The sequence below is a fragment of the Saimiri boliviensis genome, chromosome 3 (assembly GCF_048565385.1).
Source record: "Saimiri boliviensis isolate mSaiBol1 chromosome 3, mSaiBol1.pri, whole genome shotgun sequence".
Classification (NCBI taxonomy): domain Eukaryota; kingdom Metazoa; phylum Chordata; class Mammalia; order Primates; family Cebidae; genus Saimiri; species Saimiri boliviensis.
This window is the reverse complement of record NC_133451.1, coordinates 99,222,345-99,366,523: the sequence shown is the minus strand read 5'-3', so window position 1 is coordinate 99,366,523 and position 144,179 is coordinate 99,222,345. Positions and strand designations below refer to the sequence as shown.

The following is a 144,179-nucleotide window of genomic DNA, read 5'->3' as shown; positions in this document are numbered from 1 at the left end:
TTTTATATGGTTTTAACACCAAGTGTGAATACACTTATCTGTATTGTAAAAAAAAAAAAAACAAAACAAAAAAAAACACTTTTATGCATGATTATGTCAATTTTTGATGTTTCCATTGATTCTTGCCTTTATCTTATGTTCCATCTGAACCACTTAGGTGTTCCAAGTACATTGTCCCCTCTGTTTGCAATACCCTTCTCCTTTAATTTTCCTGGAAAATCTTCACTTTTTATTCAACACCTATCAAGATATTCTTTTTTATGACTGTGGTCTTTGGCTTTGCTCTCCACTCATCACTCTCTCCTTTGTAACATATCAGATTCATATACTTTTATCTATTTATCTATTTAATAGATATCATTGCATTGCAATGATTTTCATATACCTATCTTTTCTACTGACCTAAACATTTTGAGGGAAAATACCATATCTTAATCAGCATTAGCATAGTGCCTGACATATAGTATGTGCTCAATGAATAGCTATTAAACTCAAGAAAAGGTAAATTATGCAGCCCTTCTGCCTTCTTTCTTCATTCACAAAGTAAAACAAATGATCTCTACAATTCTTTTACTCTAATATAATTATTATTCTCTACAGTCACTAGTCTGTTTCTCTAGGGCATTATCAGAAAACATTTTAAGAAAATATAAGAAGGGGGAGAAAGAGAGACAGGGAGAGAGACAGAGAAGAAATAAAGATCAGTATGCTTACGGAGCTTAAACTTTGCAGATAAAGTCAACAGAGTTCATAAAGAGCGGATAGGAGCAAGTTGGACAGAAAGATGGGAAGCGTTAACATTTAGGAAGTGTGAAAAATAAGGTCAATTCATAAAAGATTTAGATAAGAATCTATGTAGGGTGGGGAGCCAGGACACTGTGGCAGAGAAGCCAAAGGAAAGACTGAATGGGTGTCACTGAGAGGGGTGTGGATGTTGTAAGTGAAACAAAGTGGTTAAGAAGATGAGAAGTGTCAATTTTAGATCTCTCCTTTCTTCTCATGTGGGCACTCATTGCTATATATTTTCCTCTAGAGACTGCTTTAAATGCGTCCCAGAGATTCTGGTATGTTGTGTCTTCATTCTCATTGGTTTCGGAGAACATCTTTATTTCTGCCTTCATTTCATTGTTTATCCAGTCAACATTCAAGAGCAAGTTGTTCAGTTTCCATGAAGCTGTGCGTAAACCTTGAGCAAAGTAGGTTTGAACTACATGGCTCCACTTACCTGTGGATTGTTTTCAACGAAACTAGGATAAACATAGAGTATTTGTGCCATACAAAATCTGCCTACACGGAGGGTCAACTTTTCCTATATGCGGGTCCAGAGGACCCACTGAATATGTTCGATTTTAGTATATGCAGAGACACTGGAACCAATCTTCCCATATACCAAGGGACAACTGTAAGTATTTGGCTGTTGGCTGGTAAAGGATTGTATTTTAGTGCTGGGCCATAGTAGATGCCATTAGAACTAAATGAGGGTTAAATATTTGGGGGTTCAGGGGAACAGGGAACTGTTATAATTTAGAATGATTAAAAAGAAAAAAAAAACTCTGAAAAACCTTTCTTTCTTTTTTTTTTTTTTTTTTTTTTTTTTAGAAAAGGGCATTTATTTTTAAAGCAGCCAGTTTCAAAATCTTTATCTGAAGTGAAAAAATTTATACTTTATCATAATTTCTCTGATTATCTACATGACTTTATATATTTTCTTTCTGTTTATTCAGGATAAGTCTTCATTTTCTTTGGAGAAAAGTGTGAACTCAACATACATTGCATTATATTAAAAGTATCAACTGTACTTTCAGAATACACTTAATTGTTTTATATGTCTCACTCCAAACACTAAGTTTTGATAGTTTCACTGTAACACAATGAAAGTCAGGGTGGGCTTCAGAAAAAAAGTGAAACTTTCAGAATGCACATTTGCTATTGATTATGAGAATTTGTCAGATTTGTGTGTGGGGAAGAGGGAAGGGTGAATGGTACATGATCTATTAATAAGAAACAGTTTAATGCAGTAGATCACTAAAGCATGGCTAATTCTGAAGCCAAAAGCCACACATTCTTAACTTTCCCCCCAGCTTTAGAACCAGTCTCCACACACTCACTACAGGAACTGGAACATTATTCTTTGAAAGCAAAGCCAGTGTTTAGAAAATCTGAAATTGAGCTAACAGCACAGCATATAGAAGTCACACAGGATGTTATTTTAAACTGTAATGCAGAAATGTCAGTTCATTTGATATCTTTATTTGTTACATGTGGGCTCGAAGAAAGTATGTTATGTACATTTTTGCTTTACATAAACTGTGTTACAGGGTATTTTCAACTGCCAGGGAAGTTTGAGACCCATCAAAAAACAAGATCTTTGCTGAATAGTTTAAAAAACTTGGAGAGAAGAACATACAATGATTTTTCTCCTCTATTCCCCTTGAAATGATTATATTTAAAAATATCACTCAAGAGTGATTCATAATGGATGTCTAACTGGAAAAATCACATGGCTTTTTTAATTGATTTAAATCAATTTAAATGGCTATGTTATTTAAACATCCAACTTATATTCTATCAACCTTCCCCCTCTCAATTGCAAATAAGTCAAAGATTTAAACATACGATTGAATCCAAAGGAAGAATCATGCAGTATCCAGAGGTGGTGAACATCACGTTTAATTGGTTGAACTTGATAAATGCTTCTGCTACTCTTCAAGCACTAAGGTAGAAATGTCTTATGTGGTCCACACGCTACACTTACATTTTCTCCTTTTACTTCATTACCAGTTTTCTTTGACTGCTCCCAAAATGTTAAATCGGATAGTTGATTGATGACCTACTAATTGATTAGTTACTATAAGAGGAAAAAATGGAAAGTGAAGTTTTAAATCAGTAACACATGCTTTCATGTTCACAGTTATCTGGAGATTATATTCCTCTGTTCTACGTAAAATAAATAAAAAGGATTAAAAATTAGTCTGAATTTTTATGTCTCCATATTATTGATAAGTAGAAAACTCTTTTAGATATATTAGTAAAATGAAGCAAGTCTTGGTAACTTTCTTGAAAATGTTTCCAAAATACAGAAAAGAGCAAAGTTATTTTTCTTTAACAAGGATATAAATAAAGAAAAATACGAAGTAAAAAAGGGCTTGAATTTTATCACCTTAAAAATTTAGAAATGAAGGTCTGTAAGCTATACGTATATATTATAGCTGTGTCTGTAGTGTCTTAGTCTGTTTATGCTGCTATAACAAAACACCTTAGACTGGGTAATGTTCAAAGAACAGAAATTTATTTCCCACAATTCTGGAGGGTGGGAAATCCAAGAACAAGACACCAGCAGGTTCAGTATCTGGAGAGGTCTTCCATCTCTCCTTCCAACATGCTGCTGTCTTGTTCTATTTTCCAGAGGTGAAAAATGCTGTGTCCTCACATGGTGGAAGGGATATAAGAGCAAAAAAGGGCCTAAGCTACTTCCCTCCAGCCCTTTTATAAGGCACTCATACACTCCTGATGGCAGAGGCCTCATGACTTGACCACTTCCTAAAAGCCCTCTTAATACTACTACAGAGGATTAGGTTTCAACACATGAATTTTGAGAGACACTCAGATGATAACATGTAGAAAAATTATACAATTTAGGAAAGAGTCTTCCAGGCTGTGGTGGTGGTTTTGCATCTCGATTGAGGCCATAGTGCCTAAGCCACCAGAGCATGTTGGAGACGATGTGCTGTAACTTCTCTCTACTTCAAGTTTATTTATTTTATGCTGCTTAATTAGGAGAGTACTCCACAGTTGCCTGTCTTCCCCCATCTCCCGCCAAAAAAAAGTAACTACACAGCAATCAAGAACAGTTCTGTTGACAGCCATTGGGTTGCTTGAATATTTTCATCCTTGTTGTTTTATATTTCTATGTTTTTACTTATATCCAATTAAATTGAAAGTTTTTATTTTAGTGCAGTGGATGATATTTTATTATGATTTAAACAATCACCAGTACAAATCCACTCTCACGAATAACTTTTGCACAGCGAATACTTATAAAATAATTTTGTTTATTCATTCATTATTCATCCAGCAAATATATTTTGAATGACATTTCTCTACTAGGCACTATTCAGGCATAGAGGACATAGCATATAATAGTTCACTTATTCATGTATTTTTGATAAGTTTGTTGTCTGTGTGTGCCATGGGATTCTTGTCTTGATGGGAGAATCTCAAACTATTTTGAAGAAAATAAAAAGAAGAGATTGATGAGAGAGATCAGTGATTAACTACATGTTTCTAGTTTTCAATTTTTTGAAAGTTTGTGAGTTCCTCATGTTGTCAATGTTAAAATTACTTCTTTTTTTTTCTTCATGTGAGAAATATGCAGCAGTGAATGTGTTTGATTTGTAACTGAATGTTACAAATGTCCATTGAAGGTGGAAAATTCATTTTATTTAAACATCAAAAACTCAGTTTTCCACCTTCAATGGACATGGAGGCACAGTAATTAAATTCACAGAGAGGATTGAAAAGCTCAATTTTTGCATAGGTGAGCTTGTAGTGATAAACTGTATGGCTGTTATATACACACTGCAAAGGATTTTGTGGAAAGTATAAATACATTATTTATAAATCTTTACTGATAGTATCTTTCTCATTTTTAGAAGAGAACATTTTAAAATTCTGGCCTTGCTCAGCCCAAGAAATCATGATGTTATTAACCACATATACAGCTCTTTGTGGACTTTTCCAGTGCATGGATACACAGAGAGAGACAGAGAAAGAAAGAGAAAGAGAAAAATTTTAAATCTCACATTTAGTGACATGGTAAATAAAATATAATACATTGTGTTACTTTTAAGAATTTTGTACCAAAAAAATAAGATAAAGAAATTCTGGTAGAAAAATAGAGGTGGACAAATATATGATGAAGGGATAATACTTTATCACTTCAGGAAACATCAACTTGTTTGAATACATCAAATTCAGTGTGAAAAGAGAATTTACAGGAGAGAACTTGGAGAGTCACTCCAGACTGTATTGGTGCTGGCTGAGCAGACAGACCCACTACATATCTAAAATCTCCATCTTCATCTGGACTCAACACTGTGGCTTGGCTCATCAATTATGTGGCTCACAATAAAATGACAAGCATGCAGAGTCTGAAACTAGACTGTATGGATTTTGATCTTTGTTATGAGCAGCGAGACTTTAGGAAAACTAACTTTACACTCTCTAAATTCCTCAAAGTACTGCTGATAATATCCTCTAATTCATACAGCTACTCTAAGTTAATAAAACTAGACACTTTAAACAATCTTTGGTGCCCAATAGTTACCTGCTATTATGATTTTTGCTTGCATTAGTGTCCACTCCAAGTATTACCATTCTCCAGAGATCCATTAATAACTCCACCCATCTTATTCTCAACTGACAATCTCAACAGCCAATTTAACCAAGATTATTGAATTCCTCTGGTGTTATCTCTCTCTACTTCCCACTTCTATTAATTAGATTATCTATAAAATCAAGTGTCTTAATTTCCAGTTTTCTAAGCTTAGGGATATGGTATCTGTTCTATTGTGGGGAAGCTCATCTATATTCTTAAAGTCATTCTGTCATTTTCATCTTTGTTACATTTGTCCTACTTGGAGTGAACTTTTCAGGTTATTTTTGGTCAACATGTTCCCCTCTGTAAATCATTTTAATGGGATCCCCGGGGCCTTAGAACAAGTTGCTAATCAGACAACATGGCCTGCATAACCTGGCTTCTGTCTACATCACACTTCACCTCTTGGCTTTGTGGCTTTAGCAACCTCATTTTTCTCTAGGCACACTAACAGAATAAGCTCCTTTCCACTGTAGGACTCTGCTCATGTGGTCTCACTTGCATGGAGAGTCCTTCACCATGCAAGCATTTTATTAAGCCTAACTTGACGCTAGCCTTCTTATTCACACTTCAGTATTACTTTATCAAGTAGCACTTCTCACTCATTCCAAAGTTGCTGATTTTAACCTCCTCTTAAACTATCCTAAAATTTATCTATCATCTCTGAAGTATTCTGACATTTCCCATGATACAATCTGAACTGTAGATTTAATGTTTACTTGTTCAATTGTTTGATATCTTAAGCAAAACTTTAACAAGGTCTACAACTATGCCTTCTTGCTCATTGTATTTCTGGCACTAAGTGACTATTTTTAAATAAATAAACAAATGCTGCTGTTATCACTAGAAATTTTCATGTTAGAAAACTTTCTTTACCCTCCGTTTTCGACTTTGAAATTTCGCTACATGAGTTGTGAGATTCACCTAAGCTTTAAACTCTAGGTAAATAGCAGACACTGATCAGGAATTTTAGTTATTTCAAATCAAATTATGATGAATTGATTTCCTTACCCCTCTAAAATTATTTATGGATTATTTATGGAATATTTCATTAATTTTATTATATTAGTTATAGCCATCTTATAATTTTGTGCTGAATAGGTGAAACTTGGGCCAGTTAGTTAATCTCTCTTTGACTAAATTTTCTCATTTTAAGTGCAAGAATATATTTCATTATCTCTAATGTTTTTAAAGGCATTGTTCCTGGAATATGTTATCTACTCAATAAATAATAGAAGCAACTCATCATTCTTATTGTTAACATTAAAGCCAGATATAAAAGCTATATATATATATATATATATATATATATATATATATATATGTATGTATATGTATGTACGTATGCCTGGGATCTATTATGTGTGTGTGTGTGTGTGTGTGTGTGTGTGTGTGTATATAAGTATATACACACTACATATATATATCTATATTTGAAACAACTGCAAAGGCAAAGTATAGCTTGCCTGGTTGCAACCCACCAAAAAACAAAGAAGAATATATTTGGAATTGGTTAGGTACAGTAGGTATAAAGTACATGTTTGTTGAAAGAATGAATTAATAACAGAATTATAACATTATAGCATAACTTACATTTTTTTAGAAATACAGGAAAAGTAGAAATTCTTTCAAACTAGATGGTTAATTTAGGAAAATTAGGATATTTAAAAATTCAGTTATCCATGTTGGTAGATAAATTTACCTTTTCATGTGTCACTCTGGGTTTTTAAGTGTATTTTAATGTAAACATTTAAATTAGACATTTAAATTAGAAGTGAAAAGGGAGTCTTGATAAAATGCAACATGAATTCTTACTAATTTTTAAAAATTATCTAATACTTTCTAGTTATGGTAGAATCCTTATTAAAAGGTTTGAAGTCATGTATTATCATTTCTAACAATGGAGTTGGCGTAGGATATTTTTAAATTATCTCTCTATAATTTTCTTATCTTGGAGGTTGAATATGAATGTCTGTTTATGGCAGATGTTGTAGGAGTAATTATAAACAGTAAAATGATTATGTAAGATTTACATAGAGTAGTTGGCATTCTAGGTCTATCGTGCACCTTCGGGGCGACTATACTCTCTACTATTATTAGGAAAGACTCAACTAAGTATTGATAAATATTGCCTTCCTTGGCGAAGTCATATAGCCTATAATAATACAAGCCCTACTTCTCTGGATTTATCTCAGAAGTAATAAGCAGGTGAAGGGTAAGCCCCTACTTCTGATGTCAGCACGGAGTTGCAGCAGGAGTTGCAACCATTGAGAACCTATTTTCTTTTCTTTTCTTTTTTTGAAGCAGAGTCTTGCTCTGTTGCCCAGGCTGGAGTACAGTGGTGTGATCTCAGCTCACTGCAACCTCTGCCTCCCAGGTTCAAGTGCTTCTCTTACCGTAGCCTCCCGAGTCTGGGATTATAGGCATCCAATATCATGCCAGGCTAATTTTTGTAATTTTAGTAGAGATGGGGTTTCACCATGCTGTCCAGACCAGTCTCAAACTCCTGGCCTCAAGTGATCCACCCACCTCAGCCTCCCAAAGTGCTGGATTGCAGGTGTGAGCCACCTTGCCCAGCCTTGAAAACCAATTTTCTTTTAAATAAACCATAGATGAGGTCAGAGTAGGAGGCAGCTCTGTGGAATCTCTGAGCCGTTTATAAACCAGGGCAGCTACAAAGACTTTCTAGCTCATTCCTATAAGGGTGGCACTCCATGAGGAAACCCCACTCTCTTTTCTATCTTTGTGCAGGAGCAAAGAGGACAAATACACTCAAACATAGCTAAGACAAGACATTCACATCATGTAAGTCAGAAGTCACATTTATTATCAGGAAGAATACCTAGAGTTGTCCCTGGGATAAGGCCTTGAGACAGAAAGGGAAGATGGGGGTAGGTATTACTGGTGTCACTTGCATTGCATTCACTATATGCCCTTCCATTCAGAAAATAAAAATGTACAAGACCTGTTTTCTAAAGTTCTAGGATTGAGAGCTCAATTCATTCAAACTATCAAGATCATTTTGGGGTTAATTATCTTTAAAATTATTTGGTTTATTGGGAGCCATCCTGAAACTTCTGCTGAATAAATAAGAATGTTAGACTGGAAACATATAAACCTAAAGAATGTTGCAGAAGCCTAGGTGTTCACTGGTGTGGAGAGTTGGAGGTAGTGCAAATGATATTTGTCAGATTTCTTACTCCTAAATAAGTTCTACTGATGGAGCACGGAGTGTCTCAGCTGCACAGCATAGTCATCAATGGAACTTACAAGACAGGCAGTGCCATGCATGGGACTTGGAAATGGTTATGCCAGACCTTCCAAATCTGGCTCTACTAGTTAGAAATTTATATTGATTTAGGATTATATAAATGAAAGTTTAAATAGCAAAACATTGCAATTGGTGGGAAGAGATGAGAGGCATCTTTTATAAAATACTTTATAACTTCATAAAATATTTGAGTAAATAATTCTTCCTAATAGAGTTCAATAACATGAAATTAGAAATACTGAGCTTTTCATTATTGAATCTACTGTCTATTGTGCAATTCTTTTTATTGTGCAAAAGTACACATCTCACTGTAAAATTAAAAATATAATAATTCCAGACAAACACATTTCAAGTTGTGTTCTAGGAAATCCTGGAGTTGAAGCAATCATTTAAAGAGGTTCACTGAAATACAGTGTGGTCACGAAAAGCATACTTTAACACCACCACCTTGGGGACCTTGATGCTGACAAGCAAAGTATGTTGGGAACAGAAAATAAAACTGTCTTCTCTGATTTGGGGAATTTAGAGTTGCTTTAGGGAAACAGTCTAATTTATGACAAGTATTTGGAGACTAGATAGTCTGTCAATCTTTCTTACTTTCTTGAGAGGAAGCAAGCTGCTTTATGGAGTTCCTTGAAATTCTTATAAATAGCAGTAAGATAACTGTTTCCGTTACTGATGGAATGTTTTATTGCAGGCTAAACAGGTCAAATATTTGCGCTTGTATAGGTGAAATGGAAAAAACTCCGCAAAATGTTGATTACTGAGCTCTTTACTCATGGTCCATGCCCCCAGCTTGTAGTACCCATATTCTGTTCTTCGGGCTTCCTCAGTCTAGGAACCAGTATCTGACTTTAGCCACACACAGATTCTGAAGATTATGTAGGTTAAATAGTGGGCAGGAGAGTAGGGTATAGGGTAACAAGACTGTAGTTGGAATTGAGTGCTTGTTTTTCTGTCATGTGTAAACAATGCAGAACTTAAACTATAAATTCCTTGATCAACCTGCTTCTATGCATCACCCAGACTATTTATTCTGACTGAGAAGCCCCCCCATATCTTCTTTCCCCCATTCTCCTTAAATTTAATGCTGTACTTTTGGGAAGCTTCTAAAGACGAGTATAACTGGGTTCAAAGCTTATCCTCATCTGTGAATTGGATATAATATCAGTTACTTGCAGGGATATGGCAAAGACAAGATGAGAAAATATACATGCCACACTTAATAAAATGATTGAGGCACAAGGGACACTTCAAAAATGATAGCGTAGAGTCAAAGATACTGAGATCTGTATCTATTTGCTTTAAATATGTCCATAACAATACTATCCCTTCTTTGTATGATGATTGATAATCTGTCAAATGATAGTACCTTATGTTTTTTCTACAGTCATACAACATTTTTATCTATTGTGGTTACAAGCTTACTCAGGTTGAGAAATGATGAACCAACTTCCTTAAATTTTATCCTTAGAGGCTACTTTAGGCACAGAATAGGAGGGAACATGAAAGGTTTTTGATAAATGATTCTGAAAATGAATTTTAAATATATAAAGGCCCCTGACCATGTATCAAAAGTGGGACAGCTTAAGTAAACAGTTTTTACTCTGTTAGAAACAAATGTGCAAGATAAGTTTGTGGATGGTATTTGGCAGATTTGGTTCATTTTGGAAGATACAGAGGAAAATAATACTTCATATTGATTCTAAATTTAATTTAAAATTGATTTAGAAGTCTTTCTCTTTGGTTATTACAATTGTTTAGGTTCTGGATCTCCTCCTCTAATTACCGTGATTTTTGGCCCCTTGTATTCCTCCTTTATTTCTTGCCAAAGAATAAAATCAAACTCTGCTAAGATGAGGTTTGTTGTTGTTGTTGTTGTTGTTGTTGTTGTTGTTTTCAACCAAGCCATTGTCTTTTCAGGAATACAGAGAGTGAAGTAGGAGAAAGTAAAGTTCTGGTTGAACTGTTCATCTCCAAATTCTCCTCCTCTGGGAAATTGTTTTCTACATCTTCCCTCCCTTAAATCTCTGTAGATGCCGTTAGTCACAATTACTCACTTTTCTCACTAGCTTTGCACTCTGTACACAATGGTGCTCTTTCACTTTACCACACTGTACTCTAACTTCTTTCTTTGTATACCTGTCTCCCTTCTGAGACTGAGGGTTACTTGAAGGTAAAGATTGTACCATAGTAACTATCCTGAACTCCTGTTTGAATATGTGTTAGGCAATTATCTAGTGAACTTAGTTGTTGTATTCTTAGGTCATTGCTATTACTTTTAGTTAACACATTTTAAAAACATGTGTACAGTTCTCTTTCTCAAGTGATCAGTGATAGCTATTTGGCTAAGCTGTAATTTTGAAAAACTGTCTACATTTAAAAGTCATTGTTGTGATGTTTTGTAATCTCTAGACTCTTGGCAATGAATTACTTCTGCTTCACATGCAGCTTTGAGCTCATGGTGAAAAGTTTCCTGCCTGTTCTGATTCATGTTTTCCTGTTGGGTGTGTGTAAGTTACTTACTTTTCCTATAATGACACATTCTGCCTTCTACCTATGTTGTTATATAACTATCTTAGATTTAATTTTCCCTAAGGAAATAGTCTGATATTTAAGATTTATATTCTCCCTGTTGCTCCTCTGATAGATAAGTTCAGCAAATACACAAAGGATGTTCAATGGAATATTATGTAATATGTCTATTTTAATTTTCTTGGTGTGGGGGAGACAAACATGAGAATACATAAATTAATAAGTGAATTCTGTTTATCTTCTGAATTTTCAACTTTTATACATTAATTTTTTACTGTATAAACTAAATACAGCAGCATTGTAATGTTAATACTAAAATTTTTCTCTCCTCATAAGAGAGAGAACAAAGCAAGATATATGTACATCGATAGGAATGGACAATGATATGATTTTGCTGTGTCTCCACACAAATCTCAACTTGAATTCTATCTCCCAGAGTCCTCATATGTTGTGGGAGGGACCCACGGGGAAGTAATTGAATGATGGGGCCCGTCTTTCCCATAATAATGAATTCTCGTAATAATGAATAAGTCTCACCAGATCTGATGGGTTTATTAGGAGTTTCCACTTTTGCTTTTTCCTCATTTTCTCTTGCTACTGCATGTAGGAAGTGCCTTATGCCTCCTGCCATGATTCTGGGGCCTCCCCAGCCATGTGAAACTGTAAGTTCAATTCAATCTCTTTTTCTTCCAGTCTCGGGTATGTCTTTATCAGCAGCATGAAAGCAGACCAATACAAGTATACATATATTTTATATCAAAACGATTACTGATATTACCACATACTAATAACAGTAAAATTATTATTTATACTGCAGTCAGGACCAAAAGGGCAAAAATTAATTTTGTTATATAGAATTATTTTATGAATAACAGCAAATTTAAATTTTTTTATTGTACTTTAGGTTCTAGGGTACATGTGCAAATGAAATGTTTTTAATATATTTTAATTACATATGAAGTAAAATGATCTCACATTAGCTTTTTACTGCTTAAGTGCTATGATATTTTACATTATTTTGTAAAATCATAACATTAATGAGTTTAAAGAGACCCTAACGTGAGTTGTCATTTTGAAGGTGAAGTTAAGTTACTTGCCCAAGGTCACACATCTAGCTAGTAGCAGAGTTCTCTTTACTTGAAGGCTAACGTCCTCTTACTTTTAGGCAAATAAATCAAGAATACACATTAAACCATCAATTATTAATGCATTTCAGTTCTCTATCAACTATAAAACATTTTTTAATGGGTTATCTGTTGGATGCCAAACTATCAGTGGAAGTTTTCACTATCAGTGGAAGGCCTGCCATAAACATGCAGAAAGGTATTGCTTAATGTTTCTCTCTTTATTTATTCAATAAACATGTATTTAGTACCCACGATGCTGCATGGTGCCAGGCACCAAGAGTGCCAAAGTGGATGAGGCATTCCTCCTACCTGGGAAGTCATGGCTTTAGTAGGAGAATTGGCCATGTAAACTTACATTCTCAGCAGCAAAGTCTTTTTGAATGTTCCATGAAGAGTGCATCTGAGTAAGGACAGATTATATTCTTGGAGTTGTCCAGGTTTAAGAAGCTCAAACTTCTAGAACAGGCGTCCCCAAACTAGCCCTCGGGCCGCATGCGACCCCCTGAGGCCATTTATCCGTCCCCCCGCCGCACTTCAGGAAGGGGCAACTCTTCCATTGGTGGTCAGTGAGAGGAGCACAGTATGTGGTGGCCCTCCAACAGTCTGAGGGACAGTGAACTGGCCCCCTGTGTAAAACGTTTGGGGACGCCTGTTCTAGAAGAATATAATCACACATACTGTAACCGTGAAATAAGTCAGTGGGGCTCTCCTGTACCTAACAGAAAAACTGTTTTCCTGGAATTTCTACTTTTACACCCTCCTCTCATTTGTCCTCAGGAGATAATCTGCTCCACTTTTTCAGGACTGCTTATGATTTCTTAAATTCCTGCCATGCACCTTTGCAGCTCAACGTCTTTGCACTTTTTTTGGCCTCTTGGTACCTTCCTCCAGGTCATTATTATCCTTTCATTCCTTAAATCTCTGTTCAAATATCGTTTTTTATTAGAAACATTGCTTGGCCTCTGAATGCTGAATTTATTACGGAGTCATTCAAAATGCAGTATCTTTTTGAAGTGAACGCTATTATAAAATTCTGCTATCATTACTTTATTTTATTATGATTTCACATGATTGATTAATTTAAAAAAGAGTGATCTCCTAATATTTTCCTAGTAAAATAGGCATATGTGGCTCTCATTAGGAGGAATATTTCTCCTCCTTCAAAAGCTGTATCGTTATAATTTAAAGACAACTCTATCATTTACAATGATTATTTTAATATTCACCTCATAGTTTTATACTATGGTTGACAGGAGTTTTCTTTTGAGGTTCCTTAACTTTCTGACTTATAAGAGCAAGTCAGATGTCTCCAGATGAGCTTCGAAAACCTTAATTTTGAACCACTTAAGACAGTAAACAAACCAAAAGCTACAGGTAGAGAACAGAGTGTGTGCCTCAAAGAATTAAAAAATTGAAGCTGCTTTAATCTGTTACTCAACATCCAACGTTGTTTTCTGTCTTTAAACTTAAGAAAAGTGCTTTCATGTTCAAAAACTGCCCAATCAGGTTTTCTAATAAAATATTGTCATAATCACCTTTATAAGTTAGAAATGCCAAGCATTTCAAATATAGGAACATAAACAGTTATAACAAGTATCTTACACTATTTTATATTGTCCATATTAGTGACTTCAGAGTCGTTGGCCTCTTTCGTCTTCTAAACTAATATTGTTTACTCAACTGCTTCATCACTACTATTTTGTTTTATTGCTCCTATGTTTTTGAGATGGAGTCTCTCTCAGTCTCCCAGGCTGGAGTGCAGTGGAGCAATCTTGATTCACTGCAACCTCTGCCTTCCTGGTTCAAGCAATTCTCCTGCCTCAGCCTTCCAGTAGCTTGGCTTACAGGTGCCCACCACCATGCCTGGCTTTTTTTTTTTTTTTTTTTTAATTTTAGTAAAGACAGGGTTTCATCATGTTGGTCAGGCTGGTCTCGGCCCCTGATTTCAAATGATTTGCCTACCTCAGCCTCTCAAAGTGCTGGGATTACAGGCGTGAGCCACTGTGCCCAGCCCAATACTCTTTAGTAGAGATTATTTCAGTGTGCCACGCTTTAGTAGAAAATACCAGATCTTGGAAAGCTTGAATTTTTTGCTTTAGTATCCTCCTAAATTGCTTTGTATATTAGGTCATAAAGATTTCCTTCAGCAAAATCAGACACATTCAATTTTGTATGGTTATAGTCTCTTTGTTTTAGATAAATATTATCTATTATAATATAAATATGTTTTAAATTATTTTATATGTCTTGAAAAATTATGCTCACTGTAACATCAGAAGCAATTTTGAATTTTTCAGTTGATCTTATGGGTTAGTCTTTGATGTTTTTCTATTTCCCGTTTTTCTTCTGAACTGTACAGTAAAATCAACATTCCTAAACAATTATCAAGTGAATGTAATGTTGATTTGTTTCTAAAATCTTGAGTCCTGAAGTACGTACATATAAATACATATATGTATAAACAAAATCTATAGAGATAATGCCATTAATTTGAAACTTCATAAGACATAATGGATAGAATAAATTTAAACACGTCTAATGAGTTTTTTGAGATACTTATTAATATAAACAAGCCAAACTCCTTTGTATGGAACAAAAATTATTCAATAGTACTTTTAAAGTATAAGTTAATTATTCAAAACATCATGATTTGTTTTTAATACTATCTGTTATGATTTTATCTTGCATCCTCAGTGAGAAGGAATGCATAAGTACCCCTGTGGTAATCAAAATACTTTTTACATTACTTTCTGTGGTAGAAAATGTAGTCACTGCATTCCTGCCTACATGGTTTTTGAAAAGGTCCTTTCTCTACTTGAAGCCATGGGGGGATGGTGAACCAATGTAGGCTCTTTGTATCAGGTGGTCCTACCCCTAAAATGACCTAAACTCATTGTCTTAGCCAGGTATTTGGAATTTAAAATCATCAACCTGAGTGAATCATCTAGCAGAGATAACTGAGTCCCAACATCATAAAGAGTTGTGACTAGAGTGGCTCTAAAAAAAAGCCAAATTTGGTTGAAACCCAAAGTTCCAGAGAGAAGAGAGCAACGAGTCAGCAAACCAAGGTGGTTTTCAGAGAATAGCAGTAGAATGAAGCAGAAGCACATGGCTAGGCAGTATCGGGAGACCAGCCATCTTGTGAAATGCAGAGGGGCTGGTTTTATTCTGGGCTCCCAGGTCTGGACCCCATGCTACTAAGCTAAATTTTGTTTTCTTCTCAGATGCTTAGGTGTTCTTAATTGGGAGGCTGTTGCGTTCTTACTATCAGATTTCCTCTATTGCTTACTTCAAATTTTCTGTGCACATTTGAGCAAATTCTTGTTAGTTTCAAACTATAATACCAAGAGAGGTATTTATAAATCAAGAGAAGAGATTCTTCTTACAGTTCCATTTCATAAAATTAGCAGATTCAAAGTCTATGAATAATGAAATATATTTCAATCTTAAAAATAATTTTTCAATCTTAATGTGTATACTCAGATTGGAAAATCATAAACACTTATTTTCACATAATATCTACCACCAAAAACAATTGTGTCAGATGTTCTTTAGTAAATTCTGAAACATCTTTTTGCTTCCAATCAAACCAAACTCTAACGTGTTAAGTTTGAACTTAAAGAAAAATAACATGTATTTGCCCAAGAGCTTCAGTAATAAATTTTCTCTGTTTCTAGGCTGGAATTTTCCTAAGTAGTGCTTTGATTCATTTCAAATACAGTGTATGTTTTTTATCTATTAGAACTCTTAATTATGAATGACAAAAACCCAGACTTGAAGTAGCTTAAGCAAAAAGGGAAATCTATTGGTTTTAATAGGAATGTGTAACACCGGACTTCAGGTATGGCTCAAATCATCATTAGTAATTTCTCTCTCTTCTCTTTGCTTTCTCTTGTAGAACATGCTCTCTCAGGTAAATTCTCTCCTATCTTATATCCTGCTGGTTAAGAAACCTTGACAGAAGGAGAACTTATTTTCAATGCTTCCAGCAAATGTCTGACCTTGCTGCTATGAATCAACTTTTGTGGCCAGGGATAAAATGCTCCAGTTGCTAGGTCTGGATTCTCTGTCCACTGCGACAGTCACATCAAGTAAGAGTGGGGCAAGGGGAGCAGGGTAGTTCTACACAGGTAACCAGGATGCTTTTACTATAAGAGATAGGTGCTGCTTGGAGGCATAAGCAAAAATATCCCTTATATCCACCCAACACTTCACCTATTTCTGTATTCATTCTGACTTCACTTGCCCACCTTAGCTCTTATGGTTTTGTTTCTGTTGTTGTTAGCGATGGGTTGTTGACCTACTCATTCTCATGTACTGCTAGTGCATTGTCTTTCAAATGGCATCCATTAATTGAAAAATTATTTATCCAGTAAGAGTCTTAGGATCTGAGACCTCTTATGTGATACAATTCAAAGACAGCCTGGAGATTTCTTTGGTTTCCAAATATTTCCTCCCACTATCTGACACTAACACACTTTTTCCGGTCTTATGAGTCTTAGAGCTTTACAGTTTTATTTAAACAGAAATATCCTCTTGAAGCAATAGTGCCCTAAGCCACTCAGAGTTGATGCACAGGCAGAGATTTTGTAATGGCCACTAATACAATAGTTTTCTTAGGAGCAGTGTTTAATGGAGACCAAATATTAGATGATTTTTGTTGGCACAGCATCTAACATGTATTTGCTCTAACTTCACAATTTTTGCTTATAGTTATCCCTGCCTTAAGATATATTGTATGTCTTAAATTCCAATGGAAAAATATAGATTACTTGAAACAGATATAGGATCGAGAAACAAACTAAGAAAAATGACAGAAAGATTTATTATTCATAGATGTTGAGAAAAATGAAGAAATTTCAAGTACCTAACCACAAGAAAGACAAGTTATGGGCCAGGCACAATAGCTCACACTTTTAATCCCAACACTTTGGGAGGCCAAGGTAGGGGGACCCACCTGAAGTCAGGAGTTCAAGTCCAGCCTGGCTAACACAGTGAAACCCTGTCACTACTAAAAATACCATTATCTGGTCATGGTGGCATGTGCCTGTAGTCCCAGCTACTTGGGAGGCTGAGGTGGGAGAATTGCTTGAACCCAGGAGACAGAGGTTGCAATGAGCTGAGATCACAGCACTGCACTCCAGCCTGGGTAACAGCATAATGAGACTACATCTCAGAACAAACAGCAATAACAACAAAAAACCAAGACATGATAGCAATGTTTGTAGGGTGTGTTCAGATTAAGTAACACAAAAATAATGTCTTTCAATTTTTTTTTTCTGGTGAGAAAAACTTATTTCAAAATAACAAATATTGAGAGCATGAAAATATTAAATACAAGTATAGAGCAGTAATGTTTTATTGACGTGAACAACTTATACATGCCATGAGGAAAAATAGAGTAACGTAACAGATAAGCACTGTGGGGTGGTAACGGTGCAGTTTTAAGTAGGGTAGAGTTAATTGAGAAGCTGACATTGGGCCAAGGTTTAAAACTGGTGAGGGAATGAGCCACACAGATGTTGGCAGAAGTGCCAGCTAGTGCAAAGGTCCCAAGTGAGAATGTATATTGAAGGTTCAGAAGCAGCAAGAAGGCTGGTGTACTGGGATTTAATGAACAAGGAGAAAACAGATGAGAACAGAGAGAATATCACTGTATATTCTACCACAAAATACCTTGTTACAAAGGTTATAACCTCTGATGTTTTAAAAGTATAGCTATTACATTTTTAAAAATGTGTTCTGCTTTGTAAATATGACTAGATTAACAAGATCTGTGCTGTGGTCTACTTTGGTTAGATGTGGTTTTACCTATTTTAAACTACCTCCGTTTGGAATCTCATTTTATAAATAGATATGAATTACGGTCATGTGTCCACCACAATATTTTGGTCAACAATGAAACACATTCTGCAGTGGTCCTGTAAGATTATAATACCATATTTTTACTATACCTTTTCTATGAATATGTTTAGATACACAGATATGAATCCTTGTACTACAGTTGCCTACGGCATTCAGTAAGTAACATGCTATGTGAATTTGTAGCCCAGGAGCAATAGGCCTTAGCATATAGTGTAGGTGTGTAGTAGGCAATAATAACCAAGTTTGTGTAAATATGCTCTGTGATGGTCACACACATATTCCTCACAATGTATCCCCATCCTTAAGTGATACATGACTGGATTTCCTAGATAGATGTTTCTCCCATGTATGTTATTAATAGAAGAGTGCTCATAAAAATGTGTTTTCTTGATGTAACCCAGGAATGCAAAGCAGCCTTATGGGACTATATGCATCCACAGACTTGTCTATGATAAAAAAAAAAAAAAAAAAAAAAAAAAGACATCACCTTGCTGCAAAATAGGCCTAAGAATGGATAACTGCAAACAATCTCCCTCTAGTATCCAAAACGGAAAATGTGTAAATCACACTAAGGTGGAATGTGTGCTGAAATGAAAAGTCACGGATGGAGTTCAGTTTGGGTCTTGCCGCTGATACTCTGAGTGACTGTGGGCCAGATATTCATCAAAATCTTCAGTAAACAAAGGGATCTGATTGCTCCATTGTAAAGTAACGGAACTAGACGTTAAATTGATCTGAGATCAGTTTTTACTATATGTATTTGTCAATTTGCAATTAAATCATATGTATAACCCTTTATTTAATAAACATTTTTCAGTATTAAACTGTATGAGTAGAGCTAAAGTAGTTTGAAAAAATATATACAAAAACAAAAAAAAAAATCAGAGTCCCTATTTTTAACTACAATATATTTTGGATTTTCTGCCCTGAATATTTGTCCTTATCCCAGTCTCTGCCGCTAACTGACACAATTTATGACTTCTTTCTTTTAAAACATGTGATTGGAGAATTGCAATTTATTTAATTTTAGACTAGGTAAAATACAAGACAGCAGATCTGTAAAAGAAAATAAAATCCAACATTCAAAAAATGGGTCTTTTAATGGTAAACTGAGAATCGATAGAATTTTAGATCTTTTACTACTTAAAGTCAGTTTTGTCTTTCACTCTAGGTCTGTTATTGCTGTATTTCCTGGATATTCATATTTTTAATTTTTTTTTACATATTCAAGTAGTATAATACTTGAATGTAGTTATATCTTAACATTTACATAATTTAAACAAAAATAGAAATGATCTATAAAATAATTAAATAATACTGAAATGTATAAAATTAAAAGTTACTTTACACCAATCCCCCCCCTCCTTTTTTTTTTTTTTTTTTTCAAATTTTGCCTCCTCCTTTGTTCTTTGGAAGAGATTCCTAAGAGTGAGATTCTTTCCTGAGTCAAAGGGCAAATGGAATTTGACTATCTACAATTTCACTGGATAGTCAAATTCCTCTCCATTTGAAGTGATGATGGATGCCATTTTGTATTCTCATCAGAATGTACAAGGTTATGTGTTTTCCCACAACCTTGCTACAGTGACATAGTCCAACATTTGGATTTTTGCAATTCGATAGGTAAGAAATGGTATATTGGTGTAATTTTAATTTGCATTTCTCTTATGTACCGGATTTTTTTTTTTTCCTATTTTAAAGAGACACTTAGGTTTTTTTTTTTTTTTTTTTTTTTTTTTTTTCTCGAAACTTGCTGTTCACATCTTCAGACCATTTTCTCTGTAAAGTTGTTGAACTTTTCCTTTTTCATTTTTAGGAGCTCTTCTTATATTAAAGATATTCACTGTTTTTTTTTCTTGGTATAAAATGCACATATTTTTTCTCTTTGTCATTAATTTATAAATTAGCTCAGGAATAATGGACATCTTTATGATCTTGACTCTTCCACTTCAAGAATATTGCATAACTGCATGTTTGCCCCAGGCTACTTAAAAAAACTTTTTAAAAGTACAGTATTACAGTTACAAGCATATAGATTTTATATCCTTTGGGTTATGCTGAATTATCAGCTTTTGGCAAATTACATAGGATCTTCTCTACCATTATAATTTCTAAATTTTTAAAAAATACCTTAAGGCTAATAATTATTGGATATTAAGTTTTAAAACATCTTTAGTAAGTGCTGTTTTTTGAATTTTTCAGATATATAATTATGTCATATGTATTTTCCACATTTATACTTATATCAGATATATATATATATATGCAAATAGAAATAGTTTGACTTTATACTTTCTAATGCTTATGATTATAACTTTTCTCTTGCTTAATTACATGACTATTACCTCTAACACAGTGCTTATAGAAGTGGAGATTCTGGGCATTCTTGTCTGACTTTCTCATTTAAGCATCAAATGACCTTTTCTTGATAGAAATTCAGAGATTTCTATCAAGAGATTTCCATCAAGTGAAGATGCTAACTTTTGTAATGAAGTGTATGTATATATGCATTCATAGATTCCCATTTTAATTTTTTTAACATGAATAGCATTTATTGAGTGTTGCCAAATGTTTTTTTGCATCTATAAAATGATCACATAATTTTTCTCTTAGCTCTGTTATACTGATGGAGCATATTAGTGTATTGTCTAAACTTATTTTCAAAATAAACCCCATTCAATCATGGTTTATTGTTTAAACAGGATTTTGGATCTTCTTTACTACTATTTTATGTAAAATTTCTTCACATCAATATTCATAAGCAGATTACTCTGTTAGTCTCCTTCATAAAATTTGTTGTTGCATGTAGCCATGAGACAAAACTGTTTTTCTCTGAAGAACATCATATAGTCTTAGTTCTACATGTGATTTCATATTTATCAGAGTCCCTGTTCTTAGCAATAATATATTTTGGATTTTCTGTACTGAATATTTAACCCTACCCCTATCTCTGCCAATAAGTTACATGATTCATGTCTTCTTTCTTTCAAAATATGTGACTACTTAGGGAATTTCAATTCATTTAATGTTGGACAGAAAAATACAAGACAGCAGGTCTATAAAAGGAAATAAAATATGACATTCCAAAAATGGGTCTTTTAGTGGTAAATTGAGCAGTGACAGAATTTTTTTTCAATTGATAGAATTTTAGATCTTCTTTTACTAATGGTCTTAAAGTTAATTATTCCCCCTCTAGATCTTTAATTACTCAGTGTCTTTCATATCAGTCCTTATTTTAATCTTGCCAATCATTGTAGTTGTTTTAATTTTGTTTTCTGATAAATTTCCAAGGAGGGGTTTATGTGATAATGTTTTCTGATGTCTTGCATTAATAAACCATTTTGTCTGAAAACTTTTATGTGAAGATCAGTTTAGCTGGATTTAAAATTATTAATTCACATTTTCTTTTCTTTTCTTAAATGTTACTTAATTATCTTCTGATATAAAATGTATCTGTTGAAATGTTCTTTGTAAGTGACATGATTTTTTTTGGCCAAAGATTTTTTTTTTGTTTCAAGGTCAGTAGTTTACTAGAATATGTTATGTCGTCATCCATCCCGGATTTATTTTCCCCTAAGAAAGTATATAGGTAGTTTGAGGTCTTTTTGGTTTTGTTCTCGTTATTTAGAAAAACATCAATTATTGTTTTTAGTATTTGACTTGTTTCATTCCTTGTGTCTATTTGGTGAAAACTATTATAAGTATGTTAGATTTTCTTTGCCTATACCGTCTATATTTTTTGTCATTGAATTTTTTATCTCTTTACTTATTTCTCTCTAGTTTTCCTCTTTCCCATCTTGTATTTATTCTAAAGCATTATATGTTGCTTTTTTGTTCTTTCCAGTTTAATCTTCATTTCGGAAATTATTTTTCTTGTTATATCACTTCTCCAAATCCTTTTTTCTTGAAACACATGATTGGAAATTTTCTAGTTCTGATTTATAATGTTCATTCATTGTTTAAATATATTTCTTAAAAATTTTACCATGTTTTGAAATATTAAGTTACTGTTTATATGTATTCTCTGACATTGCTTTATAGCTTGCTTGTAGTGATGCTATTTTACTCCTTATTTTCTTTTTTGCCATATTAAATATATTTGTGAATATGCCACAGTCTCATTTGGTTGCCCAGGCTTAAGGCAAATTAGTTTTTCTTTGCTATCAGAGAGATGGTTGGGCCAGAATAACTTTTCTAGTTTCATTGTTCTTGACACTCCCTCTTCTATAGTTTTTATGAAGTGATTTTAAAAACAGCATTATATTTTTTAGATGTGCTTCCTCTACATCCTGACTTTTATTTCAATTTTTTTATTTTGTCCCTACTTCCCTAGCCTGCTTAATTTGGATTCTACTGCAGTTTTTGCTTCACCGAGGGGTTTTGATCCTTAAATTCGGGCCTGCAGAATCCATTTTCTTCTGATTTTGCCTGCTGTTCTCAGAGTGGCTGTGCTCTTTCCAATAAGGATCTGTTGGAGATTTGAGGATTCTCTTGTTCTCAGAGGTCCATTGATTTCCCTTAAACTTCCTTTTTTTTTTTTTCCCCTTTTCTTTGAGATGGAGTCTCACTCTGTTGCCCAGGTTGGAGTGCAGTGGCGTGATCTTGGCTCACTGTAACCTCCACCTGCTGGGTTTGTGCGATTCTTCTGCCTCAGCCTCCTGAGTAGCTGGGATTATAGGCATGCACCGCCACATGCAGCTAGTTTTTTTGTATGTTTAGTAGAGATGGGATTTCACTATGTTGGCCAGGTTGGTTTTAAACTCATCACCTCAAGTGATCCGCCTGTCTTGGCCTCCCAAAGTGCTAGGATTACAGGTGTAAACCACTGTACCAAACCCAAATTTCTTTTTTATAGAAACTGATATTATGTGGGCCTTGTAATTATCGGGGGTTAGGCTTTCTCACCTTGTCATCTAATTTTATTATATATGTTGCATGCATCTGTGTGTGTGTGCATGTTGTGTGCTTGCATGTGGATTTTGGGGGATTGTTTTCATCATCTCTTTGTCTGGTTTTACATAGCACTGCAGTAGTTAGAAAAACTACACCATCATGCATTCCCAGATTCTACCTTCAGATTTTTACCTATGAAATTTTTGAATAACATCCTGACCTCCTAGCATTGTTTTGTGTCTGCTTTATTTGATGGTTTATTTCAACCACTGGAACAAGGTGTAAATTCAGGATGAAGTGACTGAAGAAGAAAACAGCCTGCTGAAGTAGTTTTTGAAAGAACAAGAACAAAAAGATACAAACATCATTAGGATAGTAGGCAGCTACCACAACTAAAGGAAGGTAAGGATGGAAGTCCTTGAATTTTGTTGCATTTTTTTTTTTTTTTCAGGTAGTGAGAGAAAGCCAGACAATAAAGTGGTAGTAAGTGAAATGAAGAAGGTGTTGTTAATTTCCAATGCATTCTCCACACTCTTGAGACCATTAACAATGTTGTGTACATGCCTTTGTTTCTGAGTAGTTTGGGAGAGTTTTTACAATGCTACATAGGCAACATCTGCATATGCCTTGACATAGGAAAGTGGTCCCTTATCTATGAAGTTAGATAAGGGAAAACTTTCTGAATGTTTTTTAATTCGGTCAATCTAATATTTGAGGAGTATTGCAACCTTTTCATGAGAGGAATAGGTGAATTTATTTATCAGTTCTCCTCTATTCAATAACACTGTTTTAGGAAAGGCTTTTAAACACTTTTCTCCAGAAAAAAATATGTTGTAGTAATCTCTGGCTCATCTTTCTTACATGACAGGTGTCCATTACTGCCCTCTGCTGCATGATCTTGGACCCCTCAGTATTTCCAACTAATAATGACTATAAGATTACTACTTAACAACAACAAAAAATAACCATTACTATCATTACCAGGAATTCTTTTGTTGTCACAGAATAATATCATGATGAGTTGTATTTCTATCTCCCACATATGTAGATTCACTTAGAGGTGTTTCTTAGGAAAAGGTTTACTTAAAGGCATTCCTTTAAAAAGATGATTTTCAAGCTTTCGCTACTTCTTAGAGACATTTTAACATTAAATAGTCCCTGAAACAGAAAATCAGATATGATTGTTAGCTATGTTCAGGAAGTGTGAGTGAGTGACAGATACCATACAAACTCACTTAAAATTAGCCGTCATAGACAGTGTCTACACATGGCAAAAAAAAAAATGAAGAGTTTGGACTATACATGTATAACTTTTGTTAGAACTTGCAACTGTGGGCTTTTTTTAATGAATGATCTTTAAAATTATGCTAACATATAGGAGAAACATCAAGTAATTTTAGTGAATTTGGAAGTGGTACTTAGAAGGCTGGAAATGTAGTTTGCCTTTTCATGCTAAAATGAGTCCCGCTTTATAGCTATAGTTTATGTATTCCTGGCCTCAATGCTAGCTACCTCCAGTGTTAAGTAGAGGAGTGAAATATATTGAAGATTATAAAACAAAAATATGGTTTTCAAACTTTCAATACTTCTATTAATACTGAGCATATTTATATATTTTGATATACAAAAGGCAAATTGATCAAAGCTTTGAGAGTTTCATTTTATTATTAGTTTAAAAATACAACATTGATTGGTATTGGAGAACAAGGCTAACACAAGAATGTCAGCTGTAACATATAACAGCTGTTATGTTCTAGGAGATTTTAATTATTCTTTGGTATATACAAATGTTCATATACATTCTTGACAATAACAACCAAAATACATTTATAAGTGTTGGGGGAAAAAAAAAACTAAATTGAGCTTATTCCAACTCAGATTTCTTAATAACTTTAAGTGGTCAAGTGCACATATATTAAAAGTGATTTCATTACCAGTTTCAGTGAAATTAGATATCCCTCCTGTTTTCACATATTAGCACTGCCTTGAATTAATTAAAGATACTGTGGTTCCAAGGAACTATTAACTTTCTGAGTAAATTTAACAAATCAAATTAAATAAGTGGACAAATTAAGTTAGTAACAGAACAACTTGCTGATTGCTAGATCACAGTATTTTTGATTACTGCTTCCTTTTCCTTTGATCTATGATGATTTCACTTTTGTATTATGTACTGATACGTTTTTATTTCCATCTCTCATAAACTAGGCACTTTTAAAAAATGTAGCAATGATTTTATCTTCTTGGCAAATTGCTTGTATTCTATCTTTTCTTTTTCAGAGTTCTAGTGGAATCTTGACACTCACATTTAGACTCAGTTAGCTGATTTCTAATTTACTCGTAAGTCACACAAAGAGAGAAGGTGAAAAAATGAATATCATTAACACACACCCAGAAATAAAATGGTAATACAAATATTTAAATAATGTTTTAAAGATAAACATATAACACAGTTCCCCATTGAGTTTAGGAACTCTGAGAAACTGCTGTATTTCTTTTGTACAGAAATGTTGCTCTTTCCCCAAGTGTTTTGATATGCAACTGCAACTATAAATCTATCTGTTATGAGCTGAATTTTGTCGAATGCTCTGTGGCCAAGTTCATATGCTGAAGCCCTAAGTCCTACTACCTCAAAATGCAACCACATTTGGAGATAAGTTCTTTAAAGAGGCAATTAAATTAAAATCAAATAAGGGTAGGCCCTAATCCAATATGACTGGTTTCTTTATAAGAAGAAGAAATTTAAGTACAGACCTAGGGATGACCACAGGAGGACACAGTGAGAAAGTGGTGAACTGTAAGACAAGGAGAGAGGCCTCAGAAGAGCCCAAACCTACCAACACCTCGCTCTTAGACTTGTAGCCTCCTAAATGTAAGGAAATACATTTCTGTTGTTTCAGCCACCAAATCTGTAGTATTTTGTTATGGAAACCTTAGAAATCTAATACACCACCTGTAGCAAAGGGCCTTTCGTTTTATGCTCTATGATCATTAAGGCCCAAGAGTTTTACTGTATTAGGCGAAGCTGCAATACATGTACGCACATACTTATATTTTTTTTGTGCTTTTTGCAACCCTTTACCAGGTGACTTATTTTACCTCCTCCAGAGGAATCTGTGTTGGTCCCTACTACAAGGATAAAATGGTACCTCCAATTTCTTCTGATGGATTCCCCTTTTCTTGTGTGCCCTCCACATTATTGCCATAATTGGGCATCTGTAACTACAAATGGAGACACACTGTGCTGAAAGCTACTCTTTGATCAGTATTATATTAATATTGAACTATACATTCATTATCTTAAAGGGATTCATTGTGGGATACAAATAAGAAACACTATATTTAAAAAGTGTTCAACAAACCTGGCACATGTAAGGCATTCAATAAATCTGGTTATTACTATTACTTTCATTATTGCTGTATATTTCAAACCAGTTACCTATAAAATTCCTTAAGCTGACTGCAGCATAGTATCTTGACTTAAATCTCAAACTATTTTTGAGCCTAGGTATTATGACTTATACCTAGAATATTGAAAAGTAGGATCTATTACAAACTAATCTTCCAAAGATAAACTAAACACATTTTTCATTTTCTGTTACCAAGCCCAGTTATGTTTCAAAGACAGATTTTTGAGTTGCCTCTTGAGAATCTATTTCCTTATTATTTGCAAATAGTTTTTCCATTATTTTGAGTCTGAGCCACAGTTTATATTATGTATAGTATAAGTATAGTTAAAGTTTTGCCATATTCATTAATCAGAGGTTCAGATAATTGATCAAGAATAAACACATTGTACAATGAATGGATTAGCTACAGTGTCTTTTCATTTTTTAATATTCCCTACTTCAAATGACCAAATCATTTCTGACTAAATAAACTGCCATATTTTAAATAGTTTCCCCATTTGAGTAATGTTCATTTTGGAAATAGTCTGTAATACTAACAGGGTAGAAATCAATCCATCATGTATTTGGCAGGTTGACGGCTCACAGAGTATTTTGCCCAATTCACTGTGGCTTCTAAACTGGATCAGTTAACAGTTGATTAAAACCAACCAAACAACAAACACAACCCTTCCCCCAATAAAAACAATAACAAAAACAGGCACTTAAAAATTAACTTTGATCCATGAGTTGGATCCCTCTCATGTGAGATCTTATAAAAGAAAAAAAATACAACAGTTCTCAATTTCCTTTGAGATCTCTGCAGAACCCTAGAGACCTGAAAGAAGCAGAGTCTGAAAATCATTGGGTCAGATTATCTAAATGTTGTTTGTTTTGTTGCTCATCAAGATGAGATTCCTTGCAATTGAACCTCACTCAAGAATTCAACATATGATTATTTCCCTGCCAAGTATTACTTGGTACTTTAGTACTGTCTCAAAAGATGAATCTTGAAAAAGCCTGCCAGAACTCAGCAGTGAGAACATACCAAAAAGGATATGCTTGTATAGAACTAACAAAAATCATATATCATAAAGAAAAATGTTTCTTATTAAACATTTGAAGACTTTTTCTAATTTCACCTCCACCTGTGGTCACATATACTCATAAGGCTCAGTAGAAGTTTTTATCTGCTTAAGTTTCAGATTATGTTATTTGCATTTTTTTTATTATTTGGGTTCAGGCTCAAGGGGAAATATCTGTTCAGTAATCCTCTTTCATTTAAGTGGCAGGTAAACTATCGATAAGATAACTAACTTATCAAGTTTCAGAAAAGAAGCCATTGCCTGAACAATTACTATTTCAGATTGATTTACTGTGAAATCTTCTGACCCTTTCCACTTGTGCATGTTTGTGTCCAGCATAACTAGTGATTCAAATGTAGGTGATGAGATCTTTTCTTATTAGCTGTTACTGTTGTCCATGAGACCTTAGCAAGTCAGCATCAGCAACTGAAACTAATGCAGGGATCAAATAGAAGATGCATTTTTTTTCATATCTGGTATGAGAATTACATCAAGAAACACAAAAGATTTTCACAATATCAATGCAAGCTTACATTTTTTTTTTTTTAACAGGTCTTTAGAATTAATTGGCAGCAACAAATGAGACCATTGTTCTTAGGCAGAGGAGAAACATAAAAATCTTATCTGATAAGACTCCAAGTATTAGTATTTCTAGACTACAGAGCCAGGTTACTTGGTTTAGTATGGAGAGGGAAAACCCACATAACCTTATTTTTCAGATCTGTAACATCCATCAAGTTCCCACCCTACGTTAAAGATTTTCATGTCTATTCTGTGTGTGCAAGATGATTTGGGGTCCCATGGCACCTACTGAAATAATCTTCCTTCTCAAGTCTGCTATTCTGTTCTTACTGACCTAACGTGACCATCACTAGGGTCATTTCTTTGGGTTCAACAACAAATGTAGAAGTATTGTTTTCATGTACACTGTTAAGATATGCATATAAATTCTGAAGAATAAAAGAAATTTGAGGAATGTATTTAATTATTTATATTCCCAAAGTCACATGAATTCAACTCAGCTTGGAAGTTGCAGATGTCCTGTGACAGACTCAACTCTGAGACTGGCATAATTCAGCAGTGGATGAGAACTGAGAAAGGCTCACAGCAGAAACTTCTGAGAGGGGCTTGAAGCAGATTTTAGTAAATCAAGGCCTCTGCAGAGCTGCAAGCATCTTTAGAGGCAGGGCCCCCACTCATTCACCACTGTGTCCTCAGGACCCCATACTTACTTCATGTACAATAAACGCATGAACAACTGCTAAAAAGGCTACTGTAGGAAGTATTCACTAACGCAGGGAGAGAGGTAATGGGATGAAAATTAGTAAGCTGCAGTAAACAAGACTAAAGTGACAAGTTATATACTTATCTTTGAGGCTAAGCATTCAGAAGGAAGCTGGGATCCACAAACAACTGTTGAGAAAATGGTGGCTTTTTGATGGAAGCAAAATGGCCCCACAGCTAGATGAGCAAAGAGAAGAAGGAGTGTACAGCCAGAGGAAAAAATGTCCATTAAGGCAGTTTCTTCTGGACAAGAGGGTTATACTCCCTACTTCTGTAGTCTTGTTTTTAAATACCTACTCTCTAACTATGTTATTGCGAATGGTATAAAAATCTACTTTCCCAAGTAAAATATGAAGCGTGTGTCTTTATGCTTAGGAAAACACACAGGAGAAAAACATGTGGGGCTATGACAGTAATCCAAAGGATTATGCTTATTTACAGTTAGCTGATTTTGTGTATGTGCATCTACTTGTCAACATATGGGTCATGTATGTTTGTTTCTGTCTGTCAAAAAAAAATTGCAGAAAGCATTTGGGTCATGAATGAAATTTGTTTCTGTCTCCTTTTTATCCTAAGGCATAACTGTGTGTGTTTTATTATTTGATTCCTTATGTCTGATTTTGCTCTATATGGGAGAATGTTTATGCAAGTAAATTTTATGTTGACTTTTATTTTAACTGTATTTGTAAAAAATGGCTTTTGGAACTTGTAGGGTGTTGAATGAGCCTCTGAGATAATGTCTTTAGGATGGTACTCAATGCTGAGAGTGAATGTGCTGTACTTGATATTTCTTTTCTGTTTAGCAGAACAAGTGAGTTAAGTCAGGCTTGTTTATGTGGCATATTATTTTGTTTAGAGGTAAAGAAAGAAGGAACTGACAAAAATAGGTAAAGCATCTTCAGATTTTCTCTTGGTTATTTGTGTTTATTCTTCAACGTAAGGTCAAAGTCTACACCCTTCCAAGTGAATATAGAAGGATCTGTTGCCTACATGTTTAGCTTTATCTTTTCTGTTTGCTCTACACTACTTTTCAAAAATATTTAAACCAGTAGATTCTTAACTTAATTTTCTCATTTTCTGTCATACTTTCTGACTAGCAAATCAGATTGAAGACAAAAGATATACTCTTCTGTAAAGTCTAAGTTCTGAATCCTATTTATTTATAGAGTAAGGGCCCATCTCCTTGCCTTTTGTTAGTGCCTAGAATGCTTCACTTAACTCTATAAACTTACAAATGTATTACTGGGCATATATAGATGTTAAATGTTCTTACTACAATAATGTTATATGTATATATACCTAAATACATATATACATTATACATATACCTATATAAAGTCACACACACCTAAAGTTTACATCTATATAACATGAGATCTACCTTCTCAATAAGCTTTTAAAAGTACAATGCATTATTGTTGGCTATAGCTACACCACCATATGGCAAATCTCTAGAGTTTGTTCATATTGCTTAACTGACACCTTATGATCATTGATATAGTAACTCCCCATTCTCCTCTCCTTCCAATCCTTGGTAACCACCATTCTAACCTTAGATTCTGTGCATTTAACTGTTTTAGATACCTTCTGTAAGTGGATTTGTCTTTCATCATAGTAAGTGAAATAGACCAATTTCACTTAGTATGATGTCCTTCAAGGGTTACCCATATTGTTATTCCTGGCATATTTTTTAAAAGTGAAAGAAACACACACACACGTAACAAATCTCTATCTTAAATAAAAGAAATTCAAAAGAACATATGCCAAAGGGTGCAGGTTTTAATCCCTGTTTGCTTGCATATTAAAAAAGTTCTGAAAATGAATTCCAGGGCAGACAGACTTATATGTCAGAACAGAGAAATTTGCAAAACTGGATCTGGAGAGAATAGCTCTAAATCCACTTTAGAACTCTGCGTCGTTTTGGGGAGAAGACAGGAGTTACTAACGTTCTCACTTAGCGACAGGTTTAAGTTGTACTAATGGACATGCTCCAGGATCAGGTGTGAAAGCTGTGAAATCTAGGTCCAAAAATTCTAAAGAGCTTGCTGCTAGTATCCTCCCCTGACGGCTAGCTGCAGCCGTCTAACTTCGAGTTGTGGCTCAATGCTTGATTTTCTCTACTCCTGGACGTTAATGTCTGTGAAGGTGAAGTGCAGCAACTTTCGAATAGTCCCTTGCTCTGCTTGGAAGTCTTGGCCTTGGCCACCAGACATCACCAAACTCAGCGCTTGTCTCCTGCAGCGCTTTCCTGGTTTGCTGAACGGCTGCCACTGGCGCCCCCAAGCGCCAGCGTATCCCAGTGATTCCTGGAGCCACCTTAGACTTTCGCTGAAGGGAATTGGACCTGAAGAGCCGGGAGGGCTAACAGGAATAGGTTCTCTTGGAATTTGCAGGGGCCAGAAGGCAGAAAGCCAAGGATGACAGGATCTCAAAGGCTCCCTGCCCCTGTTCATTCCTATCCGGGATTTCCTTTTCACAGTAAGAGCAGTTGCGTGGCACGGTAAGGATGCCCAGTGGAGCTGTGAGGTCCAAACCCTTGGAGCATACCAAGAGCACCCCCTTCTTCCCACTCCTTCAGAGACATAGACAAATGCTACCCGTGCGGCGGAGTCCAGGGTTCAGAAAGAGGAGACTAAAAAGACCCAAATGTATGGCTCAGCTTTCCCCTTCTTTGGTCTGCTTCTTTCCTTTCCACCCTCTATCCGGAACCTTGGCCATCCCCTGGCGCACCTATAGGGCTCCAGCTTCACACACTCCCTCGGAAGCACAGGCTAAAACCGATTGTGAGCGCACAAAGAACACAACATTAATGAGTAGATACGCTGATGCTCACTTCTCTAAAGCTTCAGTTGGCCTTTTCCAGCTCTCCTCACGGAGTCAGGGGCTGAAGACGGTTGGGAAGGTCTAAGAAAGGGTGGCGGCGACCAGGTGGTGACAGCTTGCCGCTCTCCGCTCTCCGTTTCCACCTTTGCCCTCCTCCTGTATCCAAAGACCCCTCCAACCACAGGAGCTGTTGTCAGGAATTAGGAGGCCCTATGTTCCATTCACCCCATGGAAAAGCTGGATTCTCGTTTTCCAGTAGTTATATTGTGGTGACGGAGCGGGAGGATGAGGAGGGAGAAAAGCTGGAGTGGAAGCAGAAGTAGCACATGGAGAGGAGGGGCAGGGGGGAGAGGTGGGGGATGAGAGAAAAGTTTTCACTCTTTGTCACTCTTGAATTGGGGGCGGAGGTAAAAGAAACCCACTGTGGGAAGCTATAAAAAGCAAACAGGGCGCGGGGAGCGAGCAGAGAGAGAGAGAGCAGGAGCCCGTGCACAGCGCAAGTGCAAGTGCGCTCTCCTGGCAACGCTGTGCTGGCAGCCCTTAGCTGTCCCCTGTGAGTCAGGGGACAACGCTTGGGGCAACTGTGAGTGCGCGTGTGTGGGACCTCATTTCTCTTCGGATCTCGAGGATTCCGTCCGGAGACGTCTCCTAATCCCCTATTAAAGCGCCTACTAACTTTGAAAAGGAGCATTGTGTCTTGCAAAGTTTGACACAAAAAGGCTAGGAAAAGAGAGCACAGAAAAGCAACCGAATCTGAAGGAGAAGGAACTGGTGCGGGCCTCCCGATCAATTAAGAGGAGAATTAAACCGCCTCCGAGATCCCGGCGGGACCAAGGAGGTGCGGGGCAAGAAGCAACGGAAGCGGTGCGATCCACAGGGCTGGGTTTTCTTGCACCTTGGGTCACGCCTCCTTGGCGAGAAAGCGTCTAGCCTTTGATTGCTTCCAGTTATTTTCAGAACTTCCTGCCCTGGTGGAGAAGCGGGTCTCTCTTGGGTTGCGCTAATTTCTGTCCTGAGGCGTGAGACTGAGTTTATAGGGTCTTGGGTCCCCCAACCAGGAAGAGTTGAGGGAACAGAATCTGCAAGCCCCCGCGCCCCAAGTGAGGGGTCCCGTGTGTTGGAGTCCTCCCTCCCGTGCATTCCCACGCCTCCTGGCTTTGCATCTTTTTGGGGACCCCCTCGCCGGGAGATGGCCGCATTGATGCGGTGCAAGGATTCTTCCCGCTGCCTGCTCCTCTTGGCCGCGGTGCTGATGGTGGAGAGCTCACAGATCGGCAGTTCGCGGGCCAAACTCAACTCCATCAAGTCCTCTCTGGGCGGGGAGACGCCTGCTCAGGCCGCCAATCGATCTGCGGGCATATACCAAGGACTGGCATTCGGCGGCAGTAAGAAGGGCAAAAACCTGGGGCAGGTAGGAAAACCCCCAAACACACTCTTCAGACAGGAGAGGTAGGGGCCAGCTCTCTTGAGCTGACAGTTTGTCATTGCATCCCGCAATATTCGGAGCTCGGCCCCTGATACAGAGAACAGGCGGCTGGGGAGGGATTCTCTGAAGCAGGGTCTGTTTGGGCGGGGGTGTCTGGGTGGCTGCTGGTCCTGCACTGCACGGAGTAAACGGAGTGAACAGGTTAGGATTCGGTCTCACCTTTGCTTTGGGTCGTGGGCACGTATCGAGATCTAGCTCTTTACTGCGGAGAAAGTGGTCAGGATGGTCCTTCCATTTGACACTGTGATGCAACTGATGAAGATGTTAATAGCATCTAATTTATAGCACCTATTAACGTGCCAGGCATAGTTCTAAGCGTTTTACGTATTCACTCATTTAATCTTCATAACTCTGTGAGCTAGATACTGTTGCTTTCCCACTCTGCCAATGAAGTAATTGAGGCACAGATTGATGAAGGATTTGCCCAAGGCACAGAGCTAGTGTAAGTGGCAGAGCGGGATTTCAGTCTAGACAGTGAGACACTGGGCGTTTGTCCATTACATTTTATAATCCGGAGGGGGACTCACTCCTTTTCAGATTATTCTTCCCTCCTAACCACTTTCTTTCTTCAAAGAAGTAAGGTCACAGACAAAACAACTCCAATAGACGCACATTTCTCACTCACGCAGAATTGTAAATAAGTCATTCAGAAAGAAGCAAAATAAGATGACAATGACAGCGTCCTAGGGTCGCCAGCGATATAACAGGACGCTGAAGGCGTTTTTGAGACAGGGAACTTTCCGCAGTGCACCTCTGTCTCTGCCACACAGACAGATTGAAAGCCACTTGCAAACAGTTATACAAATAGGCATGCACAGAGACAGCAGCGCGTGCACTCGGTACCCGCTGTGGCTGGCGCGCAGTGGCCAGGAGAGGGGGCTCTGCGGGCACTGGGAATCATGACAGCTCCCCCTTCTGCTCCTTTTGTGGGAAGCCAAAACTAAAAGCCTGTTTGCCAGTGGCACACGCACTTCACACAGAAACCTTGCACAGTGTCAACCCCTGGCGGCGGCCCACACCCCAAAGATTTCCTTGCAGCAGCCTGATGCTGCGGTTCTGCGCGCTCTCGGTGTCCTCCGCGGCCCCTGCCCACAGTGGAGCCAGCAGGGTGAAGGTTGACTGAGAGGGCCAGGCCAGGATGGACCGCAAGACATCACTCAGGCCCGGGCTTGGCCCCTCCTGCCCTCTCATGGGGACAATTTTGCAATTTTGCTCGTTTTGCAGGTCTAGAACTCTTCCCAGAGCTTCGAAATGTCAACCATTTCACTTATCCTTTCAAGGGATTACTAAATCAGCAATCAGATTTTTTTTTTTTTTAAGGTCTCAGGAAATGTAAGAAAGTACATATACGTACATACAAACAGAACCGTTGCACGTCCTCACACGTATACATACCTACGCCTGTATGTGACCACTTTCAGTCCTTTCCTCTCCCGGAAGACACCCCAGGATTTTCAGTAGCAATAAACCTGACAGTTTCTTAGAAGTCTGTCATGAGATGGGACAGGGGTTAGAAAGAATGGATCTTCTCAATCCAAATAATGTCTCCTCTAATGCTACTGACTTCAAATTTCATGTTCCCAATTTAAGAAAGCTTAATATGTAGTTCCTCCAAGGACACAGGGAAGGTCAATAGTCTTGAGGTTCCTTTCCATTCTAATCTATGTATTTTCCGGGAATTTTTGGAAAGCGCTTGTTTCTGTCCCACAATTGGGCCCACACACCTGATGTTTCCCTGTCAGAAGATCAGTTACGTGCGTCTTTTCATGAGTCATAGCGTTACACAGAGGAGACTGAGGGATGTACCCCAGAACTTAGCTGCTGCTTTATGTTTTGATACTATATCTGTATGTAAATAGGTATAAAATATGTTTTTACTTTCCTACCTCTCCCATTAGCTATTTAATTATGCTTCTTAAAGAGTTTGGAAGTCTACTTATGTCTCCTTAAACTGAGAATTTGTTTATATATTTATTTCACAAATGAGCTGAATTTCTGATATGCGCTTCATAACTTAGCAGTTCTATGGGATATATTTTATTATATTTACATAATGGAATCCTAGATTGTTAAAATTTGAGATTAGGCTTGTGAAAAATTGTTAACATAGTCAATATAAAGGTAAAACGAAACAAAATGTTGGGTTGAATAGCAGGGGGATAGCTGGCCAATAGGAAGATATTATTTTCTATATTACCGTTTAATGAATGATCTAAAATGTATATTATTATGAAGAAACACATAGAAAAATATTTTCCTTTTGAAAGAAAAAGAATAATTATTTGGATACTTATGAGTCTATCTTCTTTATTCTATAGTTATGTGGTCACCAACATTCTTAGTATTATTTTCAGAAATGAAATGGAAATTAGGAAGCAGAAGGAAGCTGTCATTTTCTTTTGTAGTAGAAAACTCTAGAATTGAAATGTAGCTGAGCTGAATTTTTAGGTACCACAATAGCAAAATATTGAAAATATTAGAATCAAAGTGCCAACTGATCAAATTAGCTAATCATAAGTATCATCCTAAGACTTAATAAGTTTGATTTCCCCCGACTCCATTTATTTTTGACAGATGGTATTGAAATATATTCCTTTCAGGGAAACAGGAGGAAGAAAGTGTAGGATGCAGCTTCAAGTAGGCAGGTTGGAAACGTAGCCCTTGGTGTTCTTTCTTCTAAATGGAAATTGAATAATTGCCTATTTTTATTTTTCAGGATAGAGAATTAAATATTGCCACTGCAGAAGAAATACTGAATATTTTTAGTAATTCATTAATCTACAAAAGTGAAAATGAGTCTACATGAGTTCTAAATTTTTATTGAAAATTGCCTATTTTATATAAAAGAAATATTCTTATTTACGGGAATTCTACTTGTTCCATAGGCAAGGTAGATTATCTGTAATATTATTTCTGAAAAATATGCCTTCAAATTTTAGAAAAGATTTAGAGATAGAAAATGCACCGTTCTCCAGAAGTGCTACATTTCTCAATTTTATGTTTGCTTTCAAAGACAAAATATGAATTATGATGGAAACTGGTATCAGAAATTGAGAATGATAGTATTCAGATGATTGATACAGAATGAAAAACCTAACTGCTGCTTATCTACATAAATGTTTTAATTTTCCTTTTATTAGCATCTATTGCTAAGAAGTACTGCATATATGTACTATACATGTATACAGGATAAATTAAGTTTCAGGACTGTTACGAATATATTTACATAATATGTATTTTAATATATACGTCAATTTCTAAGGAGATTGTTTCAGATGTTCTAAATTAAAAGTAATTTCAAACAAAATCTTCAATGTCATGTGAATAAATATATTTTGATGAAGTATGCTGTTGCTCGATATTACCTCTGAAGTTTGAGGTACTGACTTTTATGGGCCATCTTCAAAATAAAATTTAAAAACTCAAACTATTTTAAAAAATTAACTTTTACAATTTACAATTCACATTTTTTCTGTGTGAATGAAAAAGCTTTGGATTTATGTTGTAATTGCTTCTTCTTTTTGTTTTGTCCTTTTGAAATGGGCAGATGAATTTAATTTGAATGCAATGCAGTAGCATTTTGTAATTCTTTTAAAAGTGACTGGAATAGTGATATTTATAGTTATATTTTAAATGTAGATGATAAGCTTTTTGGCATGTGTTTCTAAATAGAAGCTATGGCTTAACATAAATTCAGATTCTATGATTTTCTAATATGACTTGGCCACTTGAAGGATAGTGGTTTGAATGAAGTTTTGTTGTGAGAAAAGAATTCTTGAAATTCATTGAAACAGAAGCTTGAAAGAGCTGGTTAAACAGCACTAATATTTGTAGATTGCATTTTCTTTAATAAAACTCTGCTGTATCTGTATGTACAAACATTCATGAAAGTGCTCACTGAAATAATCTATATACTCTATTTTTGGTAGGTGATCTCTTCACTTTCTGAAATTATCTATGACTTTTTCTTTTTCTAACCTCAGCCCAACTTTCTCTTGATTAACAGTAAATAACCTGCTAGCTTCTCTGGACATTGACTAACACTAAACATAATCAGGAAAGCAAATCATTTTTACGATTACATTTTCAAAAATAAAAGAATTTGAAATAATCTACATTAAGTTTCCTTTCCTCTCACCATGAATTATACAAAATTGATAGCTGATACAAGTGGAAAGTTAACTCATGAATAGCAAGAAAAATATTTTAATGATAATCTCATATGAACATCCATCATTTTATTTTTCCGCTAGACTAGAGAGAGCAAGAGGACAGAGCTACTCGAACGTTCTCCAGCTGTGACTCTGACCCTCTCATAATCTTCTTGGATATTCTTCTCCATACAAACTTTTGCCCCATTTTCTCCTTTCCAAGATATTTTGAAACTTGTAGTTTTAAGATTAGGGAAGGCAATGTGATAGAATTATAGCTAGTATGTTCTGATCTAGGAAAATATTGGCTCTTCATTTCCTTACAAAATTGCTTTAAAAGTACATTAAAATAATTGGTTACATTTTAGAAGAAATGCATAATAGTCAACATATTTACCATTTTAGACTCAGTCTCTCATGGCTGTTTGTTCTTTAGTGTTGAGTTAACAGCAAAATCAATTACAATCTTATTTCTGCCTGCGACTTTCTGACGGCCTGCTGGAGTTGTTTTACTTCTTTATGCCTCTAGTCACTTGTAGTCATTTATAACAAGGAGATAAATCTGTTTTTAGTTATTTATCTGATTGTTCAAAAGGTTTATGTGACATTTGTGTCTGCCTGAGCCTCTTAGTCATTTTTTTAACAATCCAGAAGGAAGTATGATTAATCATAATTAATAGACATTTTGCATTATGTAGCATCAATTTAAGATTATGCAGAAAGATTAAATACAAAATGCATAAGAAAAATTTAGTATTATTGTTTAAGGTAAGCAAAGGTCAATTTTCTCTTTCTCCTCTGTCCACTCTTTACAGGAACTAGAGCAGAATAACCTATTTTCCCTAATTGTTCTGTTAGGACAAATATAAACTATTCTTTCAAAGAGGTCAATTGATACAACATTTGGTAGATTCTTTTCTTTTCTTTGTAATGGCAAATTGAATCAAAGAAAACTTTAAGGCAGGAAGATTTCAATATTTCCATTTCAACTATTTTTTAACTGAATTAAATGGTTTATGTATCACTAACAACAGAATTGCTACTCCTCTAACACATATTCCACAGCCCCTGAAAATGTACAACAGATTCTATTTTGGGAATCTTAATAATAGTTTAGATATTTCTATGTTCTTTAAAAAACAAATTTAGGAATAAAATCAGCAAAAACACAAAGCAGTAAATTCCTAAAAAACGTTACTTGTCTTTTTCCACAGAGTCCAAAGGGACAAATGGACTTCAAATATCCTTTTAAATACTTTGCAGAATCTAATTTAAAGCAAATAAAACAATCTAAAACAAAAAAGAACAAATCTAAAATAAAAAAAAATCAATGAGTAAATAAGTAAATGAAATGGCAAAACAATAGTATCACAATTAGGAAAAATGACTTCTCAAAGTGGTAGTCTGTCCAAACTGTCCCTGAGAGACATTAGATCTTCATGTTATGCTTTATCATCTGGAATAAGATTGTTCTTTCTTCAGGGGAATAGAAGCGAGTGATCTTCAGGTATACTATTTCCTTAAACTATCTTGCAAAAACTTATGGCACACATTAAATCAGAATAAGGGATACCATTAATTGGGTATTCACTCTGTGCCAGACATAAAACTAAATGCTCAATGGCAATAACTTTTGATCCTCTAGGCAGCCTTTTGAAGCAAATCATCCTTATTTTTACAAATGATGAAACATTTAATAAATAATAGATATTCCTGAGACACAGAGAAGTTATGCAATGTATAGAAGTCTCACCACTGTAAATGGAGAAAGCTAAAGTTCAAACCTAAGCAATCTAATATTAGAACCCACATATTAAACCACCTTGTTATGCTGCTAAAATATGCTGTTTATTCTGAATTTAGAAGATAACATGAACTCTTACTCTTCCCTCTCTGTACTTGAGTGACATGGGTATAACCCCAATTTCATTAAAAGCCACAGCAAAACCCAAACTTTGTTGCTCCCAGCTGCTACTGCGAGAATCCCAAAGTATGTTAGTACTTCATGGATACTAAAGCAGGCACCACAGCAATCCATTATTCTCATCTCTGTTTCTACTTGCCTCTCTGCCCTCCCACACATCCCTACAGTTCTTCTATTCTTTCCCATTAAAATATAAACTTATAGCGTCACCCCAAGTGGAAAGCAGATTCTGTTGCACGAAGTTTATTCTCTCTTCTTTCCTCATACCCAACAACAAATTCCCCTGTCCTCATTTTCCTGACTCTAAATGTCTTTATGTGACAGAGAAGTGCAGACTTTCCCAGTGGCCTCTGTTTAATGGCTTTCTTTGGTTTGGCTGGCATGTCTTACATCCTGATCAGATGGGGGAATTTCTCTCAATTTAGAATCTTGCATTGCTTTTGCTTTTTCCTGACCTTTAACCTCTTCTAGCTGCCATTCAGAGAATCAGATGCATTGCATCAGCACCACAGCACTGCAATTTCCAAACGGTTTTAAACTCCACTCCCCACTGATTAATTTAATGTGTTTGGAAAAGTCACTTAATCTCTCTAGCCTTTCTTTTTTTAATATACCCATAAAATAGGGATAACAATAACAACAACAACCATAAAAGTAATAATGCTTAACTTACTGCGCAATGGTGAGGATAACATACATTAAAAAAATCTTCTTTGAAGAAGAAAAAAGTGCACTTAGTTATTGCGCTGATGTCATTATTACCACTGCCATTACAGAAATAAGTAAAGTCAAATGCTCATGCACCAAATAAGAAGTGGCAGCTTAATCTTCCCCACTAATTTGGGCAGGGGTGGCTAAACTAATGCATATGATATACAAGAAGGAAACAAATGAACTCAATTACTCTGAGGCTAAGAAGTATAAAGCAAAACAAGACAAAACAAACATATACATACACATGATGTCACATTTCTACTATTGAATGTTCACATCAAGACAGATAAGTCAATGTTGTCTTGAAGATAATAAGCAAACTGGCACATAATTAAGTAATTAGTGGAACTGTGGAAAGAGCATGGAAACATCGGTACACCAGACATTAACAATACAATCCTAATAGGTGGAGGTCATACACAAGACAGCATTAGTTGTTTAACCACAAGGACCAAAATAACTGAATAAGATGTTAGCCTAATTCTAACAGTATAAATTTGGTATTTTCCAAAGTAAGATAGCCCCTACAAAGATAAGATTCTTGACACTTTGCACATAGTGTATTGGCCAAGACAGCTTGCTAGGATTTTGGAAGACTGACAGCTTTTTTGAGTGTCAGCTGTCTCTTCCAGGAGGACTCAGAAACTAGGAATTCACTGTTTCCATCTCATTTTTCTTTTTTTTTCTTTTTTCATTTAAGATTTTGTGTGTATGTGATTTAGATACATTGAAAATATTTCAGTAATGTTAAGCATGAAATACACCTCATGGAAGCATGTGATACATTTCATTGAACATATTGAAAATAAACTGCCAGTAAACGTTTCTAACTGGTAATGGAGGAAAAACACTTTATCCAAGTGAGAGGCAGAGGGAAGAATTATCATTTAAAATCACCTGAAATGACAATTACGCTCAAATAATCGTTTTCACTTGCTCATTCTATTTCCTCTTAACCCTTTGAAACTTGGTGCAATAGGTATTGTGTTAGTCTCCTGAAATCCAGAGTCTTTTTTATCCCATTAACCATGCTGTGTACTCTTAGCAGCCTACTGTCTAGTACTTATGCCTAATTTATTCCTTTGTATATTTACTGTTATGCTATTTATGTTTTCCTTTCCGGTTCATTCCTTTTTATTTTCTTCCCTTATTTCTCTACAATTACCTACCTATACATGTGGGTCTTTCCTCCAGCTCTCTCAACAGTCCTCTTTTCTTTCTGTTCCACTTTCTCTTCTTTACTAATGTTATTTTCCTTTTTGGAATCACCTGCCACATAGGCAGCTATCTACCTTTAGCTTTATAAAATTGTAAGGCCCATTTCTTGCTCAACTGTTTTGGAAATCCTGCCAGAAATAACAGCAACAACAACAGAAAACCCTCAACAAGAAAAATTACACCTTTTTTGTTAACCTCATATTGTCTGGATTTGGACAACCAAGTCTTCATGATTTCTTATAGTTAGCAAAAAAGCCTATCATTTAAGTAAAGCTATAACAATCAAGCTGACTGCTGAAAATTTGTCCTGTGCTCTGGTATGTCTTACCGTTCACGGGTGATGAAAAAATGCTATGTAGGTTCTTACCAAGACAAGTGTTTTTTGTTCCTTTAACCCTACTTCACTGAATATTTGAAGTCTAGGTGGACTTCCATTTTTTTTCTATGGGATGCACTTGTTAAAGAAGCTCATGTCTGATTAGAATGTGCAAGTTACTATGACTTAAGCTCATAAAACGTTAATATAATATGAACATATATTTTAAACAATATATATTTATATTTTGAACTATGGACTAAAGAGTTTTTTTGCTATTTATTTTTCATAAATAATTTATTGATTTTCAGAGAGAAAAACCTTCTTAACATTTACTTTTAACCTGATAAGACTCTTTTAAAATGTCCAAATATTTTAATAAGCAAGAGGATTCTTCAAATGTGCTTAAATATTAGATATGCTTAAATATATTTGCTTGAATGCAAATTTCAATCAGATGGAGAGTTTTACAAAAGGAACAAGAGAACCTTTTATTATTTAAAAGTTTCAAGAACTTGCATAATAGACTGAAACAGGACACAGAACTGCATGACACATTGGGAATTACCTAATTTAACTTGCTCATTTTGCACATGAAGAAATCTAACTTGGACATGTTTCATGATCTGCCCAATGTAGTATAATCAATGCCTGTGACAAAGAAATTTTCACTGGAACGTGCATCCTCTGACTTCTAATACAAACATTTCAAATAATCAGAAGCAATGCTTTCTGTTAAATCTTTTTTTTTTTTTTTTTTAAGACGGAGTTTCACTCTTGTTACCCAGGCTGGAGTGCAATGGCGCGATCTCGGCTCACCGCAACCTCCGCCTCCTGGGTTCAAGCAATTCTCCTGCCTCAGCCTCCTGAGTAGCTGGGATTACAGGCACGTGCCACCATGCCCAGCTAATTTTTTGTATTTTTAGTAGAGACGGGGTTTCACCGTGTTGACCAGGATGGTCTCGATCTCTCGACCTCGTGATCCACCCGCCTTGGCCTCCCAAAGTGCTGGGATTACAGGCTTGAGCCACCGCGCCCGGCTTCTGTTAAATCTTAAATAACACAAAGCTCTGTGGAAGAATTAAATTCAGTTGCCTTAAATTGATTGACTACCTGGTGGGAGATAAATTATACATAGACTCTTTTTCAGCTCTAAATTTATGTAGGTCAAAATGTATCAAAGTTTACAATGTGATGATGACCACAGTGTCAATCAGTTTTAAACAAAAGGAATGAAAGCAAGTGGCTTGGACTGCATTGTCGTTGCTCACTTTTTCAGTATTGGCACTTTAAAGACATGGTTAGCAAGAAACCTGCCTGGAATGTCTGCACGGCAATGGCAGGAGCACACAAAAGAAGGGACAAAAGTGTCGGTGGGGCTGCTGAGAATGCAGACTGCTTGACCTTTATCCAAGCGCCAACTAGGATAGAGCCCAATGGCTTTTAAACATTTCTGACAGAGGAAGAAATACATTTTACATTGTGATTCTGTAACCCCCTTCTCCACTCACACTCCTAAAAAAAGTTTGAGAAATAAACTCTCTTACTGTAGGTAATACAGTATGACTTTTCAATTTTAGTCCTTTTCTTATCTTCAGCTGTGTGCTATTCTACTGTTCTGTTCTATCGTTTAAAGAATTTTTTTAAAACGTATATCATTATTCATTGAATGAATTTGAATACCACCGACCCATTAGACTACTGCCCTCCCCTGGCAGAGAACTCGGGGCTTGTGCTTGGCGATTAGCAGTGTTTCAGGAAGACACTGGCTCAGAATCAGCTCCAGTGAGGGATGCTAGAAGCAGCCTGAGCTTCATGTGTAGAAGCATCCATCTTCTCAGACCTCTCCCGGTTTCCCTTCTGCAACTTCATGACTTCTGGTTTACACGGGATGGACCTCTTTGCCTGGGGGATATGCTTAACCTCTCCCTTTCTCTCTAATTCAGGAGTGAGTGAGCCATAACTATTGAACATTTAACACTTTGATGTTTCATGCATTATGAATCTGTGGCTGTCCCTATTGCTTCCTCTGGGTATATGCCTTGTGCACCGTCACACTTTCATTTCTAAGAACATACTCTTGAATGTGGTTACGATTTCTGCATGCAATAGCTGGTGAGCCTGAAAGAGCACTGGATATCAATTTGGGAGAAAACCTCATTAGCTTATTTTTTAGAAATATGCTGGACCTCAAAGAAATTATCTAACACCTTAAAGTATTAGTTTTTTTTTTAATCAGTAAAATGGTCATCATAATATTAAGTCCTTTCTCTATCTCTTTGTAAAACATAAAACACTACTTACTTGCCTCAACATCATTAGAAGTTGTTTTATAAAAAAGAAATTTAAGACCATTCCACCCTGAATTTATAAAGTGCAAATGTGAATTAAGCAGTTAGAATCAAGCAGAGAATAATTTATAAATTTGGAATCATGAATTTAGTTTCTGTTTTGATGGACTACTTTTTAAAAGTATGGGTGGAGAGATTGAAAACAATATTTTTTGTTTGCTTTTTTCTTTTTGCCTATTTAGAATTTCTTGGATTTGTTTAAAAATTAGTATCAGAAGTCATACTTCCATATTTCTGGTAAGAACTTAGTTTTTTTAATTCTTGCAGGCGAGCTGTACAAATAGTTCTCTTGCCTGCTGCTAGAATATCCTCACTATTCAAGAAGAGCCCTTGCCCGCATTTTTTTCTGTCATGCCTGGGATGTGCTACTATTTATATATTTTAAAAACACCTTGGAAGGTATGATAAGGGTCTCAATCATAGATATGAGTATATTTTTAAGGTTCTGAAACTAAGCTTTAGGGTCATATTTTAGATACGTTATTGGTTACAGGCTTCAGAATTGACAAAGTTCAGAGAAACAGCCAACTGTAAAGCCAGGTTGTATTGATGCACAACCACATGAATTAGGACAAAGGAAATATATTTTGTCAAAAACTTTTTAAAGAAGAAAATGAGTGTCTTTCCAAAGCTGTTGAAAACACATTACTGTATTGCTACGGAAGCATCAAACAATGTAATAGATCCATTTAGTCATATTATATGTGCAGGAATCTCAGAGTGGTAACACAATACATATACATATAAGGGTAAAATTTGTGTTAGGGAACTAGTGTGATTCTTTTAAATTATTGTTATTAGGCTTTATTCTTTGTCAGAGCAGTTTTAGTTTTGAAAAAAAGTTTAGTCAAAAGTATAGTGATTTTCATAAACTCCTTTACCTCTTTCTTTCCCTAGCTTCCACTATTACTTGTAACTTTCTTTAGTGTGGTAAATTTGTTACAAGTAATTTTACTGTCCTAAAAATCCTCCATGTTCCACCTATTTACCCTTTCCTCCTCTCTAATACCCGATATTCACTGAACTTTGTACTGTATCTTGTTTTGCCTTATCCAGGAGGTCATGCAGTTGTAATCATACCATATGTAGCCATTTCAGATTGGCTTCTGTCACTTACTAATATATATTTAATTCTTCCATGTCTTTTCACAGTGATTCTTTTATTTTTATAAGCTAAAATTGTTTTCCAAAATAAATGAATACTCTTAGTTTTAGCCAGCTCTGAGTGTAATCTTTGACTTCTAGTTTACTCAACATCTGAGCAAAAGTAATGAATTATATTAACATGATTATTACTCTTTAATAACATGAAGAAACGTTGATTATACTCTATAGAAAAATTGCAAAGATGGAGACTATTGTGGCAAAAGTAAGGCAAAGGATTACAAGCTATCAATTATATGATTAGATTCTCACCAAAAGTTCTACCTATCTACCTTCCCAGGGGTTTCATCTATTTGGACATCTGACAGGCAATTCAAATTGAACATGTTCCAAAACTAAACACAGAATTTATTTCTCTTAAAGTTGCTTCTCCTCTTGTATTCCATATAAAGGTCATTAGCATTGCCACCCAACCATTTGAACAAGCTAGAAACAGTTTAGGCTTCCTGCTTTTTATCCCTCCTCCAAAGCAATTATACTGTAATTTATAGGATTACTTCTTCCCTAATATGAATCCTTTTTTACTGATTTATTGCCATCCCAACTTTTCATTGCCTTGATTCAGACCATTGTTATTCCTCAATGGATTACTATGATATTGTAAAAGTTTTCTGCTCTTTGAAACATCATCTATACTATTTCTAAAGTGAGCTTTCTAACGTAAAATTCTGATCAATCTATTCTCCATCTACGTCCATTTTAAAACATGAAGTCTAAACTTCTCAACATGGCACACAATGTCATGAGTTATCTTATTTCTCTCTACTGTGTCCCTTAGGCTACACAGCTCATAAACAGCAGAGCTGAGATTTAAGGCCAAGCCATCAATTAAGTCTGTATACTTAACCTACTTAATCACTGTGCCATGTTTCTTATATAAGTTGGAGGCCAGAGAAACCAGCTACAGACCTTCTATTGGTACATTTCAAAATTCAGATGTGATTCAAATTCTTCAGATAAGTCAATAAACCTGCTAATTGCTTACTTAAGTATATTAAATGCTATGATCATAGTCAACAAACGTTGTACAAGGTATATGCAGCAATAAAAACAAGTGTAATACATTTAAAGCATCTAGTTGAAATTTTAAGGTTGAAAGATGCTCCCAGAAATAGTCTAGTTCATGATTCTATTTCTAATACAGTTTTAGAACTGTACAACTTGATGAGATTTTCTTTTTCATAAAGATTTCTAAGGGTGAACACTTGTATTTTATCTCTTAGTTATCTAGTTAACTTTAAAAAATGGAAACATTCTGCTTTTTGCTACAAGTGAAGCAAATGAATAAAATAAAATAGGTATCAATGTCCACTCAAAACCATTCTTCATTAACAGAAAATGTAATCAAGGGATTTTAGTAATTCTTCACAGACTATACCCTGGCTGTGTTGGCAAACAGTCAGGCTGACTTGTAGGTACAAGCAAGCTATTTCCATAAACAGACAGGAAAAGGTCTCACTGTGCTGGGCATTATGCTAATATTATGAAGAATTGATGTCTGTTTTTTCCCCAAAATATTGTAGAAGAAATTAATTTTTTTTTTCTTCATAAATGCCTCACTTTCCTGAGAAGGTCTGATTTTAACTTTGTAATTTTCAAAGCACTAAAGAAATATTAGTGAGAAGAGGCAGACTCACAGGGAATTAGAAATCTGGGGAGAAATAAGTTGACGTGTAGGAATCAGCGGTGACCTTAGCATGGATTAGTGGAAAGGTGTCAGTAAAGGGAACAAGAACTTACTAGAGGTAGGACAGAGCAACAGAAAATGTGCTGAAATATATCAAACTAAGATGTTTGAGACATAAAGATGCAAGTTTAAAATGTAATAGATTTTATAATGAAGCATGCTCAAACATTGTTTTCCAAATTAGTCACTGCAGAGAGCTCATTCCTTTGATACTGTTATGTTGACTTTTCTTTTAAAATTAATTTTAGGAATAGTTGACATGTTTATAGGCCATAACTTTGGGACCATAAAAATGTTACATATATTGGTTAACATACCACATTCAAAATACTTGGCTCTGAGTGACTTTTTGTTGTTTCCATGAACAAAGTACCCCACAGAAGGTGAGAATGTCAAATAAATGTGTGGTTTCTCCAAATAATTTTTAAATATTCCTATAAACATTCTGAGTCAAGGATTCAGCATTGTGATTATAACTGTAAACCTTTCAGTGTCAATTGCTCGAAGGTAGAGAGCTCTCAGCTGGGTTTAGAAAGTCTTTAAATTGAAATGTAATATTATTTTATAATCAGGTCTTCTCCATTAGAAGAACATGGTCAGAATTTATGTAATATGCTTATTATTTTCCAGAGAATCATGATGTTCCAGAAACAGTTAATGAACGTAGGTCAGTGGTATGTTCTCCACCCCAAACCCATCCTTTTTCTGAAAGAGGAGGCAGGAACAAATCATACTCAGTACAGTTCCCCAGAGTCCAGTCTGGTGGCACACGTTACTTCATGTGCAACTTAGTTAAAATGTGGGCACAGAGACACACACACGCAAAGCCTGTCAAAAATTATTTTTAAAATGAGTTCAATTGTTTTAGATTCCACATGTAAGTGAAAACATGCATTATTTGTCTTTCTGTGCATGGCTTGATTTAATTATTCTACATTGTATTTAATAATATCACTTGTATTCCTAGATTTATACAATTCTAAATTGTCAATTTACAATAATTTTAAAAAATTTTAAAATGTTATTTTAAAAAATTGCAAACCCATCCCATTAATATTAAGAGGAAAGACTAAACTTCTTAACCCAGTAAAAATGTTCTTGCAGTTGTTCAAATTAATACAATGCATCCAAAGTACTCTTTGGAAATTCTTGTAAATTTTCTTGTTTGCCTATTTGCCTTGCTGCTATCTTCCCAACACTTTTCAGGAGGAAATGGCTTTTTAACAAGAAAAATCCTCTTGAAATTACATTTCCAAGTGGGTCCCGGCCACAGCAGCTGCAATGCATTGTAACAATTTTGGTCTTTTTGGTATTTCTCATTGTTAAAAGCGTGTAAGTGGCCAACACTCAGGTCTTCTGCCACAGCCATCCCAGTGATTGACAAATTGAATTGAAGTGTGTACTGTTAATTTTCTTGTTAGAAAATAAGAGCTTTCAACACAAAAGAGAAACTATATTTGATGGCCTGAACCTTACAAAAATTAAGATCTAAAAATATAACCCTGTTTTTTAGTAGAAATCAATAAAGAATAGCTCAACCTCACCACTAATAGTTTTTTTTTTTTTTTTTTTTTTTTTTTTTTTTTTTTTTATGTCCATTTCTGGGACAGTCAGGCACTAACAAAGAAGATGCTCTAATGGTGGAACCAAGATATTCTGGATATTCAAGGACTATTTAAAATATCTTAGGAAAACAAAGCCAAAGCAATGAACATATAATTGATGATAAATCCATGCTATTGGAATTAAGAACTGTACACTTAGTGAAGTTTCGTGTGTGTGTGTGTGTGTGTGTGTGTGTGTGTGAGAGAGAGAGAGAGAGAGAGAGAGAGAGAGAGAGAGAGAGAGAGAGAGAGAGTTTATTGACAAAGACACAAGGTCAAGCTTCCCCCAACCCCTATCTTTCCCCAAAACAGGACCCAACAAGAACAGAGGAATGAGAAATGTTCTTAGGGCAACATTTTCCCCATCCCCCTCCTTACTTATTTTCAGAATCTCAAGCTTCACAACACATACATACAGAGCAAGCAGGCTTCGGTGAGAACAGACACTCAGGGAATCTGGGACCAGCAGAAGAGTACAGTGAAGTTTCAATAGCAATCATCATAGTGAGATTTAATGCAAGGTTTTGAGGGACTGATACTCTGTAGTTAAGATGCATGGAAAGGAAAGGACAACTGACTGCTGCTTTTAACACAATGATGAACAAAATCAAGTAGGGTAAATAGTCCAACTTCCAAATCATAGTCACTGCGTATCTGTGGATAACGCAGACTGACATAAAATGTGATATCAGTATACTACTCTAGTATACTCCTAGCAAGCTACATGCAGCATTACTGTGACTAAATACTTGAAAAATACATTCTTGTTTCTGGAAGACAGTGACAGTTAACCTTTGTGGAGCACTTACTTTATGCCAGGAATTTTATGTTGCCTCACTTAATCTTCCCTAAACCCTGTAAGCTTCTGTTATGTGCAGAGTACTCAGTAAATATTTGAAGGGTGGTATCAAGAAGGATGATACCAGAAAAGTAACAATATAGGTTTTGAGCAAGCTCAGCCTTTGGTATCTGTGATTCCATGTGACTCAGTTTCAAGCTCAGAATTATTTGATTATGATTTTAATATAGGACAGTGTTGCTTCTCTGAGTTAAGTGAGAAGACTACTTAAATTTTGTTTTTGTAAAAGTAATGAGATTGGTCTTTGCCCAAATTGGAGTTCTGTTTTGTTTTAGGAAGTTAACATCTGTGCCCATAAACTCTCAAAACATTGTTGAAGTTCTTGTCCTCTAGTCTCTGAGGAGAAAATCCAAAATGGCCATAATATTCAAGAGGAGCAGGTTGTAAATCTCTCTTCAAAGAAAAAAAAGTTAAAAAAAAAAAGGCAAAAAACCACCACCAACGAAAACAACAACATTCTAAATACCTGATAACTAGGAGTAGTTACTGGAAGGTAGCAGATTGCAGAACAAGGACTTACAGTGAGTTTGTGGGAAATTCACGTCCCCAGATTGCAAGAGTGTTAGTTTATACTTTTTTACGTGTCAGTTTCAGGTGGAAAAGAGATTGACAGTTAATACTAATTATTCAATAGAGTTCGTATTGTTCACTGTGTTTCCTCTGACTAGATTTTCAATGATCAGAACAAGGTATGGGTCAAGTATCGCATCATGTTTTAGAAGGACTAGGAAAAGAGAGATATTCCCCTGTTGCTCTGATTGTCACAAACCCAGCAACCCATAGAGCATTTCTGGAATGTGCACATGTTTAACACCTGGAATTTTCTGAGAATTATACTCATACTTCATCCGTCATCAGAATTAAAAGCCAAGGGCCAACTAAAGGAGAATTTCCAAGGCAATTCTTCTGGAGCTAGCAATATGCCCTACTTGTCATCTCTCAGACATGAGCCTTTAATCCCCTCTTCCTAAAATTGTTTATTTTAAAATATGAGAAAGGCTAGGGATGTTACAGCCGAGCTCTGATATTTCTCTTTTAAGAATCTAATCCTTCAAACCCATCTTCAGCAAAGAAACTGGCATTTCATGTGCTGAGCAGATGATGTTCTGCAGTGCTGGCCAGCCCACATGTACAGCTGGGCCGGTCTGGCACACAGGTGTTCTGATTTGGAACTTCTTGAAATTCTGACACCACACTCTCCTCCATTGGGAAGTATGACTTGGCTCTGCTATTTTCTAGTGACAACAGATATACTGACCTAACAAAAACAGCTCCAGCTAAGGTGATAACATAACCCTCTGACTCAGATTGAGCTCAGGTCGAGTGTGTATGGTGTGTTCTAAGAGTCTGGGCCAACTTTTTGGTTTTGATTTCCTCTTTTATATTGTGTTTTGTCATTCATGTTTCCTCCCTTCACCTCTCAGAATTTTGGGTACTTCTAAGAAGGGTGGGAACATCCCACAGTGGGAAAAATGCTGGAGTAATCAAACAAAGCTAAAAATCTGTACTGAAATGGGTGGTTTTTCAATCATTGGTAAATATTGAGCAATCACATTCCAAAGTTTAGTCTGCAAGCATTTACAAATGAGAAAAACTAGCAAATTTATTAAACTTTTATAGCATTTGACAAAACTACTGTAAAAGTAAAAGGAGATTTCAAAAATATACGCAATAAAGAAATTTTGTTACTCTTCCTTCTGCATAATCTTTTATATAATCATTTCAGTCTCACCAAAAATATAATATTTCTCAGAGCAGAGCCCAGATGTTTTGAAGTTTTCTTTTTTCTGTTCCTTTTTTTTTTTTTTTTAAAGAAAGCAGTATTTAGGAACTTTTCCATTCCTTTCCATCTTAGTAACAGCTGCTTCTAACAACTGCTTATAATGAGCTTGGCTAAATAGGAAAAATAATAGTGGAAATGAATGAAAGTAGATTGCATCACAGTTTAGAGCTTTATATTGTGTCATTTCTTTGTCTCTGATTCTCTCTAACAAAAACACAATTTTGAAAATTGTCTCATTTCATAAAACCCACACATCTTCACTCAAGTTTGTCCTAAAAAAATCAGTGGGCTCTACCTTAAGATAAACAGCTATAACTGCTAAGCTCAAGAGGAAATGAAAAAATTATTATCCAGAAGGGATTTTATCCCACTGTATTAAAATAACTTCAACCTTTGCCATTAATCTAAAATGAATCATATATTGAAGAGATATTCTGATTTTCAAAGAGGAAATGTTTGTTCTATAGAATGGTGAGCTTGATATTGATTTTGGATTAATTATAGAATGGGTTATAAAATTAAATACTTAGGGAAATAGAGACACCTAAGAAACAAGATAGGTCTACTCAGAATAAGTTATGACAAACTAATTTCATTTCTTTCACTTGGGACTGGTATTGGTATGATGCTTCGTCCTCACAATCTCTAGTCATTCCTTTTGTGACTTAATGATTTCCTGGCTTTAAATACCACTATGTGCCAATGACTCTCATATTTATATCTCTAGGCAAAATGTCTCTCTTGAACTTTATATTAATATATTCAAGTGCCTACTTAACATTTCCACTAGTAGATAGTTCATATTCATCGTGTTCAAATCCTATCTTTTCCCTTTTCAAATCTGCTGCACCCCTGGTGTTCTCCATTTCAGTTGATGGCAAATCTAGTATCCTAACTGCTCAGCCAAAAGCCATGGACTCATCCATAACTTTTCTCTTTCCCTTATACCCATATTCAGACCACTAAGAAAGCCCCTTTGCTCTGTCTTCAAAATATATCCTTAGATCCAAAAAAGCATCTCTATAAAAGTATGATAGTACCTCACAGAAAAATAGCTAAAAACAGTTAAAAAATTAAAAATAGGAAAAAAAGTTGCTCACAGAAAAATAATATATGAATTTAAATTAGGCTGAATAGAATACATATAAGACAGAGCAGATCTTTATAAGAGAATAGCTTTTCTATGAATGTGAGAAATATCTTTATTTTGTAGTCTAGGATCTGTTTTTATCTGTCTACATGTGGAACATTAAAAAGAATTGGTATTCTAGAAGTCAATTAAATAATCAAGTCTGTCACTGCATTGTATCACAGTTTACAACTTTAGATTGTATCATTGCTTTGTCTCTCATTCTCTCTCTCTTTAACAAAAACACAGTTTTGAAAATTGTCTCATTTAGTAAAACTCACTCACCTTCACTCAAGTCTACCCTAAAAAATCAATGGACTCTGCCTTTAGAAAAACAGCTATAATCGCTAAGTCAGGTCAGGAAAAATTACCAAAGTAGCATTTTTAGCCATGCTCTATAAAAATAGAAACCACTTTACAAACGCTATTCTTTGTTACTAAGAATGGGAATTCTCAAACTTTTTCTTTAGTGACTAGACAACATCAAAATCCATACATGAACTGTACTTTCTTCATGTCCTTTATTTCTTAAAGGTTTTTTTCTATGCTTTGGTACACATATAGCAAGCAGTGGATGCTAAGCAAACAAGGAGAATGACTTTCCAGATTTTCTACGATATTCTCTAATGCTCTTATGGCAAGATGGCATCTTAGCACTCCAGACTTTCAAATAACTTTGCTCTAATTTGAGCTCTTTGGAAGAGAAGGCCTTAATTGTTGCTTAAGGTTAAGCAAAATTATATCACACAAAAGGTATTATGACAATGTTACCACATCATTTATCGTATGTTCCCATTTTTATCTTAGGTATCAAAGTTTTCTCTTAACGTTCACTCATATTACCAATATTCTTTATCTATCAGAGTGGTACATGAACATTTGAGGGAAATTGTCTTTTGTTTTAGCAAATAAAGGCATCTGCTTTTGCCTAAATTTCAGGTCGTTCTGTGACCCCATTAACAGAAATTAGTATTCATATATTAAGAGAGATGAAAAGCGCAAAACTATATTAATCGACACTGTGGTATTGACAAATTAACCAATGAAACAGAGAAACTAGGGAGCCTAGAGACAGATCAAGACATAGATCATTGCGAGCAGAAGGATCTATTTAAAAAGTGATGCTGGAAAACATTGGGTAATGATGTGGGAAAAACTGATATTCGAATACTATGTTACTGCATATAAAAATTAATTCCCAATGGACTAGTGTTTTAAAGGTAAGAATACTAGTTTATACAATGTACCATAAAGAAAATAGAAAACAGGCCACTAATTGGGAGATGTATATAGCACTTATAGTCAAACAAACTCTTATATGTCTAAGGATTTATGTTTAGCATGTATACAAAATCCTATAAATCAATAGGGAGTTACCAAAGAGATAAACAATTGAATAAAAATGGGTAAAATACATGAAGAGGCACTTGGCAGAAGAGCAAAATAACGGCCAAAAAGTATTTGTATAGGGCCTTGATCTTATTAGTAGAAAAGAGAATGCAAATTAAGATACTGATCTTCCCTTTTATGACATTAAATTATCAAACCAAGTGTGTAAGTGCCTATGTGAAATTTTAACATATGGTTCATGGGGGTGTAATTACTGCAATCAACTGGCAATATTTTATAATTCTGGATATTTGTATATATTATGATCTAGAAATTCTACTTCTAAGAAAATAACTCACATAAATGTTTGAGCAACATGCACAAGATGATATGTATAAAATGGACCACAGTACCACTGCTTGTCATATCAAAAGACAAGAAACAACACAAATGTTCATCATCAAGATCATGTATATATAAATTATGGTAGATTAACACAAGGGAGTTAACACTGGTGAATAAATAATCTACACTTAGAAATGAACATGAATGAAGATTTGAAATACAATGGCTACTGAAAAAAAGACTGTGTATTTGTATGTGTGTACAACCTATTTTTAATTTTGCATATAACTGACTAATTGAGACATAATTGTACATGTTTATGAGGTACAGTTGTAATACATGTGTACATTATAAAGTGATCAAATCAGGGCATTTAGCATACCTATCACCTGAAACTTCTTTCATTTATTTGTGGTGATAACTTTCAAATCTTTTCTACTTATCCTGAAATATTGGTATTATGTACTAGAATACCAGAACTTATTCTTCCTATCTAATTGTAACTTTGTACCCCATGAACAACTGCTCCCCATCCCTCTCCCTGCTCCCCTCCCTCCCCAGTCTCTGATAAACACTATTCTAGTCTATACTTCTAGGAGATCAACTTTTTTAGACCCTACATATGAGTGAAATAATGCAATATTTGTTTTTCTTTTCATAGCTATTTTACTTAACATAATATCCTCCAGGTTTATCTGTGTTGCTGCAAATGACAGGATTTCATTATTTTACATAGCTCAATAGTATTCTGTTGTGTATATATGCCACATTTTCTTTATTCATTCATCTGTTGATGGATGTTTAGCTTGATTCCATCTCTTAACTATTTGTAAATCATGCTACAATAAAAGTAAGAGTGCAGGTATATCTTTGACATGTGGATCTCAATTCTTTGGAATATGTACTTAGAACTGGAATTCCTATATCATGTCATGGTTTTCTATTTCTAATTTTTTGAGGAAACTCCATAGTGTTGGTTATAATTGCTGCATTAATTTTCATTCCCACCAACAGTATATGAGTTCCCCTTTTCCTACATCATTGCCAGTATTTGTTATTTTGTCTTTTTGATAATAGCCATTCTCCACATTTCTCTGATGATTAGTGATGGTTAGCATTTTGTTATATCTCTTCTTTTGAAAACTGTCTATTCAGGTCTTTTGCCCACCATTTTTAAATGAGATTATTAGTTTTTTTGCTAGTGAGTTGAATTCCTTATATATTCTGAATGTCAACCCTTTGTCAGATGCATAGTTTGCTAATAGTTTATCCTATTTTGTAGTCGTCTTCTCTGCTCTGTTCATTGTTTCCTTTCCTCTGTTGGAGCTTGTTAGTTCGATGCAGTCCTGTATGTCTGTTTTTGCTTTTGTTACCTGTGCTTTTGAAGCCCTATCCAAAAATGTATTGCCCAGGTTAATGTCATAAAGCATTTCTCCTGAATTTTTTCCTGGTGGTTTATAATTTCAAGTATAACTGAATTGAGTAGTTAATCCATTTTAAGTTGATTTTTATATATGTGAGAGTCTAATTTCATATATATATATATATATATATATATATATATATATATATATATCCGGTTTTCCCAGCACCATTTATTAAAAAGTCTGTTCTTTCCCTAATATGTATTCTTGGTACCTTTATTGAAAATTAAGTGACTGTAAATGTGTGGATTTATTTCTGGGTTCTCTATTTTGTTCCATTGGTTTATGTGTCTATTTTTATGCCAGTATCATGCTGTTTTGTTTACCATAACTTTGTAATATATTTTGAAGTCAGGTATTAGTATTATGATGCCTACACCTTTGTTCTTTTTGCTAAAGACTGCTTTGTCTACTCAGAATCCTTTGTGGTTCTATACACATTTTAGGCTTGTTTCCTCTATTTCTCTATGTCTATTTTTTAAACTACCCAAACAAAGAAAATATAAATAATATGAAGTATAGTGGTAATTTTGAAGGAAGTCAAGGAGTTGGGATAGGGGAGGTAGACTAAATAGAGACAAATTATTGGTATTGTTATAATTCTTGGGTTGGATGGTAGGTTCAGTCTTGTGCTGGATAATGTAAATATATGTAAATATATTTTGCATGTATAAAATATACTTAAAATATTAAAAATACATTGAGATAATATAAAAGAAATATCTGAGAATCTTTGTCTGACTTGGAGATCTTCCATTTAGGTAAGATACCTGTAGATGAGAGTCAAGATAGAGGCAAATATCTCTGAGTACATCATCTGAAAAGTGTTATCATTTTAAAAGGACTTTATAGAGGGCATATGTTGACAATATCAAGAAAAATAATATTAGAGAAAATGTATTAAAAGTAGAACTTTGACCTTAGAGAATGCAGTTAAAGCTTTTGCAAATTTCCTCCCAGACCAATGACAAAACTCTTTCCCATTCTCATATTTCCCCACTTTTTAGAATATTAACTTGATGTATGAACTAGTATATTTTTCTGTTACCATCTTTGAAAATATCCAATTCCGAGTACTTTTTACCTTAGACACACTATTCATTTAGAAAAGCATTCATTCCTCCCATCCTATTGCTGTGACTTCCTAGGAAATTGGAGAGAGATGAAATTGCTTTTAATGAAGAAATAAATAATTTTAAAGTCTCAACAAAAGTAATACTAATAAAATTTATTTTAATTGTATTTACAAAAAAAAAAAACTGTTGCTCAACCGTTCTACTGTGAATGTTCTTTAATCTATTTCATCCTTAGCCTTCTTACTTATAAAGTAAGTGATCAGTCTTAAGCTATAGTAAAACAGGTTTAAATTTCTTAAAAATCTGTGTTTAAACTTTTCCCTCAGCAATATAATATACATTGTATATGAATTGTTTCAGCACTTTAGCTTTGCATAAATTTTGCTTGTTACACATGGAGAGTGTGGTTGAAGTAAATTTTGTTATTTAAATGGCAAGTTATATCTAGTTAGTGACTTCCTATTATAAAGATGTTAGAGGAGGTGCTGTTACTTTTAGGAGCAAAATAGGAAATTACTTTTTATTGAGATAAAAAATTTCCTTATGCCATTGATTATTCAAGTTTGGCCAGGATTCTTCTGAGAAGTCTAAAAGGTCAAAACTTTTTCACTAAGATGCTATTAGCTTTTTCTCACTGTTTTGACATTTGTATTGATGATGCAAAACATGATGGGTAAAACTGTTGATGCCTTAGCAGAAATCAAAGTGACAACAAACTGTATGTTGTGTTGTTTATCAACACACCCATAATAAAATCACACACACACACACACACACACACACACACACACACAGAGACACTCAAAGATACATGCCAGTTTCCTTTAAGAATGTCCATGATGAAGCAGCAAATGTTATTTTATTACATGTTGACCCTCGAATACCCATATTTTAGATACTTTGTATGATGAATGGGGAGAATGTATAAAGCACTTTTGCTGTTGCTGCATACCAAAATATGACTGTGCAATGCTTGGAGCTGCAAGTTGAACTGACAGCTTTTTTCCCCCCAACTATTTTTTTTTTTTTTTTTACCTGAAAAGAATGACTGACAAGCTATGGTTAATTATACTAAAGTATTTAGGAAGTATTTTTTTCGGAAATGAACAAAGTGAATATGTTACTTTAGGAAAATCAATTCATAATATTTTTGCCATGATAAGCTTTGAGATTTCAAGGTCTGCATAATTCTATGAACCCGCATTTTCTAAATGAACAATGAATGATGTTACAAAATCACAGTGCAAAGTAGACCCCAAGAGTTGATTGTCAGAGTATATTGTGTTTATTAATATGGTTTCAGATTCTATACTGCAATTAAACTTTAAGAAACTACCATCTGTCAAGTTCTGTTGTAGTTATCAAAGAATAATATTCACAATTATATGAAAAAGCTATTAAAATACTCCTCTCTCTTCAAACTACATATCGGTGGGAAGTCAGATCAAAACATACACACACACACACACACACACAAAAAAAAAAAAAAAAAAAATCACATTGCAAGAGATTGAATGCAGAAGCAGATAAGAATATCCAGCTGTTTTCTATTAAGTCAGACATTAAAGAGATTTGTTTTTTTGTTTTGTTTTGTTTTGTTTTGTTCTTTGAGATGGAGTCTTGCTCTGTTGCCAGGCTAGCGTGCAGTGGTGTAATTTTGGCTCACTGCAACCTCCACCACCAGGGCTCAAGACATTCTCCCGCCTCAGCCTCCTGAGTAGGTGGGACTACACGTGCATGCCACCACACCTGGCTAATTTTTTATTTTCAGTAGAGGCAGGGTTTCATCATGTTGGCCAGGATGGTCTAGATTTCTTGACTTCATAATCTACCTGCCTCAGCTTCCCAAAGTGCCGGGATTGTGAGCCACTGCTCCAGTTCTAAAGAAATTTTTTTTTTAATGTGAAACAATGCCATCATGCTTCACTCTACTTTCATTTTGAAAATTGTTTTTAATTGAAATATTTATATTAATATCTAATGAGTTTTTAATGAATATTTTTTCAGTTTGATTTTCTAATATGGTAATATGGGTAGATACAACAAACATAAAGAAAAGCACTTTGGGGAACCTCAGTAGTTTTTAAGACTGACAGTATCCTTAGATCAATAGCTTGAGAATAATTTCCTTAGGTACATTTTTCTTCTTTCTTTTCCAATGGTTAGCAGCACAGTTAATAGAAATTTTCAGGAGTTTCACAACATTACAGAAGTACAAGGAAGGAAACTTGATCCATTTTTTTTTTTTTTTTTTTTTTTTTTTAGTTTGGTGTTTCAGTTTCTGAGACTTGACACTTCTTATGGTTGGACCACATATTTATTCTCTTAATCGATATTTATTGTAAATATTTTATGTGACAAGTACTGTCCAGGAGTAAGAATACAGGAAACAGATATACATCCCTGTCCTCTCTTAGAAGGGTTATTTAAACATTGGATTTAACTTATACTCGTAACAGTGAAAGACTGCATTCAAACAGCAACGTATACTTAGTATATTATTTCAACTTAGAAAATAGGAATAGAATTATTATCTATTTTATTACCTAATGACTTCATACTTAGCTGTCCTAATAGAGGATAAAACCCATACTTTGAGGGAGAATCACTGGACACTTTATAGTTTTAAGTTGATGAGGCTTCAACCAAGAATCATACTTGTAATTTAAATAAAAGCACACACTGTGAGTATAAATGTCATATTATTACTTGTTTCCTACTTTGTGGAAGGCAACCTACTAGTAGGTAAATCAAATCACTCATTTACTTAAAGGAAAAAGACCCACTTTTCTTTAAGTGTAAAAAACAGCTAATTTAAGGCTATAAAGTGATGGCAAACTTCACAGATGGAAAAATGCTTTGGGATCCCTAGAGGAAAATAAATTCTTTTGAAGTATAAATTTGAGGAATTGAGGGACAGTCACCTGGGGCCAAATTCTTATTCTCTGTAATTCGAGGAGAATTCCCACAGAATTACAGAGACTTAGAAACTGGTTAGCAAGTACTCATTTAAAGAAAAGTTTCTGTTAGCCAAAGAGCCTAAAATTGCTTTTTACGTAATAAAATGCCTGATTTCACTTTGATATTTATTCAAGAATGTCCCTTCCAATGCTGTGTCAAAGTGAGGGCTTGTGCATTTTATTAAAGTGACCTACTTGAAAAATATTGCTGTCCCTTTGCCCTCCCCCAGCTGCAAATTCCCGTGTTGAAGAATGACTTCATACATTTATTCTGAAATGAAATTTCATTTTTCCTTTGCTCTACCCTTTCCAGCTGCAAACTCCTACCTGGCTTTGTGTGATAATTATTACGTATGTTAAAATAAAAACTCATTTTCTCTCCTCGCCCTCCCAGCTGCAGATATCTAGCCCTTTTGTGGTTTTATTCAGATTTTTTTGTAGTAACATTTCATAAATACAGAAAAAGTGCAGATCTCTCATACCTCTTTCCAAGCTCACTTTGTTGTGCCAATTTTCAGTGGTTCTGAATGCTGCCCATTCAGATTAGCTAAAGTTCTGCTTCTGTTGCAATATTACCTTTACATTTCGCTATTTTTATTTTATTTTTGAATTCTTCAGATCTCAGAATGTTACAAAATCAGCATTCGGCAAGAAAGAGCATGTTAAAATGTTTAGGGTTAAAATTAATGGGGATTTTTTTTTCTGTGCTTGAAGACAGTAGACATCTACCTTTGCACTGATCCTTTAGTAGGTAATCTAAAATGCCTGCATGTTAAAGATGTAGGTCTGTAACATCATTTCGGTGGTTAGGAAGATATAACTGGTTCTATCACAGTAACCCTTGATGTTCACGTTTATCTCCATTTATCAGATTTGCAAACAGAAAATCTTAGTTATTTGGCAGCGTGTGAAAAGGCATCAAATATTCCTTAGCATATAGTAAGGAACTGATATTTCCATTAGATAATCTAGTTTTGATTTTGCTTGTCATCTTTCTGTCATAATATGTCTAGGAAACTCTTCTAAATTATTGGTAGTACTAAAGTAATTTTATTTGACTTACAATATTTTAGACTATTGAACACTACATTTTTAGGCTATTAAAAACTTGGAAACAGGTATAAGCCTAATTAGACACGAAGTAAATAATTTGAAGTTCATGTGTGCATCTGTGTAGGTATCTTTGTGTGCATGAAACATGAAAGAGCCTTGGCCCTCTCTCTTTGATGTTTCACATTGTAGCTCCAGTGCAAATCTGATTGTCTCTGCCCTTTAAGACAGAGCCTAACTGCCTTAATATAAGTTACAAGTCCATGATTTACAAATTGTTTATATTTGCCTAACATGGGATACTTTTTCTTCCTCCTATTACAAATTTTACTTGCATATCTCTTACTCATCTTAAAGTCTAAAATCCTATACTACTTTCTCTAAAAAACCTTTCTTAATTTCTCAAAACAAGATTTCCCCCTAGGTGTTCCAATAGCACACAGTATTTATTCTCATTATAATTATTGTTATTCTAAATATTTTGGGTATTACTGCCCACTTCCCATTTACACTCAAACTGAAAGATCTTATCTTTTTCATCATCATATGCTCAATGTCTAGCATGATAACAAAAAAAAGTGTAGTAAATATTACTTGAATGAATATTGAATTATAAATTTTTAAGTTTCCTCTCAACCATGAAATATGATTCTGTGATGCTTTTTACCTACGTGGTCTTCATGACTTTTAATGGTGGTGGTCAGAAATTCTCTATTTTCTTTTGACTCTGTTTGGCCAGAGGCTGAAACAAGCTAGGACATAACTAGTAAAGAGCAGTGGAGTTAAAGCAAACAAGTTTTTCCAGGAAGAAAGGGCCAGGAGGTGATATAGGGGACTAGTTTGGGAAGCTTTCTCACTCTGGGGAATTGATGTTTCCAAAGAAATTAGCAAGCCTGTATGATAACAATCAATTGAAATCACTCCTATTATTTACTAGAAGTTCTAGCAATATCAAGTATGTCTTTACATCTGTATACTTATGACTTTATTCACATCAGCTCCTAGGCTTAGCTACACACTAGAATCACCTGATGCCTAGGCTAGACTTCAGACCAATTAAATGAAACATTGATCGGGTGTGGTGGGTCACACCTCTAATCCCAGCACTTCGGGAGGCTGAGGCAGGTGGATCACCTGAGGTCAGGAGTTCAAGAAATGCCTGGACAACACAGTGAAACCCCATCACTACTAAAAATACAAAAAATTAGCCAGGCATGGTGGTGGGCGCTTGTCATTCCAGCTACTGGGAGGCTGAGGCAAGAGAATCACTTGAACCCAGAGGCAGAGGTTGCAGTGAGCCAAGATCATGCCATTGCACTCCTGTCTGGGCAACAGAGGGAGATTTAAACAAAACAAAACAAATCAGATCTCATGATGTAAAATACAGGTATCATTAGATTATAAGGTCTTCAGGTGATTTCAATGGGAAGCCACACTGAGGTCTACTGCACTTCAGTATAACAACAGAACTGCTGATTTGGAATCACATTCAGATCCAGGAGCATGTTCAATGACAGGCATTTTTGGTTTAAATAATCACCTTCACTTGTGAACTGTAGCACCTCTATATCAAAAAATATTTGCTTTCTTCTCAAGCCATTTCTTATTTTGTAGTGTTTTTATTCAAAATATATTTATTTTAAAATATGAATGGCATTTCAAGTCTATGGATAAATGGAGCCACTCTGATTGTTTTCAGGAGTGCTGAAATAAATGTGCTATCTTGGCAAGGAAATCATCTGTTTCCTTAGTGCCACTTTCCTTAAACCATGATGATAAAGAATTTAAAATTTTTATGACCATATGAAGAGAGAAGAGAGCCTTCATTGTTTCTGAGTCTGTTGACTCAGAGGGGATATTAAAGTTCCATGTAGAAGCCTCAATTTACAAGTCTAAAAATCATCACAAAAAAATCATCTGTTTTATAATTTCAACATCTCCTACTGGAAGAAAAAAATCCCTATTCTAAAAAAGCAAACTTTGTATAATTGTTGCTTTTCCAAGATATATACACCCATTTATTTTATTCATAATCTTTGAAAACTTACAGTCCCATTTGAAAGAATGTCCTCTATTTACAACATCTGAAAAAAACCACTGTTCTTTTGGAAAGTGTTGTGAGTCTATCAATGTTCAACATTTCTGTCGTATTAACAATACTTATTTTCTTTCACCATCCTTTTCCAAAACAGATACATTTGATAATCAAGGTAGGTTAAGATTTCATTTTACTTAGCTCTCAAAATGATGTACTTCCCATTCAAAAATTGAGAACAATATTTTAGCCAAAAGGTTTTTATTTAACAGTTACACATTCCCTTAATTTTCATTTTATTTGCTTTCTATAAATGCAGGATGCAAGCCAGAGATTCTCAGCTGCCTTTTCACTTGTCTTTCACTTGAGTCAGATTGAGAGGTATGCAGTGTGGGTGTGGGGAAGGGGTGAGCAGAGTAAAAAGTGGAAACCACCTGCACACAATTCAGGCATCAAATTAATCATATAGAATTTAACACTTGACAAATATGTGCAGTTAACATTATCTTGGAGTCATTACAGATTTCAACCAGATCCTAGAAATTCAACCCAGGCAAACAAACCTTCTTGGTTACCAAAAGACTGTTTTTTGAGGGTCTTCTTTTTCCCCCACAACCAGGTGCTGCTAAGTGCAGAAAGAGGATCTGAGACTGGGGAGGACTTCCTCCCTGGGGTTTAGTTAGGTTTACAGAAAAATGAACTGCTTTGAAATTATTGTTGAAATGTTGAAATTCTTCCTTCTGAATCATTCTATAATACCCTGCCCACATTACCAAAATTATATATTAAAAGATGATTGTCATTAATAACATAGGAAAATGGTTTTCTTTTTTAAAAGTTATTTTAATGTGAACCCCCAAGCCATTACCTTCTAGTTCTTTAATTTTTATTTCCAACCTTTACCTTCCAGCTCATTTGCTACACTCTAGCTTTTTGATTGCCTTCTGGATCTTTGGTTTTTATTTTCAATATAATCTTAAATGTTGGAATTGGTCTCTGAAGTCATGATTGGTTTTTACCCAGAATGGTGCTATTTATTTTAAAATTTCTTTGCCATTAATGATTTTCATTTTTGTATAGATAAGTTGTTTTAAAACAAACAACTATAGTAGTCCCTGAGAAGCTTTCACAATGATTCTGATGTACTGTCAGATCTAGAAATCCACTGTTCTAGAAATAAAAGTTTATTAGATGAGGCTGAACAACTTCTTGTAAGTAGGGTAGCTTATTCAGTGGAAGAAGACATTTCTACTGATGATTGTATGATCATAATGTAGTTTATCTAATGGTGAGTATATGAACCTACAAGAAACTAAAAATGAAATATTAATAAAATAAAAATCTCCTCATTTTAACTCCCCACTGAAAAAAATTTTTTGAACAAGCAACTCCTTAATAGCAAGTTCAGAACAATAATGTAAATGGCACTCCTGGGGTGTATGAGTGAATTCATAGCATATACCAAATACCACCCAAGGAAGAAAGACTATAATGATGTCAGAACACCATCAGAATATCCCCATTTATTTGGGAGAGGACAGTGTTAAAGGTGTCAAGAAGGAAAAAGCAGACCTTCTAGGACTTACTGCAGTTTCAATTTTTTTTAAAAAAATTGTATTTTTTTCCTATGGCTGCTGTAATTAGTTACCAGAAACTTGATGACTTAAATCAAAACAAATAATTACTTTACATATAATGTCAGAAGTCCAAAACTGGTCTCACTGGGCTAAAATCAAAGTCTCAGTAAGACTGAGTTCCTTGCTCCAGGCTCTCAGAGAGAATTCATTTTCTTATCTTTTCCAGTGTCTAGAAGCTTCCCACATTCCTCAGCTCCTGGGTTCCCCTTCTTTCATCTTCAAAGTCAATGATAGCAGGTTGAGTCCCTTTCATGTTATATCTTTGAAACCTTCCTCCCTTAGCAACATCTCTTTCACTGTTACCTGAAAAGCTTCTCCAGTTTTAAAGACCCATGTGATTAGACTCTATAATTTTATATTAATTCCCAGATATCCCAGAATAACCTTCCCATGCGAAAGTCTTAATCACATCTGAAAGTTCTTTTTGCCACTTAAGGTAATATATTCACAGGTTCCAAGGATAGATATCCTCAGGGGACTATTATTCTGCCGACCATAACATGTGTGACCTTTAGGCAATTACTTTGTTTGCCACATCTTCTATAATTTTTAGAATTATAGAATTGCATAGTGAGGCAAATTTTGAAATTTTATTAGTGGTATTTTGTAGCAACTGCATCCTCAGTTAATTCAGGTAACTTGTGGATAATAGTAGGATTGATGTTACAGATTCTTAATAGGAGCTTTGGTCTAAATCATCCTTGAACATTTCTTAGGAAAACGTTATTGTGAATCCTAACATAGATCTATCAGTAATAACCAACACAATTATTTTTTCTTCTGTACTGGAATAGATCACTAGAATTTTGATCTGGAATGAGCACCAGGTACAGTAGTTAGTACATGAAAAATCCATATCTCTAAACACTTGAATCACAGTAAGTGAGATACCTACAGCATGAGAAGCACTTTGGAACTGAGACTGAGTAATGCTAGCATATTCACATAGCCAGTTCCTCACTGACTCTGATTATGTGGTCTGGAATGGTGGGCTTAATTTAAATCAGTCTCTTTATTGCATTCTATTTTATTGATTCTTGTTTTCTCTCTCTCTCTTTCAATCCACATAGTATTAGGAATATAAGTGATGTTGAACCATATTGTTTTATCAATTCTAACTTTGGTCACCCCTCATTTAAAAAAACAGTAAATGAAACAAACAGGGAATATAAGTTCCATCCTGATGAATTTTTGTCCACCGCTGTGAAATGCAAGATTTACATAATTTCTAGAACTCTGCTTCTCAAAAGTACATGTAAATTACCTGGGGATCTTATTACAGTGCAAATTCTGATTTTGCAGGTCTATGTTAGAGACTGGTATTTTAAATTTTAATAAGGTTCTATGTGATGTGATGATGCTGGAGCCAGTCCTGAGACAGGTTAGTTTTATACTACTGATGATGTATATGTTGCTGCCACGGTAATCTTGCTCAGTAGGAAGAGAATCCACAAGTTCAGGCATTTGGTGTATATACTTGGCTGAGGAGCCAGCGGGGCACAACTACCTTCTGTGGAATTATGACCAAACATCTCTAAGTCAGAATCCCTCCAAAGGAAAATGATAGGGCAGTGCCACTGATCCTTGGTTGGCCCTCGGTACAATGAAGGTATATGCTGGCGAGGTTGCTCACCAAGGTGGGCTCTGCAGACCTCTCCAGTCTTCTGGGGTGCACTTTTGAGATCAGTCGTGTCCACAGCATCCAGGAAGTGGAGCATGAACACGTTAGTGCTAGGGCCTAAGAGATGGTGAACTATGTCTGAGCAGATGGAAGCCACAGGAAACCTCAGTGGAGGTCTACAGTGGTCCTGATGTGCAGATAAGTCATCTGGCCTGTGTATAAGAGTGAAGGACGGAACCTTCTAGTAGCTGGTTTCCTGCAAGTGTTCCTCAATGTAGCTGGCATGCACAGGGAGATGCTATGTGAAATTAAGGCTGAGATCTATGGGCCAAGATCACTGAAAATTGCCGGTAAACCACTAATAACTAACAGAGAGGCAAGGAGCAGATTCTCCCTGAGCTCCTTTAGAAGAAACCAATCCTGCCACCACAGTTTGAGGAAGAAGTTTCTAGTAGACTTTAGCTGAGAAGAGCCTCTCTTTCAATCTATTCATAATCCTATAGTAGGTGCCATAAACTATGCATTATTGCTCATCTATAAGAATGATGACTTATCTAATGCTATATTAAGGATTGTATATATTACCTAATTTAATCACAACAATGCTACATGATGTGCATTCTCCCCATTTTATAGTAAAGGAAGAGAGATGAGAAAAATCAAGTGATTTGCCCAAGGTCACAACAGTTTGTAAGTGTCACAGTTGAATTAAAAAACATCTACATTGTTCTAGGACCTAAAGTTTAAACTACTGTAATGCTAACTATTTCAACAAGGGATAGACCCAGAAACACGGGTCCAGTAGGTAGAATATTGGAATAAGATTTATTTTCAGTTTCTCATTCTTAAGCCATACCAAATTTACTTTTGACTCAACATTTGTTCAGTGGCTAGTGGGTGTCTCTTCCCTTTCCTTTTTTTCTCTCTTTCTGGCAGTAAAAGCCATTGAGACAGTAAAGCAGAAGCATGTGAAACCCTCTAGCAGATAAACATTTTCCATTCACATTTTGAAGAAAATTTAAAAGCCAAATAAAAGAACCCAAATGACAAACACTGTAAAGCCATATCTTTGTAAAAATAAATTTTTGGTGAAGAAGTCTTTCATTTGGAAATTAGATCCAGCTTCTGCTTATGGAAAAAGCAAGTAAAAGGGAGAAAGAACCAACAAGTCTGCTAACTATATACTCACACCTTGATACTTAGAGTTCAATAATACAAAAATGTCAACTTAAAATATTTTAACTTTTTTTTTTTTTTGCCTATCATGTACTATGAAATCAGACATTGTAAAGAAGCAGTCTTGCAGCTAGTTCAGAATGATATAATTTAGGACAGATTTTTTCCCCCTAACAGATGGTTTTGAAATTGAAGATTTCTTTTCTTTGAAGGAAGATGGAAAAGTCATTATATACCAAGTGCAAAAAATTAAGTTTGGACTAAGACTTTCATAAAGTGGAACATTTCACTTCCTGCTTAACTTTGATTGGATGGATATATTTGTTGCCAGGAAAGACCAGTGAGTTTTCCAGGTCTATCTGGGTCGAGGTCTGTAGTGGCGTAATCAAAGTAATGTAATCATAAGACTTACAGGATCCAAAGGACACTAATGTATTTATATTGTGAATTCAACATGTTTATTGTTCCTAATTATTCCAGAAATCATCTTTAATGCATAGTTATACCCTTTCCTTATGGAAAATAAGTAGTCTTTCATTCTTTTAGCTTAAAATATAATTGTTTATTCCTTTATGCATATATTGTCTTCTGAGTGAGACAACACACTAGATGTTATGAGACATGGTAACCCATGGTCTCTGTCCACTAGACTTTACAACCTGTGAATAATCTGAGAGAATAGGCTAGAAAAAGAAAGAGAATTCACTGTTCTTTACTGAGCACTAGGCATGTTCCATGTTTGGGGCTAAGAACTTTAAATGTACTTAAAGAGTACTAGCTTATTTAAAGTCCATTTCTGTTGCCTCAAAAAGCTATTTCCTTAATTAAATCCTGAAAGCAGGAATATCATCATATGAGAGTTGAATTGTTTATTTAAAGAATTCTTAGAAAAGAAAAGCCTTTAGGATTGCCAAAATCTCTATTTTAATTTCCTAGAGTTGCTGTAACAAAGTAACACAAATTAAGTGGCTTAAAATAACAAATTTATTTTCTCACAGCTCTGTATGGGAAAAGTCTAAAATCAAGGTGTTAGTAGAACCATGTTCTCTCTGAAGGCTCTGGGGAAGGCTCTTTCCTTGCCATTTCCTAGCTTCTGATGGTTGTGAGCAATTCTTGAGATTTTTTTTGGCTTTGTGTGTTGTATAGATTTGTGATGCTGGAAAGTGGAAAGTTATAATACCTGATCTCACTGGGAAATGATGTTTCTAAGCTAGGAGTAGGATAGGGTATTTTTTTTTCTCCCTTTTTTTTTTGTTTTTTGGTTTTTTTTTTTTTTGTTTGTTTGTTTTTTTTTTTTGGTCAAAAGAGAGAAGAGACCTATCCACATGACCTAGTGAGAGATAAAAAGTCAATCAATAGAACAGTCATCCTTAGTTTTTCCCTCCCAGGAATCCTCAAGTCTGTGAACTTAGAACCTGTTACAGTTAGTACAGTTTGAGTGATTTTGTAGTTGAGAATATTTATCTCAACTCTATGAGCTTGAGGGTAGGAAGACTTAAACTTCCTAGTTGTATGGCCATGGGCATGATACTTCATTCTGTTATTCCTTCTATAAAATTGAAATGATAAACAATGTATGACTACTTTATGAGATGATGTATAAAGAGTCTGGCATCATGCCTGGCATGTAAAGGATCATGGATATTTGTTCTTTTTTGTATGGCTTACATGGATATGCTTTATTACAAAAGTGCTACAACTTTGGAAATCTGAAACAGGGTCCCTTCAAGTAGCATATAAAATAGGAAAATAGTAAAATGGAAAATGATTAACATATAGCAGACCAGAGAATTGCTTAATAGTTACTAAATGCTTATTAAAAAAGAAATATACAGATTTAAATTGCCTTTTTGCCTTTTGAATAGAAACCTCCACTATGAGTAAAGCTGCAGGTATTAAAAGTAGTTTAGTGTCTAGAGCTACAAATTGATGGTGTAAATTTTGCTTAGATTGAAAAACCCATAATCATTTTCTCCAAATGTTGTAAACAACATTCTTTATTCTAATAGAAATAAGTGCTATATTGATGACTTAAACAGAAACACTGTAATTTAATCTCTAGTCATTAACATTATTTCAAAACCACTGATCTGTGTTTTTAGTGTAAAAGACTAAGAAAGAAAAATTCAGAGCAAAAGCAAAAATTACCGTTGACTAAGAGCTATTATTTAAAATAAGAAATTATGAGCTGGGTGCAATGGCTCACACCTATAATCCCAACACTTTGGGAGGCCAAGGTGGGGCAGATCATGAGGTCAAGAGATGTTGACTATCCTGATCGACATGGTTAAACTCTGTCTCTACTAATAAAAAATACAAAAATTAGCTGGGCGTGGTGGTGTGCGCCTGTAGTCCCAGCTACTCAGGAGGCTGAGGCAAGAGAATTGCTTGAACCCAGGAAGCGGAGATTGCAGTGAGCCAAGATTGCACCACCACTGCACTCCAGCCTGGTGCCTGGCGACAGAGCAAGACTCTGTCTCAAAAAAAAAAAAAAAAAGAAAGAAAAGAAAAGAAAAATAATTTATGGGACAGATAGCCAATCCAATGAATAGTTTCAGTGGGCTTTTATCTTTAACTATTCATAAAATGATACATTGGTTTAAATATTCTGGCCTGATCAAAAACGATGAGTTCACGTCCTTTATAGGGACATGGATGAACCTGGAAACCATCATTCTCAGCAAACTGACACAAGAGCAGAAAATCAAACACCGTATATTCTCGCTCATAGGCGGGTGTTGAACAATGAGAACACATGGACACAGGGAGGGGAGCACTACACACTGGGGTCTGTTGGGGGGAAATGGGGGAGGGGCGGGGGGTGGGGAGGTGGGAAGAGATAGCATGGGGAGAAATGACAGATACAGGTGAGGGGACGGAAGGCAGCAAAGCACACTGCCATGTGTGTACCTATGCAACAATCTTGCATGTTCATCACATGTACCCCAAAACCTAAAATGCAATAAAAAATATATATATAAAATAAAAAAATAAAAAAATAAAAAAAAATAAATATTCTGGCCTGTTAAAGTTTATATTCTATTTTATCATCCCATTACACATTTTCCTCTTCTCTGATTAAATTTGCTCTTATCACATCTTTCTATATTTATTTTCATATTACATATTTCATTATCACATTTATGCATTTTTATAGTGAGATTTCAGTATTATCAAATGCCTTTCACAAGCAGTTATTTCTGTCATATTTGAAGAGTTGAAACCTTGACAAATTTAAAATGCTCTATTTATATTTAAAATTTCCATTATATGTCTGTAGAATATCAAAAGTTAATAAGATAAAAAATACATAATTTGACATATTTTCAAATTAAATATATTTTGTTATGTAGTCATATCCTTTATAAATAAAAAAACTGAATTAGAAAGAGGTTACTTAAAAATGATATATACATATGTGTATGTATACCCATATAATATACAATATGTATATGTTATACAGATTTCATTTATAAAGTAAGGTTACTAGTAATGCATTCTTAAAAGTCTACAGCCTACAATTAGGCTGTCTGCTGGGTCATTTTCATGCTTCAGTTGTGATGCTCATAGCAACCCTAAAAGTCAGGCATAGAATTAACATCAGGAAGGTAAAGCAACTTGCCTAAGAACACGAAAACTAAGCTGTAGGGTCAGGATACTAATTCATGTTTTTTGACTCTCAAAGTTTATATACTTTCTCTGATGCCAACCCCACCCCTCCCCCCAACTAAAGAGTCATATTACATGCATACTGGTGAAGCCAGTGACTTCCATTTTAATGCCTCAGTTGTTTCTCGGAAAATTATCACCTTCTATTTACCGAACTATTTTTATTGGTTATAAAATCACATACTTAAAACATAATCAGTTTATGAGATACAAAGTTACTTGAAATTGTACTGCTTTAGAAGTAATCTTTCGAATATATTCCCCAGTAGGAAGTATTCTTTTTTTTTTCCCTATAATTAACACAAATAAGCTGATTCCTTTTTCTAAAAAGAACATAGGGCAATTTTTCTGTATAACTATACCTCTTCATGTAAGACTTATTTTGAGAAAATTTGACAACAAGTTTATTAAGCATATACTTTTGGAAAGTATTATTCACTTTATAAAATTATTCCTTTTACGTAAGAAAGCAGCAAAGATTTTCATATGAAATTGTTATAATTTTTAAAAATCACTATTCGTTATTAACTAGAGCTATTGAATTAAATGAGATTATAACTGCTTGTTGGCATTCATTTCGGAGACTGTTTTGGAAGGAACACCAATTGGTTGTCCTTGTGTGAGTAAAAGAAGACATGCAAATATGCCTTTATACCTTCGAGTAACCAAAGTAATCACAACAATTTGATAGAGAAACATAAACACATTTTATGGATACTTCTAGAAGAAAATTAAGCAAAATAACTTTTTTGGGGGCCAGATTGTGAGCTACCACATTTTGATATTGAAATGGAATGGACTAGAAAAACCCAACATATTCTAATAAAATACATTAGAAAAATATGATTTATTTTTTGTAAAAACAGGATATCTTGGCAGCTGAAAAGAAAAAGTCCCTTTGCTTGGATGTTTCAAGCTCTTAGTGCTAGTTGTTTAGCATTTCTCCTGCCTCACCTACTTAAATGTTCACAAAAAGGGTGTTTCATATGCGCAGTGAGCTCCAGATCATCCTTGTTCTTGAACAGTTCTGACAGCTTTAAAACTGTAATTCTAGAAACAGGAGCTTGATGTTAAGCATCTGCACATGTTCCCCATTATTTCCTCCAGAAGAGAACAACAGTTAGGTAACGTTACACTCTAATGGAATCCGTTTTCACAAAATAGGTACATTTAATCAGTTGTAATTTGGTGGGCGATCAAAGAAAAAAAAAGAAAAAGCTATTTAAAATGAGTAGGTCAAGTGGAAGCCTATTTAAAAAACTTTCTAAGTAACTTATTACACATGCATGTATAGTTTCAGACCTGAATATGCATTTCAACATTCCTGAAGTCCTGTCAGCATTTAAGTCACCAGGACTTTTATCATGGATGTTTTGGTCTGTAGAATGAATATGTTCCTGTGGCCCCATTAACTCTTTTTGGATGAAATTGCAAGGAAGTTTGTCAGTTGACATGGGAAAAGAAGAGTGGAACTCTAAGGGAATTGAGAAATAAATCTCTTTGGTGACTGGATAGACTTTTGTTGATGCTCTTGGTGATCTCCTATATTTTGAGTGGAGTTGAACCTATCTGCATATTGCATTACATGTATGCACAAGCACACAAAAAACTTAATTGATAAAATGTCTGAAAACCATTTCACAAGATACATAGAAAAAATAATGCAAGCTTTTTACCCAGGAAAGGATGTCTGGCAACATACTGACATGGAGTAATTTTTCATTCATTCACATACTCATTTCATAGAGATTTTTCAAAGCCTTCTATGTGTCAGCTCTGTGTTAGATATTAAGGGTAGAGAAAGAGGTCCTATGTTGCTTCATGAGTATAATGGGAATCGTTATTGTCTGTGTCATAACCTGAAAAAGAACTAGGGCTTGAGGATGGACATTAGAGAGATTAAAACATGAGTTTTGCATGAGGCAAACATTTCTACACATCATAGATTTCTTTTAAAAATTGGCTGTTTTAAATTATAGAATTATCTAGGAGTGTTCTAAAGGCAATTCTGTGACAATTTGGAGGGAAGGAATCCTTAACATTTGAGAGTTGTTGTTTTTTTTTTTTTTTTTTCTTTCTACTTTTATTTTAGGTTCGGAGGTACATGTGCAGGTTTTCTACATGAGTAAATCACATGCCACTGAGACTTGATGAAATTTTCTAAGTTTCCGCTTATCTCAGTGATTTATTTTTAGGACAGTATATAATTTATTTTTAGTCAAATTAAAATTAGGTATAAATAGTTCTACTATAAGGACACGTGCACATGAATGTTCACTGCAGCACTGTTTACAATAGCAAAGACCTGGAACCAACCCAAATGCCCATCGACAATAGACTGGACAGGGAAAATGTGGTACATATACACCATGGAATACTATGCAGCCATCAAAAACGATGAGTTCATGTCCTTTGTAGGGACATGGATGAACCTGGAAACCATCATTCTCAGCAAACTGACACAAGAGCAGAAAATCAAACACCGCATGTTCTCACTCATAGGCGGGTGTTGAACAATGAGAACACATGGACAAAGGGAGGGGAGCACTATACACTGGGGTCTGCTGGGGGAAACAGGGGAGGGACAGCAGGGGGTGGGGAGTTGGGGAGAGATAGCATGGGGAGAAATGCCAGATATAGGTGATGGGGAAGAAGGCAGCAAATCACACTGCCACGTGTGTACCTATGCAACAATCTTGCATGTTCTTCACATGTACCCCAAAACCTAAAATACACTTTAAAAAAATTAGGTTTTCAGAGTTCTCCTTGGTCTATCAAGAAAGGTTAAACTAGGTGTTAGGCAGATATTTTTCAGAGAAGCAGGAAACAAATCTACTGGTTGTATTCCTGTCATAATTGCCTTAGCAAAGAAGAAGAAAGAGGAAGCCAATTTTGTGCAGCTGTTTTTCCTCATCCTGCTAGTTTGTAGACTAGCAAAAGAGGTCACCAAGGGAACTATGGAAACCTGTCTCCATCCCATGACCCTGTAATTTTGTGTGTGAGGTTAATCATCAGACAGCAGCCTTTCTTTGATGTCTTGGGGCAAGAAGGTAGTTGTGGCCTTCAAGACTTGTCAATTTCAAAATCCATGTGATTTCTTACAGTTTATGTCAGAACTCGAGGCTCCAAAGAACTTCATTCAAAAACCTGTCTTTGTAGCATACTAACCTTATAGTCTGCTGTTTAGGAGAGGTGTTCAGTTACCTTTTCTAGAAAGAGAATGGAGTCCTGGTCCAAACATTTGAAACAAGAAATCTCTCAGTTTGTACTTTTTTCCTTTAAGTAACATATTCTATATCTTTCTTATGTTGAATTGTATACTATTTTAAAAATCGAATCTACAAATCATTGGTGGTGTAGACAGCTTTATACCTGAACAATGTATTCTTTAAGCAATTCTGTAACTAAAGATCCAGAATGACAAATATATGTTGTCAATACAGTCTCTTTGACTTTCATTACAAATGAAAGACTTGTAATGTAGACTTTTTGTTGTTGCTTTTAATTCTTCAGAAATACTTTTTCTCCTTTATGATCTCTCAGTATCACAGAATTAAGAGTTTGAGATAGATATTCAAATAGCTTGCTGAGTAAAAATATAGAAGTAAAATTTCTTTTCGAGTGCCCATGGAGAAAGAGTATGTTAAAGATACACAGAGTCCTGGCCTACTCAGGAGGCTGAGGCAGAAGAATTGCTTGAACCCGGGAGGTGGAGTTGCAGTGAGCCGAGATCATGCCACTGCACTCCAGCCTGGGCAACAGAGAGAGACTCTGTCAAGAAAGGGAAAAAAAAAGCAAGAAAAGCAAGAAATTGAGGAGCGGGGGAAGGGAGGGAGGGAGGGAGGGAGGAAGGGAGGGAATCTTGCTCCTCAGTAACCTTATTCTGCACATGAAAATTATTTGCTTTTCCCCCTACATTATCTAAGATTATGTAATTCATATTAGTGAGTTTATTTTTTAAAAATTCCTTTAGCAAAATATGAATAAGCAAGAGCAAAACGAATTTGTTCTGTGTATCTTATTTCACGAAAAACAACAGAACATTGAGACTTTTATCACATGTAAAATGAAAACAAAACTAAGACAACAAATGAGAAATTGGTGACATTTCTGAGATACAGTTTTAATTTTAACTTATACATTTCGATACAAAGAAGTGTAGGAAAAAGAATTTCAGTGCTCTAATCAACATATTTCTAATAATATCTCTAGGTAAGGAGAAATAAAATAAGAGGAATAACAAAAATTCTATAGGTTCAAATTCCATATGAATTCTCAAAAAAGTTGACTTAGAAAATGACATTATAAATATTACTAATCTCAATATAATATTTAATATTAAATTTCAGAAACTTGAACTAGGTAATAGTTCAAGTTTTATATGTAGTTAATACTGTTATTATCTCTAACTCATGAAGTTATATTTTTTTATAAAATAATATGCCAGGCTTAAGAAATTTTTATTGTAGAATAACAGCTTATTTTAATAGAAAAATGAATGAGGAAATGAGTGCCCCCATCTTCCTAAACCTGTTTGAGCAGAATTAACTGTGTATACCCCATGTGTTGGCCAAAAAGGAGCCCTTGCAGGGGGCTTCCGCTAGTGTCAGGTGCTGAGGACACTCCATGGAGGAGCACCAGGACTTCAAAGGAGAGCAGCAGGGGGCCAGATGGGCCAGTGGTAGCCATTAAAGCATTAATTGGGAGTTCCCTAGCAAGCTCTAATTCTTCCCTGGTTTCTCTTCTGTTATTTACAAAAGTTATGGTATTGAATTATGGAAGAGAAAAAGAGAATTTGTCTCTACTCCCTCAATTATTTGTTCCTTCAATAGCAGGTTCACTCAGTATAACCCATCCTTTGGATTATTTAAAAATTATTATAAACTTTAATCGTGAACTTGTCCTGAGAGAGAGAGAGAGAGTGTGTGTGTGTGGTGTATGTGTGAGGTGTGTGTGTGTGTGTATGTGTGTGTGTGTGTGTATGTGTGTAAGAGAGAGAGAGAGAGAAAGAGACAGACTGTTCTGAAAGATTTCTTTTTAGAAGAAAGGGGGATGACTATGTCTAGATCCAAGACCAAAACTGTATAAGTGGACTCTATAAATTATCTCAAGTAAATGTAAGCAAACCTTTAGACATGTTGGTCTTCAGAAATAGCCAGCAATACACAAGCATTGCAGGCAAGCTCTGAAGGCTTAGCTTTTGTCTTCAAGAGGTCTTGGGCAGGTTGGTAGCAACCCAGAGATAAAGCTAAATCGCCTTACTTGGTGAAAGGAAAGGATGGTATGTGAAGTTAATAGTGGAGAGGCTGCTAAATACAGTGTCTGCTGGCAGGTTACAGAAACCACAAAATGCTCTTTAAGTTCTTCAAACCAAATTACTTCAACCACTAGATAAGGTTACAATGCATGATATTATTATGCCACAGGCTTTTTCCCTCTTCCAAGTTAATATCTTTGTTTTGATTTTGGCTGGGGAAGTTCCTTTGTTGGTCAGCCACAACATTTCCATTAAGTCACATAAATTCCCCATCTTATGACTCCTGCCAATTTTCTCCCTGCCCAAACAGGATAGATAACATTAGCAATGTTGCATGAAACATTTAAAATTAAAATTATTTTTCCCACAGTTTCTGACCACTGAATGGTGAATAACTTTGATATTATTCACAGAATTCATAATCAAAGCAATAAATTTGGGAAGAATTATTATTTTAACTAAGGATTAAAACTTTATGCATTACATATTGGACATTATGTAAAGGTTTAAAAAAATAAAGGAGTGCCGAAGTTGCTTCAGAGATTATGTTTTGATCTTGTGAAATCTAGTTTGCCTGTTTTGGTAGCTCAGAGCAGCGGTCACTGAGAGCTCACATATCTTCCCCCTTTAATTCTTAATAACATGGAGGAGTCCAGCAATTCAATCTGTCGGCAATCCAAGTAGCCAACACATTTACTCAGTATCTGTTAGTCGTAATGGAAATTGGTCTTCGTGGATAATGGCATTGACTACACGCATAAAATCAGCTGACATTTTATGGTTTAAATAAGCTAGGGAAATAAGTCCGTTAGTGGTGTAATTGGGAAACATCTATTTATTGAACATTGTAGTATGCACCAGCCATGAGGCTATGTACTTCACACATATTATCTCTTGAATTCCTGACAGTGACACAGAAAGATAAATATTATTCCAATTTTACAGATTTACAGGCATAGCTCCTTTTAGTATTCCTCCAAGGCAATACAGTCACCAATGGAAATTGGGAACTAAGCAAGACTCCAGAGGTTGTACTCTGAACAGTTATTTGATGCTGTTTAATTGATCCCTGGTTAAAGCCAGGTTAGCCACGCTTTGAGAGGAATAGAAATGAATAAAACTTGAACTGGTTTCTGATTCAAAAGAACTCATAGGGAGGTCCATACTGGTTCTTTGCAGTATCCATATGGAATTCTCTTATCACTTGAATAAGATCCCTGTTTATTCCATATGCAACCCTGTTTCTTCCACAGAAGGCACAAAGACACCTATTGAGGTCCCAGTTATACATCTATGTGACAACAATAGCAGCAACCCCAAAGTGCTTTTGTCTTCGCCCAGGCCCTGTTCTTAGTGCTTTCCACGCAATAATAGGTAGCATTTCAAGCACATATTTAAATAAAGAAATCTCTCTGTGTTGTACTCTGCCCCCAGAACATTAGAACTTACCGTAGAAGGTTATTGTAAAGATTGAATGAGATTTATCTATTTAAATATGTGCTTGAAATGCTACCTACTGTATTATCTTTATAACAACTCACATTTCATATTGACTTAGTAAAGGCTCTGAGAAGTTTTGAAGTAAAGAAATTTGTCTTTGTTCTAGCCAGCACAACCCACATTTATTTTCATATACATCCCCTATCTTCATTCACAACTGTCAACATCTCACAGAGCACAAATTGAGAATGGCTGCTCCAGACCTTCAATAACAGCCTGAATCCAAAAGTAAACTTTCGATGGCCAAGAGGTGGGAAGAGAGGCAGCCAGGGATAAAAGAGTCTTCCTATCCCAAAGACCACACTGGAGAAGATAGACTCGAGTGAGAAAAGCTGTATTCCACATGTTAATCAGAAAGTTGTTGGCCAAAGCAGAAACAGATGTAGAAAAAGTTTGGTTTTTTAATCACAGTTCAGCACTTAGTAAACCCAAACTTTAGCATTTTTGCTCCAACCTAATGAACATCTTTTATCTAATAACACGGAGATGCCAGGACTTAGGGCAGTCTATAGTCTTGTATGTTGCTGCTAATGATAGGATAAATCTGTGCACCAGATATAATTTTATTACATTTACTTGTAAAAATTGCTGATCTTTCCTAGCTTGCTGCTTATCTCAGAACTCTGAGGAAAGTTTCAGCAAGTGATTGTCATTCAAAATCTAATCACCTTTCTGGATTCATGAGGTTATTTGTAGAGTTTAGTGTTAAAATGGAAGCAAAAAGGAGTGATGCAAAAGAGGGGATGGGAACAATTGCAGTGAGGACCCAGGTGGCAAAATGAGTCAGGGTATCAGCTGTCACTAGAGTTCAGAGCATGGAGCTGATGGTGTAGGTCAAATATAAAGCCTTTAAAAAGCTTGTACTTGAACCTCAATGACATATGAGGTTAACTGGACCCTAGCTCAAGCTAGGTTGGCCAGGCTTTGAGAAGAGTAGAAATGAATAAACTTGTCTGCACTTGAATTGGTTTCAGATTCAAATAAACTCATAGAGAGGTCCATACTGGTTTTTTTTTTTTTTTTTTTTGCAGTATCCATATGGAATTCTCTTATCACTTGAAAAAGAGCCCTGTGCAATACACATGGATTGAACATGGAAAAATATAGATAACAAAAAGTGGTATTTTGGTGTGGATGCATGCATGCAGGTTTGTTTGTGTGTGTGTGTATGTGTATGTATTGGGGCCGGGCAAAAATGAGTTAGCATAAAATGAAAACACTGTGGCAAATTGAGCCTGTGTTCTGGAGGTAGCAATAACTTTATCTGGCTGCATGCATGTGCTTAATAGGACTTTAGAAATATAGGTTAAATTCAAGTTATGAAGTTCTTGGAAGCCCAGAAGAATTTGGACTTGTTTTGGTGGTCAAAGAGTCTCTAATGGGATGACAAAAAATGTGGTATCTTAGGAAGAATCACCTACTGGTACTATTTAGGGTAATCTGGGAAGAAAGAGAGAAGGCAGAGGACCACAGCAGTCAAGTGCATGAAGTACAGCATGATGAAGAGCTGGATTTCTATTGCAGTGGGTTGGAACAGAAAGGAAGAATCTAAAGGTTTACTGGTTATGAGAAAAGACAACTGTGGTAGATTGTAGGTGTGCAGCCCTGGGCAATTCCTAAAATAAAGAATTAAATAATTAAGTGAAATAACACTACATCTATGCAGTACTTCAATTTTGTCAATATACTGAATAATTACATTACTGATATAAAAATGTAGTTTCTTATAAAATGTAACATTTCAATAATTATCTGCTAAAAATCTTTTTTCAAAAGTTTTATGATGGAAGGACATTTTTCATTTGTACAAGCTCTACAGTCATGGACTAAACATTTTTCATCTAAAAAATAAACAATCTGATGCTTGCTCTACTTAACATTCTGCCTTCAAAATCTTCAAGCTATAGATTTCAGCTTCTTTATGACTGTCATTTTCTTTTGTATGTACAGAAGTCAAAGAGAAAAAGATAGATAGGTCTTTTTAATTTTGAGCATCTAGTATACTTTCCACTTGCCCTTTCTGAGCCTTCTCCATTCTATCCAGTGCCATAGGAGGAAATGTATCAGCAGCTTTCTTGCCTCTGATTACCAGTTGAGTTTGGCCAATAGAAGTCACTAGCTGGAGACTGGACTGTAAGAGGTGCTTGTAGAGAGTGAATTCTGTACACCTCTCCACAAGTCTGTGTTCAATGACATCATATTGTCAGCTTATAATTGGCCATGGTGAAAAAATGTACACCATGGAAATTAGAAAATACTGCAAATCAAGGTTTTCATTTTTGATATGTCAAGTTACCAGCTTGGAATGAGTGTGGTTGTAGGTATTAATTCCTTTGGTTCCAACTGTACCTTGGTCTTCTTGTGTATCTCAATCCAAGGAATTTGAAGGGGGCTCTCTCCATATAGTTAATACTTGAGGTTTCTGAAACTCCTCTTTCCCTTTACTCTTTCAAGCTTAGGGGAGATAAGTTCCCTGCTTAGGACACCTCATACTACTGCACTACCTATTTTATTTTTCTAAACCTGCATCATCCAGTTTGAAGCCACTAGCTACATGTGGCTATTGACCTCTTGATGGTGGGACTGTCATAATGGTGTGACTGAGGAAGTAAATTTTCTATTTTATTTAGGAAAAATTAATTAATGTTAAAATTTAAAAGCAAAAGTAGTGCAAAATATGTTTTCATTAAATATAAATATTATTTTTATAGGACCATATTTTACTTGAGGATTTATTATTTGAACAGAAATTGGCTGTAAATGTGAAAGAGCTCACCATCTGGCTTATTATTCTCTACTAAGAGTAATCATGTTCTCAAAGGGCGTATTTTATACACACCCACATGCATACACTCATGTATGTATATGAATATATACGGATTATTTAAAAGTTTATTAACAGAACATTTTAATATTTTGCTATCTAGGTGGAAATATATGAAAAACAAAGTAAGTATAATTATGCCTCAAATAGCATGCAGTTATTTAATCAAAAATCTGCCTTTGCTATTTCAAACATAAGCCAACAATAAATCTCACACCATCTATTTTAGTTAAGGTAAATCATAGTCTTATGTGGTCATGATTATGGCTAATTGTGGGATAAAGTATTTAATTTTAGAGTATAAAAAATATACAAAGATAATATGAAGAAGAAAACATCTTACTAATAACTCTTTTATGTTCATTTCTGTCAGAATAATATTTTTGATAAATTGGGTTAAACTAAAGATATTTTTTAAGATTAATTTTACCTGTTTTGTTTAACTTTTTAATGTGGTTACTAGAAAATTTTAAAATACTATGTGGCTTTCACTATTGGATAGTCCCATTCTAAGCCCTCCCCATTATTACACTCTCTTCAAACACACAGCTTGACTATGTCATCAGTCCCCTCTGTGACCCTAACAGGGTCTTCTGTGACCCAACAACCGAAACACAACAACCTACTGTGATTAATTCATTTTATTTATTGTTTGCTAAATTACAATGCTATTTTTAAAAAGAAAAGAAGCTTCTTTTGGAAAATAATCAGTGGGCAATACTAATTAGGTGACACTTGGTTTCTAATGATGTTCGCTAAGCAATAGATACAATTTTTATCCTATCAGTCAATATTCTATCAATCAAATTTTATTCTATCAATAAGTGAAATTAGAGTTTCACTTGGTTTCTAATGTGCTCTACTGGAATAATTCTGAAAAAAAAAAATGTTCCCTGAATGGAAGGAAATATAAATGCAGTGAAGTAGCTATCATATGCCAGATAATTTTTGAATAGATTACCCAATTCAAAACTCCCAATAACCCCAAATGATAGAAATATTTTGAGATACCCTAATTTTACAGAGCAGGAAACTGAGGCATGAAGAAATTACTTGCTCAAGTCACACAGCTGGAAAACATAAAGGCTAAAATAATAATCAGGTTTGCTTGACTTTATAGTCTAGGATCTTCTGACATAAATATTCCTAACTCCAAGGCATTTTAAACACAATTTATGGGAAAAAGTTGTTGATTTTACTAGCTACTGATTTTAAAACTTTCCTCAAAATGTGCAGGTGGTCTTTAGCATGGCTTCTTCCTCAGATCACATTCCATTTCTTCCTTGACTCCAGGAGTAACTACTTTGAAATAGACATAGAAAAGATCAGAAATCACCATACTTCTATGAAAAGTTGCATCCAAGTGCTTCTCAGGTCACTTGCAGGAAAATGCGTGTCAGAGGATTGGTGGCATTAGGACCGTTTGGGCATTCTGCATTCAAGTGAGTCCAGCTTCAACCCCAACCATGTCTGTCCCACCCCAACTTTGATCCTTAATCCCAATGCTACTTGGTCCATGAGACAGTGTTGTTTTGCCTTTAGGATGCTGAAAAAGGATGAAAACAGAGGCTCAAAGATGTAAACTGCATCCAAGTCACAAAAGGGACAGAAGTCCTTGACCTTGGGATTGGAGACTTAACAGTACGTTCTCCTCTTCTTACTTTCAATCTAGAAATAATTTGATCCTCCTGCCTTTGACTCGGACTGTTCTTTTTTTTTTTTTTTTTTTTTTTTTGAGACGGAGTTTCGCTCTTGTTACCCAGGCTGGAGTGCGATGGCGCGATCTCGGCTCACCGCAACCTCCGCCTCCTGGGTTCAGGCAATTCTCTTGCCTCAGCATCCTGAGTAGCTGGGATTACAGGCACGCGCCACCATGCCCAGCTAATTTTTTTGTATTTTTAGTAGAGACGGGGTTTCACCATGTTGACCAGGATGGTCTCGATCTCTTGACCTCGTGATCCACCCGCCTCAGCCTTCCAAAGTGCTGGGATTACAAGCTTGAGCCACTGCGCCTAGCCTGACTTGGACTGTTCTTCATGAGAGTTTTAAAATGATGTTTACACACATGTTTGCATTCATTGCACTGGACTTCACTTCTCCCTTCTTGCTAAATGAGTGTGAAATAAAAATATTTTTTTAAGTACAGGTAGGCCCTGTACTTGAACCCATGTTGATTCTGGAATTGTGCAGAGCTGCATGACATTAAACACTAAAAGGAGAGTAACAGGAACTTCCAGGATCACTGCAAAATTGGTTATGGTTTTGTACCCCTTATTTAATGCAAGGTATCCTTTGGGTACATAATAAATACTGTCTGCTTAAATGTAACAAAGTAAGAGATGATTCCTCTTATATCCATTTTATATTTTTAGTCTAATCTAATATTAACTGTGTGACCACTTAGATGCTCACATCTGAATGACTTTGAAACTGAAAACAAGGAGTCACTTTTACTCTGAGTTTAAAATCAGAGCTTGGTATCAGACTGACCTGAGTTCAGCTGTTTTAACTAAGTACATGTGATTGTGGACCATTGTCTCTTCACCTCTTTACACCTCAGTTTCCTCATCTGCAAGAAGTGGGTAACATCATGTCAGGGTTTTTCAGGTGCAAGAAACAGAAATCAACTTTTAACTATGTTTTTTAAAAGAAATGTATTGTGAAGATATGAGGTAGCTAAAGGAATCGAATGAAGGATTAAACTGGGCCTCAGTGGGGTATGAAGCCATTCAGCTCCAGGATTCGAGAGAACAAGAACTTCTGCTCATTATCAGGGTTCCACAACTAGGATCAAAGAATGAACTGAATTGCATCTTTATGCCTGTCCACTTAAGCTGCAAATTCCCCAGAAAGAGTCTGAGTGGCTAACTGGGATCCTGTGTCCCTCTCCTTGGCCAGGGAAAAGAAGGCAGGATTCCCTGATTGACAGCCCCATCAAACTGCAGGCCATGCCAGAGGGCCAAGTTCTCAAATAAAACATCAGGTGGTATTATGCAAGAAAGGGACATGGGTGTTAGACAAGCAAGAGAAACAGAAGTGTTTAATAGACTCCTGACTTAAAGAATGATTATGTTGTTCAAATGAGATAATTGACCAAGGCACACATAGTGACAGTATATATGTTAATAGATAATTTTTGAAAATTATAATTCGAAAGAGCTCATAATCTGGTTTATTCTTCTCTACTAAGGATAATTATGTTCTCAAAGAGCATATTTTATACACACCCACATGCATACATACATATATGTATGTGAATATACATGGATTATTTAAAAATTAACAGAACATTTTCATATTGTGCTTACTAGGTGGAGATATATGAAAAACAAAGAAAGTCTAATTATGCCTCAAATAGTTAGCATGCAATTATTCAAAAATCTGCCTTTGCTATTTCAAACATAAGCCAACAATAAATCCCACGCCATCTATTTTAGTTACGGTAAATCATAGTCATATGTGGTCATGATTATGGCTAATTGTGGGATAAAGGATTTAATTTTGAGTATGAATGAAATATACTCTTGCTGACATCTTATGTTTGACAGTCTGGGAACAATAGGGGGAGAGCTAACATTTATGTGATATAAATCCCCCTACAGAGAGAACAGTAAAGAAAGAATAATAAATTAAGGATTCTGATTGTTAATGATGGTTTTAGAAGACAAGGCGCTCCATATTTAGAATGTACCAGCTGCTTCAAATTAGAAAGACTGTAGGCTCTTCTGACATGAGTTCACTGACGATGGGCTGTGTGTGTGATGTGAATGAATCACTCAGTTACATGTAACAGAAAATCTAGAACACTTCCCTGAACTATTAGTTTATGAGGAATATATTCTGTGGTAAACTGTTATTCCATACTATGATTGCCAATCAGCATTACAATTTGTAGTTTCTTTAATAACGTTGAGAATCCATTTAACATTTTGTCTGAAATTGCTTATAGACTGCATGGCAACACCAGAAACTTAAAAGAAAGGAACTCTATATATTCTTTTAACTTTGGCTTTCACTTCATGACAATGTCTTCCGTTCAACTAAACAATTAGCCCTGTCAAAACAAGTCTTCAAACAATTAAATAAGACTCAACGTTATTCTCTCAGAATTCTTTAGTAAGAAGCAAAATATTTATAAAACATGAAGAAGGAGTAACTATGGTATGCCCTTTGTTACTTAACATGTCTCCAGGAAGAGAAACTCCTAGTGCAGTGATAGTGGCCATTTAGCCTCAAGATATAGTGGCTGTCAAAACTTTAGGGAACTCTGGAAATAAATAGGAGTTGAAGGAAATTTAAAATTGTGCCATTTTATTATTACACTGTGTGCAGCACACTGCGGTGATTAATCTGAATCTGAATAACCACCTTTCCTATCAGGTAGCACCATTAGGGGGTGACGCCAAATATTAGGCTGGCTGAGATCTAACTGGTTTCCTGGTGAGATTTCTTTCCTTCCTTACTTTCTTCCTTCTTCTCACCTTCCCTCCCTTTTTTGTCCCTCCCTCCTTTTTTTAGAGAGAGTCTCACTCTGTTGTCCAGGCTGGAGTGCAATGGCGCAATCTCAGCTCACTGTAATCTCCGCCTCCCGGGTTCAAGTGATTCTCCTGTCTCAGGTGCCCACCAAACCTGGCTAGTTTTTGTATTTTTAGCAGAGAGGAGATTTTGCCATGTTGGCGAGAATGGTCTCAAACTCCTGACCTCAGGTGACCTGGTCACTTCTACCTGTCAATGTGCTAGGATTGCGGGAATGAGCCACCATGCCTGGCCCCATCTTAATTTTGAACGTTTTTTTTTTTTTTTCAGATAATTATAGATTTTCATATGCCATTGTAATAAATAATGTAAAGAGATCCAATGCACCCTTCACACAGTTTCCTTCAGTGGTAACATCTTGCTATAGGAGAACATCAAAACCAGGATACTGAAGTTGATAATAGTCAAGAGACAAAATATTTCCATCACCACAAGGATTTCTTATGCTGCCTTTTATAGTCACATTCTCTTCTCTCCCCCCTGAATCCTGTCATTTCAAGAATGTTATGGAAATGGAACACTACAGCACATAATCTTTTGTGTGTCGCTTTTATCACTCAGAATTTCTCTGGGGATTGCAGGCTTGTGTGTATCAATAGTTCACTACTTTTTATTGCTAAGTAGGATTCTATGGTATACCTATTCTAGACTGTTTAACCACTCACCTGTTAAAGGATATCTGTTTTTGTTTTCAGTTTTGGGCTAGTTAGAATAAAGCTGCTACAGACCCTCGAGCGCCAACGTTCTTAGTGGCATGAGCCACACTACCCACAAGTTGGAAACAACCAGTGTCCCATGACAGATGAATGCATAAACGAAATGTGGTGTATACATCCAAAAGGAGATTATTTGGCCTTAAATGAAATTCTGATACATGCTACAGTATGGACTAATGTTGATAACATTATGCTGAGTGAAATAAACCAGACACGTAGGTCACAAGTTGTATGATTCCACTCATAAGCAGTAACTAGAACAGGCACATTTATAGAGACAGAAAAACAGAAGTCATGAGAGGCTGAGGGAAAGGAAAATTGGAAGTTACTATTTAATGGGTATAGAATTTCCATTTGAGGTGATGAAAAAGTTCTAGAAATGGAGAGTGGTGATGGTTGCACAACATTGTGAATTTACTTAGTGTTATAGAATTTTACCTAAAAATGGTTAAGATGGCACATCTATTAATACCTCAATAATTTGAAAAGTTAGTAAACCTGCTATCAACATTTGCACACAGGTTTTTATGTGAAGAGTCTTCATTTCTCCTGGACCAAAGCCCAGGAGTATAAATACTGGGTTGTAGAACAGTTGCATCTTTAGGTCTGTAAGATATTGACGAACTGCCAGAATGGCTGTGCCATTTTCCATTCCCCTCAGCAGTGTGTGAGGAGTCCAGGTGTTCTGCATCCTCATCAGCCCTAGGGCTCTCTCATTTTTTAATACAGCCATTCTGATAGGTGTGTACTGATATGCTCTTGTGGTTTTCATTTGCATTTCCCTAATAACTAATGATGTTGATCATCTTTTCAGGTGCATTTTGCATCTGTATATCTACTTAGATGAAATGTCTCTTCATGTCTTTTGCCTACTTCTTAAGAGGATTATTTGCTTTTTAATGATGAATTTTGAGAGTTCTGTATATATTTGAAATATAAAACCTTTGTCAGATACATGGTTTGCAAACATGTTATCCCACTCTGCCACTTGTCCTTTAATCTTTTTAATGGAGTCTTTAACGTAGCAAAAGTTTTACTTTTGATAAAGTACTATCTATAATTTTTTGGGGGGTGGGTGACTATGCTTTGGGTATCAAGTCTAAGAATTTTGCTTAGCCTCAGGTTCTAAAGTCTTTTCATGCTTTTTCCTAAAAATTTTATGGTTTCTTGTTAAATTTAAGTCTGTGATTCATTCAGTACTTTTAATTCTTGTATAAGATTGAGGCTTGACTTAGGCAAAGTTTTTTCTCTTTCTCTTCTTTTCTTTCTTTCTCTCTCCAATGTATAGAAGACGACTATACTTTCTCCATTTTTTTTTTTTTTTTTTTTTTGAGATCAAGTCTTGCTATGTTGCCCAGGTTTGCTGTGAACTCTGGGCTCAAACAATTCTCCCACCTTAGCTTCCTGGTAGCTGGGATTACAGGTGCATTTCACTATGCCGTCTTAAAAAATTTTAAATTTCTCTCTCTCTTTCCACTACTTTACATGACCTACAGTATTTTCACTGTGGCTGCTTTTATTTCTATAAATATATATTTGGTGCCTTTATGCTATTGATCTGATGCTTAACATGTATATGAAAGACATGAATTTCTATTTTCCTATTTATTTACCAAATACCTAAATTGGAATTTCACTGGTCCAGTTATGCACTTTCATGATTGTCACATTAGTTAATGAGCAAAAGATAGATTGAAATAGGCAAAATAATTTCATCCCTCTGTTTTACAAGGTCCGTTGTACTAGCAGCGACAGTTCACCTGAGTTTCTTTCTGTTCTGGTATATTAGGAGCAATGGAAACTAGGGAATGAGACAGAGGTGACTTTCTAGTTAGTGGAAGGGGTGATGAGAACACTAAGGTACGCAAACATTCTGTCCACTTCTTTCTTCCCCCTTACACATATTTAATAAATACTTGAGAATAAAATGTCGAACAAAGTATGTATTTGCTTTTATGGAGATTCCAGTAAGTGAAAGGCAAATAAAATAACCAACCAGATAAACAAAATCATCAAAGATCAGAATTAAATATCATTTTATAAGTTTTTGTCCTTGTCATACATTGAAATACTTCGAATTTTAAAATATTTGTTCTGAGATACTGGTGTTTGTGTGAAATTTGATGACAATATTCTATTGATTCACCCAATATTTAGTGAGCACATAAATATTTAAGGCATCATCCTAGTTGCTACTATAACCTCAAAGTATTGCATAATTTGATTTCTAAACATTTATAATTTAGCTAGAGAGAGATTATACATAAATACATAAATATATTAAATAAGTATGATTTAAATGGGATGAATGATAAAAGTAAAACAAAAATCGTTGGTAAAAAAAAAGAAAAATTCCTTTTTTTCTGGAAGGATCATGGAAAACATCCTTGAGAAACATCAAAAAAGATGGGCTTTGAAGTCAACCTGAAAAGATAGATAGGAAAGATTTCAAATACTCAAAGTCCACAGAGGCGAAAATGGGAAGCAAATGAGATTATTGCCCTATGAAAGGCTCAGCATGGAGAGAGAAGCTCCTCTGGTCCAGAGAATGATGAAAGGACCAATTTGGCATTATAGTTAAAAAGGAAAGAATTCAAATACAAAGGGAACAAGCACATGGAGTGCATTTTGAATGCTGATGGAAAGCTACCTATTTGTATTTAGACCCTGTACTCAACCATAGTTTCCAAAGCCATTCAAAGATACAGGCTTTAAATAGGATGAGAAAATGTTTTCATTTGTGCAGTTTATTTTCAATATGTTAGACTGAAGAATGGAGAAAATGTAATGCTTTATAAGAAAAATATTTATTTTCCCAATTAAAGGCTAGAAATATTTATCTGCATATTGTGTCAATTATGAAATTATAATACTTTTATCATTAATTTCTTTTTCTCTTCAATTTAGACCACCTCTGAGTCCCTTTTCCCCTTTCCCCAATATAGGTTGACCCCTAATGATTTAATAGCAAAGTCAATAGATTATTTAAACAGATTTTAAATGACTTTATTATATGACACATGGGCAAAGTTATGAGCAAATTCCATTTACTTTTTCATTTGGGCAGCATGTTCAAAAGTTGGAGTCCTTATCTGTAGTGAATTCTCGCTCATGACACTTGCCTTCTTTGAGTGGAGAGAGAATAATAATGGTTATTTCATATCGTTGTAAGGACAAAATGAGATCATGTTTGTGAGTTTTAAAGAAATTTGGTAGAATTTGAATCTAATATTATTCTATAATAAATGTTTGGTGTATTGGACTGCCCTTTACAGATCGTTCATCCTCCACGTGCCTCTAGAGCTGGCATGTAGCCCTTAGTTACTATTGGTAACATTAGTGAAAACAGCAACGATATGACAGTATGTTTAGTTTCCTTATTCATAAAACCTGCTTAATAACCATGTTGATAAACACATGATGCTCTATGAACTCTGGCTTACAGAGAATTCAGCATGTATTATCTTAATCATAATAAATCATCCAGAATAGAAAAGCTGTATTACTAATGTCCAAAATAAACAAAGAAAATTCTCACAGAACTATTACTTGTTATATTTTGGGAGGAGTTACCTAATGTAATGCTGAATAAGAATTAAATTATGTATCTTCCACTGGCTTTACTTTGCCTAAGCAAACATAATACATGATATAATAGTTAATATATAATATGTAAAAATGTTATGAAGCATAATTAAGTTTAGATGATTTGAGCCTAAACATTTACATGTGACTTTTGATGACCTATTGATAGACACATGCATATATATGCATATATATGTACATACACATATATATCTATAGATGTATATCAGTATATGTAAATATATAGATGTGTAGATAGTAAAGATATATAACCATATAGTCTAAGCTGAAATCAATAACAATAGTCCCTCAAATGTACTGAATTTCAAAGGACATAGGTAGTGAAACAAAACATAGTAAAACAAAATAAGCATGTCTAGCTATACAGCAATTGTCTTATTTGAATTAAAACTTTATTTCAGAGCTCTTCTAGGATACTATTTGAGAAAAGTTTTCTGTAACAAAAATTTGTATAGCAGTAACCATGATAGGCACATCAAAATGAAATTTTCGAAGTTTTATGTGTAGGTTTGTGGATGGGCAACTTAGATTTATGGTAATAAACTATTCAAAGTGATTAGTATTATGAATTGCCCCCTTATGATGCTATTTTACCACTTATAAAAGTCTTGGGTGGTTCAATGTCATGGCTGAGCAAACACACACACACACACACACACACACACACACACACACACACAGACACACCTGGATACTGTGATGTATGAGAAAAGACAGAAACTGCATCTGTGCCTGAGTGCAGCGGGTTTGAGTAAGTCGGTAGTAAGGCTGGGAATAGCACAACATCACACACTTAACAGAGCTGATCCTGAACACGTGCAAGCCCTCATGGTTTTGGCCATGGCCAGCAACGCTGTCCCAGAGTGATGTGAGGCTCCTTCTAGGATAACTCATGAGTATGTAATTTACCATGGAGTAACCTATTTATGACACACAGGAGGATACCTTGCTGTTTTTTCCCTCCAAAGTTATTAAATCTTAGCGGCAGCTAAAATCCAAGATACAGTATGATTTTGCACAAGATGACAGAATGCTTCCTACACTCTTCCTGTCTTTGAAAAAAAAAAGATACTAAGTAGTCTGATTAGAACTCAGGGAATGGAAACAATCTGAAGAAAGAATCGGATTTTTTGAGTTAGATGAGCTTGCTTTCAAATCCTGGATTTATATTTAACCTTTGTTAGCCTACAGTTAGTTTTCTGTCCAACAGACAAAGTAGTATGTACCTTGTTTGGTCATTTTGAGTATTTAATGAGGTAATGGGTGCAAATATTTTAATATAATATCCTACAACTGGAGGCCGTAATTCCTTTATAAAGGATGGCCAAATTCTTTTATTCTTCAACACCATATCTACTCTCAATCTCCTGTCATCCATGGAGAAGTTAGCAATAGAACTTCAGAGTTTTGTAAATTCTGAAAGAGGAAAAACTCTGTATGTTTTCTTATTTAAGATTAATACAGGTCAGGGAACTCCCTCCCCTAGCTAAGGGAAGCTGGGAGGAACTGTACCCTGAGGAATGGTACATTACAGCCCAGAAGCTAAGCTTTTCCCACAGTCTTTGCAACCTGCAGACCAGGAAATTCCTTTGGGTGCCTACACCACCAGGGGCCTGGGTGTCAAGCATAAAATGGGGCAGCCATTTGGGCAGACACTGAGCTAGCTGCAGGAGTTTTTTTGTTGTTTTGTTTTTTCTTACGCTAGTGGCACTTGGAATGCCAGAAAGACAGAACTCATCTGGAAAGGGGCCTGAAGCCAGGGAGTCAAATGGTCTAGCTCAGCAGATCCCCATGGAGTCCAGCAAGCTAAGATCCACTGACTTAAAATTCTCACTGCCAGAACAGCAGTCTGAAGTCAACCTGGGATGCTCTAGTGTGGTGGAGGGAGGAGCTGCACCATTACTGAGGCTTGAGGCTTGAGGCTTGAGTAGGTGGTTTTCCTGTTCATGATGTAAACAAAGCCACTGGAAGTTTAAACTGGGCAGGGCCCACCAGAGCACGACAGAATCACTGTAGTCTGACTGCCTCTCTAGATATTTCCTCTTTGGGCAGGGAATCTCTCAAAAAAAAAAAAAAAAAAAAAAAAAGCAGCAGCCCCAATCAGGCGCTTATAGATCAAACTCCCATCTCCCTGGGACAGAACACATGGGGGAAGGGATGGCTGTGGGTGTAGCTTCAGCAGAATTAAATGTTCCTGCCTGCTGGCTCTGAAGAGAACAGTAGATTTCCCAGGACAGTGCTCAGGCTCTGTTAAGGGACAGACTGCTTCCTCAAGTGGGACCCCTTGCCTCCAGACTGGGAGATACCTCCCAGCGTGGGTTGACAGATACCTTATACAGGAAAGTTCTGGCAAGCATATATAGTGGGTGCCCCTCTGGGATAAAGCTTCCAGAGGAAGGAACAGGCAGCAATCTTTGCTATTCTGCAGCCTCCGCTGCTGATATCCAGATAAATAGGGTCTGGAGTGGACCTCCAGCAAATTCCAACAGACCTGCAGCAGAGGGCCCTGAGGGAAAACTAACAAACAGAAAGGAATAGCATCAACATAAACTAAAAGACATCCACACAGAAAGCCCAACCAAAGCTCACCAATATTAAAGACCAAAGGCAGATAAATCCACCAACATGAGAAAAAACCAGTGCAAAAATGCTGAAAATTCCAAAAGCCAGAATGCCTCTACTCCTGTAAAGGATCATAACATCTTGCTAGCAAGGGAACAAAATTGGATGGAGAATGAGTTTGATGAATTGACAAAAGCAGGCTTCAGAAGGTAGATAATAACAAACTCCTCTGAGCTAAAGGAACATGTTCTGACCCAATATAAGGAATCTAAGAACCTGGAGAAAAGGTTAGAGGAATTGCTAACTAGAATAACCAGTTTAGAGAAGACCATAAATGACCCGAAGGAGCTGAAAAACAGCATGAGAACCTCGTGGAGCATACACAACTATCAATAGCTAAATCAGTCAAGTAGAATAAATGATATCAGAGGTTGAAGATCAACTTAATGAAATAAAGTGTGATGATGAGATTAAAGAGTAAAGAATAAAAAGAAACAAAGCTTGCAAGAAATATGGGACTGTGTGAAAAGACCAAACGTATGTTGGATTGGTGTACCTGAAGGTGACAGAGAGAATGGAACCAAGTTGGAAAATACTCTTTAGGATATTATACAGGAGAACTTCCTCAATCTAGCAACACAGGCCAACATTCAAATTCAGTAAATGCAGAGAACACTACAAAGATACTCCTTAAGAAGAGCAACCCCAAGACACATAATTGTCAGAATGGGGGCCAATATTTAGCAATCTTGAAGAAAAGAATCTTCAATCCAGAATCTTATATCCAGCCAAACTAAGCTTCATAAGTGAAGGATAAATAAAATACTTTAGAGACAAGCAAAAGCTGAGAGATTTTGTCACCACCAAGCCTGCCTTACAAGAGCTCCTGAAGGAAGAACTAACTATGGAAAGGAACAACTGGTACAAGCCACTGCAAAAACACATCAAATTGTAAAGACTATCAACACTATGAAGAAACTGCATCAACTAATGGGCAAAATAACCAGCTAGCATCATAATGGCAGGAGCATATTCACACATAATAATATTAACCTTAAATGTAAATGGGCTAAATGCCCCAATTAAAAGACAAAGACTGGCAAACTGGATAAAGAGTCAAGACCCATTGGTGTACTGTATTCAGGAGACTCATCTCATGTGCAAACACACACGTAGGCTTAAAATTGAGAAATGGAGGAAGATTTCTCAAGCAAATGGAAAGAAAAAAAAAGCAGGGGTTGCAATCCTAGTCTCTGATAAAACAGACTTTAAACCAACAAAGATCAAAAAAGACAAAGAAGGTCACTACATAATGGTAAAGGAATCAAAGCAACAAGAAGAGCTAACTATGCGCCCAATAGAGGAGCACCAGATTCATACAGCAAGTTCTTAGAGATCTACAAAGAGACTTAGATTTCCACACAAAAATAGGAGGACTTTAATAGCCCACTGTCAGTATTAGACACATCAATGAGACAGAAAATTAACAAGGATATTCAGGACTTGAACTCAGCTCTGGACCAAGCAGACCTGATAAACATCTACAGAACTCTCAACCCCAAAACCACAGAAAATACATTCTTCCCAGCCACCACATCACACTTATTCTAAAACTGACCACATAATTGGAAGTAAAACACTCCTCAGCAAATGCAAAAGAATGAAAATCATAGCAAACAGTCTCTCAGAACACACTGCAATCAAATTAGAACTCAGGATTAAGAAACTTACTAGAAACTGCACAACTACATGGGAAATGAACAACCAGCTCCTGAATAACTATTGGGTAAATAATGAAATTAGGCAGAAATAAATAAGTTCTTTGAAACCAAAATTACAAAGACACAAGATAGCAGAATTTCTGGGACACAGATAAAGCAGTGTATAAAGGGAAATTTGTAGCACTAAATGCCCACAGGAGAAAGTAGGAAAGATCTAAAATCAACACCCTAACATCACAATTAAAAGAAATACAGAAGCTAGAGCAAAAAAATTGAAAGCTTTCAGAAGACAAGAAACAACTAAGATCAGAGCAGAAGTGAAGGATACAGAGACATGAAAAACCCTTCAAAAACTCTATGAATTCAGGAACTGGTTTTCTGAAAAGATTAACAAAATAGGTACACTTCTAGCCAGACTAATGAAGAAGAAAAGAGAGAAAAATCAAATAGACACAATAAAAAATGATAAAGGGAATATCACCACTAATCCCACAGAAATACAATCTATAAACACCTGTATGCAAATAAACTAGAAAATCTAGGAGAAATGGATAAATTCCTGGACACATACACCCTCCCAACACTACAAACCACTGCTCAGTAAATAAATAAAAGATGACATGAACAGATGGAAAAAACATTCCATGCTCATAGATAAGAAGAATCAATATCATGAAAATGGCTATACTGCCCAAAGTAATTTATTGATTTAACACTATCCTCATCAAGCCACCATTGGCTTTCTTCACAGAATTAAGAAGAGCTACTTTAAATCTCATACGGAACCAAAAAAGAGCCCATATAGCCAAGACAATCCTATAGCCAAGACAATCCTAAACAAAAAGAACAAAGGTGGAGGCATCACGCTACCTGACTTCAAACTATACTACAAGGCTACAGTAACCAAAACAGCATGGTACTGGTTCCAAAACAGATATATAGACTAATAGAACAGAACAGAGGCCTCAGAAATAATGGCACACATCTATAGCCATCTGATTTTTGAAAAACCTGACAAAAACAAGCAATGAGGAAAGGATTTCCTATTTAATAAATACTGTTGGGAATACTGGCTAGCCATATGCAGAAAACTGAAACTGGACCTCTTCCTTACACCTTATACAAAAATTAATACCATTTGACCCAGCAATCCCATTACTGGGTATATACTCAAAGAATTATGAATCATTCTATTATAAAGAAACATGCACACATATGTTTACTGCAGCACTGTTCACAATAGCAAAGACTTGGGGCCAATCCAAATGCCCATCAATGATAGACTGGATAAAGAAAATGTAGCACAAATACACCATGGAATACTATGCAGCCATAAAAAAGGATGAGTTCATGTCCTTTGCAGGGACATGGATGAAGCTGGAAACCATCATTCTCAGCAAACTAACACAGGAACAGAAACCAAACAGCACATGTTCTCACTCATAAGTGGGAGTTGAATAACGAGAATACCACATGGACACAGGGAGGGGAAAATCACACATCTGGGTCTGTCAAGTGGGGTGGAGGCAGGGGAGGGACAACATTAGGAGAAATACCTAATGTAGATGACAGGTTGATGGGTGCAGCCAATCACCATGGCATGAGTATACCTATATAACAAACCTGTACATTTTGTACATGTATCCCAGAACTTAAATTGTAAACAAAAAAGATTAATATGACTTCACGTGACAAGAATACAATAGCTTCTCATACATGGGTACCCATGGCCTAAAGCTAGATACTGTTCTAAGAACTTTATATACGTTATGTTTTGAATGTTTACATTAACAAATAACCTATCTGGTAAGTTTTATTTCAAGCCCATTTGCAGATTATTGTCATAATGATGAGGAAAAATGTGCAACTTACTCATATTGTCTTTATAACAAAAAAGCAAGCTCTCAAAGAATAAGATATATCTTACCCTTCCTGCCTTTTAACAGCCCTTTGTATTTAGGTTGTCAAACAACAGTAGCTGATTTTTTTGTTGTTGTTGTTATTTTCATTGTTAAACCTGAAAGATAATAACATTCTCGAGACTCTGCTTCTTTGATTCAAGTACTAATCAAGAAGCTGCATGGTAAAAATCTATCTAGGTAATAAATGGAGAAGCAAGATACTTGCTTTGTAATTAGTGAATAAATTTATCCAAAACCTGTATAATTTTGCTTCTGCAAATTGAATTTCATTAGTGTAAAATTTGTTTCTGTAAAGTTCATTTGTGTAAAATTGCAGGTGGGGTGGGGAAGTGGTGAGGCAGGGGTAGATGGCACATAATTCTCTCTGTTTCAGGCACAAAAAATTACGATAAATTATCTTTGAAGCCATCAAATTGCATTCAATAGGTTGCACTGAAAAAAGTATATTAGTAAAAGATTTATTATAGTATTACCAGCCTGAGGCCTTTATTTTTCTGGACTTATTAGTTAGCATCACAAATTAATGGACCTTTCATTACAATGGATTTTAAGTACCAAAGAAAGTAGTGTCAGGTTGCTACATCTGGATTATTTTCAGAGATGGAAAAAGAAAATAAGGAGGATGCCAACTGGGCCACCCACTGCAAAATGTGGGTGACTAAATGAGGCAACAGAACCTCTAATGAGTATTTACTCCAAAGGACTCTGCATGTAAACTACTTCCAGACTGATGTGGTGCCAAGCCTAGAGGATTAAGTCTTTCAATGGCTTTTGTTGATTAGCGGCCAAGGCATCTAGGAACAAAGGAGGGGTCTCATTATTAAACATATCAAGAATATTACTTTCAAACAAGAAGAATGTTGAGATCAAAGGACACTATAAAATAGATGGAAGACAGTAGAAATAAGTAATAGCAGCATCATTCATGCTCTGGATGTAAGGGGACTTTGTTTAGTTAAAGCATTATTTTTCAGAAGACTTTAATGGATCACTTAGCATTTCTGTGGTCTAGCCTACATTATAGGTAGTTGTGTACATGTCTTTGGTTTAGATGATCTTAGAGGCACAGAGAATTATCTGTTCTTTACCATTAGAGTGTCATTAATTTTAGTTATTTCCTCCTCCAGTATTAAGCAGAGTGTAGATACAAGCTATTTAATAATTAGTTTTGAAATACACTAAATTGAATTATGTGACTACTATTGTTAAAAATATAGAAAGAACATAGTATTATTTCCTTTTAAGACAGAAAACTCTGTAACACAAAGAAATTGCATGTCAAGAGAGAATGGCCCAGTATCACTTAGAAAGTTAATTTCTGGGTTTATCCTGACTCATAAATCCTGTGTATCTCCAAAGTAACACAAATGACAGAGTACATATGGAAAATTAAATTCTCTATATGTTTACCCAGAGGGAACACAAAGCTAGAAAAAAATTGCACACTGTGACAAAAGTCAGTGCTAGAACAGATTCAAAGATGGCCACCCAAACAAATGTTTACTTCAGTAAAGCAAAGCAAAGCAAAACCTAATTTGGTATTTTAAAACTTTAAAACATAACAATAGTAGTTATTGGATTCTGTTTTTCTGTTTCCAAATGTTGGTGTTTTGGAAACTTCACCTCTCTAGTCCTTCTCAAAGTGTTTGATTGCATTTAATAGCAAGATTTCTTAAGGAACACTTTCAAATCTGAATTGAAACTGGCCACTAGTTTTCCCCTATTTAGGTCCAAGGTAACCATATGTGTTTTAAGTGTTGGTCTGCACCAACTGGATTAAAGATTTTCCAGTGATCAGCAGTGCCAGTTTTGCTACAATGCTAACATTCTGTGGGCTCAGTAGTCCTTGTACAATATAGCAGTTCACAAACAAGACCACAGTAGTAATGAGACTGAATTTTGACCAAAACTGTAAATACCTATTGAGTCAATCATTTGAAAGTTTCTGTAATAGCAACAGGGATTGACAATCAAGAGATTCTTGATGACACATGTGTCATGGAAAGGGTCATATAATCATCATAACATTGATAATGGTAATAATAATAGCCATTGCTGACTACTTGCTCTATGCTCAGCACTTTTCTGGGAATTTCACATACTGTATATGCCATTACCACTCTAAAGATATGGTGACATTTCATCTCACCAGATCTTTAGAGTGATAATGGCAAAAATGCATAACTATAACTCTCTTCCAGATCCACTGTGGCAGGCTTGAAGTTATGTATGCATTCAGAAAGTTTCTGCACTGCTTATCTAGCTCTTTAATTAAACAATCCCACACAGTGTCAGAAAATGTTCTCAGTTCTTTACATTAATTAATTTACTTAATCTTTATAATACCCTTGTGAAGTAGATAACAATATTGTTCCTATTTCATAAATATAAAAACTCAGGCTAAATAATTATCAAAGGTAATAAATCTCATATGTGGTAGAACTGGAATTCCAATACAATCGCCCCGGCTTAAGTTCCATCCAAGCTTGAAGTACATGTTCTGTTAAAAATAATGACAGTGGTTGAGTTTTCATAAAGTTTTGTCCACCTCATATCACTGAAAGTGTATGTCAGGCGTCCCCAAACTACAGCCCGTGGACTGCATGTGGCCCCCTGAGGCCATTCATCCGGCCCCCCGCTGCACTTCAGGAAGGGGCACCTCTTTCATTGGTGGTCAGTGAGAGGAGCACAGTATGTGCTCCAACGATCTGAGGGACAGTGAACTGGCCCCCTGTGTAAAAAGTTTGGGGACGCCTCGTGTATGTATATTAAAAGTCCCTCTCTTTTATTTCCCATCCAGGTCTATAGTTCTCTACATCTTTTGCTCCTGGAGTAGGAAAAGGCCCACAGATTTGAGCTGAGAGGAAGGTTAGAATTATGAAGGTATGGGTAGATACCTGAGCTATTTAAACTCTTGGACATAGTTCTATTTTCTTCAGTGTTCCGTCTCTTCCTTTCATCAGCCTTTTCCTATTGCTGATACCAGTTAATTCTAAAGACTTTTTTGGTCTCTGCTTTCTAGTTTAGAAAGCAGTAGAATATATCTTACATAGAAAGCAATCTTTCAAAATAAATACCAAAAGCTTTCAAAGATTATAGGTCAGGGACCAAAAAAAAAAAAAAAAAAATAGAGAGGATTAAAAATACGTCAAAGAGAAAGATCATCACTCCTGTCTTTTTTTTTAAACACTGTCCTCTTCTCCATTTAAATACTACATTTGGTGCAAGTTACTTATTATATCTCAGGGTAAATTTTTTTCCTGTGTAATTGTGGAGTTGGCATGGGGCTTTTCTGGAAAGCATGGGAAGTGATACATCAACAGAGAGAACTGTTATTACTACAGAGATAGTCCCTGGAAAATAGTTGCAAATACAGAGAGGTGGAGCATCTGGGATGAGCCCTGAGATGGGAGAAGAGGAAGGAGAGGAGGGGGTGAGATGGCAGACAGGCAGAAGAGAGAGGGCCCCCAAACTGGAGGTGAGAAGTTTGAACAAAAGCAGAGAAAAGGAAGCCCAGCATCAATTCTGAGCAAAGATTGAGAAATGGCTTCTTTGAGGTCATTGATTCCTAAATTAGAAAAAAAACGCATAAGTCAACTTCCTCCTCCAGGAACTTAGCACTTACTTCCAGAAAGAAGTGGGGTGTACTTTTGCTCAAGTGCTAAAATTTCTTCTTCAGTACTTTTGTTTTACTTTTCGCATGTCTCTAAATTGGCCGGTTATGTTTCTGTTATGCTTCTGTTAAATCCAAACTGGTAACACAGGAAAGGGAGGAAGAATATGACTGTATAACTTGAGGGAATGTCTTGGTCTTCTTTTGAGTTGAGGAGTCAATAATATTAGCTGCTTTCCTGTTGACCTGAAGGAACTGCAAGCAGAGCCAGCCCTTTAATTTTCTATCAGCCTCATGTGTGACAGCCACTTGGGAATCTTGCCAACACATTCAAAGCCAAACTGTCCAGAAAGCCATGTGGAAAATGAGGAATCAATTACTTCATTATGCAGTGCATGTTATGCAAACATAGAATTCCTACTATCTGTTAGGCACACTGTTTCACAACAACTTTACTTAAAAGTAAATAGAATGTTTGCAATAATTTTAAGAATATATGGAGCCTAGTCTCATTATTTTGACTCTTACTTGGAATCCAGTAACAATTAAGACATTCCCAGTGGAGACACAGAAAAAGGACCTTGTATACATACATGATATATCTGCACACACACATTGACATGAATGTGTTAATATTCTGGAGAGAAGGCTTGTGTGAGAACTGGTTATATCACCTTAAGCAAGTTGATTATCCTGGGTTTATTATCCCCATCTATAAAAATGACAGTAACAACCAAAATGAGATTACCTGGGAAGCTTTGGAGAAAGTTTAAGAAGCCACAGTGGTAGATGGGGAGTTGATTTGACACGTCTCCAAGTCCTTTGCCTCTGCTATGTCTCACTCTCTGATGTTTCCTTCCTTCTCCCTTTTATCTGTACCTACCTTCCTTCATTCATTCCATCCTTCCATCATTTATTGTCTCTTCTTTCCTCCTTCCCACCCTTCTTTCTTTCCTCCTTTCCTTCCTTCCTCCCTCTTCCCTCTCTTTTCTCCCTCCATTTTTCCTTCATTTCTATCCCTCCCTTTTTCTCTCCCTCTCTTCTTTCCACCCTTTTTGTTCTCCTCCCTTCCTTTTTTTCTTCCTTCCTGCTTTCCTCTCTCCATCTCCTCTCTTAATCCCTTTCTAAGTTTTTCTTTATTCCTTTGTTTTCTCCCTTTCTTCCTTCCTTCCACCCCTCTACTCCCTCCTTAACCTGTCTCTCCCTCTCTTCTTTCTCCATTTGCTTCCCTTTATTCTCCCTTTCCCCTTCCTTCTTGACTTCCTTCCTTCTTTTCTTTCTTCCTCCATTCTCCTTCCCTCCTTTTTTGCTTTCTTCCTTTCCTCATTCCCTCTTCCTCCCTCCCTCACTCCCTTCCTCCTTTCTTCCTTCGTTTTTCTAACAAATATTTACCAGCTGTATTAAGTGTCATGCATTGTATGCTAGGTACCACATTTCACAAAACCTCCAGCAGTGAAGACAGATCTGTGGCATAGGATGTCATCACCCTCCTAAAAATTCTTCCAGGGCAAACGCCAATCTCTGGAACAGGCTGAGCATCCTCATCTCACACCATCCCTATCTTGCTCTCTTCCCTCTGGGGCTTCACCTTCTTTTTCACCAGGCTGTCTCCAGCCACAGAGATTTGACACAGGCCTTTCCACTCTCTGGTACTTTTCCTCAGCTTGGCTCTAATTTCAGCTAGGTATCCTTCAGGTCTCAGCTGGTGTATCACATTTTTGGAAAAAAACTTCTGACTTTTAATCTAGACCAGGTTCTTCCATTAGCAGTGTGCCACATTTACTCAGACTACTTATCTAAATTCGGCGGCTTTATTTTATTAATTGCTTTCTATTTCACAAAAAACTAAGCCCCCTAAGAGCAAATTTTGAGTATGTCTTCTCCTGCCATTGTTAGCCAGTGCCTGACACGGTGCCTGGCCTATGATAAGTGCTCAATATTTATTGAACAAATAATTTAATCTACTGAGAAACTTTATTGAGATCCTATTTACTAATAGGACTTACAGTTACTCTGTAAAGGTTTAAATACAGTTGTTCCTCCTTTAAACTTAAAAATTATAATTTGTTACTCCTATAATATACAAAAGGACTATAGTAATAAAAGTAATTGATATGGTTTGGCTGTGTCCCCACCCAAATCTCATCTTGAACTGTAACTCCCACACTTCCCAAGTGTGGGAGGGACACGATAAAATGTGATTGAATTAATGCACTGTTCTCTTGATAGTGAATGGGTCTCATGAGATCTGCTGGTTTCAAACATGAGAGTTTCTCTGCACAAGCTCTCTCTCTTTGCCTGCTGCCTTCTATGTAATTCTTTGGAGAGAGTTCCTCATAGTGACCTTTTTTTTTACTTTATTATTAACCAGGAATCTATGGCTGAAATGCCTGTTAGTTCTGAGGCAGCCTCCAGAAAATTATGACTTCCAGGCTCTTCATTAAGACGCCTGTTGTTTAAAGAAAAGAGAACTCATAGGCTTATAATATGCTGTTTCAAATATGACTATTTGTGAACAATGGTCAAGACATTTAGTTTATTTTCAAATACATGAGATTTAGATAAAAAACACAAATGCATTCTTGGGAAAAGTGGAATGGTTGACAATTTAGAAGAGATGAAAAGTTGATGAATATATATATTCTTATATATATTCCATTGTGTAAAATGTATATAGGAATCAATGGATTGCACACTTGTCTGTAAACCTGAAGTCTGATGCCAAATTGGGAAACATTTATTATTCTTTAGTGAAAGAGCAGTACATCACAAAAGCCAACCATTTAGCTGAGTCAGAATTATTGCATCAAATTATTAGTTGGTTATTCTGTGATTTCAGTTATTTCATAAGCACAAATTAAGTATCCCTGACTTATTACAAGCATCCAAGCCTAATTTAATTTGCAACCACTCACTTAAAATCCATTACATTTTCCCAAATTATTTTTAAATCTTAAATTATTCTAAGTGCCACTGGATTTTCCCTGAGCTTCAAGTACAACCAAGAACAACTTCTCAGTAAAATTAATATTCTTTGGAATTAAACAGAAACAATTCTATAAAAGGTTAAAAACAAATGAGGTTATATATATATATTAATTTTTTTGGTGTTATGTTTCAGTTTTTATTGCTTTTTAAGTGAGCAGAACTGTGTAACTCTTGGCTTTGACATTTTTGAGAAACCTATTCCTGCCAAACCTTTAGAAATAACTCATTGCACTGAAAAAAGGTTATGTTGTCATAGTTTAAAGACAATGGCTAATATTAGCTGTCCCTCAAAATATAAAATATTTATTATCTGGATATTGACAAAATAGGTCAAAGACATATTTCGATTTTGTATCTTCTAAATTTCTAGCCTTGGTGGTATTTAAATATCAAGAAACAAAATTTATAAGACATAGGCAAAGTAAGGAGAATATAGGAGTACAAGAAAAACATGGAAAGAAAAATATAAGTAGATTTCTTGTTTTACCTCTATTCTATTTGAAATCATGTAGGCTTAGTGATAATGAACACTGCACTGTATCAGGCAAAGTTTCCAGAGAATCAGAATCTCTCTCTCTCTCTCTCTCTCTCTCTCTCTCTCTCTCTCTCTCTCTCTCTCCATATGTATATGTGTGTATATATATATATATATATATATATATATATATATATATATATATGTATGTATATATAAAATCTACCCCACCTCTCACCTATCATCTATCATGTTATTTAAGAAACTGGCTTACATGATTGTGGAGCTGACAAGTCCAAAACTCCTTAGGCTAGAAATTCAGAAACAGTTGGTGTTCCAGGTTTGAGGCAGAATTTCTACTTCTCTGGGAAATCCCATTGTATGTTCTTGTTACCTTTCAACTGATTAGATGAGACTCATCAACATTATCCAGGATAATCTCCTTCACTTAAAGAAAACTGATCATAGATGTTAACCACATCTAAAAATCACCTCTATAGAAACATGTAGATTAATATTTGATTATAGGGTACATGTGATATTTTGATACAAGCATTTAATGTGTAATGCTCAAATCAGGATAATTGGGATATTAATCACCTCAAGAAATCATTTTTTTTATGATAAGAACATTCTAATTCCACTGTTATTTTGAAAAATACAAGTATTTATTGTTAATATCACTTTATTGTGCTACCAAACATTAGATCTTGCTTATTCCATCTAAACTTCATTTTTGTACCTATTAACCATCTCCTCTTTATCCTGCTCTCCCCACCACCCTTCCCAGCTTCTAGTAAACACCATTCTCCTCTCTCCCTCCAGGAGTACAATATTTTTTAAGCTCCCACATATGAATAAGAAGATGTAATATTTGTCTTTCTGTGCCTGGCTTATTTCACTTCATACAGTGCCCTTCAGGTCCAACCATATTTTTTTACATAGCAGGATTTAATTATTTTTATGGCTAAATAATATTCTATTGAATTAATTTCATTAATAATATTCCATTGAGCAAAAAGAACAAAACTACAGGCATCATATTATTTGACTTCAAATTATACTACAAAGCTATAGTAACCAAAAGCATGGTGCTGGCATAAAAACAAACAGAAAAATGCAACATAACAGAGAATATAGAAATAAATCTAGTCATTTACAGTAAAGGTGTCAAGAACATAAATTACGGAAAGGACATTCTCTTCAATAAATGGTGCTAGGAAAACTGGATATACACATGCAGAAGAATGAAAAATACAGTTAGATAGAATAAAATCTAGTGTTTGTTAGCACAATACGGTGGCTATAGAAATGTACCTCATTTTCTTTATCAATTCATCTATTGTTGAACATGTTGAATCCCTATCTTGGTTATTATGAATAGTGCTGTAATAAACATGGGAGTTCAAATATCTCATCTATATACAATTTTCTTTCTAGAGGGATATATATTCAGCAGTGGAATTAATGGATCATATAGTAGTCCTATTTTTAGATTTTGAGGCACCTCCAAACTGTTCTCCATAGTGGCTGTAATAATTCACATTCCCACCAACAGTGTATGTGGGTTCCTCCCTCTCCACATCCTCAACAGCATCCATTATTGCCTGTCTTTTGGATAAAAGCCATTTTAATCGGGGTGAGATGATATCTCATTATAGTTTTGATTTGCATTTCTCTGATAATTAGTAATGTTGAGCTTTATTTATATACCTATTGGCCACTTGTCTGTCTTCTTTTGAGAAATGTCTATTCACAACTTTTGGCTGTTTTTTGTTTGTTTGTTTGTTTGTTGAGACAGAGTCTAGCTCTGTTGCCCAGGCTGGAATGCAGTGGTGCCAGCTCAGCTCATTGAAACCTCCACTCCTGGGTTCAAGCGATTCTCCTGCATCAGCTTCCTGAGTAACTGAGATTATAGGTGCCCGCCACCATGCCTCGCTAATTTTTGTACTTTTAGTAGAGATGGGGTTTCACTGTTTTGGCCAGGTCTCAAATTCCTGACCTGGTGATCCACCCACCTCAGCCTCCCAAAGTGATGGGCTTACAAGCCTGAGCCACTCTGCCCAGGCTTTATTTTATTTTATTTTATTTTATTTTATTTTATTTTATTTTTTTGAGAGACAGTTTTGCTCGTTACCCAGGCTGGAGTGCAGTTGCTCAATTTCAACTCATTGCAATACCTGCCTCCCAGTTTCAAGTGATTTCCCTGACTTACCTCTTTTTAAATCTAATTATTATTATTATTATTATTATTATTATTATTATTTCTATTGAGTTGAGTTCCTTATATATCCTGGTTGTTAATCCTTGATCAAAGGTGTAGTTATGCTAATATTTTTATCTTATTCTATGTGTAGTCTCTTCACTTTGCTGATTGTTTCCTTTGCTTTGCAGAAGCTTTTTACCTTGATGTGATCCCATTGATGTGTTTTGCTTTGGTTACCTGTGCTTTTGAGGTCTTAAGAAATCTGTGCCCAGATAAATGTCCTGGAGTGTTTCCCCAATGTTTTCTTCCAGTAGTTTTATAGTTTCAGGTCTTAGATTGAAATCTTTAATCAATTTTAATTTGATTTTTATATATGGTGAGAGATGGGCATCTAGTTTCATATATATATGTATAAAAACACATACAGTTTTTCAAGCTCCATTTATTGAAGAGACTGTTCTTTCTTCAATGTATGTTCTTAACACCATTATTGAAAATCAGTTGGCTGTAATGCCTGGATTTATTTCTCTATTCTCTATTCTGTTGAATCATCTATGTGTCTGGTTTTATGCCAGTACTTTGCTGTTTCAGTTACTATAGCTTTGTAATATAATTTGAAGTCAGGTAATGTGATGCCTTCAGCTTTGTTCTTTTGCTCAGGATTGCTTTGGCTACCTGGATCTCTTGCGGTCCATATAAATTTTGAATTTATTTTCCTATTTCTGAAAGAATGTCATTAATAACTACCAAACTTTTTAAATGATAATGAGTGAAAACAATATTTTGAAATCCGTAACTATAATGTAATATGGACATATCTGTAATTTCTATTGTTGACAAAGCTACAGATACTGCTAATAGCACTGGAATGATTGTGTACATCCATAATTGAAGGACATATAGTTAGAAGTTCGTGAAAATAAAGATGTCCTCTTTTCCCAGTCTGGTTCAGAAACCTCTGGTTAAGACCAGTCCACTGCTTGGTGAGAAAATTAATGATAGTTTGACAAGTTAAGACTTGAGGATTATTGGCTGATTTATGTTCTCAAGCTTTGCCCTGATGACAAGCTTATTAATAGTAGTAGCTAACACTTATAGCACTTATTAAGTGCCAGACATTGTTCTAAGTGCTTTGCATATGTCATAATACATCATTCTCAGAAAAACTCTTGAGTGTTAAGACTTTACAGATGCACAGAGAGGTGAAGTAACTTGCCCAAAGTCAACAGTTTTTTTGTGATGGAGGAAGGAATCAATTACTATAAGATTTTTTAACTGTATAATTGACTGCTGTTTTTTTTTTTTTTTTTTTTTTTTGGTATTTGCCTGAGTCGTGCAGCAAACAATGGAAGACCAAGATTATAGGAGAAAATGTTTCTATTAGAAAAAGCTATGAAGCATATTGTAAATATCTATAAATTTACAGAAAGCATTTATTACTGTCTATCTGAATTACAAATGATTGTAACTAAATTGTTAATGTCAGAAGCACAAGAAAGAGAAAGACCATAAAACCATGTTTACAAAGAAAGTCTGTGATTTTAACTATTACCAGACGTGTGTGTGTGTGTGTGTGTGTGCAGGCTGTTGGTGGCTGCAAATTTAAGAGTGAAATGTTTTATAAGGTCAAACATTTTAAAATTCAGTGTTATATGGTTTTTTGTTGCAATTCTGTAACCACTTATGAAAATGATAAGGTTTTAAAAGTTCTAACTAGATTAAAAATTTAGCGAAATTAATATGGCATTAAGACATAGGCTACTATAATTAAATACTAAATTTTTTCAACTCTAACAATTTTTTAAAAGAGACAACCCACAACATGTACCAACTTTTTAACAGGGTCAAAATACTTTTTTTTCTAATAGATTTAATGAATTTAGGATTACAATTTTAGAACACATGAAAATTTTAACTTTTGATTTTCCAAATAAAGGGGAGGTGAGATTGCAAGTCTTCATTGATATTGTTAATCCAAAATTAGTATTTAATGTCAAGCATTCTCTTTTATCAAAATATTAAACTTCTAACAAATAGATGCATGTTTAAAAACAATTAGACTCTTCATATACTAACTTGTAAAAAGAGACAACTTCAGATGAAAAGACAGAAGAGGAAAATCAAATGCTTAAATTCTTCTAAATATGTTTAATTTTAATGAATAATAAATATACAGTGACCATATAATTTAACTATTTTCCTCAAGTAGAGCCAACATATGATATAAGAATTAAAGAATCAGTAGAAAGGAAGAAAACTGGAAAAATACAGTGCAGCCCACTTCATTGTTTTTTATAGTTTGATTTCTCATTATTATTAAGACTGGCTTGGTAGAAAAAGAGAATTTAGTTTACTAATTATAAACATGCTAATTATAAATTATAATGAATGCAAGTGAAAGTTTATATATTTTATAACAATATGAATATGAAATATCCTGAAATTTCAGGCAGTGTGTCTTAGAGCCAGTGGACCATGTGTTTAGTGAGTCATAAATCATTACTGACAAAATGGATTTCTATTTTTTATTTTAACTTTAAATTTCAATAGCTTTAGGAGTACAGTAGTTTTTGGTTATATGGATAAATTGTACAGTGGTGACATCTGTGATTTTTGTGCACCTGTCACCTGAGTAGTGTACATTGTTCCCAAAAGGTCGTTTTTCATTTTTTAGTCACTTTTCAGCTCCCCTCTTCTGGGTCTCCACTATCTATTCTACCACTCTTTTGTGTACTCATGGCTTGGCTTCCACTTATAAGTGAGAACATGTGGTATTTGGTTTTAGATTCTTGAGTTACTTCACTTAGAATTGTAGCTTCCGGTTCCATTAAGTTGCTGCAAAAGACATTATTTCATTCTTTTTCATGACTGAGTAGTATTTCATTTTATATACATATGTGTGTGTGTGTGTGTGTGTGTGTGTATCTCATTTTCTTTCTCTGCTCATCAGCTGATGGACACTTAGGTTGATTCCATATCTTTGCAATTGTGAATTGAGTTTCAATAAAAAAAAAATAAAATGGATATCTAGATATGTAGTATAAAATGGATATATAAATATCATAGTTTTTTTCTTTGCATAACTAGTTTTATACAGTTTGCAATTCTCATTTCAGCTTTTATGGCACTGAGCAAATTGTTTTAAAAATTGATATGTTGAACAAACTCTGAAACGATATTTTAAAAATTACTTAAACTTCTTTGTGTTTAAGCTTAATTGAGTATTTATACACCTGAAGGAAGGAAAGGCAACTAGGTTTCACTAGGAACAAAAGTACTTGGTGAATGAATGCATGAATGAATGATTAAATGAATGAGGAGTGAACTTTTGCTAACTATAATTTTTTAAATATCTTTTATTTTTCTAAACATATTGTTATGGATTGGTTTATATCCATATTTTAAAAATTTAAAGCTTTGAAATTCCCATTAAAATCACACAATTCTGTTCCAGAAATGAAGTTACTTATGAGAATTTTACAAATTGTGAGTCTAGGTCGCACTTAATCTGTATACTCTCTTAGGAAATATTTGAAATAATAGACATAAAGAACCACGTGGACTTCCCAGATAAAAGATTTAAATGAAAGGGAAAGGAGTAATTTCCTTGGGTTGAGTACAGCAAGCCAACTATTTGTTAATGGCATGGAAGACCAATTTTCTAAGAATGAGATCAATCAAGAACATAAACTTATATAAGGCAATCAGACACTCATAAAAATAGCTTAATAAAATGATATTTGTGATGTGGAGATGTGGTATATTTCATTCCTAATCTACCAGAAAAAAACCCTTTTATATGTTTGGAATATTTTCTCATACAGGCAAATAAAATCTGTTTTTAGAAATCTTGTGATTTCGGAAAGTAAAATACAGTAATTGAGCATGTATTTTTGGTTTTCCAAAATATTGTCTGCTTGATATAATCAATTTTTAACGAAAGAAATTTAAACATATTTATGTATTTAATGCCTTTCAACTTTTATATTCATATATTAACCTTCCTTATCATTTTGTTTTTTATTTAAGGAATGGAGAGAACACTAAGAAAACTGAATGTCAGGAATGAGGGCAGTTGGTTGAACTGGACATCAAAAATTAGAAGCAGCTATGCTTAAGTGCCTAATTTTTGCCCTCCTTAATTAAAATTTTTTGTTTCGTTTTGTTTTTGAGACAGAGTTTTGCTCTTGTTGTCTAGGCTAGAGGTCAATGGCACAATTTCAGCTCACGGCAACCTCTGCCTCCCTGGTTCAGGTGATTCTCCTGCCTCAGCCTGCTGAGTAGCTGGGATTACAGGCACCTGCCACCATGGCTGGCTAACTCTCTATATTTTTATTAGAGAGGAGGTTTCACCATACAGGCCAGGCTGGTCTTGAACTCCTGACCTCAAGTGATCCACCTGCCTTGGCCTCCCAAAGTGGTGGGGTTACAGGCAAATGCCACCGTGCCCAACTGGTTAATTAAGATTTTACCAACTATATCCTTCAAAAATATTGCTTGGCATGCCTCCATAAATGCAGACTTACTTCACAGTGCCTATGATATAGTTCAGTACAGCAGGATTATAATTTAATTTATATCCACAATGGGGCAACCCCTGTACATTGTTCAGAAATGATTACGGGCATGAGCCACCACACCCAGCTGCTTAATTAAGATTTTTCCAACTATATCCTTCAAAAATATTGCTTGGCATGCCTCCATAAATTTAGACATACTTCAGACTGTCTACCATATATTCAGTACAGTAGGATTATAACTTAGTTTATATATAAAGTGGTGGAGGAAGTATAACATGAATGGACAGTAATCATGACAATATTATGCTTGTTTCTTGAATATAGGTGCAAATCTTGTAAACTAAAGGTAATTTGTATAATCCAGGCATATTCTCATAGATCTCAGGTTTGCATCTATTTTTGGTTAATGCTTTTAGAAAAGATTCACTAATATTTATACTTGAGTTTGGGATAGACTTTTTAATTAATAATGCTCCCAACAAAGATAAAGATAGTAAAGCAGTCCATTCCAAGACCCTCTAATATAATCTATAGATATAATATACTTCTAATACATGTTATCATGCATCAGTCATTTCTTTTGTAGGTCATAGAAATTGCAAAAAAAAATATTTTGAAATCCAGACAATTCTAAATAAATTTGCAATTATTTTACTTTAATAGACATGGTCAGCTAAATTTTTAAAATAATTATTGCTCTTTTTTAAAAATGCTAGTGGAGAATCATCTTAACAAATATGGACTATATTCTGTTAATTCTTAGATTGTATTATCATTAGTATTTGGGATTACTAAAATTAATTAATTAAAATTAATTAGTATTTGGAAGGTAAAAGAGTTCGGAGGAGCAGGACTGAGAGCTCCATTTCTGGGCTGGAGTGCAGGAGGAAGGCATGAAATAGAGGACTTCACAGAAGGGTAATATTCACTTAAAATTGTTACTGGACTATGTCATAACTTAAATGTTGGATTTCTGTTTTTATCAGTATCCTACCATGATATGTTTTTTTATTTCTTCTCTTTGTGTTTCTGATTATGTTAAATAAAACCAGTTGGTATATCTAGATTTAATTGCAATTTTGCCAAAGGCTTCCATGACCCATCACATATTTGTTAATCTTTACTGAAAAACAATTTGATTCTTCTTTTGTATTGTTAGGTGTGAAAAGGAAGATTGTGGTGGTCGTGGGTGATGTGCTGATGTGTGTCGGGTGTAATTCCATAGGGAGAAAGCAATTAGCCAACAGACACACTATGGTGTGGCAGTTACTCTGCTAATCCTACAAGGCCCTAAATGCCTGGCCTAGCAATTGGATCCAGCAAAAAGTCTGTTTGCCAAATGTTACCTTACATTATTTTCAGAGAGTGTTAGCTATAGACATGCTTTACCTTTCCAACTTCTAAAAGATAGGAAGAAAAATATGGATAAGAAAGAGAGGCAAAAGGACCATTTAGCCTTCAGCTTTCAGGAGGGCATAATTATAACATTAAAAGAAATAAATAAAACCCCATTCAATTTCCAGTAGCTTGTTATTTTTAAGATTATTAACATTAAAATACAGTACACTATATCTTGTTCATTATTGCTTGATTTACGAATAAAATAAATTTCCATTGAGAAGACATGTGAAGTTGTTCTGTCACACAATCCTCAAGGCTCTCCAATTGAAGCAAAGCAATGTTATTAATTATGAATATGTGAGGTCATTACTCACAATGGGGCAACCCCTGTACACTGTTCAGAAATGTTTCCATTCCAGTTCCCACAGATATAGCCTTCTGTTTGACACTGATGGTGTTTTTGGTATAGCATGAACTGCCAAAGACCTGCTTTTCTCTATCACATAAAAATGAACATTTCTAAAATCTGCTTTAGGATGTCATTTAAAATAATGGAGTTGTACATTAAAGAATATATTGTATCTTGATTAAAGTGCGATATAATAGTCATCTCTTTTTTCTCTCTTACTTCCTAAGATAAAAACAATTTAGATAGTCTAAATGAAAAAGAAGTGATCATAATATCATATCAAGTAAAATGAATCAATAAACAAACAATAACTCAAAACTTTGAAGTTTATATGCACAATACTAGAACTTTTCAATAATAGCTTGCCTTTTAAATATATTTTCCCAAAGTGTAGAGGGCACAGTGGTGACATTGGCTACAACTGAGAGAGGAGACAACTTTCCATCCTGCAGGTTATTTTCTATTCTAGAGTTTATATATAAATCAATGAAAAATAACTTTTAAAAATATTTTGTACTTTAAATAATTATCTCATTTGACTACTTAATGACATACTAAATAGTAGTTATTATTATACTCATTGTGTATTTTTGGAAAACTGAGGGTTGGCCAGTAATTTGCAAGAAATGATCCTCATGCTCCATCTAAGACCTGGATTTTCCTCACCACCTTGCACAGCAGGACTGAAATATCAAAAAACTAGATATCAGAAAACTAGATATCAAGTGCTTAATATGACTTGACTAGAATTATAAAGTAAATGAGTAGAAATTTGAATACTTAATTATTTAATTTTGTTTCCGGAAGGTTATAGGATTGGGTTGCAAGATCTATACGCTCTATATCCTATAATTCTGTGATTCTCAAATATCAGAAGGAAGCTACAGTGCTCCATTTCTGAGGGGGAACATTCTGAATCCCACAGATTGTCTCAAATGGACACAGAAAAAAGTAATCTCTCAGTAGCTGGGGAGCTTTTGAGGAGTGGGTGGAAGGACTGGGAAATCGCCAAGCTTTCCCTTTTCATCTACAGAGTGAGACGACTGATCTGTAACCTTCAAAGTTGTCAAAATGGAATTGATCTTGCAAGTGGTAATGGTTAAAACCTTCTCTGTTCCCCTCCCCACCCCATATCTTTTTGATGTTCTTAAACACTTTGTTCTTTTTATGTAGAGCAGAACTGCTGGAAAGGTATGAACAGAGTTTACAGCAGAAGGGTGTTCAAGCCACTTTTTAGTTTGTGCTATAAATGAACTTTTGTCTGTTTTATTTCTGTAAAGAAAGATGAAGTCCAATTCCCCACCCTGGAGTAGTGAATGCATAGTGATAGGGAAGGCCAGCACTATAATGCTGGTTGCCCTGGTAACAACATCTCAAATCTTAAACTAACATCTGGTGTTCTTAAGTTTAACAGCTGGTGTCTACAGAAAAATTTGAACAAGGAGTTGAAACACAAATGGGAATACCACAAAATATACGTGGTTACCTAGGAGGAATACCAAGAAATAACCTAAGCTAAAGCAGGAAATTAGATGTAACTTGCAAAAGATAGAACTGTATCAGATATTCAAAAATATGGATAAAAGAGAATGTTGTCCCTAAAAAAATACAATGAAAGTACTTTAAGTGTTGCATTATTTTTGATAAGCTTATAGATCAATATATGAGGGGAAGATGAAAGATTAAATTTTAAAGAATTTACACTAACAAAAACAGACTTGAAATGCTAACAGAAATGATAAACATGATTACTAGATCAGCCTCTTGACCATTCATGATAAGGTGTTTGATGATCAGAAAATGTGCAGATCTTTCCCTAGAAGTAGTTGACCAATGACTTCTAATTTTTTGTTTCTATACATTAAATCAAACATACTATCATTCTATTTTAAGACTTGGAAACTATTTTTATTTTTCAGAAGGCTGCTTTTACTTTATGGACTCACTGAATATGTATTGACATGGAAATAACAGTCATTTGTAACCATGACCTTAATATAAATAAAGAATTTTGTCACAAATATAACATCATTTTGAAGGAGATAGGATTTGATTAATTATGAAAAGTAGTAAATAGGCATAGTGAAGGTTCTTAATGTTCATATCTTTTAAGTTGGAAAATTCAAGTTGTCAATTCCTATGGTTAAAAAAAGTTCTACTATACCTACTCTTATAGTAGGTGATATCAGTATAGCTGAAATAAAAATAGATTCTTTTCTATAAGGAAATTAACTAAAGCTAAGAGGGTACTTTTTTTTGGAGTCTAAGATATATAATCACTGCACTAAAGAAAACCTCTGGACTTACAAGAGTCTAAGAGGTACTAAGTAGATCTACTCAGAAGAACTATAAAAACTGGATAGGATAGAAAGGGAATTAGATTTTTACTTTTTATAGGAAAGAACAGCTTAGCAATCCCTTTTAAAAATGGAATGGACAGCCCCTTGAGGTCATGATTTCCCCACTCACTAGAGGCAAATTAGATGGCCACATGTCAAAATGCAGAGTTAAAAATCATATTGAGTTAAACAACTGCTAAGTTCACATCCAAATCCAAGATTCTTTAGTTTTGTTTTTTAGTCAATACCACACCAAACAGGCAGTCATTTCCAAATATGTGTTTGTGTTTTATGACATTTAACAAAATAAGCAAATTAACGACATTACTTTCCATTTAATAAAAATGGTTTTCCAAATGGTAGACATATCTATTATTTTCTTAGGAGCTAATTTTGGAGAAAATTTAAAACACTAAATATTTGAAAATAATTAAGCCCCTGATTCCCACCACTTAGAACTAAGAGCTATTAACTTTTTTGCATACTTGCTTTAAAAAAATAAAATGTTAAAGTTTAACATGTTTACCTTTATTGTCAAGAATGCTCTGCCACCCACACATAGTTCCATGCCTATGGTGTCTATCATTCCATTCTCTACCTCCATGAGATCAACGTTTTTAGCTCTCATTTATGAGTGGGAATATGCAAATTTTGTCTTTCTGTGTCTGGCTTATTTCACTTAACATAAAGACCTCCATTTCCACTGCAAATGACATGGTTTCATTCTTTTTTATGGCTGAATAGTATTCCATTGTGTACATATGCCACATATTCTTTATCCATTCATCCACTGATGGATGCATAGGTTGACTCTATATTTTTGCTATTGTCAGTAGGGCTGCAGTAAGCATGTGAATTCAGGTATCCTTTTTACACACCGATTTCTTTTCTTTTAAATAAATACCCAATAGTGGGATTACTGGATTGTAGGGTATTTTTTTTCTTTTAGAAATCTGCATATTCTTTTCCATAGAGGTTGTACTAATTTGCATTCCCATTCTCTCTTTCTCTCTCCTTCTATATAGAGAGAGCATATATATATTTTATATATAACTTTTGATTAAATGTGGGTGTGCATTTCTGTTTGGTGTCATAAGAGACAGGTAAATTTGATATGTTTGTACACTGAAAAAAGTGTGTCAATAAAAATGAATAATCTATATTTAGAGGATAACATGGATGAATCAAAAAATGATGCTGTGTAAAAAAATAAATAAAAAATAAATTTCAAAACCACCAAACTAATAGAATAATAATTAAAGTCAGAATGTGATAGACTTGTGGGGCTGGTAATTTGTGGGAAGAAGCACAAAGGAGGTTTCTAGGGGGATCATCAGTGTTTTATTTCTTAAGTTATGATTTCATGGGTATTTTAACTTTGTGGAAAATTTAGCAATGTGTATACTTATATATTATGTACTTTTATATGCATATTATAATTTAAATAAAGTGCCAAATAATTTAAGGAAATAATTCAGGCAATGAGGTAAACTTTTACAAGAAAAAAATAATTGGAGTAAGAATCTTTGGGTACTAAAAGATAACTAGTGCTCAGCCCTCAGCCCAGGGATGCTGGCATGTAGGAACAACAGCAGGAAGATGAGCATGGCTGGAGCAGGGTAAGCCATGGAGCGAGTAGTAAGAAAGAACCTAGAAGCACTAGCAGACAGAAAGGGCTTGGGTGTTCACACTGAGTGGGATGCAAAGTCAGTGGGTGGGTTTTAGCAGGTGAACTGACATGATGGGATTTCCATTTCCACAGGCACACTAGGGCTGCTGTGTTGGAATAAAATAGTGCAGAAGGATACTGGGATGGAGGGGCAGGGTGGATGTCTTGGAATAGAGTGGGAGCAATGCAGGCTGAATTCTAAACATACTTTGAAGATGGAGCTGATCAGATTTGCTAATGGACTAAGTTGGGAGTGAGAAGGAGAATTCAGAATTGCTCCAAGGTTTTTGGTCCAAGCAACTGCTTTTACAGACTTTGCATTTACTGAGATGAGAAAGACTATTGTGAAAAAGAAATAGAATAGCATTTAGAATATTTTTTGAGGACCTCTAAAGAAATCCTTCCTTACCTAAAACATTTTATAAAACGTATGTATCTACTGAGACCTTCTTGACATTCCAGTTTGTAACTGAATTGTGAAAGTCGTACAATGCAAGACAAGTTTTACACTCTCTGGAAGCCTTCAGACAGGAGCCATTGCTTGTATTTTTCTTAACATAGAGAATGGCACTGAGAAAACAGTCAATATTACTTATTATTATCAACATTTTTTAAATAATGCGGAGCCGTGTTAACAATGTTGATGCTATTTCATATTTAACAAATGTTCTGTCTAGATGTTTGGTTTGTTTCTAATGTATGGACACAGCAAAAGGAGGTCATGTCATACTATTTCTGTAATGCAAAAGAAAAATAGATTAATGAAAAACAGAATAGCTCTAGGACTACAGTAAGTTTTTCATTAATTGCAAGAGATAACTTGTTAAAAACAAAACAAAAACTGACTACTTAAAGCTGATTTCCTTCATTCCATATATAAAGAAACAGAAGCCCACAAATGTTAAGTGGTATGTGTAAAGCCTACACACAAATTGATGGTAGAGTCAGGACTTGAACTTAAAATTCTGCCTCTCAGTCAGTGAATTTCACTATAGAATATTCTCTATTTTTGCTTAAATCCAGACATCATTTGTATAAAGATTCTGTGTGTGTACAAGCAACTGCTTTTATATATATAAGTAGTACAAGGTTTTTATTTCCCTCCCTCATTCTTTGTGCTTTTATTTGATGAATAGGCAGAAGATAAATAAAAATCATACCATTGTGACCAGAACTGCCATCTTTTTACCCAAGGTAAAAACAGAGTCAAAATATCCACCACCCACAGAGAAGAGATCTAGAAATATGTGAGTAATTCAAGTCACCTGGTGGTACTATGGGCTCTGCAGGTGTTTGTAACACAAACCCTTCACTGGAAAATGGTTTCCTGGTGTTGCATTTAGTCCCAGTGTCATTGCATAGAGAAGGAAATCTCAGACATCAAAGGAAGAAAGAAGATTAAAGAATCCCAGCACTTTAGAAACAAGACATTGCCAGCTCTACTGTTGACTCTCCTGCAATGCTCCACCTTACCCAACCTCAAACTAAGTGACCAGGAGGGTACACACAGATCTGGTAGGCAGATGTTGAAATATGTGTTGGCTATTTTATAGGACGTCATTTATACACATGTCTACACGTAGGAAAGGGCAAAGAAAATAGTTTTTGGTTGATGCTAAAGCATTGGCATCAACTTAAGCAGAGATCCAAAAGAGAAGGGGAAGTCCCAGTCACTTCAATACATTAAGATGACTTTTTAATGCATTTAGACTGGGACAATGGCATGAAACCTGACTTGGCTAGTGATTAACCTATGTATAAAGCCCTGTCTATGAAGTAAATCATATAAATTCTGTTCATTTGGAAGTACTTCAAATAACAGCAAAAGAAGCCCTCTTACCTTTGATCTTCAGTAAACTAATTCATTAGACAAACATTTAATGACTAATATATGCCAGGCACTGTGTCAGACCCATGATAGGATATACTTCTGGCCCTTGCCTACAAACTTAGATAATTTATCAGTTTCTTCAGTTGTAGTATGAGAGATACTAAATTTAGCTAGTTAAGTAAAAGGATCTTTATTTATTTCTAATCTACATGGGAATTTTTAAGCTGGCAAAATGCTTTCACCTACATGTTCTCATTCTAATGGTGAGTTAACAGAAAAAAAACTGGTGAGGTACAGAAAGCAAGCACTTCCTAAAAGCTTACTTTGTTTCAATATATAACCACCTCTGAATGAGTTAACAAAACCTCTAATTACAGAATAGGGAAATGGGGAATTCAGTGTGGCACAATGGTTCCCAAAACATCAGCAACGTCAGCATCACTTGGAAGTGCAGTTTTTCAGGCCCCACAAAACCCTACTGAATCTGAGGCTTTGAAGGTGGAACCCTGCAATCTGTGTTTTAACATGCCCTCCAGGTGATTCTGATGCATGCTAAATTTTGAGAACCTCTGATCTGGTAGAGAATTTAAAATTATAAAAACTAGGTTCTGTTTCTAGCTCTAACACTCACTAACCGTACATTTGACAGTCTCTGAGTAGGCTCCCTCACGGGCAAAACTGAAGTTAATAATGCCCACTCAAACTGCTTAATGGACACAAGGTTTTATTCAGGAATGATAGAAATGTTTTGAAACTAAATAGAAGTAGTGGTTGCAAGACACTGTGTATGAAATCCCACTGAGCCATTTACTTTAAAATGGTAGATTTGCTGAGTGTGCTGCCTCAGTCCTATAATCCTAGCAACTTGAGAGGCTAAGCCGGAAGAATAGCTTGAGACCAGGAGTTTGAGATCAGCCTGAACAACATTTCAGGACCACACAGATGGACATGGTGGTGCACACCTGCAGCCCCAGCTACTTGGCAGACTAAGAGAGGAGGATTGCTTGAGCCCAGTAGTTTGAGGTCACCGTGAGCTATGATCATGTCACTGCACTCCAGCCTGGGTGACAGAGCATGAACCCATCTCTTTAAAAAATGAAGAAAAAGAAAAAAAGACAGATGTGAATTTATAGGAAGGCTGTTCCAAGAGTAACTATCCTTACCTACTTTCATTTTTCCTGAACAACAGAGAGCTCTGTCATTTCTATTAGACAGACATTTAGGAAGTGTTGCCTAATACTTCCTAAGTATTAGGCATTTTAATGTGGCATTTTAATGAAAATGAAGGTGTATTATTTTAGGAGCAGAAGGTACAGCACCTATTTATAAGCCTAGTTGACTCGTGACTACTTCTGTACAGTGGACTGTGAACCATCCAGCTTGTGGAAGCTCAGAGGCTTATTTACACTACCAGAGGTCTGATCAGTCTTGTAACAACCTTACCAGAAGTTGATTTTTCAGCATCCCTAAGGAGAGGATGGACCCAGGATGGCATTTTGATTCACAATGTCAGGGTTCTGAGTATGCTCTATGTGTAGAAACCAAGTGATTTGAGATTATGTCAGCAACTGGCTTCTTCTTGAAGATTCATTCTGGAGTTCTATCTATGTTGCAAAGATTTGTTAGTTTTGTTTGTTAAGTGGAAATGTCAGATATACACAAAAATATGAAGAATACTATGAGTGAAACTTCATGTGCCAGTTCCGTAGCTTCAACAATGTTTAACTCATGGCTAATCTTGTTTCATCTACACTTTCAATTCATCTTACTTCCCAGGGATCATTTTTAAGGAATTCTGTATATCGTATATCATATTATTTCACCCATATATACTTGTTGTTTAAGAGAAAGGAGCTTTTAAAAAATAGCTGCAATACTATTATCAAAACTAAAAATTAATCATAATTCTTTAACATTAATATCCAAAAGATTGAATTTTTGAATTCTTACAAATCGGAAAATTACCAAAGACAAGTGATTACAATTAATTCATAATAAAGACCAGAAGTCAGTCTTTATTCATTTGTAAAATGACACATAAAGCACCTAGGCAAATTGTGAACTCATTTTGTAAACAGTACATCTGCAAAATGTCTGTAGTTTCCAGGAGCCTGTTATTTTCAGGGTCTCCTGAAAACATGTGCAGTTTGTAGAGAAGCTCTAGCACTCATGGCATTTGTTAGCAGGAAGAATCTTTTTGGCTGGTGAGTTGGTGAATTTAAGGATCCATGGCTGGCTGAGGTTCTGTGTAGAGTTACTGAACTCTAGTGAGAAATTTGAAATGTTTATCTTCGCCACACCCAGGTTATGCATCCAAATTCCCAGACAATTTTTGTATTATTTTCGGCAAAGCTTGTCCTCAATAAAAACCATACTGTTCTATCACTGGAAACACATTTTTGCCTTTAATTGGATATGGTTGAGGACTCAGCAATGAACCAGCCAGGCATCAGGATACGGGTGTATATTATTACTCCATCTCTGTACATCTAAACATGTTTTTCTAACCATGGAAGGATCCTGCTGCAGACGTGAACAGAACACATGGATGTTAAAGAAAGTTATTCCTAGAGCTCTCCAAACATGTGTTGGCAGTTTGCGACACAGGTAGTTTGTTAATACTTTAGAAGTTCATTACTTTAAAGACAAAAAGCTCTGTGTACAGTTGCTGTTTAATATTACTGTTAATTATTATTATATAATCAGTAACTGGCTGATTACTCCTCTAATTGGTTCATTTTGTGAAACTGTGTCTGAAAATCTATAATTTCTTACTGGAAGGTTCCCAGAAAGTAGGACTGAACTTTTTAACAAGTTTCGTGACACTTATTAACATTCTATATAAGAAAGGCATTCAAATGTTTCTTGGAAGCATCATTTGCAAGTTGTAAGTGGTTTTCAATGTGCCATTAATAAAAGTACAGTTCCAATTCTCATTACTGTAGGACAAACTGTTTTATTCCAAGGGCCCATTCTTGGCTTTTTCAAGACATCGTACTTAAAATCCTGGGAAAAATTTGATCAATGTGTATCAGACAGTGCTGTACTGTAGCAAGAGGAAGAGTGGTGCATGATCAAATCCTTATGCTTTTCATCTCTCTGTCCTCAGACAGAAGCCTGGCTAATGCTAGGTTTTATAATAAAAATCACTTTATCCAATGTTGATGTGGAAACAACTTGAGTTGTTCGTGTGAATAAAGTTCTGGTGATCTCATTTAAACTTAGAAAATGTTATAGTCAGATGGAAATCCATCCTGTTTGATACCTGCTGTGCCCAGGTGTGACGGTGCCTTTCTTCTTACAGAACAAGGGAATCCAATTACCCTGGTCTCTAGAGTGTACAGCTAGACTTATAAGTCTTATAAGTACTTAATATTTTTAAATACACTGTGACATCACTGCCTGGACTCAAAACATATAGCAAACATGTAACTTAGGAAATTTAACCTAAAAGGTAGAGTTATTTCTTGCCTCTTTGTCCAGGTAGCAGGCTTATATCATCTTTCTACAAATATCACATATGCACCAAGATTATGCTGAAGAAAGGATGTAAATTTCTGTAAATTTTATAAATTTTTGTAACGTATTAAACCTGGGATCAGGGTATGAAAAATATATGGATATTTCTAAAACTTTAATAAGCATGGGCATAATGAGAAGAGTTGGCTAGATGTGTACAACAATTGCAGACATTATTTGAAATGAATTTGGTTCAATACCTAGAAGCACTATCTAAATTTTCGATGAAAATTGACATGGCATGAGGTTTCACTAATTTAACATAGCTGGTGGGAACCCTGTTTAACTCAATGTGTTTAAGATAATAAACAAGTTAGACATCATATAAAAGTTTGAGTGGTGACATTCCATGAGGCAAGCATTTGGAAAACATACTTCACTTGTTATGTACTGATTGCTGTATTGCTGTGATTAAAGTGTATCAATAAATTGATCTCCTTAGTACCAACAAAATGTTGAAGTCTATGTACCGCCAAGATGTTTAAAGGAAGCTATCATGAATTATCTTCTTGCTCCTTTGCAATAACACCTCATAATGATGGTGCTTAACTAGGAATACTATCAGATATGATCTGCCAACAAGAATATTTAGGGACAAGGGCAAAAAAAACTTAGAAATAAATATTTAGGATGAAAGTGTCACTAGGGCCATCTCATCATCAGAAGTATCCACTGTCATAGCTATCACATGCCAGTAGGCTGGAAGAATTTTCAGATGATTAGAAAAGGGGTAAAATAGTTCCTGCTCTGAAAGGCTATTGGGAAATCATTATTGCTGTGGCAGAAACAGTGCATGCCACTTAGAAATGAAAGAGCCAAGTTTTCATTATATGTAATTTATACATGAAAAATATCATCATCTGTAGAAAGGTAATGCAGAACTGATGATAGTACTTGAAAATCTGGACTAATGGCCCAATATAAAATACTTGCACCCACATTGCTGACTGCAAAAGTACTCACTAGCCAATGTGCTTTCTTCTTAAATACATATGATACCCTTCCCTCTATACTGTATAGCTTATAAATGGCTTTTGTAGGACTTAGCTGAATTTTAAAAATCAATTTAAAAATATCCACAAAGTCAACTCTTTAATTTTCAAGATTTTCCTTTTTACCATTTCCTGATGGGTTCTTCTTATGTGACTATTTTTGTCAATTTAATGGTACAAACTTCCAACCACTGTTGCAACACATTTCGTGCATTAATTCATCAGTAAACAAATTGTGGAATGCTAAATTATTCCAGGTAAAATGTGGCTACTGGAAATATGGAAATGAAAGATGATTTTCTTACTCAAGGAATATAGACAGGACAGATGAAGAATTCAACAGAGCATAATCTACGTCATGGTGCAAGTAAGCATGTGATGTCAGCAAGGTACAGGTTAAATGGGATATCAACTTATCTGGGGAGGTCAGCCAACTGGGAAGTTTGCTTAAAAGTGAAGCCAGTGATATAATCTCCAAGTGATGAGTTGGAGTTATTCTCATGATGAAGTGAATGGATGAAGGGAGAGGGAAACTGTTTGCAAATGCAGTAAGTCCTGAAGGAGTGTGGCTGAGTAGGGGATGTGCAGGTAGCCTGTGCAGCTGGAGTGTATAATACTGTGTAAGAGCTGTAAAGGGAGGCAGGGAATTCAGGGTTTATACAGCATATTAGAACAAACATGTTTCTGGGTAATCGTATTTGTAACATAGATTCCTTCTTTGGTTAAAACAAACACACACCAGGCCAGAGTTCATACAGCATACTAAATGTAGTTCCAGATACACTTCACTGTTCAATGTGAGGAAAAAAAAATTTAAACAAGAGTAAGATTAGAGATGGACCCCAGCAAAGTTATATAAAATCTCTATTAGCCAGTTGGTTAGTGAATTTTATTTGTTTTGTTTTTCTAGACTTATTACCCAAAACAGCACTCAAATTGTGTGTTAGGTATCTTAATATCTGGGGGGAATTTCTTATCTGAGCTTTCCTTTCTTTTCCACTCTCCTTCCCCCAGCTCACTTTTTGAAGCGCCGTATCTGCTTCAAAGGGTACTGGAATGGGAGGCAAGACATAGAGGTATTAAAAAGAGTCTAGTGTATCTGGGGATCCTGGATGATAAACAAGAGCTAACAAAGGAAGTAGCAGCAATACAGAGGAGTATACTCTTTAAGCAGACTAGAACCAGTGGGAGAGAGGGAAAGTGACTTAAACCTGGAAATAGCATTTCATTTTTTTTTTTTTTTTTTGAGACAGAGTTTCGCTCTTGTTACCCAGGCTGGAGTGCAATGGCACGATCTCGGCTCACCACAACCTCCGCCTCCTGGGTTCAAGCAATTCTCCTGCCTCAGCCTCCTGAGTAGCTGGGATTACAGGCACGCGCCACCATGCCCAGCTAATTTTTGTATTTTTAGTAGAGACGGGGTTTCACCATGTTGACCAGGATGGTCCCGATCTCTTGACCTCGTGATCCACCCGCCTCGGCCTCCCAAAGTGCTGGGATTACAGGCTTGAGCCACCGTCATTTTTTTATCTGGTAACAAATCTTCCCTCTCTTGCACTACTGAGAATGTACTGGTCACCACACCAAAGTAGATGTACTGGCATGTGGGTGGTGTGGGGGGACCAACATCTTCAGTATGTTCTTTTGGGGATTACTAACACGTGGCATATGTCATCACAAGATGTACCACATTTCTGAGGCTGAGATTTGAACACTAGGGTCACACAAACCAAAGCATCCATCATCTCACTTATAATTTCCTCCCTTTCAAATCCTCTAGCAAAGCATTCAAACATAATATTTTGATAGAGTCTTTCTCTATACCATGTTGTTCACTAGACATAAATCTCCTTTGCCCTTGTGAGCTGACCTTTCCTTCTTCCACAAAATAAAAACTTAAATAAGTTTATGGTAGGAGGCTTGTGAGAGGCAAGTCTATGTATGTATTGGTATACTGATTATTTTTTACAAAAGTATTTTATTTTAATATATAACATGTGGTCATATCATTGCTATTATTTAGAAATTTAAAATAAAAATTCCCTTCATGCTGAGACTTTTTAATTAAATCATCTGGAAAATGTCTGAAATAAATGAGTAGCTTTGGCTGTTGTAAAATTTTATCTGTCAGGAAGAAAAGCAACTCTTCTTGCAGGATGCTTTAACTCTATCATTATGCTGAAACTCTGACACTGACCAAACTCTCTCAAACAGAGTTAGTCCTAAGTTTTGGAAACCAGTAATGATTAGATGGACAATATAGTGTACTTAGGTGCTTTGCTGCATAAACTGCTATGTGGGATCTGCCTTGTCAACTGAACATGCCAAATAAATGAGAATATAGCACAGCCATGGAATACATATCTTAACCTATGTAAGTAAGTGTAGGCCTGAGATACCTAGATAAGGAATCAGGCTGTAAATTGGGAAGGAATATTGATGGTAAAGGAACTGATGATATAAGATAATTTCCATTTCTTTCTCTTACTAACAGACAAGCTGGCTTGTTCAAAGCTCAGGAGTTAATGTCCCTCATCTTGTGCAAATATAATTTGCATCTATATCTCAGGGAGACATGATGATCGTAATTCAGAACTCTTCACAGACTTACTGTTTATTTTCTTCGAATGGCAAAGAGAGAAAAAGATCAGTTAGGTAGAGTTCTGTGGAGTTATAAATCATCTCCTTGTTATGCTTTTTTACTCTAAAGGTTGATCAGTCTATTTAAACTTTGTGATCACTATTGAGTAAACCTCTTGTTCCAACTCTCTAGGTAATCATTTGGGGCTAGCTTTTTCTCAAGTGAGTGCCTCTCTATGCCAGCACACCTGAGGGATAACATGCTCCCTGCCTTCTCGTTTATAGGTTCTAAATTCAAATGGGGACATTTTCTAATTTTTAAGCAAAGTTTGTGTGGCAGTTAAGGTTTCTCTTTTTGAACAGAAATTAGAAGTAATTTCACTGCAGAATGAATATTGAGGATATATTTTGCTGTGCTTTTTTTCTATCTTCCCAACAACAAAAGAACAATGTTTTAAATTTTATCTGCTTCCCTCAGCTTTTCTTCAAAAGCAGAGTAGAATTTGACTGTTGGTCTGACCTAATTTCTAGAGGAAATGATAGAGAATTAAACAAGATTTGTAAAGTGTTACAGTTGGAAAGTTCTGTAATAAATAAAATTGGCCATGGCAATAAACATTTGCTCAATTAAAGAATTATTAGAACAATGCATTGTGTGTGTGTGTGTGTGTGTGTGTGTGTGTGTGTGTGTGTGTGTGTGTGTATTTGAATGTTACATTGGTAGTCTAATTCTGCTATTAAGGTGACATTTCTGAAAGGAAACAGACAATTTTTAATAAAGTTCAGCCTGGGTGCTTGATATCTCTTGCAAGAAGCCCTGCCTCTAGGAAAATAAAATTTTTCAAGCTCTCCTAGTATGAAACCATAAAGCATAAACTAGCAAGAAGTAAAAAAAATTTCACTTTAATATTGTAGTATTAGTTCTTTTTTAAACTGCATTAATTTTAATAGGTAATATATGCATCTAGTGTAGATTACAAAGTGTTTAAAAGAGTTTATATATAAACTATTTTTCTCCTTTTCTCTATTCTCAATCCTGTCTACCTTCCCATGGGTAAACCCTGTTACACACTTTCAGGGTATATTTCCTGAGATAACTTGAGCTAACTTTGTATGTGTGTGTGTGTGTGTGTATGTGTGTGTGTATGTGTGTGTGTATCAGTGTATATACAAATGTATATATATTTGTGTATACACACACAGTTATTCATAGGAATCTTATGTCCTCATTTCTAAACCCATGATAAGTTAAAAATTACTTAAACTTATATAACATTTAAAACTCACAATTGTTTACATTTTGGTTAAAGAAATACCAATTTTAACCTATTCTATAATCATAAAAAATAGTCTTTTCTAAACAGCAATTTGAAACTATGTTTTCATATGTACCTGAATGTCAACTTTTGAATTTTAGATGTCATTTTCATTGGAAAACAGAAAGGTGATGTTATACAAAGAAAAGCCTATAATAGCCGGGCGCGGTGGCTCAAGCCTGTAATCTCAGCACTTTGGGAGGCCGAGGCGGGTGGATCACAAGGTCGAGAGATCGAGACCAACCTGGTCAACATGGTGAAACCCCGTCTCTACTAAAAATACAAAAAATTAGCTGGGCATGGTGGCGCGTGCCTGTAATCCCAGCTACTCAGGAGGCTGAGGCAGGAGAATTGCCTGAGCCCAGGAGGCAGAGGTTGCGGTGAGCCGATATCGCGCCATTGCACTCCAGCCTGGGTAACAAGAACGAAACTCCGTCTCAAAAAAAAAAAAAAAAAAAAAAAGCCTATAATAAAAACACACATCATCTATTTATCATGCTTGATATGAGGAAAAAGAGTGTTTTGTCAAGATCTACAGGATACAAAATACAAGGAGAATGCAAAGTTTGTGCATTGCCAACAAGACGCAGGTGTACACCACATGAGGATATGAAACAATCCAGCTGTAATGGGTGTGTTGACAGCTCTGAGTCCACACAGCATTCCTCCCAAAGTGCCCTGGTGTGTTTGTTATGCGTTATCTTACTTTTTCATACAGTTTCAGAAATTCTCAAGCCCACCCCTAAGCACAGTGGCTAAGCACTAGGAGTGAAGACGAACTTTCTTGCAAATTGTTGTTGTTGTCAGTGAGCTTCTTACTTAGACTCATGTTGTTTCCAGGGAACCAGTCCTTTACTTAGACCCATGTCTGTCTGGAGATAATATTGAGTTGCATTTTATATAGACCAGGCATTGTCTGTATGATATATAAGCAGAGGTATCATTAATCTTGCAACCGTTCTATCTAGCTGTGTTTCCCTATCTTACCTTTTTGTATAATCACCAGGACAGTATTTGTTAAAAGTACAGATTCCTGGACCCCATCCTGTCTTACAGAAATAGAAAATCTAGTAGAAGAGTCTGTGAGGCAGTAACTCTTAAGGAAACCTCATGGAATTTTTATGATTAAGTAAGTAGGGAAACTGCTGAATTCAGAAATTGTATCCATTTTATCATAGAAGAAATTGAGACTCAGTAATTTAGCTAATGGTCACACAACCAATCAATTTTGTTTGATTTAAAGAAGCATACATTGAATTGCAGTATAACTTCAAATTTGCCCTACCATATTACTTTTCTGAAGTAAAATTAGGTCATGAGATCAGGCAAATTTGTAAGGCAACAATGAAAATGTTATACTATAAATGATCAATCCCAGATTTGGAAGAGCCCTTAAGATTGTGCAGTTTCTTCCTCTCCTTTGGTTAGGACAATTATACTTACCCAATTACAAATTATAGAGGACCATCTAATTATATATTACTCCCAACCACTGCCGTAAAATCTGAGATGCTGCGTTTTTGAGCATGGAGAAGTGTTTTGTCCTATACATTTTAAATGAGTGGGGATGGATCGAAAACAAAAACAATCAAGAGCCAGGTAAACCTCATAGTTGAGATTTCTCCAGGTGCTAAGACCATATGGAAAAGTTTAGCTTGCTCCATTCACCCATGATCAATAACTGTATTGTACATTTTACAGTTGAGAATGTGGTCTATGTTCAAAGTTGAGCATTCCCTAGAATTTCCTTTCTGCTTAATGACATACAGAGATCAGGGAGGAGCAACCGAAGTTAAAGAGGACGGTGCCTTTATTTCATAGAGTTACTGTTTCTTTGGATTTAAATGATGCTTTCTGAATATATTGGAGAGGCTAATGGACCACTGGAAGAAATCCATCATTCCTAATTTATAATTCATATAGTTTTAGGAGATAGTCTTTCACCTCTGAACTTTTATATCAAAACCTAATTTTTAAATTATCCTAGTCGTAAAATGAATATGTGTAAAAGGTACTGAAATATTCTTATGGGGTGCAGAGCATGAGTTGTTTTAATAAAATAAATGTCCAGATCCTAAACTTCCAAATTTTTTCTTAAAATTCTCAAGGGATATAGTTAGGTTTATATTAATATTTTGGCCATTATATGTGGGGGAAAAAAGGCAAAACCTTCATGCATTCCAAATCTCAATATAGGGCATTAGCCAAAGGTATAAAAACCTTTTTAGATGACAAATAAGTAAAATCTGGAATTTTGATTGAAACAAAGCCATGTTTAATGACTGATCAGGGCATCATAAACTCACAAAGGTACTTTCTTTCTTTGTCTTATAGCTAATTTTTTTGAAGTGAAACCTGGCCCCAGCTGGACATTCTGTATGCAGAACATTAAAAATAGTTGTGATGACTTGTATATTTTATAATCTAACTGAAGGTTTTTCAGATTATCTATTTTTTTCAAGAGAAAATGCCCATGAATAAATATGTTGTGATTAACTACAGGATCAATATGCTTTGATGAATATAATAGCCAAAAGTTATTTTATGAAATCAGGTCAAATCACTCCAAATTTTATCTTAGAAAGTGTTTAACATTGTATTTCATATTAATAAACATATGCCAAAAATTTTTAAGTGTTAAATTTACGGAAGGATATATATTTTCAAAATTATTTTAGGAGTAACACAAAGCATGTGCACCTCATTGAACTAGTAGTTTCTGGATCATAGTTGATGTTCAATAAATCAATGCTGAATAAATATTGATTGAATACTGAATGAATACACAAGCAGCTGCCTTAATGAACCTTTAACTACACATGCAGGACATCATGTAATATTTGAACTTTTCCCCTTAAATTTAATATAGCTCAATCCCCCTGACCTGATGTTCAGAAATCCTCAAAAATGCATCTAGTACACCCCTATCCCCTAGAGGTAACAGGAGACAAAGGGAAACATGAGATTGCACAGCCTTTGGCAGACAGTATACTACAGCACACAGCAAGATTGACATGTAAGTCCCTGCCCCTCCTGCTGTTGCATTTTAGTGTTTGATTTTGAAATGACCACGTGAAGGGTAGTGTACCTTGCCTGTTGGTGGAAATATAGATCTATCATGTAGAATATCAAGATGAGGAAAATTAATCTTTTCTCTAAGGACTTGGGCAAGCCAGTCTGATCGTGTTTCCCAAATGTAATTCCCAGTCTTCTGCTGTGCTTCTCAGAGACCTCGAGTATATTCTCATCTCCAGCTCTGCTGCTACCTCCATCTATCCACTAGCCTCAAATGTTTTTTATTCCCACATCTAGGTCATCCCCTGCAGGCTTTCTTCTGCCTGCCTAGCTGATGCTGTTTTTCTGGCTCAAGGGAACTTCCGAGATTCTTACAAACAGTGCTTGTGGGGACAAAGGATTGTCCCGATTAAAACAACAACAAAAGTAGCGGTCTTGCAAGAATCCGGATGGGTGGCTGTCCCACATGAACACTGTGATGTTGCTCTCTTCTTTCCTTCCCCTCATCGTTGAATAAAGACAATGTTACTATGTTGAAAACTTAGGAGTTAAACTAAGATTTTAGTTGTAGTCAAAGGTTTATTCAATGATCGGTGCTGCCAAGATACCTCTACCCTTTTTTCTCCTTCCACTGTTCTTAGGGATCTGATTACTTCATTGTTGTAGTTGCATGTTCAAAGGAATGGGCAAGTGAAAATTAATTCAACCTAAATATAAGTCTTGAGTTAATGAGCCTTTTACTCCTGCAGTTTTGCGAAGACTTTGGAGGAAGACAGACTCAATTAGTTCAAATAAGACTGAGTGACTAAATTTTATTTTACTTTTGTTCATTAGAACATTATTTAATTATCATTATTTTCCTGACGGGCTATTGCTCATAACTCTGATTTACATTGAGTTTAAATGAACACAAAACTATGCCCAAGAAATAGAATGAGAAAATACTGTTTACAGCTTTGTCAGTGTCTTCTGCAAGGATTCTGTTTTCCAACAGCTGCAGCAGAACAGGCTGTTGGTATTCAGAGGCTTCTAGAAAGAGATGTGGCTGAGTATATTTTTCTAATCTCTAACTTCAGCACGTAGGTATCTACTCAATCACCTTTTCAATGTGTGCATTAAATTTTCACTATTACTTGCTCTTCGTTATGATACTGGGGGCCTGAAAGCCAGGGAAGAACTCAAAATCCCTAAGTTCTCTGCCACTGAGCACACATTACTTATTTCTAGCAGTTACATAAAGTCTCTTCACTTTACTGCTAAAATTTTGGGCAATGATTCCAAATTAGCATAAAGGAAACAGACTTTAAATAATCTTTTATGCTGGCTGAGCACAGTGGCTCAAGCCTGTAATCCCAGTACTTTGGGAGACCAAGGCGGGTGGATCACCTGAGGTCAGGAGTTTGAGACCAGCCTGGCCAACATGGTGAAACCCTGTCTCTACTTAAAATAAAAAATAAGCCAGGCATGGTGGCGCATGCCTGTAATGTCAGCTACTTAGGAAGCTGAGGCTGGAGAATCACTTGAACCTGGGAGGTAGAGGTTGCAGTGAGCCAAGATCACGCCATTGCACTACAGCCTAGGTGACAGAGTGAGACTCAATCTCAAAATAATAATAATAATAAATAATTTATGCTAAAACAAAATACCAATTTCTGAAAATTTTTATTTTCAAAATATGTCCAATGTGTTTATTTTTCTCTTAGTTCATGTCATGGTTGTTGTAATAAGTAACACTGCTATTTGTGGAAACCAATCTATTTTTAGCCTACAAAGGGGGTTGCAGAAAATATCTTTGATTTTTGGCCAGATCACTGACAGTTCCCATGTATTCTGAATTTATACCAATCATCTGCTATTATTAGGTGTCTTGAATTAATTAATCTACTAATTGTAACTGATGAGTAATGAATGATTCTGAATGAAGCTAAGTATTTCTGGATGCTCAAAAGCTGAATTTATGATTCATTTGCGGGGCATTTTAGCATGTGATAGGTATACTAGAGTCCCTAATTCTTTCACTTGATTTCCAGTCTTTCACACAATCATTGTTCCTCAGACATAAGGAAAAGTTATCTAGTTTACCTAAAGTCCAAGTAAATAAAGAGCCATAAAAATCCACTATTAACTGCCATAGCAAGTAAAATAAAAATCAGCCCTTTAATTCACCTTTAAAGTAAGTACCAGGTAAGCATATTATTGATTCCATTAAATGGAAACTTAGACTAAGGTATTCAAACCCAATTTTTTTGCTTGTCACAAAACCACCATCAAATGAGACTAGGCAACAGCCTTTGGAGGCCAAAGTAAATGGAAAATAAAAATTATCCATGTGAGATTTTCTGAATGGCACTTTTATTAATGTACATAATTCCCTCTAGCAGTCCTTTCATTGCCACAGTCATCACTTCTTCAGGGTCCTCCATAACACTCTCTCTCTCTCTCTCTCTCTCTCTCTCTCTCTCTTATCAGCAATATCATTTCTAGAAGCTTTGAAAGGGCTAATGTAGAAAAAAGACCAGCCGGGCGCGGTGGCTCATGCCTATAATCCCAGCACTTTGGGAGTCCGAGGCGGGTGGATCATGAGGTCAAGAGATCGAGACCATCCTGGTCAACATGGTGAAACCCCGTCTCTACTAAAAATACAAAAATTAGCTGGGCATGGTGGCGTGTGCCTGTAATCCCAGCTACTCAGGAGGCTGAGGCAGGAGAATTGCTTGAACCCAGGAGGCAGAGGTTGCGGTGAGCCGAGATCACGCCATTGCACTCCAGCCTGGGTAACAAGAGTGAAACTCCATCTCAAAAAAAAAAAAAAAAAAAAAAGAAAAAGAAAAAAGACCAATGGCAACTGACAACTGCAGAACACTCATACTTCAATAGCCAATGCCTTGTTTAAGACTCTTTATTAAAATATAATGCATTATGCTTAGTAAAACATGAGGATTGTTATTAATGGGTTAGATCTATATGTTTTCATGTTTTATGTTTTCTTGCTAGAAGTTATCACAAGTAAAGTTTTGTGGTTGAATAAATCTGGGTTAAGGGACATTGATTTCAGAAGGCAAGGCATGCCCCCAAATATCACCTCTTTCCCTAGACCCTGCTTTAATCAATTCATTTCATCTCTTCTTATTTTATTCATATATAAAGATGGTTTATTGGATTCAGGAGTTACATAAGCATAGTAGAAGCTGTGTAATATAACTACTTTTCAATTATTAAAAAAATTATTTTTAAAATTTCCAAAGAAGGCCTCCTAGTATTTATGTTCTGAGATTCCATTCCAAGTACAAGTTCCCGATATATATTACCTTGTATAGTTAAGCATTTTTTGGCATACTTTCTCTGCCTGTGTCATTTTTTACTTCAAGTTAATTAAAAGATATATTAGAGCATAATAAAATTCTATATCCTGTAATATACTTTCTATTTTTGACAAAGTGAGGTTCCCTCTTTCAAAAATTGAGTAACAGTAATTTTATTGTAATCCCATTCAAATAAAAGGCTACTGTACCTCCCACTTTTTCTAATATCATTTGCATTAAATATTTGTTATTTTAATATTTTCCAGTTCCTGTCAACTGAGAAGGGAAAAATGGTGATGCCATTCACAATTTTTTTGCATAAACTGCTACTTTTGCCAAACAATCAGAAAAGAAAAAAACTGTCAAATAACAGCTAATAAATAAAATAGTGTATCATGTGGACTATTTTGGGGAGATGGAATCCAGAATGATTCTATACTCAGAATTGCTTGAGGATTTGTTGTTTGAGTTGTAAACAGCACATGGTGTTTTATGTGGCACATGTTTATTTCCGTTGAAAGAGCATGTCCTATTTTTGAGGAAGGAAAAAAACTTGTAGGACATCAAATGTTTCTTGCAAAACAATTTGATGAAATAAATGTAAATGAATCAGAAACATGTGAATTGTAGTTATTAAAATTAACGGGTTTGAATATGAAGGGGGTAAAATGCTTGGGGGCAAGTGTGGTAAGGCAGGAAGTGACATTTGTTTTCATCAGTCTTGGATTCTTGAAAATGGCTTAATAGTCTGAATTTAATCTCATTAAGATTTTCCTAAGCCTAATGGTGGAGTTACGGAGTGGGACAATAAAATGGAAATTGATTTTATAGCATTATGTGGCTCCAATTATAACGTATGCATCAAACATTGCCACTATGCGGTCCTTCAAAATCACTTTCAATTTGGAGTTGGTGGTGTTTCTATATAATTCTTTTAAGGGTAAACAAAAAGTTGTAATGATGCTAAAATACATTTTTATCTGTCAGACTCACACACAAACTTCACTTTTTTTTTTTCTAACGTTAGATTCGATCTAAATGAAAAACATGTGAGGGCTGAATATGTAGACATATACACAGGAGATGAGCAGGAAGAGAAGACACTGGAAGAAAGGGAAGAGTGAAAGAAAGAAAAGGAAAAAAGAAATGAGCAATGCAGATCAAGCTACCCCATCAAACCTAACGCTCAAATCACACTAAGTATTTGAGAGCCATAAGCATTTTATCCCATAGTTATGTTCCAATCATTTATACTTCCTAAAAAACAAATACATATTTTTTTTGTATTTTCAATTTAAAAAATCATCCACTACTCTGAAACTGAAAAAAAAAAAAAATCAACTTCAAAAAAGAAAAAAAGCTTTACAAATGAGTCTCCCTGCCTCAAACTGTGAGTAAGTTTGATGTGGGTTATGACATTTTAGTTTCTCAACTCCCAGTCTCTGAACACAGAGACATTTTTAATGTTCCAAATACTTCCAAGAGACAAGAAGTACATAAATGGGAATATATGTAGATATATCCTCTGAAATGTTCATTTTTCTGGACTCTGACCACCTTCTGTACTTTATATGTATTTTTTAAGATAATGCATGGCTCTGCTGAAGTAGCCTTCCGGACATACCACTAGGCAGAGAAATGTATGAACAGAGGTCCTTTACAACTGAAGGTGTAGTAGCCTGTGGGGCTATTTCAGGTCTATAAGGAGCCTGTTTTTGTGCTTTCTGGGAACATGATGATATAACTGGAGCTTAGCATCTACTCTGGCTGCTGGGAACTCAACTGCTTATTACGATGTTTGGAATGAGGATCCTGCTCCTTAGTATCTTTGTCCCAAATACTTCACCATCTCAAACTGTTTTGGAAATGTTTCTCCTCCTTGCTTTTATAGGCGGGAAGTGTAAGGATTCACTTTTAAAATACTTGTTTCATAATTGGTCAGGAGATACATTTTGGCTTCTAGCATAGCCTTTTGTTGTTTTAGTTAACACTTCTCTCATCATTCTTTAAGAGATGAAAAAATGGAGTGACTTAGAAGACTCTCATTTGTACCTTACAGTAGCATCAGTGCAATAATTACAACTGCCCTTGAGACCCCAAAGTCACTCATAAGGTTTTCACAAATCGATAAAACTCTAAATTCTAACTTGTGTTGTGTCAGTGAAAATAAACAAATAGCGTTCGCTTTATCTTTGTCATCAACAGTCAATATTTATAAGGTCCTCAATTAAGTGTCACTACTCAGAATCTATGTTCAGAACATTAATATAGTTCCTTCTAGGTGAGGCATATGCGATTTGTTTTCTATCGTGATTTGCTGCAGTCATGTTTCATAAGCGAAACAGGATCTAATCCTTTGCCTTCGTTGTTCTTCCACTTGATGACAGCCCTACCCCTGCAGCAGCGATAAGGAGTGTGAAGTTGGGAGGTATTGCCACAGTCCCCACCAAGGATCATCGGCCTGCATGGTGTGTCGGAGAAAAAAGAAGCGCTGCCACCGAGATGGCATGTGCTGCCCCGGTACCCGCTGCAATAATGGTAAAAGACCTCGCTAAGTGTTCATGGGCCTCTTCCTCTCCATTGTAGCAAGACTGTCTCACAAGTCAGGCTAACTTCTCCTCACTCAAACTCCTGAAATATAGGAATTCTGGTAGAATTGGTTTAGATAGCACAAGTTTACTTGGATTACTAAAATCTTAGTTTTCCAGGACTCTGACTACCTTCTATATTTCATGACCTATACTGCTCTAAGGTATTGCCATGTTGAAGTATTATAGACACACACACACACACACACACAGAGTGAGTAACACGTTTATTCCAGTAAACACATAAGTGAATGCGTGCAAAAGAAACAAAGAAGCTTGATACGATTTAGTAATGCAGTGGTAAATATCGATTCCAGTTCTGAACCTTTGTTTACACAAGATGTTCTGCAGCTCTGTCTTATGGTAGTGGAGTGATTGATTCCTCCAAAGAGACACAAGATTCTATTCCCCAAACTGGCTTTATCCAATATCGATGAATTTATAGGCAGGCACTTCAGCAATAATGATGAAATGGATCACAGACAAGATGTGGCAAAAACATTAAATAATTGCAGAAGGTAATTAGAAATATATACTTAATCATACAAAGCAACAACTTAATCAGGCTCATATTCCCATGCCTATTCCTGACCTCTGGGTGTAGACCTACTGCTTGCACAGGAAATGAAGGGAAGACGACCTCACACCATTGGGGAAGTTTACAGTGTAAACTAGGATTATGTTGTTAATTAATAAAGGAATCTGGATCCAGAGGATGTATGTCTGGTCAGATTATTTTAAAATACTAATAGCTAACATTGATTCTTCACATATATTCACATTAACTTTGTGAAATTAATTATGCTTTTATTACTAGTTTGCTCCAAGGTCTCTGGCTCTTGAGAGAGACAAAATTCATATCAGAGAAGTACATCCATCCATTCATTTACTTATTTATTGAGACTGAGCATACTTTGGCCCTAAAGTATGCTCAGTCTCAATAAATAAGTAAATGAACAGATGGATGAATAGGTGGATGAATGGATAGACATACATACAGACAGATAGATAGATAGATAAATGGCTTCATACTTCACATCAAGAGAGTATGTGGATAAGTATCACATTTCATAGAATTGAATTAATCTAAATGCTTATATGATTGTCTCTAGGAATCTGTATCCCGGTTACTGAAAGCATCTTAACCCCTCACATCCCGGCTCTGGATGGCACTCGGCACAGAGATCGAAACCATGGTCATTACTCAAACCATGACTTGGGATGGCAGAATCTAGGAAGACCACACACTAAGATGTCACATATAAAAGGTAGGGATATCTGTAGTTGTTGTTGTTGTTGTTTAAGTAGAAGAAAAATATAGATAATTAATTCCATTGATTCTAGAAAAAATTACAAGGAAGGTTCTTTAATTCTAGCTAGTCATTAAACTTGTTATTCAGGTGGCAAATAATGGAAGCAGACAATAATGGATCATGTGATTAGAGGCAGAGCCAATAAATATCTACCAAGACTTTTCATTATAAATGGTAACATCATGGACCATAGTATAAGTAAAAATATTTTATGTGCTTCTGATTGCAAAATAGAAATGTTTTCTGAAGTTTCAGGGTAATATCTTTTGGTTATCATCTCCGCAGGACATGAAGGAGACCCCTGCCTACGATCATCGGACTGCACTGAAGGGTTTTGCTGTGCTCGTCACTTCTGGACCAAAATCTGCAAACCAGTGCTCCATCAAGGGGAAGTCTGTACCAAACAGCGCAAGAAGGGCTCTCATGGGCTGGAAATTTTCCAGCGGTGTGACTGTGCGAAGGGCCTGTCTTGCAAAGTATGGAAAGATGCCACCTACTCTTCTAAAGCCAGACTCCATGTGTGTCAGAAAATTTGATAACCATTGAGGAACGTCATCAATTGCAGACTGTGAATTTGTGTATTTAATGCATTATAGCATGGTGGAAAATAAGGTTTGGGATGCAGAAGAATGGCTAAAATAAGAAACCTGATAAGAATATTCATCACAGAAAAAGAGAAAGAAAACGTGAACTGAATAGATTGGAATGGGTGACAAACACAGTGCAGCCACTGTTTCCATTATGCAACTTGTCTATGTAAATAATGTACACATTTGTGAAAATGCTATTATTAAAAGAAAAAGCACATGGTGGAAATTACTGGCAAGTACCCTGTGACTTCCCAAGAGTTTAGGTTGTTTTGGAGGAGAGGTTTCCTTCAGATTGCTAAGTGCTTATCCAAATAACCTACATGCCAGATTTCTACTGAAAGCTAGAGTTTAACAAAATACTCCTAGAATGCCTTGTTATACAATAGGTTCTAAAAATAAAATTGCTAAATGAGAAATGAAAACATGGAGAATAGTTAATTTTCAACAGAAAATTCCCTTTTAATTTGTAACACTACTTCTGTTGCTCCATCGAGGGCCTTGGTAGACTAGAAAAAAATAAGTCAGTATTTCCAAGTAATTGCAAATAATGACCAGTTTTTTATGAAGGCCTTTAGGAAGACAAATAAAAACCAAACAGAAACAAAACATTTTTTTGAAAATTTTAGTTTCACCTGTAATTAATAAGACCTGATATAAGACAAAAACAGTTCCTTTAGACTCTATGGGATGACAGTGTATCTCTCTTTATCCTATGTAATTCCTACTCTGAATGCATTTTATTTTCCAAACAACATCCATTAAATGTGACTAGTAAAATACTTGCACAGAGCAGAATTTTGGCAGATTGCAAAAAAATTTAAAGATGTCCAATATATGTGGGAAACAAACTAACAGAGAGATTATTATTTCTTGAAGGTTTGCCACAACCTATGTTTTGATACAATTAGACTGGTAAATACATTTATTCTTACATACTCTGTGGTAATAGAGACTTGAGTTGGATCTGTACTGCACTGGCGTAAGCAAGAAAATTGGGAAAACGTTTCATTTGTTCAGGTTTTGCCAACACATAGATTGTATGTCTGAAGCACAAACTGACTGTTCATCTTTGAAACCAGGGGTTGCACAGTCTAAATGAAGATCTGCATGGGATTTGCTATCATAATATTTACTACACAAATGAATTTAGTGTGACATCATTTGTCTGTCTTTGCTATTCTCAAATTATTTATTTTATAGTGCTCAAATAATCTCAATTTCAGGAGGTTTCACAAAATGAACTCCTGAAGTAGATAGTGTAGTGAGGTTCCATTGCCCTCTATAAGCTTCTGACTGACCCATGGCATCATCTGATTTTCTTCCCAAACCTTTCTCTGCAGCATCAGCTTTATTGCCAAAGGTATAGTTTCTGTTTTCTGCAGCCATTGCAGTTAAAAAATGTTAAGTAGGATAACTCATAAAATCTGCATATCGCTAATCTATAGAGACCACAGTTTCTAAATTCTTTGAAACCACTTTACTACTTTTTTTTTCACTTAACCCAGTGCTAAATATTTTGTCTAGAACACAAAAGAATAAAAGGTTATCTTATAGTTGTGACTTTAAACTTTTGTAGACCACATTCACTTTTTAGTTTTCTTTAACTTAAATCCCATCTGCAGTCTCAAATTTAAGTTCTCCCAGTAGATATTGAATTTGATCCTGTATATCTATTAAAAATTTCAGTTTCCCACAAACATTTACTAAGATGCTTCAGATTTACATTTTCTGCACAGGTCTGCAAAAACAAAAATTATAAACTAGTTTATCCAAGAACCAAAGTTTGTGTAAACAGGTTGCTATAAGCTTGGCAAAATGAAAATGGAACATTTCAAACATTTCCTATATAACAATTATTATATTTACAATTTGGTATCTGCATTATTTTTCTTATGTTCACACTTTCAAAAATTATTATTTGAAGTAATTTATTTACAGGAAATGTTAATGAGATGTATTTTCTTATAGAGATATTTCTTACAGAAAGCTTTGTAGCAGAATATATTTGCAGCTATTGACTTTGTAATTTAGAAAAAATGTATAATAAGATAAAATATATTAAATTTTTTTCCTCCGAAAACTGAATTCAAAGTTCCTTGTGTTTTTCCTATGGGAAGAAGTTCATAGAATCATACATTCTGTGAGTTCAAGTGGAGTTGGTATGATTTTGAGGACTGGGTGTGAATCATTTGGAGGACCTCACCGTGAGATAACTCAAAGCAGTTTACTGTTACAAAAGGTACTTTATTTCATGGTTTTTTGGTCAAATCAAAAGATTCCAGCTCATGATTTATACCCGTATAGTCATACTTTGCCTTCTGGATCAACTTGAAACAAGAAAGTACTCTTCACAAACTTCTTCAGAATACTTTAAGAAGGGTAACATATTCTCCATAATCTTCTCTTCTTTCTAGGCTAAAGTTTTCCAAAATGGAGATACTATTATGCTTAGGATATTGGTTAATTTCTACATGAACCAATGAACATGAGCTTACACAATGCCTTTTTCTGTTTTTAGAGAGAAACACTGAAATCAAATCCACCTCCTGGGAAGTCAGTCTTTCCTCTCCTTCCTGTACCCTAGATGTCAGGAGTGTTTTTGAGGAATAGTGTTCACCAATTATGAGACCAGGGATCCTGCAAGAGTTCATGTTATATTAGAGATCAGAATGGACTGTAAATGTGGATAATAAACATTCTGTGACATAGTGAATTAACTAAATGTAGTTACAGCAGCTTCATGAAGCTAAAACAGTTCCACAGTTAGAAGTTAGAGTTGAAGATACCTTAAGCATTGCTGAAATACTTTCCACAATGTGTTAATTAGTCATTTAAGAGTATTATGAAATCATTTACCATTCCCTCAAATTGAGAATATTATATTTTTTAGTTAAAGCGTGTTTTTGACTATAACAATCATATAGTTGATATTTTTCTTTTTTACTGTGCTCAGTGAGATGCTGTGAGAAGTGAAAAGGTATCTTGAGTTTGTTTTAGTTAAGAAACAAAATACCCTTGGCCGGGCATGGTGGCTCAAGCCTGTAATCCCAGCACTTTGGGAGGCCAAGGTGGGTGGATCACGAGGTCAAGAGATCGAGACCATCCTGGTCAACATAGTGAAACCCCGTCTCTACCAAAAATACAAAAAAAAAAAAAAAAAATTAGCTGGGCATGGTGGCGCATGCCTGTAATCCCAGCTACTCAGGAGGTTGAGGCGGAGAATTGCCCGAACCCAGGAGGCGGAGGTTGTGGTGAGCCGAGATCACGCCATTGCACTCCAGCCTGGGTACCAAGAGTGAAACTCTGTCTCAAAAAAAAAAAAAAAAAGAAAGAAACAAAATACCCTTAAGTAGCCTTAGTATTTTTAGGGGAAAACATTCAGTTACACTTTAGTAAGTGTACTTGTAGCCTTAGCATTTAGCATTTTAGGGAGAAACATTCCATTATAAGTTTTCTTCACTCATTCAGTTGAAAAATAGAGTTTTTTAAAGGCAGATGAAAGATTACTCTATTGCTGGTGAAGTTATTATTGGAAAATACAGCATATACCTGTGAGTAAGATGACATTCTAACACTAAACACCAGAAATAGACTCTGTGCCTATTCACATGCCACACCAGACCATATCAGTTCCACCTTACAGGAGCTGCCCTGTAAAATTTATAATATGGATGAGCAGAATAGAATGACACACCTCCTTCTGGCAGTTAATACCGAAGAAGAAGGGGGTGTAAAAAGGCTGAGCTAAGCATTTCTCCTTCAAAAATCTCATCAAAAATTTTTCAAGACTGGACAATTTATACTACACAAAAGGAGTGAGTGAGGGGTGATAATTATAATTATATGAAGATATTATATAAAGATATTATAATTAGATAAAGACAATTATTCCATGCCACGTCAAACTAACTTTAAAGATTGAAAAAGAAGAATCCCTCTTCGTATCATTCCCCGGATCTTTATATTTTTAGTCCATTGTGCATACCAATTGTCTATGATGAAGATATGAGTTTTAGCAAAAATCTGATCTGCTTCGCTAGAGGAAGTCCCTGAACAGGTCATTTTCCTAACACCAACCATTCCTTCTTTACGGATCCTCTCAGGATGTGGTGTCGTGGGAAATCTGGCTTTTGTCCCTAGGAGCTTGCAAAATGCATGAAAATGATACAGTAATTAAATAAATTCCAAGACCACTCTATACCTAGAACTAAAAAATAACTCTTTTTACTGTCCCAAATTATATCGATCGTGTCATCTAACAGTCTATTAGAGATTCTGCAGTGAGACTAAGTGATACATTGAGTATATGATAATAAAATATATAAAAGCATTTCAGTAATAAAAGTCTACCAATGCAGAGATGCCCCACATTTGAATATGTCTTCTTTCATTGAAAATCTCTAAGGGAGAAAGTAAAAGACAAAAATTAAATCTTGCATGCTCAAGTCAAAATAACTTGAAGTCCAAAAGAATTAAAGTCTGCAATCATTATCTTCCTCTTTAGGATAAGGAATCCAAAGAAATCAAAGTTTAAACTATTCAAGTTAATAGCTAAAACTTTTCTTTCTTATTCCATATTTTGCTCTGTCTCAGTCATAGGGTTTCCCCAATGCCCAGGTGAGCTAGAGCTTCTTCAGCACCTATGGCCTGGGCAGCTTCTCACTAGAATGAGTGCTGGTACCATAGAACCTCAGAAGATTTATTAGTTTGACAACAATCTCTGATGTAGCTCACTTTTACTAAAGTCCAGTGAATTATTGTTTAACACACAATTAAGTGAAAAATGCCACCACATTTAGAAAACAAGCGAATGCAATTCTTAGAGCAGATACCTTAGCCAAAGTGCTGTTAACATATGCAGGGCTTACAATGCCAAAATCATAGCAGAGACACATGGAATCTGAAGATAGAAAGATGGAGAAAAATCTGATTTTGCTTTGCTAAAAATGTCAGTCAATCCAAACCAGGTGTCTGTACCCAATGGCCTATGAAACTTAAGTTTACATGGGAAAAATGTCCCATCAGGAAGTTAGATATGGCACTATATTTTTCCTTATGGTAGGGTGGGAGGAGAATCCACTTGTATTCTATCTCCTTTTAGAGAATGAGTGGTAATTGAGGTATTGCTACCTTCATTAAACATGGTCAAATTTAAAAATTTTGCCATGACATCAGCCTCATTAGGGCTTCTTTCTTTTGCAATTAGCCTATTTAAAGCCTCATCAGTGCTTAATTGAGAATAGGCTCTGTCTGGTGATGTAGGCTCCAATGATCTTGCAAGTTGACCTTTTTCAGGGCTGTGCACAGTGGCAGCTTCCATGGCTTCATGCTGTAGAATGATTTACTTCCTCATCCCTGCCTTTGTTCTACTTGTACCATAACATCAACAGATTCCTGAAGTAAAGTTGCTACTGATACATCTAAGGGTACACTCCTAGGAGCCAAGAAGATGCTCCTAACTTAAATCCTTCACTCAACATGTTCACCAGGCATCTATTACGTGCTAGGCCACTTTGTAAGCACAGTGAGTAGAAGCAGAGTACTAAACTACTCACAGTTTTACATTCCAGTTAATTTTTAGAGCAATGGCTAGGAGGCAGAAAATGAAATAACAAAAATATCAATACTATAGGAGACAAGGATGAGCACTATGAAAAAAACTGAAGCAGAGTAAAGGAACACAGGGAGATGATTAGTGTTATTTTAGATTCTCTAGTCAGGGAAGATCTCTTAAAGAGGGCGATTATGAGCCAAAACCTGACTGAAGTGAGGGAGTGGCAATGAAAATGTCTGGAGAAACGGACACAGGCAGTGGAAGAGCAAGGTAAACATGCGACAATGGGAAGAGCTGAACATGGAGACTGGGATGAACAAAGGAAGGAGATAAGAGGTGAGACTAGAGAAGCAGCTGGGTCAGGTTGGGTAGAACCTTATTAACCATGATTAGTTTTATTATGAAAGAGATATGGGACTGGTAGAAGCTTTTCAGCAAGAAAGTGGCTTGAGATGACGTATCACCCAAGGATCACCCAGTCTGTTGCGTGGAGAACAGACTGTAGGGCATCCAGGCAAGAACCGCTGGCTTGGATTCGTGAGGTAAGGTGAAAGTCATGAGAGCTGTTGGACTTAGGATATGCTGGAGGTGGATTTGCTGTTGGACTTCTTGTCTCTCCTTCCAGCTGCTGTGAAAGAATGATGGTTGTGAAAGAAAGAAGGGAATCCCTCTAGACCAGCATGAGGAACACAGAAAAAGAAATTGTTGATAAAACTTTTTTTCCCCTGTGCAGTGCCCTTGTATTTAACATGTAAAGAACTGTCGCCCAGTTGAATATCAGAAATTCCTTAGAAAGTTGACCTTTGTAAATCTCTCATCAGCCATCTTGAGATCTTAAGCAAAACTCTAAAGAAGAATTACACCCACAAAAGAGAGCTTATTGGATGTGCTAAGGGAAATGGTTGCAAACAAATGAAAGGGTGAGGGAGTGGCAGGACAGTATAGAAAAAAGAACAAACAGGGATCAGAGAACAAAGTCTGAACAGAATTTCAAGTGAGAGTGTAGAGAAGAGATGCACCAAGTGCAGTGCTGGGAACCCTAACATGTGCTAATAGGGAGCTTCCATTTAATACAGATGCTGAAAGGGTCAAGAAAAATGTACGGGAACAGAATAGTTAACTCGCAGCAGTAGGCTTAGAAAATGATTTTAGCAAAGGATGCAGTCCAGCAACCCTCCCATTGACACTGGGCCAATGAATTGCATTAAAGGGTGATTTGTCAAAGCAAGTAATAGTTCTCTTTGAGCATTAAGTAATTGTATAGTTCAGGACCTGGGAATTCTAAAGAAATGACAACATGCAAGTAATGGAAGTACTTTCATGAGAAATACACTTGCCATCATACCTCTCACACATATGTTATGAATACCACAGTACACATAGCCTTTTAAAATTTCCTGGGGGTCAGCGTTTCTTATAGATGCCATGGACTTTTTTTATTAGCTCCACACCTTCCCACTTCACTGCACCTGCTACATAAGTCATCATTTTGTGTTTAATGGCCAGTCAGCCTCCAGGGCCTAGTAACAGATGGAGAATATCAGATCAGCTAGCACCTGTAAAATATTCTAAGTCCTACTTAAGCTTTTCAGGCAGACATGGTAATTAAAATTGTTTTATCCTCCATTTATTTTCCTGCCTTATTTCCTTCCAGTGGAATCTTATTCTTTCCAACATTCACCATTTCTGTGCCCAAGTGTATGCCATAAATAAAGCAGATTTAGATAACGGTAAGATGCAGCAATGTCTGTGAGAATTTCACAGTAATCTTTAAGCTGTTTAACACAGGTCCATGTCTTAGAACTTTCCAAGATGCAGATATAGTGATGCTTTCTTTTATAATGCCTAGAAGGAATACACAACATGACTCCGTTTTACAGGATTCAAGGGACTCTGCATTCTGTACAGGGAATAAACACCCCAAGACACTATGGGCTTCAGTTTTGAGACTTAAAAATCAATATTAGCTCTTGAGAAGTGTGGGAATGCTATGCAAAACTTTTCCTAATATAAGAGAGATCAAGACAACTTGAAAGCATTTAGGATTCACTTCTTCAATGAATATAAAGTTGCTCAAAAAACTGTGTAAGGTCACAGAAGAAAACAGATACCTGTTGTTTAATAGAAAAAACAACCCTAAGATAGATGTACTCAGTGTTTAAGAGCAGGATAGGCTGACGAGTTTGATCATCTGGGAGAAAGGGATAGGAAGAGGTGATTCAAGAAAATGTTCAGGGAGCAGGGACTAGGTGGACTTCCTTTTTAGAAAAACATGTTTTGGTCATCTTGAAATAGGACAAATAAAAGGAACATTTAGAATGATTAATTGGGTGAAAAAATGCTGATAGGGATAGGGGCTTCAGAGAAAAACCAGTGACTTAAGGACCATCCAAACAGTCTTGTGTTAGTCCAACATTTTCCTCCTACTCATTAGGTCCTCTTACCTCATTTTCATTTGACAAAAAAAGCATAGGACACAAAAATAACAGTAGTGATAATAATCTTATGTCTATCCTGCACTTTTTACTTTGTCTCAGAATGCCATGAAGGGTGTTGCTACACTTTAGTCTTTACAATATGCTGTAATTCTTTCTTTTGAATGTTTGCTATAGACCAGGTGTTGGCTTAGTGCTATCTACATTGTCTCATGTCATCCGTCACAGCAACCTCTGCACAGTTAAGAGGGGTTGAGCCAGGATTTGAGACCTTGACCGTCTGAAGCCAGAACTTTTACTTTTAATCATGAACTTTTACTGCTTTCTTTAGAAATCAACCTGTTTATGATTTGGGAAGAATCTGTGGCTTGCCCGCTGTAGAAGAGTTCACGAGCATCAGAGCTGAGGTTAAAGGCTATCCTTGGCAATCATTTCTTTACTCTATGCTTTGTCGATTACATGCTAAAACAGTTTCCTTTCTCCAAAACCATAGAAGTGAGTGCTCGTATTAGGGCTAACAATCAACATTTCACTCTCTCTTCCGGCCAATATTGCTTCCCGTTGCTTTCTTTTCAGGGGACAAACT

General features: G+C 35.5%; 1 protein-coding gene across 1 annotated transcript; it reads left to right on the top strand.

Moving 5' to 3' along the window:
* Positions 1–32,107: 32,107 nt before the first annotated feature.
* DKK2 (dickkopf WNT signaling pathway inhibitor 2) lies at positions 32,108–137,697 on the top strand. The gene is made up of 4 exons (XM_003929476.3): positions 32,108–33,057; positions 133,501–133,651; positions 134,814–134,969; positions 135,300–137,697. The coding sequence occupies exons 1-4, from the start codon at positions 32,836–32,838 to the stop codon at positions 135,548–135,550; spliced, it is 780 nt and encodes a 259-aa protein (XP_003929525.1). The 5' UTR covers positions 32,108–32,835; the 3' UTR covers positions 135,551–137,697.
* The last annotated feature ends 6,482 nt before the right edge of the window (positions 137,698–144,179 follow it).

Bases quoted from the DNA above. Each gene is read 5' to 3' on its own strand.
- DKK2 (XM_003929476.3), top strand. From the start codon at position 32,836: ATGGCCGCATTGATGCGGTGCAAGGATTCTTCCCGCTGCCTGCTCCTC. The intron at 33,058-133,500 runs GTAGGAAAACCC...ACTTGATGACAG, and splicing joins AGGGCAAAAACCTGGGGCAG to CCCTACCCCTGCAGCAGCGA. The intron at 134,970-135,299 runs GTAGGGATATCT...TCATCTCCGCAG, and splicing joins TAAGATGTCACATATAAAAG to GACATGAAGGAGACCCCTGC.